The sequence below is a fragment of the Ammodytes marinus genome (genome assembly GCF_949987685.1).
Source record: "Ammodytes marinus genome assembly, chromosome: 17".
NCBI lineage: Eukaryota > Metazoa > Chordata > Actinopteri > Uranoscopiformes > Ammodytidae > Ammodytes > Ammodytes marinus.
This window is the reverse complement of record NC_137221.1, coordinates 10096777-10210942: the sequence shown is the minus strand read 5'-3', so window position 1 is coordinate 10210942 and position 114166 is coordinate 10096777. Positions and strand designations below refer to the sequence as shown.

At 40.8% G+C, this 114166-nt stretch overlaps 9 protein-coding genes and 3 long non-coding RNA genes across 12 annotated transcripts; 7 read left to right on the top strand and 5 right to left on the bottom strand.

The window, feature by feature from the left end:
- Window positions 1-6514: 6514 nt before the first annotated feature.
- On the bottom strand, window positions 6515-21389 carry trim46b (tripartite motif containing 46b; the record flags this gene model as incomplete). Its single annotated transcript, XM_080045028.1, has 12 exons — window positions 6515-7383; window positions 8046-8113; window positions 8464-8693; window positions 12117-12455; window positions 12662-12783; window positions 14533-14786; window positions 15869-15964; window positions 16452-16598; window positions 16784-16982; window positions 17488-17659; window positions 18127-18388; window positions 21330-21389. 12 exons carry the CDS (start codon window positions 21387-21389, stop codon window positions 6939-6941), a joined length of 2394 nt encoding a protein of 797 aa, XP_079901154.1. The 3' UTR covers window positions 6515-6938.
- Window positions 21390-23095: 1706 nt separating this feature from the next.
- LOC307264681 (protein S100-A11-like) lies at window positions 23096-24934 on the top strand. The gene is made up of 4 exons (XM_080046145.1): window positions 23096-23211; window positions 23425-23452; window positions 23616-23775; window positions 24553-24934. The coding sequence occupies exons 2-4, from the start codon at window positions 23427-23429 to the stop codon at window positions 24826-24828; spliced, it is 462 nt and encodes a 153-aa protein (XP_079902271.1). The 5' UTR covers window positions 23096-23211; window positions 23425-23426; the 3' UTR covers window positions 24829-24934.
- A 3162-nt stretch (window positions 24935-28096) lies between these two features.
- Window positions 28097-29428, top strand: LOC307263649. The gene is made up of 4 exons (XR_013845283.1): window positions 28097-28212; window positions 28430-28468; window positions 28648-28807; window positions 29060-29428. It is a non-coding gene; the product is annotated as an uncharacterized lncRNA (long non-coding RNA).
- Window positions 29429-30922: 1494 nt separating this feature from the next.
- Window positions 30923-31883, bottom strand: LOC307264542 (protein S100-A1-like). Its single transcript, XM_080045963.1, has 3 exons — window positions 31852-31883; window positions 31521-31666; window positions 30923-31188 (listed from the first exon to the last, which is right to left on the bottom strand). Exons 2-3 carry the CDS (start codon window positions 31662-31664, stop codon window positions 31030-31032), a joined length of 303 nt encoding a protein of 100 aa, XP_079902089.1. The 5' UTR covers window positions 31665-31666; window positions 31852-31883; the 3' UTR covers window positions 30923-31029.
- Window positions 31884-38128: 6245 nt separating this feature from the next.
- LOC307263915 lies at window positions 38129-39455 on the top strand. Its single transcript, XR_013845298.1, has 4 exons — window positions 38129-38243; window positions 38461-38499; window positions 38679-38838; window positions 39091-39455. It is a non-coding gene; the product is annotated as an uncharacterized lncRNA (long non-coding RNA).
- Window positions 39456-40860: 1405 nt separating this feature from the next.
- Window positions 40861-42259, bottom strand: LOC307263817. Its single transcript, XR_013845291.1, has 4 exons — window positions 42153-42259; window positions 41790-41821; window positions 41459-41604; window positions 40861-41126 (listed from the first exon to the last, which is right to left on the bottom strand). It is a non-coding gene; the product is annotated as an uncharacterized lncRNA (long non-coding RNA).
- A 4070-nt stretch (window positions 42260-46329) lies between these two features.
- On the top strand, window positions 46330-48307 carry LOC307263861 (protein S100-A1-like). The gene is made up of 3 exons (XM_080045146.1): window positions 46330-46462; window positions 47725-47893; window positions 48045-48307. Exons 2-3 carry the CDS (start codon window positions 47753-47755, stop codon window positions 48204-48206), a joined length of 303 nt encoding a protein of 100 aa, XP_079901272.1. The 5' UTR covers window positions 46330-46462; window positions 47725-47752; the 3' UTR covers window positions 48207-48307.
- Window positions 48308-53104: 4797 nt separating this feature from the next.
- LOC307264580 (ictacalcin-like) lies at window positions 53105-54953 on the top strand. Its single transcript, XM_080046014.1, has 3 exons — window positions 53105-53198; window positions 54222-54367; window positions 54636-54953. The coding sequence occupies exons 2-3, from the start codon at window positions 54230-54232 to the stop codon at window positions 54777-54779; spliced, it is 282 nt and encodes a 93-aa protein (XP_079902140.1). The 5' UTR covers window positions 53105-53198; window positions 54222-54229; the 3' UTR covers window positions 54780-54953.
- Window positions 54954-57170: 2217 nt separating this feature from the next.
- On the top strand, window positions 57171-72722 carry snx27a (sorting nexin 27a). The gene is made up of 13 exons (XM_080045728.1): window positions 57171-57578; window positions 61150-61375; window positions 61574-61766; window positions 62038-62102; window positions 64298-64402; window positions 64679-64757; window positions 65079-65242; window positions 65673-65762; window positions 66299-66448; window positions 66939-67067; window positions 67303-67362; window positions 67544-67592; window positions 68553-72722. The coding sequence occupies exons 1-13, from the start codon at window positions 57268-57270 to the stop codon at window positions 68621-68623; spliced, it is 1692 nt and encodes a 563-aa protein (XP_079901854.1). The 5' UTR covers window positions 57171-57267; the 3' UTR covers window positions 68624-72722.
- Window positions 72723-80291: 7569 nt separating this feature from the next.
- Window positions 80292-96078, bottom strand: chrna11 (cholinergic receptor, nicotinic, alpha 11; the record flags this gene model as incomplete). The annotated part of the gene is made up of 10 exons (XM_080044858.1): window positions 80292-81014; window positions 82502-82611; window positions 83822-83908; window positions 90136-90330; window positions 90426-90593; window positions 92928-93007; window positions 93102-93211; window positions 93436-93480; window positions 93843-93982; window positions 96027-96078. The coding sequence occupies 10 exons, from the start codon at window positions 96076-96078 to the stop codon at window positions 80292-80294; spliced, it is 1710 nt and encodes a 569-aa protein (XP_079900984.1).
- Window positions 96079-101665: 5587 nt separating this feature from the next.
- On the top strand, window positions 101666-110439 carry LOC307264423 (small conductance calcium-activated potassium channel protein 1-like; the record flags this gene model as incomplete). The annotated part of the gene is made up of 10 exons (XM_080045834.1): window positions 101666-102481; window positions 102978-103073; window positions 105511-105810; window positions 106975-107010; window positions 107362-107483; window positions 108344-108485; window positions 108569-108679; window positions 108969-109096; window positions 110023-110092; window positions 110212-110439. The coding sequence occupies 10 exons, from the start codon at window positions 101666-101668 to the stop codon at window positions 110437-110439; spliced, it is 2049 nt and encodes a 682-aa protein (XP_079901960.1).
- Window positions 110440-111081: 642 nt separating this feature from the next.
- Window positions 111082-113759, bottom strand: rps27.1 (ribosomal protein S27 isoform 1). Its single transcript, XM_080044871.1, has 4 exons — window positions 113709-113759; window positions 112940-113048; window positions 112188-112298; window positions 111082-111307 (listed from the first exon to the last, which is right to left on the bottom strand). Exons 1-4 carry the CDS (start codon window positions 113712-113714, stop codon window positions 111279-111281), a joined length of 255 nt encoding a protein of 84 aa, XP_079900997.1. The 5' UTR covers window positions 113715-113759; the 3' UTR covers window positions 111082-111278.
- Window positions 113760-114166: the final 407 nt, after the last annotated feature.

Here is a 114166-nt window from a genome sequence, read left to right as displayed (position 1 = left end):
CTCCCGCTATCCATCCTCTCCTCTCACCCCAGAACACAATGTCCTTTAGCATTACCATTATTGACAGTGGAACTAATTGGCACATGGTTATGAGAGTTCCCCCTGGGCCATTTTAAATTGGACTGCACAATTTCACTCAGCATCTGATATGCGAGTCGGCACATGGGACCTGAGGAGGCATCGATTATAAATGTATTAATGTGGGTCAGCGCTGTGTACTCAGCAAGGGGCGGTTGATGTACGGCTACATGTCTAGACTCGGAATTAAACTGACCACATCTTATGTTTGCATAATGGATTGTAATGGGAGTAAGAGGGGGATTTGGTCTAGTAGTTTTTTTCTGCTCACTGCATCGTGTTTCTTTGATGAATCTGTTGCACCCAGGACTTAGGGAGAAGTATAGCTACTGTGAATTAAATCTGACTCGCTAGCTTGTACAGATTTAAACCACCAGGAAAACAACACATCTCCTGCCAATAGCACATGGATTTCAGAGCAGACATTGCAAACCTTATCGACCCATTTCACTGACGCAATAAAGGGACTCTGGAGAAACTGGGGCATTCATTAAATAGGCAAACACGCCAAATTGAACATAAAGTTACATACTGAAACTCATTAGGTCAAGTCGATGGATGCAAGCATCGCTGCCTGCTTACAATATATTGCCGCCGTTGGTCTCTCATTATAAAGAGGATGTCCTTTCTTGCTCCAACAGATTAGGTCAGCCGTTTCAGGGCTGAAGTCATGTGGCCTTGCATGATTGGAGAATTCACGTGGGTTCAGTCATCTGGGCACACATCAATATGGAGCTGATTGATTCTTCAGACTAATTACAGTGCAGCTTGCATTTAATCAGGCCTTAGAGTTAATTTGTTTTGCAGTATGTGACATAACGTGTCATCATTAACTGTCGCTTGAAACTTTCCGTCAATTATTTATTCCACAATTACAGATCAACTTTGGACTTGCAATCAAACAACATGATGCACTGTACATTCACGGCGGCCATTGTGGCATTTGTTTCATTGACTTTATGTTGAAAATGCAAAAGGTCAAGGATTCCGGGATTATGGATTTGGAGATGGGAGTGGGTAATACCCTGAAAGCTGATTGTGGCCGCCTCGGGTAGACGCGACTGTCTGTCATTGCACTTCAATGAGGTTGATTAGGTGCGACCGCTGCTCTGTGGTCCCGTCTATCTCCTGCTCTGGACACTAACCACATTGTCCCTCCCCCCCACCCACCCCCTTCCTCCTCCAACATTCGCTCAAACCTTAGACTGCAACTGCTTGACCTCTCAGAAATCTGACCCATGAGGCTCCTCGCTGCTCCCCCAGGCACCTGCCAACCTTTCACCCTAGTTCACTGGCTGAGCATCTGGAAGGTGAGGAGGGACAGACGAGGAGGGCCGGGGGGGGGGGGGGGGGGACTGTTGTGGACTATTGACACGGTAACAGATAGGACTGCAGACTTGTCAGACTTCATAGAAATGGTCAGACTGTTTTGCCTCTTTCCACAGATCAAATACCGAGTCCCTCTCTCCCCGCCTCACTTTCTGTATCTACGTCTGTTGATATCTGTTGTTACACGTATGTCTCTTCCTCTGTCTGTTCCTGTCTTTAATTCTCAAGTGTTTTTTCCCCCTTTCTTCCACTGTACACACAGATCATTCAGTGTATGATGTATGCACAGCTGGCCTTGACAGAGCCGTCCAGGAAACGTGTGGTTTACGGATCCCCTGTTGACATACTGATTTGACTTGCCTTTCACTTTTGCAGAAACCTGGAATTTTAACTGTGCAGGGGCTATTGAGGTCCAACTCAGCATGTTAGACCATGGTGGAAAACCACCTTATATATGCTTCATCCCGACTGACTGATTCACTTAATGGAAGTGTCACATACTATATAAAGCTCAATCAAAAAACCTGGTTTCTGACCGCACATGCAATGATCCCACACACCTGTTCATACCATTTGTCGCAAAGAATTTTGTATCATTAGTCTCGCTAAAATGCTATTGCACACCTTGATTTTTATGGAACAATAATATCGTAGTTGTTAAGTTACAGACGGAGTGTATAGTCATATTTGAAGTTACGCCAGCCGTACAGTAACACTTTGAGCCAAAAGCTATGTAATATAGTTTGGTCGACTTCATGCACATGAGCCAAATACAGGCTTTTAATGGTTCAAACCAGTGAACTGTAACTTTGGGTTCAGAATGAAGTCATTTCCAAAAGATAGGACCCCCATATTACTGGCTTCAAACTGTAGTTAAATGGGCAATAACACTTATTTTTTTGACCACTTGGATTCAGTGGGAACGAGTTGCGAACACAATACGGGCATATCGTCACCTTTTACAGTAAGTTAATATGGCAAACTTGCTAGAAAACAGTTGCTTATTTACACATTAAGCAGTTACAGAGCAACATTTAATAAAATGTCACCCTATAGTTTTAGTTTTAGTTTTAGCTCTGTTTTTGCCCTCTTCCAAATATTAAACAGCTGCTTAGTGTCCCACTATGTTCTCCAGCTAGACACTAACTACGTCTTTCTGCTGTGTTGTGCTGAGCATGTAGTGTACAGTGGGGTTTTAGCAATAGGGTTATGGCCCATTGAGCGTTAAGAGGGAAATATAATATTAAAGTTGCGTGCGCACCGGCTAAATAACAAGCTGAAACTAACTATAAAACACTCTAAAGCTATAATAATTCAATATAAAAATGTATTAATCGTTTTCACTTTGTTGAGTGACACATTATAAATATTTTGATGATATATGGGAATTATTATTTGATGTCCAGTATACATTATACCTTCAATAAAACCCAAAACTTTTTTTTACAATTTTGCTTTTGGTGTGCAGATTAAACAAACAAGATATCATGTACCTATCTTCTCATTTAACTCTTGGCCATGAAGAGAATACGCATTTTACCTCAAATGTCAAACAAGCCCTGTAATGTAGCAATTCATGTCATGGAGCACTAAACTACACGTAGGAAATAAACTACAGGAACATTGCAGTACACAAATCCAATAGAGCAGGACATGCCTCTGGAGTGTAAATGTTAAACTGAATTAGCCCTGTGTCTTCCCAGTGCACTAGGTTACAGTATGTGGCCATATGGGCTCCGTCTAGCATTACTGTCACCCCTCATCTACTATAGTGAGGGAAGATGGCCCCGCCATGCCCCTCAAATCCTCTTAGCAAACATTTAGCTGATTGATTTTTTCCACTATTCAGATTATCAATGTGATAAAAGCAGGAAGTTTTATATTAGTATTAATGCTATTCGGTCACATGGGCTGATGGATGGACGAGAAATAGAAACATAAATGTTTCAGCAGTGGCCAGGTCTGGAAGAGTAATATCCAGGCAACGTTATTGAATTTAAAGGCCGAGCAAAGTGAGTAAAATAAATGAATGAAGTGAATGTGATTCAGTCCATTCAGCAAATAACCTGTTACATACCAAGAGGGAGTGGGTGATCTGTGAAATTAAAATTGGAGCCCTCGCCTCCTTTTGTATTTGATATGTAATGTATATATATTTTTTTATATGCAAAGGTTTTTCCTCATGAAGATTAAATTATTACCATAGCTATGAAATGTATGTAGGAAGCAGTCGCCAGAACACAAACTTGCAGCACAAAAACACATTGTATTCATGTTGGCTTTTTTTTATTCACCCCCTGGCCACTTAATTCCTCCCACAGCCCTCCATCCCAAAGATCCACAATAATGGTTTTGAATCAGAATAATCATATTCAGCAGGTTTTTCCCATAAGCAACGTATTCCACTTTGGGCAACAGGGAACCACAAAGCAGGTTCAACAAACAAATCAGGTCTTTAGAACATGTGGTTTAGCTCCATGTTGTTTAAAACAGTTGGGTTAGCGGATTCAGACTCTCAGACCCTGCACTACGTATGTGTTCTCCAGATGGCACCGCAAACTGTCTCTCACAGATTGTATATAGCTCTGAGATCCTTAATAAATTCAGATGATTCCCCCTCCCCCAGTTCTCTCCCTCTGAACTATACTAAATGATGATCATGGAGATTATGTATTGCTAATTCCTGCCAGGTCTTTAAAAGAATGCCCATGCTGTGTGCTTAATACTCGGTGGAGGGATTACGCAGACCCCTACATGTGGTGTTGTGGCTGCATACCTCCAGTCAGACTAAACCCAATCTGTTACAGATTTGGACTAAAGAAGTGAGGTGCAGTGAGCAGCACAGGGGGGTGGGGTGGAGGGTTGTGCATTGCTGTATTCACTCTTTACAGTACATTCCTCTTCTTCTATATCATAGAGGATCAGAGCTAAGCTTCCCTTTGGAGGCAGTATTTTTATCTGTGTGTATTAGAGACGTTAAAAAAAGAATCTTGGCTTGTGTCAAGGCTGTAGGCTTTATTATATTTCTTCTCAATTCTCAGTTTTTTTTTTAACAATTTTATTTTCCCTTTGTGGTCGATGCAAAACCAAATCCCCCGCCCCAAGTTTCTCCTTGAATATGGGCCCAATTAAACACACATGTGGATTTTCATATTGAAGCTCATAAAAGGTAAACTCCAACTATTTACATTACATTTACATAAGGAATGCTAAGTACCTACACATGTGAGGTGTTAATACAGCTATCAGGAGCAGATGGTTATCACTATTCATTATTCTAACCCGAGGTGTTCCATTGAGCAAGGATAACATAGTCAGGCGTGATTTGATACATGTAAAATGTAATCATTGTGTTATTTACATGTCATATCAGGTAAGGACCAACATGTCTACATTTAGATGTATTTGAGTTCTGTTTCATATAGTCATTTGCCAACAGGTGGCGTCCTTTGCACGTTACAAAACTCAATTCATTTGATGTTCAGTTTAACAGAGAGTGCATAGAACTAAAAGACATGTATATTCTTTCATTTTTTTATTGCCTGTGTTTAAACCATAAAGTTTGATTTACTGCTTACTGTACACATAAGCACATGAATAAATGTAATAGACCACTTGGCAGTAAATGATGTTCTACACAGTTCAAAACAAGGCAATGAATTGTCTAGTTTCACTTTATGATGTTGTCCAGCCAACATGTGTCAAGGTTTGTGTGCTATTATACTAGTTATTTATTACCGTGGCTATCAATCAAAGTGTGGCAATACAAGCATGGTTATAGATAAAAGAGAAAAAGAAAAAAAAATCACTGTTCACAAAGCCAGAAATGGTAATGTAAATTTGGAATGTAATAAAAAAAAAGGGCAGGTGATATGATACTTGAAAGATCCATTAAAGTAAGAGATCCATAAAAGCTGACCTGTAGTTTTAGTGGGAGCTTTGGAAAAGGATGCCAATTTTTCACATTTCCAATTTTTTAAAGCATTCAGAAATCTATATTTGCCCCAGTACCCTATAACGAAAGACTATTCGTACGAGAAATGGGTCCAATTATTTATCTTTCCACATAAAAATATGCTGTTACAATAGCTACAGTGTGTTTTGTCAGATATGTGAGGAGGCCCCTGGTGTTCTGCTGTGTCTTGCTGCACCCTAGTGGTGATATAATAGTAAAGCTCCGTCCTCACTGCAGTGGATTAAAGGTGGGGTAAGCGGTTCAACAAAGGAAATTTAAATAAAGCGGCCCACTTTGTTTACATCCCCTTGTTTACATACCAGTTTACAGAGCCTAGGCTCTGTCTTAACACCAGAGTTTCTTTCAATGCACACACGGTACAGACGGGTGGCAGATTGTGAGGAGATATTCACTGATTTTGACAACAAAGATTCTTCAAAATTCCATACCCTACCTTTAACTACTAAAGGTTGAAAAACTGAATAAAGCAGAACTCTGGCAGCAACCACAACAAAAGAAAAGGAAACAAAGTGTTTTTTTTGTAATTTAAACAATTAGCTTTTATTCAGTGTTTATTTCTTTAATTTCATTTTCCTTTTGCAAACATTCTGCCAGCAGGTGAAGTTTACATTAATTAAATATGCTTACTGCTTTTTTTAATAAGAAGCGCTGCAATCAAGCAAGGGTAAAATAAATAATCTATTGTTTGTGACAAAACAACTTATCACCATCAGCCAATGAATCAATGCTGTTATCAGTCGAACCACACACGCACCCATGCACATTGAGAAATAAACACAGACATGCACGCGCACACACACACACACACACACACACACACACACACACACACACACACACACACACATCCAGACTCATGTATTTAATATACCAAATAGTAATGCACAAACAGAACTGCGGAAACCAGTGATTAGCTTTGCTGCAGAGGTATAATTAGAGCTTCTAATTATACAGAATTGCCTCATTGTTCCTTTCTACCTCTAATGTACCACATTTACATCCCAGGAAAACAATCACTTTGGTTGGGATCATAATGGGCTAATGACTGGAACATTTTCACAGACAGCAAAGAAACTAATGTGATTAAACAAGTTGAGTTCTAGAAGCAATGAAGTAGTCAAGGACTTTTTTTTTAGCTCGCATAATATCTGTAAAACGTGAGAATCGTTAGGCTTTTAACATAAACGACTTGAAATGACAGTAAAAGCTTCTATAGGAAAGGACGACATTGCATGGTGCTGCATCTACATAAGCTTTATAAATGGATGCAATAAAGCCTGGCTACTAGTGAAAGCATCAATGATAAACTTATCAAGTGCTGGATATACCAGACACTATACTAAAGCGCTAATTCTTGCAAAACTGCATATAACAAAAATATAAAAAAACTAAGTTACATTGCATATCTGTTGCTATAGAAACATTTTCTTATAGAAACAAAATAAAGTACAAAACAAAAATCGCTGAGATGTCTAACTTTTCGCTCTAGCTGAGTAAATACTTCACAAATTACAAATTATTACATTTTAAATTAGCATACGGCCATGATTAGCCGTTAGTTGCTATTTAAATTAGAGGCACGGGGTTGGATGGTTACCCTCCTGACAGGAGTCTGATCTGCATTGCGATTGGCCACCAGCTCCTGCAGCTGCAGTGCCCCCCCGCCAATGAAACAGAAAGCCGGGCACACGGGGCCGGAGCAATCCACATGGCCTTCCCACAGGGGTCGCAGAGAGTGGGCATCGTAGAAGGTGACGCGACCCTTCTCAAAGTCAAGGCACACACCGAGCCGGGGAGGCAGCGGGTAGGTGACTCCCGTGGGTGACGAGGGGCCATTTCCAATAGGGTCTCGGACACCGTTCCCGTGGTTACTGTGGTGGTGGTGATTGCTGTGCTGCGGCAGGTAGATCTTACCCATCCCCATAGTGAGGAAGCAGAATGGTGGGGCAGAGTCCAGGGCATCCTCTGCTCCGCTGTCATGCCCACTGTCTGGGTCGTAGCTGGGAAAGAGAGAGAGACAGTTTGAAGAATGAGGATGCACAACAACTACTATGGCTTTCATTATTGTTTTTATTTGATATTACGTACAGACCAGGTTAAATATTCAAATCCCTTACTCAAAGTATCTACACAACAAAGTTAAAGCACGTCAAGTACAAGTTAAAGTCCTGTATTTAAAATCCTATATATTGCAGGATGCTCACCAAAATCTACTTAAAACATAAACATTTTTAATAATTGTAGCCTACCCTGTGACTGATATACTATTATGTAAGTCATTATCAGATTGGTAATACTGATGCATCATTATTTCACTGTAGTAGATAGTGGAGGTCTTGGGGATGGTTTTAAATATATTACTCCAGCGGTTCCCAGCGGTTCCCAACATTGATAAAATTCAGTTTAAGTTTTTTTTGGGAGGGAAATATGTTTTCATCTTAAACAATAAACTGTATTTTGTAAGTACAATCTTAAATGTAACAAGTAACTAGATCTATTAAATAATTGTTGTTGAATAATGTAAAATTGTATTTACTATTGAAGGAATAGTAATTCCAGAGCACTTGGGTAAATGTAAATTGTAATGTACCTCCGACTACATTTTACAATTTCTTCTTTTAGTTGTTCCATCGATTTCCACATTGATATACCAGCTACTCACCGGGGACTGGCCATGTCTTGTGGAAGGTGAAACCACTCCTGCAGTTTGGATTCCAGTCCAACTCCAACCTGTTCAAGCAAAAAAGAAATCAAAAGATTTCTAATCAACTAAATATTTCTCTTGTAGCGAATCTTCACATCACATATCGATGCAGCTCTCTCTTTTCTAATTCACAAGGGCTCTTTAGTGAAGCAGAAATACAACTTTTAGAGTATGGGAATATGGGTTTGTGTAGAATATACACAAAAAATGATGTACAGTCTTTAAATTATCCCATAACTTTTCATTTCTTAGAAAACAACCCAGTTTATTCGAAGAGATCTCTTCCGCAAAACTCTTACCCAAGGTATTCCAGATTTCTGTAATTAGTTTAAAAAAGTACATAGAAAGTACATAGAATATACATGTATATATATACCTTCACTAGGTAAGACCCAGGCTCCACTGAGCATGCCCAGTAGTGTCGTCCCTGCGTAATAGCCACATCCCCCACCAGGAGGTCTGAGGTCAGGTGACAGGAAGTGAGGGCGTGGTCTGCGGCCTGCAGCAGAGACAGACCAGGGACGCTGCGAGCGCCGCGCTGCTCTTTACTGACCACCAGCCGGTCGGCATGGAGACCCCAGCGAGAGTCCAGGTAGAAGTTAAGCACTGGCCGGAGAGAGGGAGAGAGGACACAGTAGGGAAGAGGGAAGACAGAGACAGCTGCATTCAGAAAAGCAGTGTAGGGGTTTTTAGAAGCTACAGTGGAAGATTGGGAGGCAAAAGCAGGAAGGTAGTACAGATTTATAGTCAGAGAGTAGCAGGGAGAAATAGAAATAAGAAGAATACGAAGGAATTAAGAGGAGAGACTAGGGGGAGAGGAATAGAGAGCAGAGGCATGCACCTCCTCACTAGCACTGGAAGAGAAAAAGGACACTGGTCTATCAATTGATGACTAAGGGATTAAAATACAGAAGTACCACGAAAAGCTTTTGCCGCAGGGAGTGCAGATTTTTTTCCAAAGGAAGTCGATTTACAGAGGGAACATTCGAAACATCAGGAAGGGAAAAAAACTGCCTACGGGGACACAAGGAATTCACCAATCACTGAACTTGACGATTAATTAAAAAAAAAAAAACTGGATCTGAACCGATCCATGTTGTTAAGCCTCGCGTCTTAACAAACTGCAAACCTCATCAGCGCTCGAATAGATCTCGTTATACTGTAGAGAGGGAGGGAGGGAGGCAGAGGGGTGAGCGGATGTCTAGATGGGGGTGGAAGAACGGAGGATGCACAGGGGATGACCACGAAGAGAAAAAAAAGCGGAAAAGATATAATTATGTAGTATGGGGTACAGAGGTAGGGTTGGTGGTCAAGAGATATGAATGCACTTCTTACGTTCCGTAGGAGGCATGTAGGTTGGCGGCGTGGAGTTAAGGCAGTAGAGAGAATGACAAGCACAAAGCTGTGAAATGGAAATAATAGGTGAGAGAAAGATGAAGAAAAAAAGAGAGTAAGAAAGTGAGGATGTGTTCAAAGTGGGAGAGAGAGAGAGGTGGGGCAAAAAAAAGAAAATGGGCAGAAAAAAGAATGAATTATTAACTGCTCACCATGTTAACCATCCTAATGCTTTTATTGTGACTGATAAATAATAGTAGGTGTGAAGAGATGAATGGCTCCTGGGTCACAGCGAATGCAGCTCCCTGTGATGCTATAATGACATTGTTTTGGTAGCTGTCACACACTTGTCACTGATTTAAGTGGCTGTAAGTCATTAACCAAAAATAGGAAAAAGACGCTTGCATACAAGAAGAAAAGACACTTTATGCAGGTGGGGTATGATCCTCCTGACATTCTCATTTTTAGCAGAACAAAGTAAAGGATGAGTCAAGTCTTCATAGTTTCTGCCATCTTTTCTAACAGTAAAAGCAGGATTCTAATTACAAACTAAATGGCTAAGATCTAGGAATACATTAAAGGGGCTAAATAAGTCCAATATGGCGAGAAAAAGGTCCATTCAAACAATCATACAAGTTTCAAATAATACCCCCAGGTTAGCCAGACTTTTTGGAAAGAGAAAACAAAGGAAAACAATCATCAAAAACTGTCCATTGTATCCATTCACTACACTTCTCATGTGTCTTGCCACACCCAGGAGGGTGGCATGTTCCCACATCTCAGCAGTTACTTCAGTGAATGCAATGCTTCCTTAACAGCAAGAAAAGACCAAATTTAAACCAATAACCTGAGTTGTAAAAGAAAATAACTATCCTTTAAAATAAGAGGGCTTGGGGATGATAAGCACAAGTGTCCACAAAAATAATACATACCACATTTTCCACATGGCTAGGCAGTGATTTACTAGGGGATTTGTAGGGGTCCTAGGGTTAAAGCTCCCATATTGTGCAAATGCACTTTTCCGATGTTTTTGAACATAATTATGGGTCTACGGTGTGCCTACAGACTGCCAAAGTATATAAAAAAAGAAAGCTCTCTCCTTTTCTCACTCTCCCCTTTTCTGAAACCCTCCACCTCTCCACCCAATATGCTCCAGTCAGAATTCTCCCCGTTTCTGACGTCAAAAACTGGAAAGCCAGAAGCTTCCACTGTGCAGTCCACCCCCCTATTTCTTATTGGTCCACGGCCCCGAGATCCTCTCGAAAAATATTCCTTCACCCCATGTTGTTTGCTTGTTGCTAAGCGACAAGATGCCTGTAGTACGGCAAAACATGATGAATGTTGCATAATCCACTAATTTATCTTAACCACAGCAGCCTCGTTTTTAATAACACAATGGATAGGAAGCTACTTGCTAACTACTGCTTTTTTTCAAACAGTGAAACTGAAATAAATGTTTTTATTGGTATTTTTGCCTGACTGGTGTATAGCTATTAGCTTTGGGACAAGCATTCAGCTTTTGCTCATAAAAACATATTTCTATTCCCCACACCAGTCTTGAAATGCCTCGTTTTTAACAGGACAAAGGATTGGAAGGTATATAGAAGAAGTCTGACTTTGAAGATAATTTTTTCACTGATTTTAGTGGTATTGTTAGCAGCTAGCTCCCGAGCTAGCTTCACAGTAGTCACCATCTTTTGCAGCATTTTTATTGTGAACATGCCGTTTCTATTAGCGTGTGGCTGTCAGTGCATCTGTATGAACATAGTCTTTCATGTAGACAAGGATAGGTCATGTCAAACTGTTCAAAGTGCGTTACTAGCACTAGACTTGGTTCTTCTCATGGGTAGGCTAAACCTAACTGTGCTAACAGGCTATATACGTCATCATTGTTTACAAACAGACAGAGGGCGAGGCGTATCTGGCTTCGCTTCCGGACAGGGGGCGGGGGGAGCTCAAAGATTGTATATTTACAAGGGGAGCTGCAGCTCTTTTTAAAAAATCAGGCCATTGTGAGATTATCTGAACATCAGCATAGTACAATAAATTATCTGAAAGTTTTTTTCAGCAAACAATTGAAGAAAAATGTATTAGGGACCACTAAGACCATATAATATAGTGTATAATAGAACCGAAAAGTGTATAATATGGGAGCTTTAAGGCTGACCAAGCAGCAATCAACACTTTTGCAAATGCCCCGAGTTGACGGGTCGATGTTCCTTATAATATATACTTCTAATATGTATAGTCTATCCTAAAGGTGTTCATTGGGACTGATACCAGATGGATTGTGACAACGTCGACCATTGTCATTAACGTCGATTCACCTCTAACCACTCCTGCAATACAATAAAGACTGTTATTTTATATCTCATAAAAATTAAACATGCCCTGCCTTGTCGGCCAAATATTTTGCCTGCGGCAACTATGCATGATCCATCGCCTCATATTGTTCATACCTATTTCTTTTTATTTTATTTTACTACTTCCTGTCTTGCATCTATGATTTATAATGTATGAGTGTCAAAGAGTATAATGAACACCTTCTTATTAAGTGTGATACAAAACTAGGTCAAATTCTGACCCCATTATACACCGCTGTGGTCTGGGTGCATTTTCCCTGTGGCAACCCCAAAAGTCTCTCTGTGTACTGTGTTAATGAGGATGACCAAACCCTCAACATGTCCCCTTTACCTGGTGCTGGAGGGGTGTGCAGGTAAACCTCCTCACTGTACTCCCCGTAGCCTGCCTTGTTGCAGCCTCTCACCCGCAACACGTACACGCTGTCCATCTCCAACCTGTCAATCACAGCGCTGCTCCCATTCACTTCGTCCAATCGCTGCCAGCCCCAACGGGCGGCAGACAAACCTCCCCTAATCCCGCCCCTGGATGCTCCCCCGGGCACCACGCCCCGACGCCGATACTCCACAGAGTAGTGCCAGGCAGGTGCAGAGTCCTGGGGCAACCGCCAGCACAGGAAGAGCTGATCGTAGGCCAGGGTACGCTGGGTATCAATCACTGGAGCCTGGGGGGCTGTGGGAAAAAAAATTATTTCATTGTGGTGTTTTCACATAAATAAGTCAAGTTTTAACATGTTACATAGATTTCTTTGTTTTTTCAAGGTGGATTGCCTAAACATCATTCAGTTTTAAGGATAAAGCAGTTTACTCACTAGATTTTTTTCACTATCCATCCCCACCCTTCCTACCCCATCCACTCATCATCACTCCCCTTCTCACCCTGGATGAAGTTCAACTCAGTCAGGAGCTTGAGTTCTTTGGAGACGTCCAGCTGGAAGTGTCTGAAGGACGGATCGGCAGCCAGGGTGAAATGCTGGAGATTCTCAATTGCTTTACTCAACCTGGTGGAGTGAAAGAAAAAAAAAGTAAAAGTAATATCATGATTGAGGAGATTTATTTTTCTAATGCAGAACAATTACAGCAGTAGTCATTGGCAATGACATTCTCAAGTCCCAGGCTCCTCACAACAATGCAATCCGCAAAGTCGCATGGATGGGGTGGCTGCACAGATGGGGTAGAGCAGTGGTTCTGAAAGTGCGGCCCGCGGGCCAATGGTGGAAACATATCTGGCTGCCCGCATAGAATTATGAATTATAAAAAAATATATAATTTTTTTTTTACAATTAATTTTTTCAATTTTAATTGAAACGCACGGAGGGGATGCGTCCCCTGTAACAGTAAACACAGTACATGGGTCGAAACACTTAAATATCCCTCCTAATTGTTTATATTCATTCCCCAATTATTAATAATAACACCCTTACAGTGGACCGTACCATCTAAACTTGCCGACGTTCGGCTGGCCTCTACCTCTCGTTGCAGAAGGCTGGTCATGGTCAGCCTCCCACAGTGCAGCAGGCAGTGTAGTGGTCCCAATGTAAGTTGTTAGATAGTGAGCTTGTTAAGCCCAATACGATGCACTTTCTCACCTTCAAGGTGAATTAGATTAGGTCAAGTGTTTAAGGATGGATGCTAACATTATCTGGTTTCTAACTCTTTTGCCTAAAGTTTAGCCAACAAGCTAACGTTAGCTAGCTGCTGATAGCCATGGAACTATCTGCCTAGTTGACTGCTGATAGCCCACCCTGTTTATTTCCCATGCATAGTGTCATAATAGTTAACACTGCTGCTGCATCATGACTCAGTAGCAAGTCCTACAAAAAACACTCCAAAAGGCGATACGTTTTCAATGTGCAGAAAGTTTTGAAAAATAAAGTAGAATAAATATTTGAATGCAATACAGAATGCCTCTGTGCCTTATTGATTTATATTCCATTAGATTTGCGTCAATGGGAGCTAGTTGTCTTTTCCTTAACATGTCCACCATAAATAAATACAGAAGACACAAATTACTGCATAAAAATTAACCAGAATGCACAAAATGAAGTATTTGAACCTCAAATTTTTCTGGGGGACTACCCCCAGACCTCTGCTTTTAATGTGTACCCCCCAATGTTGAAATAAAACCTAGCCCTTCGTTAATTAACTAAAATGTGTTAATTACACATTACTGGATGCAGACTGATACATGTAAACTGTAAAGACGCAACCTGGCCATTGAAATTATTTCAGTTTTTTCAAATTTGTTTTCCTTCGGCGGCCCTCGGTCCAATGTTGGGTTCCTATATTGGCCCTCAGCTATCAAAAGTTTGAGAACCCCTGGGGTAGAGCTTAGACCTGAGTCTTCTGTTTACAAAACAATACCAACACATGTTGCAATGTAAAGAGAGCCAGAGAGAGGAGGACTGTACAGATAAACACACCACCACATATTGTATTGGGTCAGAAGTGATCATTGGGAGTATTTTTGTGGGACTCTTAAGTATTTTTTTCATTTAAATGTTGCATAGCCTGTTTTTTAAAGTTGGAATGTGTTAATTGAAGCAGGGGCTCTCCCCCTCTCCTCCAACTTGCACTGGGAGATGGGAAAATAAAATACCTTATTAAAAGATATCAAAACTAGGAGCCACGGGTGTGGACATACATGTACAGTTGTTAGAAACACAAAGAGACATCATAAATTCCTGAGGTTCTTACTAACACATGGTAATTAAGGACTGGCGCTGAAGATTTGCTCCCTGTCGCTATACCTGTTATGAGTCTGGCGAGCCGCCTGCACGAAACAGGGCTGGTCCGTTTCTTTCAGCAGTTCCTGGGTGAATGCCATGAGACCTGCATGCTCCATCAAACCCCGTCGCTCTGTCACTTGGCCGGCCAACGCCTCGCCGCGTTTCTGCCGCGCCGTTTCCAGAGCCTGGGTGAGAGAAGAGTGCCGCTCGGCCAGAGCAGCCGTGAGATCCCTGATGCTCTGAGCCAGCTGCTCTCTGGCCGACACGCTGTTCACCTGGTCATGGAAAACATGGGCATAAGTTTTAGCGTTTGAACCCCCCTCCCTGCTGATGGCAACACAACATCAAAAGTGATCAAAAGGTGGATGCAGCGATTGTTGTCAAAATCAGTGACTATCTCCTCACGATCCTGTCCATACTTTTTGTGTGCTAGAATAAAATATAGTGGTGATACACATCCTAGGCTCTGTAAACGGGCATGTTGCCAGTGACGGTGGGCCTATTTTTGTTTACAGACCCTTTGTTGACATTTTGAACAAAAGGGATTCTGACAACAAGCATTCTCCAGAGTCGCTGACTCCACCTCATAGTATGCAAAACCGAAATTTAACCTCATGAACGCAGTTGTCACTACGCAATCATATATAGTGGCTGCACCCAGTTCCTGTTAAAACAGGTTGCTTGAGCACAGCAACATTTAATTTGGACGCTTGGGTGGAGAACAGGGTGTAACGTATTTGTTGGCACAGAAAATGTACACAAGTAAATTGATTTTATCATCCAAAACTACTAATAATCTTTAATTGGTTGTAAATTGGTCTGTGCTTATTATCTGCTGAGTAATTACTTTTTGATATCCAAAAAAAAACAACTTTGGCACCAAGCTTTCAACATTTTATTGAAGCCACTCAGCATTTATGGGCAGTGTTGAAAGGATTAATACATTATTTTTGACCGACTATTACCAGTATGTAGTTGTTAGCAAATCTAAGAAATTAACATTTTCTTTATCATTTGTCAACAACCAATAACTCCTGTGAAACATCCATTCATACAGATAATGAAAACCATAACACAATTGTTCTTATATGAAGCGCTATATTCTTTCATATTATATAATAATATTTATTTAAAATATGTTTGTATGCAGTAAATTGATCTATAGACACTTCTTCTTCACTTCCATGACAACTGAACAAACCCAATCAACTGATTGGCTGTTGAGAGCTGCAGGAGGAATCTAGTGTGTGTAAAATAAGATGGAAAAACATTCAACCATTTCTATGCGTTTAATAAGCTGCTGGCTGGCATTAATTCAACATCCAGCAACATTTTGTCAACCCAAAGTAATAATCACCTCAGTCTGAGTGATGGAACTCTCCAGCTGTGTAATCTGTGCCAGGACCGTGTCCTGGTTGGACAGAATGTAGTTCATCTCCTTTGTAATCTTCTCCTGCAAAAAGCAAAAACAACAAAGACCAGCTTTACATTAAATCTGTGGGTGCTCATTTTGTCATTTACTTTTCTATACTACCGTATGTCGCTGTTATATTGCAAGCTGCTTTTTAACATTTACAAATTACGCAACTCCGCTTTATAAAATATCGAAATTCAGTCAATAAATAATTCAATTTCAAACGGTAGGGAAACACATATCAAGCTTGCCTATTGTTGACTTAACATAATATTATCTAATTGCTAAATTGAGATATTGTGCTTTACTACAAAAATAGTCAGTTCAGAGAAGTATGAAAATAAAGATTTTCCCTTAACATTAATGTTTAAAGTAAATAAAAAATAAAAACATTACATTAACACTACTGAATCGTAAAAACTTTAAAATATTGTGTGACTTCCAGAACCATCCTATGTGTTTAACCTTTTGTTTTGCAAGATCTTTGTAGGAGTTACAGTAAGTCATGTCAGAGTCAGAGGCGTACCTTCAGGGCTTGGTAGGCCTGAGCAACAGGCAGGATTTTGTGTCCGGTGTGGATGCGGCGCAGTTTGCAGAGAGGGCAGAGCAGCCGCTGACAGGACCTGCAGTAGAACTGAAGTTTCTCCTGGTCGTGCTCCGGACAGGTCAGAACCTGAGGACATGAGCCACATTAAATCTTAATCTGGAGATAGTCTTTCATTATGAGGATTTGTGTGTGTTTTTGAAACATCACAGTATCTTTTTACTATTATAAATACCATTTATTAATGACTCACTCCCTCTTTTATCTAGTCTTTTTAATATGTAAATCAATAGCTAGTGTCTTATGCGTCTTACCTTTGGTCTGAAGTTGAGTGTGGGGAGGATATGTTCATGTTGTGCCCGTGGCGTCCCCCATGGGTGATACAGCTTGAAACACTCGTTACAGAAATTGGACCTGCAGTCACCGCAGCCCTTAGTGGCCTCCAGAGCTTGAGGTGGCTTACAGAACTGGCACATCACAGCCACACTGCCCAGACTCACTGTGTGTCTGTACCTGGCGGTGTGGTGAAAGGGAGAGCAGCAAGGGAAGGAGAGAAGGAATAGAAAGATTGCTTTATAATCAGTTATATTGATTGCAAAAATAACTTTTTATCAATAAGGGTTAAAGCCAAAAGACAGATTGAGAAAACGTATAAAATGAGAGGGCAAAAGACCACTCAGTACTGAGCAACAGTACTGAATTTGATGAGACAGCAACCAGATAGCTACTTTACAATGGAAGCACTCAGTCAGCCATGGTAGCTAGAGTGTTGCAGTGCACACTCTGCAGGATTCCTCAACAGCTCAGCTGCTGCTGCATAATTACAAACAGAATTGGGCAATGTTTCCACACCTTCTGTTTTTCAGGCCCTAGTCATCTATTCATGTACGTTTGGTATCAAACATCACAAGCACTAATGGAAAATATCGCTTTTTTTGTGTATATTTTCTCTTTTTCTTCTTTTTTTGGGTTGAGGATTGTGTGCATATGTGTGTGTGTCCGTGTGTATTGTACCTACCTCTCCACTATACGCTCCAAGGTGAGGTTGCGCAAACAGTCAGTCAGGCCCTTCTCTCCCAGCTCCACGTCTCTGCCACAGGGGACACAGGGGAACATCATCACCAGGGGCGGGCCCTCCTTACGCCGTCGCCCTGGATACGTGCCATACCCCGGAGAGCGGGGCATGGAGGGTGAAGGCGGGTGGGGACCTCAAACCAAGAAGAAGAGCCAGTTATGAGACATTGAAAAATCTCCAAGAGGTTTCTCTCTCTCCCAACATAAATATTACATATTGACCATGCATGTTCTGACGGGGAAGACAAGGAAAGGGTTTTACTAAGATGTAATCAATTGCAACCCAAAGTACTCAGCATCAAAAAGCCTCCATGTAATCTTCAGAGAATAACCTTTCTTTATTTAACAATTTATATTTATATTTACATTTCCCATTAAACCATGTATCACTTTCAACAGCGGACCAATTGGACCAAATATATACAAACAAAGTACTTATAGATACCCTCCTACCCCAACCCACCCAACCATCCCAGCTTTAAGTCCAGATCTTCACAAGAATTATTGCCCCAGAGTTACAAGATATTCCCTTTTTTCTTCCCACCTGGACAGATTTAACCGGTGTGAACTAGAGATTGCATACCTGCCCGCAGCACGCGATCAATAGGTCGCTGCTCATGTTTAGGTGTGGGCCTGCGTGCCTGGCGGGGTGAGCGTGTGTTGGGTGTGGAGGCTGGTGAGTTGGGCTCTGGGGGGAGGTCTGGAGGCGGGTAGCCGTTTGCCACCAGGACCTCCGAGGCACACAGGAGGCAGACGCTGTGCTGGCATGGCAGCACCACGGGCTGCTTGACGATGTCCTTACACACCGAGCAGTGCAGCTCACGCTCCAGGCTCTTCATGTTAGACTGTCAGAGGGGAAGGAAGTGAGGGGTTCAGATCAAAACATCATTTCACCTTTCTTACAGATAAAATATGGTTGACTATTCGAAAGATTAAATTACAAGCTGCCATACAAGGACTTAAAAGTCTGAAATTTGCTAAAATTTTGATTTCAATTTGAAGCTATCTGATCGAAGAAAAACTTAACAAGATTATAAACCTGACCAGGCAATCGAAGCCAGCGTTCTATACCCAGTACAAAGGATATATTTCAGTCAGTAACTACAGTAGTATTAAGGTTTCATACCCGGTCCTACTTGTACCACAGAGAAGCGCGAATAAGAGACTGAGTTTAGAGTGAGATGTCCAATGTGAAAATCTGTCCTAGGCGTGCGACATAGGGCATCATTCTAGTTAAATATGGATTAAAGACCAAGCATGAATTATTCAGACACTTCACAGAGTGCATCCCTGTGGTACATGAACTCTTTGCCAGTGTGCTTCTGGTACACCATGAGATGGTCCAGTATTTTTCTGTAATTGTGACCTTCACAATTTTTACTCAGCACATTAACATACACATTGAGTAAAAACTGAACAGCTGACAGCAGGACATAATATAAAAAGACACAGTTGATTACAACTAAAACATACATGCATCTTACTTTTCATTTCAGGCCTATTTAATCAGTTGCAACACACCATCTACAGATTATTGGATTTCAAAGCAGACACTGATCAAAGCAGAGGTAGGAGGTGAATAGCTGCACATCTGGAGCAGTAAACATGTCATAGACCCTGTTCAAGGACACGGATCGGACAGGAGAGGTCACTTTGACTGGTGAAAGGGACCTGTTTCTTTATCCGTTTACTAGGCATGTTTGATATGTGTTCCATTTTTTCTCCTCTGTATAGTCAGTGCAGCACAAAGTATTATATTTCCATAGTTCTGCTATAGTCAGTGTGATGGAATTTTTTTAAAGACTAGGTTATATCATACTCATAGGATAATATAACACTCATGGTCTTTATCTTTATCAGACTATACTGTAGCTTGGTAAGTAAATTACCTTATTTTTACCTGCCATGCATCTTGTGTGTGGTGAATCTTGCCCCCCCCTCTCAGATAGCAGCTTTCAGAGTCGGGCAGCATTACACTGTGTTACACGTGTCTTTCTGTTCTGTTCTCCTCGGCCGAGACTCAGCCATAGACATCTTGCTCGTATTAAAGTTCCTCAATCAAATGTAACAAGCTCAACAGATTTCCATCACAATCAGGATGACCTGCTTTTAAAAAAAATAGGCTGCATGATGCCCTTGACACACAAACTACAGTTCAAACTGTTGCAGACCCTGCAGCGGTACATCTACATTGCTGACACGATGAGTTGACTTCAAAAAACCAGGACAGGACTATCTGATGGACAGTGCTGCTGCATAGGGGGGTTGGAGACTTTGACACTGTGACTATGATGTGATGAGATGCAGCACCGGGACAGTTTATCAGAGCACACCATGCACCACTGTAAAAAAAAATCTGGGTGATGGGGATACAGACAGGGGATCACAGGGAATTCCTGCATTTCAACCTGATGTTAATAAGCCTAAGGTTTTTGCACAATAGCATACAGATGGATAACAAAACTCTCACTTGGCATGGTGGATTCATGAAAGCAACATTGTCACACTTTACAGTCAAATGAAAATAATATCGTTGCAGACTCATTACTTTGATTTGACAGAATCAAGCTACTTTAAAGGGAAAAAACAGGCCCATATTGAAGCATAACATTTTAATTATTGGATTAATCATAATGACCTACTTCCTCGCTGAGAGCACCTCAGTCTCTCTGTGTCATTCTCCAATGTCAAACCCGGCCTGCCTTTCTCTCCTCCTCCAGCAAATGTAGCCTATCACAATTTCAGCCTATTCCAGTGCCAGAAGGCTATATGCACGCTACGACGAATGGTGGGCCTGTTGTATCCACCTCAAATGGATAGTTGCGCACTGCTAATGCTGAGCCGGGCGTGGTGAAGGCGTGAAATAGGCGCTGCGACAGCGCATCCTTACCTTCACCTGGTATCTAGGCGCCATGGCAGCAGACTACGTGTTATGTTCCCAGCATCAGAAGAGGGGAGGGAGGAGTTTGAGGCATGACATCGCTAGCATTGAGGCCTCCCCGGTTAAGATGGGGTCTGTCTGCAGGCGAAGGACTACAGTGGCTGATTAGACAGCAGCAAAAGATGCTGCACGTTAAGCTGCTTCTATGCGGCGTGTGCTATAACCTGTGCAGGAGCTGAGACCTCCAAACCATAGCCAGCCCCTGCCCCGCCACGGTCTGACGGTCTATTGTAACTATAGGCTATATGCAGTTTTACGTTTAGGTTTTAACTCTTTGGCGACCGATGCTGCTACAAGCAGCACCCCCACCACAAAGATACACGCGCTTTTCTCTCCAATCTTGCCTCCTTGCGTCCCGTTTCCATGGAAACGATCATCCAGTGATCCCATAAAAAAGATAGCCTACATGTCATCCAAGTCTGCACCCACACTGTTTTGTCATCCGATAAATGTTTGAAAGGCCCTCGTTTCTTATCAAAGAAAAGAGAGCTTTATTCAAATTCGAAGAATAATTTAGCTCGAGTCTTAGCATCGGACCAAACGCTATTGATTTTTTTTTCACTGCAAGGATTGAGGTTAAACTAGCCTACGTTTAATCGGTTGTAGTCATAATATGTTTCATTTGCCCTTAAATCTAGCAGTAAAAAAATACCCGATGGCCCATAAACGGTCTGGCAGGTGAAACAGGAGACGTGCCGTCCAAGCCATTCGGAAGCCTACTCCTCCTTTAAAAACACAGCCTTCAGTCGATTGTCATCCTAGTCTAATATGCTATAGCCTAGTTTCTTTAAGAAATAACATCTTCATCCAGCGACAACACAAACGCAGAGATATACCGTACTCACACTGATGCGGACCAATGCTTCCATCGTCGATGTGGCTGTTTTTAAATCCATCTCTGCCATATTAAGAAAATAGCTTCGCCCGGGTTTCATCATCTGGAAATAAGTCGCGATGTATGCAGGCCACACGCCACACGCTGCATATTAAAAACAAAAATACGTGCAATCTTCTTATATAATACAATGGGCTAATGCCAAATCTTTTGCAATTCTTTTGCGTTTTTTTATTTTTATTTTTTAAAAGACACACGAACTGGACATTTTTACGCAAACGAAGCAAAAAGGATGAGAAGAATCACCTTCATGAAAAGACACCGAATTCTAGATTTTTGGTCAAAATATATCCACTCTGAATACTAACAGATGCCTGTGGCTTTCATTCCTCCCAGACATCCCACCACCCCTCCCACAATCCTTCCCACCCTGCGCCGGATGGATGCCTTCAAATGATGTAGCACACAGCTTGATGTCACGAGAAGCGGTGGAAATCCTCTGTTTGAAATTATATTTATTGCTTTATGTAATTATAACTCCTGATAGGCCTACAATAACATTCAAACAACATTTTAAATGTTGTTGCTGGTTTCCAATGTGTCCCTCTTCATGTAGCCTAATAGAGGGAATATTTATCAAGCCTACTTTATTACTGTAACAGTTAAAGAAATTAGTGCAAAATATTAAAAAATGCATCTATACAACATGATACAGATGTACAGTATTATTTGACCATCGTTTTGTTGTTCCTGAATCCACTCCAAAACTCAGATCAAAGGTTTCCGAATCCTACTAAACATTTATGAACAACACATAAGCTACTGAAAGTTATCCAGATCAAAACTAAGGCTGGAGCATACTGTTTTTCTCAACAACCCATTTGGACGATTTGAACCAATTTGATAGCTGAAATCTGATCAAATTAGGCTACTTTTTAACTATGGGCCCAGGGTGGATACATTGAGCAATATGGAATTCCGTCCACGAAGGTCTAGGGTTAGAAGAGCTTCCAAGCTCTATTATTTGACTACATCTTGCTCTGTTATAAAAAAAAAATAGCATCAAAATCTCAACTAATTAAGATAAGCAAAAATAGAGTGCCCGTCCCAAGCGTGGGTAGTTGTCCCTTCATGACTGTTATGCAAATCTCATGGTTTGTTTGTACTATTCCAAAGCACCTGCCAGAAAGAATGTATTAAAGAATGTGTTTGATGGGCTTCACCACCAGACTGACAGGTTTTATTTGAAGACAAGTTTCCGAGACGTTTGCACAATGCTCTCTTCTTTGACTTGCACAGCCTGCCTCTGATATTGCAATGTCTGATTCAGAAAGTGAGTGAATGCAATCTTTTTTCTGCCACAAATGGGTTTCTTTTTATCTGTTGCCTGATGCTTTCATGAATTTTATTTGGGTAATTTGCTCATGGTCAGTGTATTGTGCATCCAACAACATAAAAATAAAAATGATACACAAAATGTTTAAGTAACTAAAGATCCTCCCTCTGGATGTAGTCAGTGAAATGTTATGTCCATACAGTTTGACTGATATGCTGTTGTAGATGTGTGACCTCAAGGTAACCCACACTGCTGGAAATATGAACAAATTAATGATATTACCTTTTTAATTTTGCTCTGATAAAGTTCAAGATAGCATCAAAATCTCAACTGCTTTAGAAGAAAACAATTGACAAACACTGAGATCGTCAGTTTTTATTACCTTATAATCAAAACTGAAAAGTAAAAATGAGCTCAGGGTGTGTTTTGTATTTTTCCAAAGCACAAACACCTGCCAGATAACAATACCTTAAACATCAGGGAGCGGCAATCTTCCTTATTTAAGCCCTCACAGTCGGTCTCTCTGTCACCGTCAACTGTCATCTTTTGAATCCAGGTAGGAATACATTGACACAGATGTTACTTTTCATTTATACCATGGGTTTTCCAGTAAACTTCACACATGTCTAGCTGTAAAATAATTGTTTGGACAGTAACTAATAATTGAAGTCAAAGTCCTTTATCGGAAGAATTATTGCTGATTGTGAGTTGAACTATTGCCAGCAGCATCTTGACAAATAACCTCCTTTTGTGTGGTGTGTGATTACAGCCATGTGTGAAGCTGCCCCACCTACCAGGTGAGTGAAAATCTAATGTGTAAATATTTAGATCCAGATATTCTTAGAATTGTGTTTGTTGTTCATTCAGTCATTCCTATTCTCATTCCTCTTCCTATTTTTACTATAATGATTATGATAATGATGATGAATGTTGTTATTGATGATATTATTGTCTGTCTAGAACCTACTATCCTCCAAAAATGGCCAGAAACCCTACTAAGATGGAAAGGGCTGTGATTGCCATGATGGAGGTCTTCAATGAAGAAAAGGGGACAAATGAGAAATTGACCAGAAGACAGTTTTTGTTTTTGCTGCAAAAAGAAATGCCTTCTTTTACCGAGGTGAGGAAAATCATTCCCTCTGTAATACTCCAGCGTTGAAAGGAACAACAATAACTGAAGGCTGGTTTGACTTTGTGCCACAGGTTCACTTCACACATGTCACAGATAAAATGCCAGAGCAAGGTGCAAGGCACAAAAGACCGTTCTACAAAGTTCTAGACTTGACTACATTTAAAAAATATATTCATTACAAAGATTTTAACTTTATGCAAAGCACCATACATTAAAAGCTTGTGGTCAAATGAAAGAAACGTAAAAACTTCTAAACATTTGGTTCATGGAAGAAGCAATGTTTGAATGAGATTTTTTTACTTAAAGCTGGGGTATGTGATTTCTGATTTCAAAATTAACATGAGCTATACACTTTGACCAATCAGAGCGAGACTCCGATTCGCTGTTCTTATTGGCTGTTGGGACTGTCTATTCACTTTGGCACGACTTTGTTGGTGTACAGCGTGTCAGGGAGGGACCATAGGGGAGGGACCAAAAAGAACAAGTGGAGCGGTTGAGGTATTTGGATTCGAATTTCTATCCCAACTGCCATTTTCTCCCCAAATCCTCCACCCCAGCTTTAATTCAGATATTGAAATGACTGTGAGGGAGGAAATAAAAAAAATCGCCAAGTAAAAGTATCTCAACCTAACCCTCACGGCTGAAGAAAATTCAATTCATTCTTTACTTGATGCAAAATGGCAATGGTACAGTGGGGGAACAGATTGTCTTTTTGAATTCATAGAATCTAACAGATGCCGTTATGTCTGTATTCTGTCTGTGCAGCTGACGAAAGACCGTGGAGATGAAATATTCAAAGATGTGGACCTTGACGAGGACAGGGCTGTGGACTTCACAGAGTTCTCCCTCATGGTTGCCAGATATGCCTGGACTCACTACGACCTCCTCCAACCGTTCATCAAAGCTTTAGCAGAAGATGAACCACCGATCCATGTCTTCCCACCTGGGCCGCAGGTCTGTCCTCCTGGTGGGAGGGGGTTCAACTGTATGCAGGATCAGATGGATTACCCCATTGAGACAGTCCCCGTGAAGTACAACTGAACTCCACCACTAAAATTATAAAACAAAATCAATGACATCTAAATACATAACAATTTGACCGTTCTGGTTTCATATCACAATAATAAAAATGTTTTGTTCCAATCTTGTTTGCTTTTTGTGGATGATTTTTATTTATTTATTTACTAAACAACCTGTAGTACAGTTTTTGCCGAATGCTTACACACATGTTGCAGACTTTGGCCCACTGTGTCAAAACTTAATACAAAGGCCGAATAGGACAAAGCACATGGAGATAAACTTTGAACTTATACGGCAAAATGAAGCTCTTGAAACAAAACCTAACAATCCCATCTCAAAACTGTTTTTAGCATCAAAACAATACACACATGCACATGCCTTTGAATTACTCTTTCCTTGCAGCAACAACACACAGATGTGCTTTATGCAAAACACAGCCGTAGTCAGTACTTTGGATGGTTTTTGACTTTAAAAGTCTCATACTGATTTTTTTTGTGAAAGATTGATTCACTACAGTTCACCTAGACACATGAAAATAAAAATAAAAAAGCATCTGAAAAAAAAGTGAATTTTGCAATGTCATGGTTTTGGCCAACAAAAAAACGAATAGGTAGGATCGCAGTTCAACAAGCAATTCAGTGTGTCACTACTATACTGTAAACTCTGAAACAATTACGAGAAAATTAAAAAAAACAGTGTTGTAAGGAATGGGGCGGGTGGATTATGAATCCTTTGGATACGCCTCCTGTTTGCGTCTGGCCACATCACCTCATCGACATCACGCTCCCAGATTGTTAGGCCATGGTCTATAACATGGTCCACTATAGTGTCCCTGTTTTATGTGCCTCCGTCTGCCTTCTTTGTTCTTGTCCTCCTGCAGCTCTCTCTTGTCCTCTTCCACTGACTCTTACTGTCTCACAAAGAAGCTGAGCTCACCTGAGGTCTATTTGTAGTGCTAAGGCTCACACTGCTTGGTATTCAATTAGCTTTATTATTTTTTTACAGTTTTTCACAATTGTTTAAACACATTTTTTGGAACATCAGACACAATGTGTACAATCTGAAACTAATTTACCAACTGCTTAACCAATTCTGCTGAACTCCAAACACATTTCCTGCCTTAGACTCATATTCTCATTCCAAAACACACATTTTTCACAACACTACACGCAATTCTCTATATCTTGCACACTCTTCCTGAATTCTCTCTCATGGTATTGACACAGAACACACTGCCAATCAAATTTCTAAACTCAAAAGGCTTTTGTGCAGTTAGCTCTAGAAGGGTCAGAGATGAGCTCCTGTTTGCACCCATCAGTCTAAACCTTAGCACTACAAATAGACCCCAGGTGAGTTCAGCTCCTTTCTGAGACAGCAAGAGTCAGGGGAAGAGGAGGAGAGAGAGCGAGAGGCGTACGAGGACAAAGAAGGCAACAGAAGGAGACACATACAACAGGAACACTATAGTGGACCATGTTATAGATCATGGCCTATCAATGAGGGAGCCTGGACAGAGAGTGCAGCCCAACCAGAGTCACTCCATAATTAGGAGATTTAGACTGGATATCAGGTGATCATTTCCCTGTTGCTTCTCAAAGGATGAGTGTGATGTTGATGAGGCGATATGACCAGACACAAACAGCAGGCAGTATCCATAAAAGGATTCATAATCCAACCACCCAATTCCTTACAACGCTGTTTTTTTTATTTATTTATTTATTTTTTATTTTTTTTAACGCTGGTTTTTTTTTACCATTGTTCCCTAATTTTACTGTAATTGTTTCTTAGTTTATACTGACACACTGAAATGCTTGAACTGCAGTCCTACCTATTCATTGTGTTTGTTTGAAATGTCAAAATGAACTATTCTGCAACATGTGTGTTAGCATTTGGCAAAAACCGTAAAGTATTTGTTGTTACTGTAGGTGAAAGTGTATGAACATGCAAAGGCATAATTCTACTGATAAAGCATTCATATAGTGGTTTGCATTTATACTATAGTGTTTTCTATTCTGCACACCAGTGTTCAATGAGTGCTAGAAATGTCTATTCATATGATTTTATGTGTTTGTCATTTAAAAAGAAAACACCATTTAGTGAAGAGTTAACATTGTTTTGAGGGTAAAGTGTGCTTTTGCAAGAGAAGTGAAGGATTTTGCATTTTGAGTTTGAGTTTTGAGATTTGTGTTTAGGGTTTTGAAAAAGTGAGGTAGTCTATCAGGAAATGTGTTTAAGCAATTGTGAAAAACTGTAATGTGTGCGAGTCTGTGTGCTTTTCCAATTTTAGTTGGGTATTGTATTTTAAATAGATTTATTTTCCCAATGATTGCAGGAGATTTACTTTTCAAACAATGTGTCTTATGTAAAAAACTGTTTGTAGTGTTTTGCAAGAAGTGAGTTGCAGAATTTCAAACACATTGCAAAGCATATTGTGTTTGTAGGGTTGGTGCTTGTGTTTAGGGCATGGTTACCAAAGTTAGAGGTTGTGATGCCTTGGGCATAGCAACCAAGCATAAGGCAAAAACTGTAAAGTAGTTGAAGGTAGTGTGCCCCTCCCTAGCGTGGGAAGTTGTCGCTACATGAATGTAAAGCATTCTCAGTTGTCGGTACTTTTCTAAAGCACAAACTCCTTCCAATAAGAATTCAAAATAACATCAGGGAGTGTCTTGACTGACCTCCTTATTTACAGTGTGTTCAATAGTGGCACCAATGAAGCGACATGTGGAGCCTGGACAGAGAGTGCAAAAACCTAAAATGGCAAAATAAACAATTTTTGTGTGTCTATATGAACTGTAGTGGATCAAATTTTGGAAAAAATTCTGCAAGGAATTTTAAAGTCAAAACTTACAAATTCTAAAAATAGCTGTGTTTTGCATAAAGCACACCCGTGTGCTGTTGCTGCTTTGAAAGAGTTATTCACATGGTGCATGTGTGTATCATTTTGATGCTAAAAACTGTTTTTTAAAAAGGGATTGTTAGGTTTTGATTCAAGTGTTTCATTTTGCCTTTTAAGTTAGAAGTTTATCTTCAAGTGCTGTGTCCTATTCGGCCTTTCTGTAAAGTTTTGACACAGTGGGCCAAATTCTGCAACATGTGTGTAAGCATTCGGCAAAAAATGTAATAGTTTAATTATCCTTCTATTGCGTTTTAAAAAATGTCAACACATGTTGTGCAGCAACTTTTTGAAATCTTGAATGCTTGCCCCTCCCTTGCGTTGGCAGTTGTCCTTACATGACTGTAAAGCAATCTCAGGGTTTGCTTTTTGGTACTTTTCCAAAGCAGAAACATCTGCCAGAAAAAAATACCTTCAACATCAGGGAGTGTCAGAGTCAGGGAGTGTCTCGGCTGACCTCTTTAAGCTCTCACAGTCAGTCCTCTCTTCAGAGAGTGGACTCATCTTTACAGGTACGAACATCCACACATGTGATACTTTACATGTACAGCATGATTTATTTCAGTAAACTTCATACTGTGTCGTTGCAACAGAATTGTTTAGACAATAACTAATAATTAAAGTCAAAGTCCTTCATCTGAAGAATTACTGCTGATTATGTGTTGAACTATACTTCCAGCATCGTCTTGATATACGTATACTGTTTTTGCGTGGTGTGTGTGATTGCAGGTCTCCTTGCTCCAGTGAAGCTGCCTTACCCTCTGACAGGTGTGTGGAAAATATAGATGTGTAAATATATAGATCCAGATATTCTTTTCCAGATAGTATTGTGTTTATTATCCATTCAGTCCAGTTTGTTCCTGTTCTCCTTCATTTTCCTCTTTTTATCACAATAATTATGACGTTAATGATGATCTTTGGTATTAATTATATTATTTTCTGTCTAGAATCATTTACACTCCAAAAATGGACAAACCACCTACTAGGATGGAAAAGGCTGCGAGTTTAATGATGGAGGTCTTCATTGACAAACTTGAGGACAATGACAAATTGACCAAAAAGCAGTTTAAGGAGATACTGAAGGAAGAAATGCCTCATTTTGCAGAGGTGATGATAATCTTTAAACATTTATAACATTTGGCTCATGGGAGAAGCGATGTTTGAAACTGAGTATTTCATTTATTCAGAAATTGAAATTAGCAAAAAAGTAAATGTATCTCAACTTAACCCTCATGCCTGAACCAACTGAATTGAATTCTTACTTGATGCAAAATAAAAGAGGCACAATGCGTGAATATTTGCCCGTTTTTATTCATAGAAACTAACAAAGGCAGTTATGTTTGTATTGTGTCTGTGCAGCTGACGGGAACATGTGGAGATGACATATTCAAAGATGTGGACCTGGACAAAGACGGGGCTATGGACTTCCCAGAGTTCAGCATTGTGGTTGCCAGATATGTGGCCACTCACATGGCAATCATTGGGGAATTACTGAAAGAATTTGCAATGCCGGAGATGGCAGTCTGTCCACCTTGTCCAGAGATGGCAATCTGTCCACCTTGTCCAGAGATCGCAATCTGTCCACCTGGACCAAAGGGGACGGTCTCTCAAACTGGTGGACCTGCACCATGCGTCCTAAAAACAAAAAAAAAATGAGAACTAAATACATAAACATTTGACCTATGTGCTTTCATATCACAATAATAAAGGGGTTTTTGTTCCAATCTTGCTTGCTTTTTGTGGATGATTTTCATTTGGTTATTATTTCCAAAGACAACCTATAATAAAAATCTAACTTTTTAAGGCCTTTATTATATTAATAACACAAAGAATGTACGTTTATTACCCTTTTTCACAATCATAACATCAAATAAGATAGCTTCTGAGGACTGTGCCTGTATGGGGGGGAGGGGTGAGAGCACAGTAGTACTGTAGATGGCCTAAATACTTCAATACAAATGGAAGTCTTCATTATTTACTTAAGTAAATGTACAAATGTTAGCTTATTATCATATCCGTAAACTCCACTTAGTTAAAACATCAAGAAAGTAAAATTACGTATCATGAAGAATGGGCACTGCATGTTGATTATTTCCTTATTTCTTTAATCAAATATAAACATTTTAACTGTCCACACATGTGTAACACTGACGTATAAATCTGGGAAAGGGAATCATTGATTATTAGTGTAACATTTTAATCTTAAAGGTACTTTGAGGTACTTACTTGTACTTTATTCTTGTGCTATCACTTCACTTCCACTACAAAACATCTGAAGGAAGTGTTCTTCTTTACTCCACTACTTTTATCTGACAGCTACAAATAATTAGTCAATCTAAATTCACATAGCTAACACATGATCAGTTTATATAACATGATGCATTTTTTAAGATCATATTAAGGAGTTAGCTCAACCTTTAACCAGCTGCTGTCATTTATCTCCTCTCACGTCTCCCTTTTGCTTCTTGCACTGCCATAATGTATCTGTCCACCAGAGGGCACTAGTATTCTACCTCATCAACCCTGCTTGTTCACCTGCTCACACACACACACACACACACACACACACACACACACACACACACACACACACACACACACACACACACACACACACACACACACACACACACACACACACATACACACACAGACAAACACACAAACACACAGTGATCTTTTCATCACTTCCAAGGACATTAGAATTACATTCATTTCCTGGAGACTTGCCATAACCATAACCACTACTTGCCTAACCCTTGCCCCTAACCCTAAGCCTAAACCTTAGCTGTTGCTGGCTGTGGGTTGAACCAAACCCAAACCTAACTATTCACAGTCTACTGAGCGGTTAGATTAAATAGGTTTACATTATGATTTGTCAGTCCACTGTAAGCTCAGCTGACATTCCAATATCTAACTTGTTCCTGTTAAAAGTTTCTTCTAATCTATTTTACCAATGACTGGTGATTCCTTCCATTCTTGTTTGACTCAGAGGTGTCTTTGTCTCTTTCTGCCCCTTTTAGTTGTCACTGTGGTTAAACCATTATACAGAAGTTAAATAATGTGTTTTATTGTATTGTCCATTCCAGACCGTGTCATCCCTGTTGGTTTTTATGATTGTGAAAGAGTGACTCACTTGCATTCCTTGTGGTATTAACAAGGACTTAAAAAGTATTACCTTTTTCATAGATTTTGAATGATAACGACACAGTTAAAACTATCCACACAAAAATAGCACCTTTATTATTATAATGTGGAACAACAGAGGTGATATTTTAAAATGAAATATTGATTGTATGTTACAGATTTGTCGGACAGGCAGCGATGGGCTACTCCACAGAATCAAGAGCTTTAATTAACTCTTGGATGGCCTCAAAGTGAACCCATGCATATGAGGCCACCAGCATGGAGAACTCTTTGAAGTCCACAGCCCCGTCCTTGTCCAGGTCCACATCTTGGAATATTTCATCTCCACATTCTCCTGCTTGCTGCACAGACAGAACACAGACATAAATCAATTTCAAACATTGCTTCTTCCAGGAGCAAAACATTTGAAAGGTTTCTGTCTTATGTATTGACCATTACATTTAAGTGTAGGGTGCTTTGCAGAAATATGTATTTATGAAGTATTCTAATGGATTAGACATATGAAATATAGTTCATTTTACCGTGATACTGTGCAGAAAAGTGTTAGGCCTTTGCCTATATAATGCATTTTATCAGTGACATGACTGAACCCATGGCACCAAGTCAAACCGGTATTCAGTCATTCCAGTTGCTTTCAATGCTCCAGTGTTACAGAGGGAATGATTCAACTCACGTCTACAAAAGAAGGCAGTTCTTCCCTCAGTAACTCCTTAAACTGCTGTTTGGTCAATTTGTCATTGTCCTTAAGTTTTTCGATGAAGACCATCATCATGGCACTCACAGCCTTTTCCAAATGAGTGAGTTTTTTTTCCGCCATTTCTGCAGTGTAAATGATTCCAGACAGATAATATTAGATTAAATAACTACGTTGTTCATCATCATTATCATAATAATTGTGACTAAAAGGGGAAGATGAAGGAGAACAGGACATGACTGATTGGACCATAAACACAATTCTAAGATGATCTGGATCAAAAAAAAATCTTATCTAGTTTTTCACACACCTGTCAGAATGTAAGGCAGCTTCACTGGAGACCTGTAATCACACACCGTACGATTACAGTTTTTCTCTATTGCTAAAACACAAAGCCCAGTACTCTAAACCAAATGACCAGTTGCCTAAACACATTTAGTAAAACTAACCCCCATTTGCCACAACCACAAACACAATTCACCTGTAGACACTGTTCACAAAACCCATCCCATTTTTCTCAAAACTCTAAACACATTTTGCCTTGCTAAAACACATTTTGCATATATCTCTGCTCCAATATGCATTGTGAAGCTCATGTGATGCAAAATGCCACCCACAGTCAGCAAAACTTGAACACAATGAACATGCCTGGTGTCATTCAGTAAACACAACGACTCGTAATTGAAAACACTTGTTGCAAATGATGTGACCACACATAAGTCAGTGCAGTTTGCTGAAGGTTCCAAACAAAAATGGATGATCAAGGCAGAAGAAGAGGAGTTTGTGTCAGAGGAGGGCGAGAAGCAGGCCAAAGAGGAGCAGGTCAAGGAGGGAGAGGAGCAGGTCAAGGAGGGAGAGGAGCAGGTCAAGGAGGGAGAGGAGTGGGCCAAAGAGGGAGAGAAGCAGTCCAAAGAGGAGCAGGCCAAGGAGGGAGAGGAGAAGGAGGGCGAGCAAGACAACGCATTTTCATTACAGATGAAATGAGAGCAACAGTCATTGACCACGTCATTGTCCACGGCATGACAATGACCGAAGCGGGACAATGAGTCCAACCAAACCTCAGCCGATTCTCAGTGGCCACCATTATTCGGGCCTTCAGAGAACACAACAGGTACTGTATGTAGTAGTTTTTTAGTCACTACACTAGATGTTTACAGTATACAGTAGTATAGTGGAGTGCACCTGCATACAGAAGTGCAATCATGGTTACAGTAAAAGTGTGTACTGCAAGGACCATTTCTGACCTTGTGGATAAGGCTGGCTTCAACCTCACAAGAAGGAGGAGGTGAGGCCGTAACATCATAGGACGGAGAGCTATGGTTGATGTGCCCGGCCAACGTGGAGGAAACATCACTCTCTGCGCTGCCATGAATTCTAGAGGGCTTCTCCACCGGCATGCTGAACTCGGTGCCTACAACACTGAGCGTCTCCTCACCTTCCTAGGAGAGCTCAGAGGTGTTTTGCGTGACCATGACCACCCGAATGCTGGGCCAGCTGATCACCACGACCAGCAGAATCCTGGGCCAGCTGATCTTCCCATATACGTCATCCTCTGGGACAATGTTAGTTTCCATCGCAGCATCCAGGTCAGAGAGTGGTTTAACATCAGTCAGCAATTTATTAATGTGTGTCTGCCACCCTACTCTCCATTCCTAAACCCAATAGAAGAGTTCTTCTCATCATGGCGGTGGAAGGTCTATGACCGCCAACCTTACACCAGAGAGAACCTTCTCAGGGCTATGGACCTGGCCTGTGATGTGGCTGTGGAGGCGTTCCAAGGCTGGGTGCGGCATGCCAGGGCATTCTTCCCACGTAGTTTGGCTATGGACAATATTGCTTGTGATGTTGATGAGGTCCTGTGGCCCGACCCAGCCCGACTGCCAAATACATATTTGAGAATAAATAAGGGTTGCTCAAATGCATCCTGTCATATAAAAAGAACAGTCTCACACTCTGAAAATTGTGTTTTAAATTTTTTTGGTAATGTGGTTAATGATGCTCAGTAGTGTTTACATTTTTGCAGGCCTTGAGCGGTATTGTGGTGTCAGAGTTTTCTTTTGAGCATATGAGCAACTGTTTTGGTGTGATGGGTTGGTTTTGAACAGAGACTTTGAGGCTGTGTGTACGCAGCTTTAGAAAAGTGTTTTGTGTTTAGAGTTTTGTGAAAAGTGAGGGCAGTATCGTGAAATGTGTTTAAGCAATAGAGAAAAACTGTAAAGGGTGTCTATCAAGACGCTTGCTAGCAGTAGTTCAACAACAATCAGTAATAATTACACAGATAAATCACTTTGATTTTGATTAGTGTCTAAACAATTATATTGCAGCAAAACAGGTAAAAAAAGTTTACTGAAAAACAATACTATGAATGAAAGGCAACACTTGTGCCCATGTTCCTACCTGTAAAGGTGAGTCAACACAGTGAAGAGAGGACCGACTGTGAGAGCTTAAATAAGGAGGTCAGCCGAGACACTCCCTCACTATGACACTCACTGATGTTTAAGGTATTCTTTCTGGCAGGTGTTTTTTGCTTTAGAAAAATATAGAACATCCCAGAAATCACTAGTTTTGATGACCTTATTTAGCTGATTTGTTGATGCTATATTGACCTTTATCAGAGCAGAATTAAAATTAATACTTTTTAACTATGGGCCCAGGGTGGATACATTGAGCAATATGGAATTCCGTCCACGAAGGTCTAGGGTTAGAAGAGCTTCCAAGCTCTATTATTTGACTACATCTTGCTCTGTTACAGTTTTTGCCAATTGCTTACACACATGTTGCAGACTTTGGCCCACTGTGTCAAAACTTAACACACAGGCCGGATAGGACAAAGCACATGGAGATAAACTTCTATCTTATACGGCAAAATTAACAATCCCATTTCAAAACAGTTTTTAGCATCAAAACAATACACACATGAACTTTTGAATTACTCTTTCCTAGCAGCAACAACACACAGATGTGCTTTATGCAAAACACAGCTGTATTCAGTACTTTGGATGGTTTTTGACTTTAAAAGTCTCATACAGATTTTTTTTGTGAAAGATTGATCCACTACAGTTGATCTAGATACATGAAAACAAAATGTAAACGCTTCAAATTTTTTATTTTATTTTGCCATTTCAGGTTTTTGCAAAAGTAAAAAAAGAAATGGTATAACTAGAATACAATTACTAGAATACTAGAATACAAGTTCTACAAAACATAGTGTTGTAGGGGAATGATTGGAAGACATTTAGACTATGGATCCTGTCTTCTGTTGGCATATGGCCACATCACCTCATCCAAGTCACAGACAATGTCCTCCCTTGCCAAGCAACGGGGGAAATATCGCCTTGCGTGACGTATCCAACCTTTTGCAGAATGTTTTGGAAAGATTGATCCACTATATTTTCAATTAGAAAAGAAAACAAGTTTATATCGCAATTTCATGGTTTTGGCCAACAAAAGAAAAAAACACAATAAATAGGTTGGATCGCAGTTCAACAAGCAATTCAGTGTGTCACTATGCACTCTGAAACAATTACAGTAAAAAAAAGAAGTGTTGTAAGGAATGGGGCAAGTGGATTATGAATCATTTGGATACCGCCTCCCGTTTGCGTCTGGCCACATCGCCTCATCGACATCACATGCAATGTCATCCTTTCAGAAGCAACAGCAAAAATATTCCTGATATCCAGTCTAAATGTCCTAATTATGGAGCTATTGTGTTGTTGGGCTGGACTCTCTGCCCAGGCTCCTATATTGTTAGGCAATTATCTATAACATGGTCCACTATAGTGACCCTGTCTCTGTCTGTTGTCTCCTTTGTCATCGTCCTCCTGCCGCTCTCTCTTGTCCTCTTCCCCTGACTCTTACTGTCTCACAAAGGAGCTGAGCTCACCTGAGGTCTATTTGTTATGCTAAGGCTCACACTGATTGTTATTGTATTAGCTTAATTTTTTATTTTTCATGTGTGTGAGTCTGTGTGTTTTTCCAATTTTAGTTGTGTTTTGTATTTTAAATAGATGTGTTTTCCCAAGGATTGCAGGTGATTTCCTTTTTGACCAATGTGTCTTATGTAAAACACTGTGTGTAGTGTTCTGCAAGAAGTGTGTTGCAGAATTTCAAACACCAAAAAGTTCCCAAAGTTAGAGGTTGTGATGCTTTGGGCATAGCAACCACTATTAGTGTTTAAGCATTAGGCAAAAACTGTAAGCATTCTCAGTTGTCGGTACTTTTTTAAAGCACAAACTCCTTTCAATAAGAATACACAATAATCAGTGTGTCAGAGTCAGGGAGTGTCTTGGCTGACCTCCTTATTTACAGTATAGTGTGTTCAATAGTGGCACAACTGAAGCGACATGTGCAAAACTCTTACAGTTTTTGCAGAATGCTTACACACATGTTGCAGAATTTGGCCCACCATCTGCCCAGCCTGGACACAGAGTGCAAACACCTAAAATGACAAAATAAACTATTTTTTTAAGCTCTTCTATTTTTGTTTTCATGTGTCTACAGTCAAGTGCGAAAGTTTGTGAACCCCTTGAACATTTTGGAATTTTATTTATTGTAACCATCATTAATTCATTTTTATCAATACCAGTATTTTTTATATGAAATAACAGATGTTTGTTTATCAATTCAACATTTTTATTTTCCAGAAATCAATTGTTAAAACAGATAAAACAAATTATTTGACGAATGTTGTATGTGCAAAAGTTTGTGAACCCTGAGCTGCATTGCTTAAATGGAGCAGGTAAACACAATCAGATGGGCCAAATTGAGTCATGAAATGGACCAATGTAGTGAGAGATCTTTAGGGAAGAAATTGGGCGGCACTAGATACAACAGAGATAAAACCAGGTCAGTTTAGGCTCACCAAAGTGAACCCATACAGGTCAGACATGCTAAAAGGGGAAACAATCTCAGAGGATCTCAGGAATAGAGTTGTGATGCTGCACATTTGTCTGGGGACAGCTATAAATTATTTTAAAAAAAGTTTGAGCTCCATCGGTCCACCGTGAGGCAAATCATCTACAAATGAAGAGCTTTAAGAGTGACTGAACATCTGCCTAGAAGTGGACTTCCTTCAAAAATATCCACAAGCGCCACAAGATAAGTGATTTTTCAGTTAAAAGCCAACCCAAACATTACATCTGGTGATTTGCAGACCTCTCTTGCAGCATCTGGGACAGATGTGCATGGTTCCACAATAAGAAGAAAACTCAGTCAACATGGCTTTCATGGGATGGTTGCTGAAGAAGCCTCTGCTCTCAAAAAAGAACAAAACTGCTTGTCACAACTTTGCCAGAGAGCACCTGGAGATACCTGAAGTCTTATTCTGTGGACAGATTAGTCAAAAATTGAACTGTTTGGTCATAACCAAAACCGCCATGTTTGGGCAAAAACGCAATTCTGCCTACCACCTAGAGAACCTTCTCCCAAGTGAATAATGGTGGTTTCAAATTGTCTGCAAATCTCCAGGTGTAATGTTTGGGTTGGCTTTTACCTGAAAAATCACTTTTCTTGTGGCGCTTGAGGATATTTTTTGAAGGAAGTCCACTTCTAGGCAGATGTTAAGTCACTCTTAAAGCTCTCCATTTGTAGATGATTTGCCTCACGGTGGACCGATTGAGCTCAAATTTTTTTTTATGAATTTATAACTGTCCCCAGACAAATGTGTAACATCAAAACTCTATTCCTGAGATCCTCTGAGATTTGTTTCCCTTTTAGCATGTCTGACCTGTATGGGTTCACTTTGGTGAGCCTAAACTGACCTGGTTTTATCTCTGTTTTATCTAGTGCCGCCCAATTTCTTTCCTAAAGATCTCTCATTACATTGGTCTATTTCATCAACCAATTTGGCCAACCTGATTGTGTTTACCTTGCTCGATTTAAGCAATGCAGCTCAGGGTTCACAAACTTTTGCACATACAACATTCGTCAAATAATTTGTTTTATCTGTTTTAACAATTGATTTCTGGAAAATAAAAATGTTGAATTGATAAACAAACATCTGTTATTTCATATAAAAAATACTGGTATTGATAAAAATGAATTAATAATGGTTAAAATAAATAAAATTCCAAAAGGCTCAAGGGGTTCACAAACTTTCGCACTTGACTGTATATGAACTGTAGTGGATCAAAATTTTTAAGCCAAAACCTTACAAATTCTAAAAATAGCTGTGTTTTGCATAAAGCACACCCGTGTGCTGTTGCTGCTTTGAAAGAGTTATTCACATGGTGCATGTGTGTATCATTTTGATGCTAAAAACTGTTTGTTTTTTAAAGGGATTGTTAGGTTTTGATTCAAGTCTTTCATTTTGCTGATAAATTAGAAGTTTATCTTCAAGTGCTGCGTCCTTTTCGGCCTTTGTGTAAAGTTTTGACACAAATTCTGCAACATGTGTGTAAGCATTCAGCAAAAAATTTAATAATTTAATTATCCTTCTATTGAGTTTTAATAAATGTCAACACATGCTGTGCAGCAACTTTTTGAAATCTTGAATGCTTGCCCCTCCCTTGCGTTGGCAGTTGTCCTTACATGACTGTAAAGCAATCTCAGGGTTTGCTTTTCTGTACTTTTCCAAAGCAGAAACATCTGCCAGAAAAAAATACCTTCAACATCAGGGAGTGTCAGAGTCAGGGAGTGTCTCGGCTGACCTCTTTAAGCTCTCACAGTCAGTCCTCTCTTCAGAGAGTGGACTCATCTTTACAGGTACGAACATCCACACATGTGATACTTTACATTTACAGCATGATTTATTTCAGTAAACTTCATACTGTGTCGTTGCAACAGAATTGTTTAGACAATAACTAATAATTAAAGTCAAAGTCCTTCATCTGAAGAATTACTGCTGATTATGTGTTGAACTATACTTCCAGCATCGTCTTGATATACGTATACTGTTTTTGCGTGGTGTGTGTGATTGCAGGTCTCCTTGCTCCAGTGAAGCTGCCTTACCCTCTGACAGGTGTGTGGAAAATATAGATGTGTAAATATATAGATCCAGATATTCTTTTCCAGATAGTATTGTGTTTATTATCCATTCAGTCCAGTTTGTTCCTGTTCTCCTTCATTTTCCTTTTTTTATCACAATAATTATGACGTTAATGATGATCTTTGGTATTAATTATATTACTTTCTGTCTAGAATCGTTTACACCTCAAAAATGGACAAACCACCTACTAGGATGGAAAAGGCTGCGAGTTTAATGATGGAGGTCTTCATTGACAAACTTGAGGACAATGACAAATTGACCAAAAAGCAGTTTAAGGAGATACTGAAGGAAGAAATGCCTCATTTTGCAGAGGTGATGATAATCTTTAAACATTTATAACATTTGGCTCATGGGAGAAGCGATGTTTGAAACTGAATATTTCATTTATTCAGAAATTGAAATTAGCAAAAAAGTAAATGTATCTCAACTTAACCCTCATGCCTGAACCAACTGAATTGAATTCTTACTTGATGCAAAATAAAAGAGGCACAATGCGTGAATATTTGCCCGTTTTTATTCATAGAAACTAACAAAGGCAGTTATGTTTGTATTGTGTCTGTGCAGCTGACGGGCACATGTGGAGATGACATATTCAAAGATGTGGACCTGGACAAAGACGGGGCTATGGACTTCCCAGAGTTCAGCATTGTGGTTGCCAGATATGTGGCCACTGACATGGCAATCCTTGGGGAATTACTGAAAGAATTTGCAATGCCGGAGATGGCAGTCTGTCCACCTTGTCCAGAGATGGCAATCTGTCCACCTTGTCCAGAGATGGCAATCTGTCCACCTGGACCAAAGGGGACGGTCTCTCAAACTGGTGGACCTGCACCATGCGTCCTAAAAACAAAAAAAAAATGAGAACTAAATACATAAACATTTGACCTATGTGCTTTCATATCACAATAATAAAGGGGTTTTTGTTCCAATCTTGCTTGCTTTTTGTGGATGATTTTCATTTGGTTATTATTTCCAAAGACAACCTATAATAAAAATCTAACTTTTTAAGGCCTTTATTATATTAATAACACAAAGAATGTATGTTTATTACCCTTTTTCACAATCATAACATCAAATAAGATAGCTTCTGAGGACTGTGCCTGTATGGGGGGGGGGGGGGGGGTGTGATAGCACAGTAGTACTGTAGATGGCCTAAATACTTCAATACAAATGGAAGTCTTCATTATTTACTTAAGTAAATGTACAAATGTTAGCTTATTATCATATCCGTAAACTCCACTTAGTTAAAACATCAAGAAAGTAAAATTACGTATCATGAAGAATGGGCACTGCATGTTGATTATTTCCTTATTTCTTTAATCAAATATAAACATTTTAACTGTCCACACATGTGTAACACTGACGTATAAATCTGGGAAAGGGAATCATTGATTATTAGTGTAACATTTTAATCTTAAAGGTACTTTGAGGTACTTACTTGTACTTTATTCTTGTGCTATCACTTCACTTCCACTACAAAACATCTGAAGGAAGTGTTCTTCTTTACTCCACTACTTTTATCTGACAGCTACAAATAATTAGTCAATCTAAATTCACATAGCTAACACATGATCAGTTTATATAACATGATGCATTTTTTAAGATCATATTAAGGAGTTAGCTCAACCTTTAACCAGCTGCTGTCATTTATCTCCTCTCACGTCTCCCTTTTGCTTCTTGCACTGCCATAATGTATCTGTCCACCAGAGGGCACTAGTATTCTACCTCATCAACCCTGCTTGTTCGCCTGCTCACACACACACACACACACACACACACACACAAACACACAGTGATCTTTTCATCACTTCCAAGGACATTAGAGTTACATTCATTAACCATATGAACCATAACCACTACTTGCCTAACCCTTGCCCCTAACCCTAAGCCTAAACCTTAGCTGTTGCTGGCTGTGGGTTGAACCAAACCCAAACCTAACTATTCACAGTCTACTGAGCGGTTAGATTAAATAGGTTTACATTATGATTTGTCAGTCCACTGTAAGCTCAGCTGACATTCCAATATCTAACTTGTTCCTGTTAAAAGCTTCTTCTAATCTATTTTACCAATGACTGGTGATTCCTTCCATTCTTGTTTGACTCAGAGGTGTCTTTGTCTCTTTCTGCCCCTTTTAGTTGTCACTGTGGTTAAACCATTATACAGAAGTTAAATAATGTGTTTTATTGTATTGTCCATTCCAGACCGTGTCATCCCTGTTGGTTTTTATGATTGTGAAAGAGTGACTCACTTGCATTCCTTGTGGTATTAACAAGGACTTAAAAAGTATTACCTTTTTCATAGATTTTGAATGATAACGACACAGTTAAAACTATCCACACAAAAATAGCACCTTTATTATTATAATGTGGAACAACAGAGGTGATATTTTAAAATGAAATATTGATTGTATGTTACAGATTTGTCGGACAGGCAGCGATGGGCTACTCCACAGAATCAAGAGCTTTAATTAACTCTTGGATGGCCTCAAAGTGAATCCATGCATATGAGGCCACCAGCATGGAGAACTCTTTGAAGTCCACAGCCCCGTCCTTGTCCAGGTCCACATCTTGGAATATTTCATCTCCACATTCTCCCGCTTGCTGCACAGACAGAACACAGACATAAATCAATTTCAAACATTGCTTCTTCCAGGAGCAAAACATTTGAAAGGTTTCTGTCTTATGTATTGACCATTACATTTAAGTGTAGGGTGCTTTGCAGAAATATGTATTTATGAAGTATTCTAATGGATTAGACATATGAAATATAGTTCATTTTACCGTGATACTGTGCAGAAAAGTGTTAGGCCTTTGCCTATATAATGCATTTTATCAGTGACATGACTGAACCCATGGCACCAAGTCAAACCGGTATTCAGTCATTCCAGTTGCTTTCAATGCTCCAGTGTTACAGAGGGAATGATTCAACTCACGTCTACAAAAGAAGGCAGTTCTTCCCTCAGTAACTCCTTAAACTGCTGTTTGGTCAATTTGTCATTGTCCTTAAGTTTTTCGATGAAGACCATCATCATGGAACTCACAGCCTTTTCCAAATGAGTGAGTTTTTTTTCCGCCATTTCTGCAGTGTAAATGATTCCAGACAGATAATATTAGCATAAATAACAACGTTGTTTATCATCATTATCATAATAATTGTGACTAAAAGGGGAAGATGAAGGAGAACAGGACATGACTGATTGGACCATAAACACAATTCTAAGATGATCTGGATCAAAAAAAAATCTTATCTAGATTTTCACACACCTGTCAGAATGTAAGGCAGCTTCACTGGAGACCTGTAATCACACACCGTACGATTACAGTTTTTCTCTATTGCTAAAACACAAAGCCCAGTACTCTAAACCAAATGACCAGTTGCCTAAACACATTTAGTAAAACTAACCCCCATTTGCCACAACCACAAACACAATTCACCTGTAGACACTGTTCACAAAACCCATCCCATTTTTCTCAAAACTCTAAACACATTTTGCCTTGCTAAAACACATTTTGCGTATATATCTGCTCCAATATGCATTGTGAAGCTCATGTGATGCAAAATGCCACCCACAGTCAGCAAAACTTGAACTTGGATAAAAAAAAAATCTTATCTAGATTTTCACACACCTGTCAAGGCAGCTTCACTGGAGACCTGTAATCACACACCGTACGATTAAAGGGTGTCTATCAAGACGCTTGCTAGCAGTAGTTCAACAACAATCAGTAATAATTACACAGATAAATTACTTTGATTTTAATTAGTGTCTAAACAATTATATTGCAGCAAAACAGGTAAAAAAAAGTTTACTGAAAAACAATACTTTGAATGAAAGGCAACACCTGTGCCCATGTTCCTACCTGTAAAGGTGAGTCAACACAGTGAAGAGAGGACAGACTGTGAGAGCTTAAATAAGGAGGTCAGCCGAGAGTCGAGACACTCCCTCACTATGACACTCCTTGATGTTTAAGGTATTCTTTCTGGCAGGTGTTTTTTGCTTTAGAAAAATATAGAATATCCCAGAAATCACTAGTTTTGATGACCTTATTTAGCTGATTTGTTGATGCTATATTGACCTTTATCAGAGCAGAATTAAAAAGGTAAATAATTACTGTGTTCATCTCTCCATCAGTGTGGTTACCTTAAGGTCACACAGTCAAACTGTTCTTAACATTTCGCAGACAAGAACTACATACAGAGGGTGGATCTTTAGTTACTTAATAATGTTGTGTGTTCTTTTTGTTGGTCCCCTTCACAGATTGGTGCAGAACACACATGCTGAGCCAGTTTGCAGATTGAAAGTTAATGCAAAAGTTGTGATACAGAAGCATTTTTGGGTGCGGTGTATGTTATAAATAGAGAGCTGGTTAGGCAAGAAATGAAGCCAAAGAAGAATCACAAGACTCCTGACAGCAGTCTGAGAAATGAACTGAGACTTTACTCAAGTAAAAAATCAAGATAAAAAAATAAAAGTGGGAAAAACCTTGGTGCACAAATATTCCAGTAAAAGTCCTGTAATTATCGTTGAAGTGGAACAAAAAAAAATAACATGAAGTTCTTTGTAACCTTACACCAAACCTTGGTTGACCTAATGCCATATTGCTTAATGCAGTGGTTTTCAAACTGTGGGGCGCGCCCCCCTGGGGTTTTTTTTTTTGTGTTTTTTATATTAAGATCACGGCATAGCTGGACAAGAGTTCTTCTGCATCCTTCCTCTCACTGCATTTAAATGCATTCATTATATTACAGAGAAATAGGTCTCGTTAAAGAAAAAGAGCCAAGCCCAACCCAGAGGACCCTGAATACATTTTTTTATTTTAAATTATTATTTTTATGGAAAATCCATGTGTCTTTCTTCAATAGCTTCTAATTCATCAGACCCAGTGTCTCAAAATTATTTGTTCACACAAAGTGTTCTTACTTCATTTTTCTCTCAAAGTGCACCAGATTCATAGCCTGGCATTCCCAGACCTGCCACTAGGCGCTGGCAAATTAAATTTGCTGTGCGTGTTGTCCTCTATCGTTCAAGATATCAGGGTCTGGATTTCCAGGCTACCAGATTCATGCATTTCACTTTAAAAAGGTGAAAAAAAATCTCCAGGGGGGGGGGGGCATACCCCCGGACCCCCCTAGGAGGGTCTGGTTCTCCACTGGCTACTATTTTCCTCCATCAGGACATTGGAGGCTCTAGCGAAAAAACACTGGGTGTGTGAATGACATTTAACTAGTCAATAATTTGGGCAAATCTGTCTGCCTATCTTTCTCACTCCGCTGCACACTCAGTCACTACTATCCAGTTTAAAGGAAGCAGGATTAAAACACTGGATTAAGATGTTAAAATGTATTAACAAATGTGTTTAAAAACACACAAATTGTTTTAGAATGTTTCAAAAATATGTTTAAATTTGTAAAATAATTAAAAGATCTTTCAAAACACACAGGGATTTAGAAGAAAATTTGTTCTCTGAGGGTGGGGGGGGGGGGCTCACTCTCTCACACTTTGAAAACCCCTGGCTTAATGTATCCCCTGAACATAATTTAAACTGTCTTTGAGCATATCATCAAGGACAATGCTCCAAGAGTCACTATCCAGTTGGGAAACATCAGGGAAGAAGTCTTTTATTGAAGAGATACCACCTCCTCAATAACTGATTGCCTGAGACAATGAGTTTTGTTCATTCAGCCTTAGACGTTGTTGAAGAGATTCCGCTTGCGAGAGTTGTTATAAAACCTCAGAAAGGAGGGAAAGTCTGAGTGCAGGGGGCTGGAGGCAGGGGGATGTGGTTGGGCTAATTTATATAATCTTTAACAATGCATCATGTTATATAAACCGATCATATGTTTTGTATGCACACCTTCTGAATTTTGTTGGAGTGGAAGTGAAAGTAGCACTACATGGAGTACTCTCATAAAATACAAATCACAGAATAGTTTTTTTCCTCGCTGCTCTATGTTGATTTCACAGCTTTAGTTACTTTTTAGATTCAAATGCTACATAAATAACAGATTATTAATTTACAGAAATATGTTGCAATGTAAAAAAAATTATCTATATGTACATTACATTTTTTTTTATGCGGTAATAATCCAGAGTATGTAATAACATTACAGTGATATGCAGGGCCCATTCTTCATGATGAAGTCATGTGACTTTTTCTGATGTTTCAAAGTGCAACTTGTGCAGTGTCAGTATGTGCTTCCATATTTCGACCACCAGATGTCCTAAGATTCATTTATTAAATATACTTTACCAAAACGGTCCCAAGATCTTTATACAGACGAGTAAGAAGTCCTCTGTCTTTATCTTGAATTCAAGTGGAGATACCACAGTGATACAATATGATCTGTAATAAGCAAAAGTCCACCATTAAAAAAGTTTAAAAAATCCTTAGCATCAAAATATACAGTACAAAAAGTAAAATGGTTTTAGGTGTTAAAGCATCAATCTAAATCTATAATGTAATAAATAATCAAATTTATCAAATACCGTACTTGATTAAATGTACTTAATTACTTCCAGCCACTGGCTTTATAAGAGGATGCAATAATAAGAAAAATGAACCAACAAAGATCAGGGGGAAAAATACTTGCAGTCTATATATTGTTTGTTAAGTTCAATTATGGTCTGAATTTAGATACTGTGGTCCTAAAGCTAGAAACACAATATGGAAGACAACACTGTAAACTCACTTTTGACAAATAGCAAATTGTGTCAGTTCCTCAGACAGAGGATCATTAACATAGACATTAATATTAATCCAATCACTTAATTGATTGTCACTCGGTCATTGAGGGACTAAACATCTTGTTTGGTGAAGTTATCTTGCAGTGTGTGCTAAATTGCTGCTGATTGGCTTGGCTGCTGACAGCACTAAGCACCATTCATTGACTCCATCAGGTTTTGCTGTCAGTACAATGCAGCAGGCTCTTTTCTTTGCCTGTTATAAATCAAATTTAAATAATTGACTGTCATGATGTCATTAAGGATTCGTCTACAGAGAATCAACAAACAGCTCAATGGACCTGGTTGGTACTCCTACCTTGCACATAGGCATGAGGGCGATATGAAAATGTCCAATTATCCTGGAAAAATTAACTCTGACTCACAATGTTATCTAAGTAATCAACAAATCATAGCCTACTTACAGTTTTTAAAATGGCCCCAAAAACATTAGAATCACTTTACATTTTGTCAAACAATATTTGTATTGTATCAAAGATAGGACAAACACCTTTATTTAGTGAAAAACAATTTTCAACATTGTACTTTTTGTTGGGGACACAATGGGCAAATTTAGCCTTCTGCCAAGGAAACAGCCAAATTGAGGAATTAATGACCATAGAAATTAATCAAAGGATACCGCGCCCCCTTGAGGCAATTTAAAATAAATGAGGAAATCAATATAGGGCTAAACCAAACGCAGTTTTCGAGACTCACATTCAGGATTTTACACGAACTGCTTTTTATCACGTTAAAATGAATGAACATCCTGCCATATGGTATTAACGTAAAGCACAAGAGAACGTTTCATTTGTAATATGATTAGACTAGTTTAAATAATAGGAGAAGATTAGACGAGTATGAATCACATAATAGTTTTATCAATATGATTAATCTGTAGGATAATTACGTCAATCCTAGGCCTACTATAGATTTAAACAATTTATGGAATGGCATATTAACTTATTCATTTACATTTTGACATCTTCACTCTACTGGACAGTGGGTAAAAGTTAGTGCAACTATGGCAAACCTAACGATAACTTTATTACTACAGTGTTACCGCCCATCTACAGAGTCCACCGTGCAGATAACAGCGTGACTCACGCTCACAAACCACGGCAGCAGCCAGGGCGGCGCCTGACTATAAAACCCGCTGTTGCACTTCTTCCCTTCCCCACCTCTGATCCTCCCCAACTCTACTCTCTGCCGACCACGGTAAGAACTAACGGTACACTGCTTTGTCTAACGGAATCCTGAAGCTACAACCTCTTGGGTGTTTAAGAATTCTAAAGGATTTTTAACTTTGAACTCTTCATCAGTGACTTCCTAAAGTCAAGCATGATTAATGATTTTCTTTTTAGATATAGTTTATTTTACAGATAGGCCTAGTTCAGTAATTTCATCTGCTGTTTAGTCTTTTTTTATCATCATATTTTTTATAAGTAGCCTATGCAGTGTGTTGTATGAATATTATTTCCTAGAGTTTGCCTGTGTTTTCCTAACTTTTAAAATTACTGTGAACTATTCAAAGATTTCTAAATTTGTCTAATACAGTAAGCTAACTTCAAGTCTTACTCTCAGCAGTTCATTGTGCCTGTACACTGGTCACTGTACTTATTGTATTGTTAACACAGTTGAGTCCAGACAGCCCATAAAGTAGGTACACAAAAAGGGTGTGGTTGTCTTGTGGGCATGTACACACATGCACTATGGTTGCTGTGGTGTCCCTTACTCATTCGTTGTACGAATTCCACAATTCGGAGCCTCCTCGCATGCTTCTTTCATCATTCAGATGAAGTTTTCCATTCCCTCTCAGATAGAAAAACACACAACAGTGGTTTCCCCTCCCACTTCTCATGTTTAACTCTTGCCACTCATCAGCAGTGATTTCAGAAAGGTTGGAGTGTTTTGTGACTGTATTTTAACTGTGTCACTATGTGCAGTGGTTATTTCCGCCAGTCTTCTTCCTAACAACCTAATAACAGACTTTTCGCAATCCTCATGAGAGTTACTCATTGTCGGGATGGGCGTTGGAGCAAAGGGCTAAGTGTTACATCACGTCTTCCTGCAATACAAGAACATATACATAGCTAAACAGAGCTATATTTGTTTACAGTACAGTCTGACCTTAATTTTACCCAAAACGTGCATTCATTCTCTGCAAGATCCTGCGATTGAGCTACAGTAAGTGTCAGTACATGAGATTGGCAGTGTTGAAATCCCATTGCAGCGTTGCTTGCAAGTAGAAAGCCTCTGTTTACACTGGGAGGATCAGCTCCTTGGCTTTTGAAATTCCCCCTCCCCTTTCAATTCCTTAGATAAAGTTATCAGTGGAACAGTTTCTAGTATTCTGATCTGTCTCATATCACAGTAAAAAGTGCCTTTTTTATCATCACGTCTTTTCCGTTTCTTTTTTCTGAGATCTAAACTCTGTGCTATCATTGATCATAATTAACAACTTTCGGTTTGTCTTTCAGTCGAAAAAACACACACACTTCAGCAACCATGCCTTCAGAACTGGAGACAGCGATGGAGTCGCTCATCAAGGTGTTCCACAAGTATGCTTCTAAGGACGGCCGCAGCGGCACACTCAGCCGGCGAGAGCTGAGAGAGTTGATGGAGAACGAGCTGTCTAATTTCCTCAGGGTGAGAATGGACCAACGTGTACATTATAATCACATTGTCCAGAATTAAAACACACTGGTTCATTTGTATATCAATTAACACATTACACAGTGTTAGCCAAAGTTTTCTTTCTCGATGCCCCCCTTCTCACACCTTTTCCCCCCAAACCCAGTCTCAGAAGGACCCTGCTGCTGTGGACAAAATCATGAAGGACCTGGACACCAACGGCGATGGCCAGGTGGATTTTGAGGAGTTTGTTTCCCTGGTTGTTGGACTTTCCATTGCCTGTGAGCAATGCTATCAGATGCAAATGAAGAAGATGGCGAAGAAGTAAACCCGCAGCGGAAAGCGAGACCAGAAGAAACCAAAAAAGCATTTCAAGTTTTTGTAAAGATAGTTTTTGTCCATTAAATACACTGAGGAATATCAAACCTGTTCTGTCTACTGGTCATTGTATGTGAATGTCACTATTTTTGCCTGCATGTTAATGGACATTGTCTCTCATTTGCTTATAAAAGCATGTCTTTGTTCTTGAGTTTTTTTTTAACTTATAGATCTAAAAAGCTAATTGGACACAAAGCCCCAATCGCATCTGTTTCCTAGCTATTGGTTTGAGATTATTCACACTTTGGTGAAGCTCATTCCAGAGAGCTGACTTCCTTGACAATCGTACCAGCGAGTAGAAGTGTGATGACCTCCTTCCCACCTGTATTGCATTGTTTCACTGAGTGTGAAAGTACAGACAAACCACTCCTTCTTTTGATAAAGCTTATCGCTGCTCCAAGGAATCTGATGAATGCTCCGGTTGTGAACACACCTCTCTGTTAAGCTGACGTTGCAACTCTTCAAAGTTACAGATAGTGTGATAGGGTGCTTTATAACTGAATAAAGTTTATTGCATTCTAGTCAGTTGTTTGCCCTGGGAACGTGGAAAAATGTAGAGGGCTTGAGTCACGGGGATTAGCGCAACAGTACTCCACTGTTTTTCCATGAAATTCTTTTCATTGTGTCCGGTGAAAATTGGATTACACCAGGGAGACGATCGGGGTAACCCCATCCTTTCTGAATCTTGTTGAAGAGAAAAGGGACTTTTTTGTTGCTCTTAGATGTAATCTCTCAGGCAACACTTCTGCCTCAGACTGTGTGCTGACACCGACAAGTTGTATTCAAAAATGGTGAATTTATGGTTTCTGTGATAAATGCTTTTGAGCCATGGTTGAATTTAGTGTATTTCCCAATATAGAAGGCAGACCTTTTTACCGCCTAAGGAAAGGCCTGCCTGGAAGGCTAAACTCAGGGTGAATATGTCTCACAAAACTCTTGAGCCCTGCACACACCTCTTTGGGCAGGGCCACAGACTGTGGCCTACCAATGTTCATAGTTACAGGGCAAAAACACTCAAGTTGCTAGGGTACAATGCTCTGTGTGTGTGTGTGTGTGTGTGTGTGTGTGTGTGTGTGTGTGTGTGTGTGTGTGTGTGTGTGTGTGTGTGTGTGTGTGTGTGTGTGTGTGTGTGTGTGTGTGTGCGTGTGTGCGTGCGTGCGTGCGTGCGTGCGTGCGTGTGTGTTCAGTTGACATAAGCACCACACCCCTGTGACCCTCAGCTGAGTGGGAATTCCTAGCCTTCTGACGGTTTTCTTAACATCATCTTTTGTTTGGTAGATGTATTTTCTGCTGAAGGCATATCACATGTCTGAACTCATGTTATACAAACATGATAAAGCATATGTTTATCATCTGGCCTAAAACGATCTGATCATTATTTTCAAAGTTGAAGAACTCTCAGAGCACAAAGCAATAGACCATCTGTGATGAACACGCCTTAATATCATAGATAGTAGATCATGACCTGCCACAACCTTTGTCGATGGCAAGAATAAACCTGAGTATAGGCCTAGGCCTATACTCACTGTTTTTATGATTTCTCAATGTATAGCCTACTGAAGGAAGGTGTGTGTTGGTGTGTGACTTCATAATGGGGCAAATGTTCACTTATGCATGACACACCTTCCAACTCACTCGTTCGTTATGGACATGTTCATTTGTGAAACAATAGCAACAATGTTCTGAACACCCCCGGCCCTCCTCCGAGATCCGGATTGTAGCCGTAGCCATGAGAAATTAGGCTACATCAAACCATTGTGATGGTGTAGCTAGCTGATTATGTAGGCTAGGCTGTATACGTTGTTGAAACGTAGGCTATACGCTGTTTATTCCAGTGTTTGTTTCCCCTTCGCTGTCTAGGTTACTGTTTCACTCGGATCAGAATTTAGAACTATTTGAAACAAATAATAGCCTAACCATAGGTGAGACCATTCTGAATAAAAATTGGTAACGCTTCACGATTGGGCGTGTCATCTTTGCGCAAGGGACCATGCTAATCTTCTCTGTATCGTTCCAATTTTAGTATACGTGTTAGTTTCCTAACACAGTTACTCAAACGTGGCTGTGCATTTTATATACGGAGCGTTGCGCAGGACTGGTCTGACTCCCGGTGTCAACCTAATACGGTCGCTTGAATCTTTAACAAACACAACAGTAGGCTAAAATATGTTCTGCTGAGAGTGCGGTATTCACCGGGGGGTAGATTTTGACCCACTTTCGGTACCATTTGTCTGCGCTGGGGATCACCAAAGAGCATTTGAAAATCTATTCAAATGAGCCGTGACGTCATGAGGCAGGGTTTGGAGCGCCGCATACGGGGTTGTTGTTTCAGAGTCCAAAATAACTCATATGTAGGCCTATCATGTCATAACTGCTTCTACTCAAAATATTAAACTCTAAACTTTGTTTTTAATGTTTTCTTTTCTGTTTTTATCTGCCGTTGATTCTTCCAGACTGTTGTCACTCCAGCTCTTGGTGCAGTTTCAGAAACTCTCCACCAGGTGTCGTCCTTAGACCGTCTATGAAACACCACCAATTAACACACATGAACGAAGTTACGTTCAGTTAGTATAAGAACAGCCATTCCTATTTTTGAGGAAGTTGGTATTTTAATATAACGTATCATGAGGGTAATGTAGCGCTATGATCTGCATCATTTAATGCTTCATGAAGTTTCTCATTTCTCAGATGCACTGGGAATGTAGGCCTATCTGATTTATTTTGATTTTGAACTTTTGATGCATTAGGCTATTTTGAATTATCGGGATAGAGACTAAATTATACAAATACTGCTGTAATTTGATGCAATCCAGCATGCAATTATTAGTGGCCTAATACTTTAAAGACTGTAAGATTAGTCAAAGTTACCACTGCAGATTTTTTCGTGAATCACATCTGGATATACAGAATGTGGTTCCCATGGATACTTCCTCCCTTATTTGGTGTATCTCAGTGAGTAAGAGGGAGAAGGAAGAAAGTATGAGTAATGTTTTCCACAAGCTCTAAGATTGAATTTGCTATAAATTCTGTTGCAAAATACATGAATGTTATTCCGGTGATCTGAAAGTGACTTGACTCTGATTTAAACCTGCAGTGTGTAGAATTTTGGGTTTTATTTCCTAGCAGATTTTGTAGAAAGTATAAGTACATTTAATTTAGTGCATAATAGCTGAAAAACATTTTTTGAATAATTTTTTTTTCCCTTAGAAAGGGTCTCATATATGTCCATATTTCTGCATATTTTGGACCAAGGCCTAGTGCCGCCATCTTGAAAGTGTCATAGTTGGAATGTCATCAGGTGCATTGTTTAAAATTTAGAATTGTTCTTGTCCTTGAAAGCCACTGTAGCTTCTGTTATTATTCGAAAGGGTTGGGGTTACCCAGGGAGTGTTGCATTCTAGAACTTTCTAGAACTTACTTGATGATGTCATATTACACACTGCACCTTTAAGTTGTTAAGAGACCAACAACAATCATAGCCGGACTGAAAAGGAGAGACATGAACAGGCCTGACAGATGATATCTAACTCAACGTACATATAAAAACAAACCTAAAGATGCATGAAGTTCCCAGTTTTAATTTGAATGTCTCTGATTTCTGGTCTCTGTGTGACTCATGAGCTTCAGGGACATGCCTGTGAGTCACGGCCTCCACCACAAGATTGCAAAGACCCGCTTAATTCTACCATAACAAACTACGCTCAGTGAGTCACTGTGACCGAGCTACTCATTTAAGAATAATGTGCATCTTAAACAATTACCTGGAAGAAGAAGTCATTTATATGTGTATACAAACAAAAACACCAGACATTTTTAAAAAAAATACACATTAAAGGAGTCCTCTGATACTTATAACTTAAAATGTGCATCTGTTCATTGATTTATTCTCCTTTATTGTGCCAGGAAGTAAACTTTTGAAGTCGACCAGCAAACAACTTGACACATTGTGTCTCAAAAGTCTGAAAAATCTATTTGGGATTTGTTGTACACCAACTCTATCAACTTAAAAAAAAGAGTGAGAGAAGGGGGAGTTATGCTTCAAACTGCCTGTGCAAAGATTTGTAATTAATCATTGAAGTTATACTTTGGGTAGGGGAAAAAACTTCTTAAAAATGCAGGGGTAGATACAGACTAAAGGGTGTGACACAAATTGTGTGACTTCTACAAAGAGCAGCTGTATGTGACTACATCGTTATAAAAAGTGATTCAGTTCACTGAAATAATTACTGAAGCCCTCCCTTTAGAAGCCTGCAAAATGACTTTCAATCTTCAATGGGCAAGAGAAATGCAAATAAATACAGTTTTGGTTGGATGTTTGTCACATAAACTCAAAAGTTAATAAACTGTAAACAGTAAGGGGGAAAATCTAAACAAAATACATTGCATTAATGAGCATATCAATTGTTGTTTTAAACTTAACTATAGCTCTAAGAAGCACATAAGTCTGAAGCACATTTTTCTTCTACGTGTCTTTCGCTGTTCAGTGTTTATATAAATATTTGCAGCTTCAAATGCAATCTTAAGATCATAACATTAAGAAAAATGTTATATGAAATTATGCATGAATTTCGCATTTTTTATCTATTCATCCTTCCTGAATGTTAACATGCACTTTACTTATAAGACTGTAAAACTATTTGGGAAATGCATTGCAAAATGATTCATTGCAGACTCCCAGCATGAATTATCCTTGGTCGTTTGATGATGATTTGCTAAGCATCAACACATTGATCTCAAAGAGTAACTTGGGAAGTAAAAAGTAACAAGACTCGTGAGGAGAAGTAGGAGTGGTTGGAGATGAAAGGGGCATTATGGAGGGAGGGAGGGAAGGAGGGAGGGATAAAGGGTGTGGTGGTGTATAAAGTATCTTCTTGCATCAGTTCTCCATCACTAGCTGCTCTGAGAAGGACTTTCACTCTCTAATATCCTTCCATCGACTTTGGTGAGTATAAAATCTAAACAATGTTTTTTTTTGTAGTTGGATTTTATTTACAAACTTCTAAAAAAAAAATTCCAAAGACTTTCCAATAGAAAAATAATTTTGATCGTGAGAACTTTGATATCATTTCGATAATAATGTCCGACACACACTCAAATATCATGTGCATTATGTATTTTGAGCCCACTATGTCTACTCTTCATTCTTCAAGCTTTCATTCTCACTTTGAATAGCAACTAAAATAAACATCGGAACAGTAGTAGGGTATTTCTTTGTGCTCTCTTCCTCATTTCCTATCGGTTTACACACCCTCTGATGCCAGCGTTTCCTCAGCTTACCACACCCCAGAGGGGCAGTCATGTGAGTCAGAATGCAACCTGAACAGACTCTCTTGGGTTGATGGAGTCAGTGGGAAAAGACACTTTTCAGACATACAGTGTCAAGAGAACAGACATCAGGCAACATTACTGGGACTTCAAATCAAGTCTTTACCTGCTTCTTTTACTTAGCTCAACTGAGGTACCTAGAGAATTTGTTGAAGCTGTTGCCATAACAATGTACCGCGTCACTCGGCAGAGACCGGAGACAAGGGGAAATGAGAGCGGCTGGGCCTCTGTGGAAACCAAGGGTTTATTTTTATCCAGCTCCATGGAAAAAACTGAGAAAAACACCAGCAGACAAAAAAGCAATGCTGTAAGCGACCGCTTGCTGATTATGACCTCAAAATGAATTAAATCAGTTTGCATTTCTTTATGTAGGCTATATATTTTGCTACTGTATGTTTATATTTTGTCTCTGTACAACATTTGAATAAATCAGCCACGTAATCCATATAGGAGAAAAAAAGGGGGCTAACACTGGGGAACCAGGCTTTTAACCTGCATTTCAGATGTTCAATATCAATTATACGTGTTAAGCAATTTAAGGTTAATCTAACCTGAACCGCCTTCCGGTTGGTTACACGTGTGGGAATAATTCCTTGTGTCCATATTTAACATATTCTTTAATTCTGTCCTCCTAAACCAGCTATCATCATGGGTGACGTCCAGAAGGCTATGACCCTCCTCATCAACTCCTTCAGTAAATACGCAGGCAAGGAGGGGAACAAGAACACCCTGAGTAAGGCAGAGCTGAAAGAGCTGCTCCAGAATGAATTTGGAGATCTGCTGGGGGTGAGTGTGACCTCTGACCTCTCTTCATGTCAGTCCTGCACCGCCAGCAGGATGCACACTGGCTTTTACAGTACACAGATGTTGCAGGATGGTGAAAGCCCAGAGTAGTACATACTGGTGTTGCACACATCCAGTGACCATTCGTCCCTGTTTTATGAATAGTGAAAGTGATGCTGATGACTGAACTACAACTATTGGCTTAAAAAAACAGTCTGTGAATTGTCTATAGCCAGTCTTCATGTTTTTCCAACGTTTTTCTCGCCTGTAGAAAGCCAGTGACCCGGCAGCATTGGACCGCATCTTCAAGGAGCTGGACAGAAACCAGGACAACAGCGTGGACTTCAACGAGTTTGGCAAGATGGTCTTCTGCCTCACTGTGATGTGCCACGAGCACTTCGTTGGCAAAAAATAGGGATCCAAGCGCCACCTTGGGGCCAGCATATGGCTCTGCCTTCCATTTGGAAGAGAAGTGTCGCATGACAGCTGTTCTTAGGAAGGAATACATATTTAATACTACTAACTGAGCTATCATGAACTAAAGCAATGTTATTCTGTAACGCAAAATGAAATAAAAAAAAATTCTTGACTTGTGCAAATTTTTCGTTACTTCATCATGGTCACTAGAAACAATAGTTGTGAAAATATTGGATGAATGCACGGAAATGCCAGTGCCATGGTCTATAGCACTAACATGTCTTTCAACCATCACATTTACAGCTGGATTAACTACACAAAAAATTACTGTTTTCTACTTGTGTAAATTCTATGTCGTATTTTTCTAGCATTTACCATTATTATGTAATTGTACCTTGTGGCCACAGTGAATGGTGTTTATGCAAAAGTTACATATTCCTGCTCTAGGGAAAATTTTAAGATAGTAACTGTAACTTTACCTGAATAATGTTATGTTCTACTCAACTCCACAACAAAAAGAGGTTTCACATGTAAAAAGACAGAGGTCTGCATGTTTTCCTATGTGTTCTACGGGCACAGTCCTTAAAATATGCAGGTTGGATGAACTGTGGATTCTGCATTGCCTTAAGTTACGGCTGTCAATGCAGTTGTCTGTATGTGTTAGTCCCGAGAGACTGGTGACCTGACCTGGTTTAGATACCCTGGTTCTCAGCATGCGCATGTCAAAATAGACTGCCTTGATGAGGAGATATTTAATGTATGAATAGCATGTTCAATTAAGCTCCACAGCTATATATGGATTACCATTTCTTGCACCAATGTAAGTAATACGAACAAACAAATACTCTTGTTTGTAGTGCTGTGCATCAGTTCATGTTCTGCTTATATTACAGATTTAAAGTATAATTATGAATAAGATTGTATACAGGATTTAATCTGTTTTTTTATTTCTTCCACTGGCATGATTTCAGAGAGATTTTAAATCACTGATTTAGATTATTTAGTGTCCTTGCAGCTCATTTAATAGCATTATTTGTGGGCAACTAATCCAGGATCCATAGACATATTGGTGACATGTTACCAACTGAGTCAGTGAATATCCACCAACAGTATATTATTTTAACGTCATTCATTTTGGCCATAATGGGTATAGGTGCTTTGAGATCTGACAACCTGCAAGTTTTCATTCCAAGCCAATGCTGCAGGTGTTCCAGGTGTTTTTGTTTTGTTTGTTTTACACAAGACAGCATGAAATAAATGCATATCAATATCAGTGCTTGGATTCAGATATTAAACTGTATCGCAAGGCAGCAATCAGTGAGCTAGGAAAATGAGAAAGAGGGAGAGAGGCAGGAACACTAAAACAAGTTATTTAAAAAACCCTAGAGCCGCCCCCACCCATACAATGGTTAATATGAATCATGATAAATTGCCACTCCCCTTTAAGTTACAAACACCCAATGACCTGATGATGTTAGAGAGAAACAGCATTCACTGATATAAGCTTGCTTTAAAAGGAATTGACTTGTACCTGAATAGTTTCAAAGTACGTGAGATAAAGGGTTATCAGCTATGATGGAGATAGTCATCATTGTTTCAAGACTGAGCCTACTCAGGAGGGCTTACGTAACTTTCTGGATCTTAAAACCTTAAAAGTCATAACATATCAAATGTAGCCGATATTAACATATTTCTACATTTCTAATTACTTATTCTATGCATTTATTTTTTCAATAGCCTATTCTGTTCAAATGTAACAAAGGCCTATCTTTAAAATCTATGTTCTATCTAGGCTATCATTTCTGAATTTTTGTTTGTATAGGCTATGTAGCCTACTGAGTTCAGACAGTTCAATCAATAACTAGTTTAAAACACAAAGTTGCAAGTAGGCCGCCTACATAAAAAATTGCCCAAAGAATCAAATCATTTAGCCTAGTTTATGATATAATCAAGCCAATCAATGTTAGGCTACACATAGGCCCATTTCATTCACACAATATTATTTTGCATTATAGGCTATTTTATATTTAGGCCTACATATAAAATCTTATCTCTATCTGCACTCTTTTTCTCTGGTGACACTCTTCACTTGTGTGTTTGTCTTCTTTTGTCTTTTCTTTTTTTTTAAATGTAAGCTATGTCGTATTGATGAGCCTGAAACTCAATTTAGTCGCCAACGACTGCTCCTGTAATTTTTTGTGCAAATGACAAATAAACGAAACTCTTTGGAATCGAAGTAATGAATAGGCAAAGTTTGCATTTAAAACACGAGACAGTAAACAGAGGCAGAGTAAACCTTCGGTGACGCCTCCGGGAGGTCACGTTGTGTGGCCGTGTCCCGTGACGCCATCGAGGGGCGGGTTATCAACAACAGAGTCGGTCTGTGGAGCTAACGTTACCGAGGAGGCACAGAGCTCGAGTGTTGTTTTGAATTTGCTAGAAGACACCGACTGGAAAGGGGGGCTAGGCTAGGGCCTGTGGATAAGATGGCGGATGTAGAAGGCGATGAAACTCGTTCGGCTGTTCCCTCGGCATCCCATAACGGTCCGGCTGTCTGTTCGTCTGAGGGCACCGCGGGCCAGAACGCAGCCATGGTAACGTCGGGTCCGCGCACCGTGAGGATCGTCAAGTCGGAGTCTGGCTATGGGTTCAATGTTCGCGGTCAAGTCAGCGAAGGAGGACAGCTCCGAAGCATTAACGGGGAACTGTACGCTCCTCTCCAACATGTCAGCGCTGTTTTGCCCGGGGGTGCAGCAGACAGAGCCGGGATATCGAAAGGGGACAGGATCCTGGAGGTGTAAGTTCCCCTCTATCCGTTCAATTTAGCCAGGTAGTTAGCAATAAAGGCTAGCTGCCCAGTATAGCCCGTGTTGAATCTAATTTTAAACATGTAACATTATAACGCTACGTACTACCTGTCTGTTTAGCTGGCTAACTATTTATGTGTCGACTCAACGTGTGGTCGTAGCTAACTAAACATTTGGTGATGTAGCTACACGAAGCTAACGCTAGTAAATTAAGCAGAAAGCTAACCAGCTTACATAAGTTGTACTACGGGCTTTGCATGTTGATTAGCTAGCGAGCGAGCCAGGTAGCTAACCTCTTGTGTAGCTGGCCATCTGCGCATTGATGGTTGGGAGGACGAAATTGAATTGTCAGAGTTGTTGACAAGGCATAATCATATGCTTATCAGTGGGTTTGCGTATTTTGACCCTGGCTGAAGACAGTGGATGGCAGTGTTGTCACTCAAATTAAAAATCCTATGGTTGGTGTTGTTTGTTTGTTTGTGTGCGTGCGTGCGTTTGACAGACAATCTCTCTCAAGATTCAAGATGATCCTATATTGTTACATTTCAATTGTACACGAAAAAGAAGGGAGAGCTTAGTTTTTGGCTCCTCCTCACTGAAGCAATTCTGATGATTACGATAGTAGCAGTTAAAGTAGCTTAACAATTTAAAGCCATTCAAATTGTACAATACAATACAAACAGACAGGTTTAGGTTATTTGTATTGTTCAGTGTCCTTGAGAGGTTTTGATTTTTTTGTTGGTCATAGAGATTTTGTCATTCATCAAAGTCAAAAGAGACTAATGAAAATATCTATAAATATCATCATTGAAAGTTCTTTCTAGACTTTATCTTTTAGCAAATAAAATAAAATTTCATTTGTATAGAAAAGTATGTAGCCTACCTATAGAGCATATTTAGGGACAGGTAGATTTCTAACAATGTCAGCATCTGTTGGTAAACCAAACTATCAATGATTCTCCTAAGTTGTAAGCCCTTGCCCTTATAAAGGCCCTTATAAAGGGCAAGGGCTGGAAGGGGAAGGGCTGGAAGGCTAACGGGAAATAATTTTTGGTTGTATAAAATTGTAAAATGTACAATTTCTAATATGTATCTTTCTTACAAGTCTGTCTGTTTGTTTTTTGACCTAGAATAAGCCTCATGGCAAGGATTTGAGCAGTGCAAACAAGTTCATGCATTACTGTGACACTTGATAGGCTCAAACCCTGAATAAGAGAGAAGAGAAACAAAAAAACTAGGAACAGAACAGTGTTCCACTTCTACTTGCTGATGCATCAAAAGGGTTTGACGCAACCTGTGTTGTTCTCTGCATTCTTCAAACTGGTAAATCTCTCTGGTCATATGACACGATCAGTGCTTATCATGTGACTTACAAACCAGCTTGAACCTTTCGCAAAAAGAAATCTCTGGTGACATATGTCATGTATGTCAGCATTTTATGTCAGCAAGGAACTGGAAAAATGCTGCTTCTTTGAGCTTGAGTGTAAGTTGTGTAGGACATCAAATTGTAGAAACAAATTGTTTAAAAAGATGAATTTGCAGTGTCATAAGGTTTTGTAAAGGATGGCCTTAGTAGTAAGCTATTAGTGAAATAATTGCCTATCGATAAATTATTGATAAAATATTTGATTCAATGAAAGGACCAGGTGTCGTATTTCAACAGCAAAAAAAACAACAGCTGCTTGCCAATCTTTTCTTTGTATTATTGATTTGTTTGTTTGCTTTTTTACTCAAACTGTAAACTGATCTCATTTCAGGCTATGATAAATTGTTACAATTTTAATTTGTCAGTGTTTGTGATCTTTTTATAGACTAAATATCCAATGAAACATAGTCATTGCACATTGATTGAAATGGAAAATAGCTGATAACCAAAAGTTGCTCCACCAAATAACCAAAACACATTTGCTTAGTTTCTGTTTTAGCCTTATTCACGATCTAAAATAACTTTGTTGCTGATTAACCACTGAGGCATCCATCTGGTGGCCATTGCTTTGTTTATGTTTATTCTAAAAAAAGAAAATAATGCGATCAGAGGGGTATTAAGAACAAAACTTTTCCTTATCTTTGGTTTCCTGTAGTTAATTTTATTTTCAACTCCCCTATCTTTCTCCTACTCTGATCCCTGATACTATACATGTATGCATTGATAAACAATAACACAGACATGGCATTTAATGGACAGAGAAAGGTTGCGCTTACTCTCGCGTGCTACCTCCTCTTCTGTGTCTGTCCTGTTGTTGCTCATTGAGAGATTAGCAGAGACACCTGATGCTGGTGCCATCTGGCCTCGACAAAGCCAAGACGGCAGGTGTCCCACAGCATCAAAGGAAAGGGAGACATCAGAGCTTACCTGGTTACGCAGCACACACATTGTGTTTATCATCAATGCCATGGAGGACAAAATGTGCTGACCTTTACCACATGCACACCATATTATGATAATGAACAAGACGCATATTTGCATGGTGACTGACATGTCACATGACAAATCTATATTTAAAAATTGCCTGTATCAGAGTCATCATTATAATTAAATTATTATGTTCCACTATCGGTTGGATTTATTCACTCAAAGCAGGCCGCCTTATTTTATATGTGGGGTAAACTAAACGGAGCACCATCTAGAAGATAGATTTCTAGAGATATAGACCCTGTACCCTCGTAGGAGGGTCCGGGGGTATGCCCCCCGGGAGATTTTTTTTCACCTTTTTAAAGTGAAATGCATGAATCTGGTAGCCTGGAAATCCAGACCCTGATATCTTGAACGATAGAGGGTCTGGCCACGATCAATAGTAATTTCCAACTCAAGGGACGGCTCCTACTCGTGCATTTCAAATGTCACTGCACGCAGTTGGATAGCACTACAACCAATCAGAGCGATGCACAAGGTGACGTAAGCCCCGTTCGTTTAGCGAACAGCTGTTAAACTGTTAAATTAAACGTTTGCCGTTGTCGGTCGGCAAAACAGAACATTCCACTTACTTGCTAATGAAAGATTTGAGTGCCGTCTTCCAAATCGTAAAGGGTCGAGGGAGGCCAAAGCAGTCTCAAACTCACACAACATATCCGCAGCCATCTTTGATGTTTACTATCACGGCTTCGACGTTGCATGCACGTCACTGTCGTCATGCGGTTACGTCCTCCCCAGAGTACCATATAAAGGGCTCTGGCGTACCCATATTAGATAGAACCAATTCATCCGCGCCCCCCCTGCCATAACCCCGCATGGCCGCACAGTTTGAAAACCACTGCCTTGGATCATTGCATCCCTAATGATTATTTATAAAGATATAATTTTAGATGCGGTATCATTAAACTGCGTCTTACTAAAATCACATCATAACTGCAGGGCTAATTTCAGTCAAACCCTGTTCTGGTCAGCTCTGAATACTTGGTCGCTTGACAGCTGAATCATCTGACGCCTTGAAAAGTAAATCTACAAGCGTGTTAAAAACGGTGGGAAAAGAGATTTTTTTTCTATAAACATTTGCTGACTTTTTTGTTGTCTCTCCATCCCTTCCTCTTCCACCTTTTCTCTTGCTTTCACCCTTCCTCCAGTAATGGGGTGAGTGTGGAAGGTGCCACCCACAAGCAGGTGGTGGACCTGATCCGTGCGGGGGAGAAGGAGCTGGTTCTGGCTGTGCTGGCTTTTCCGGCTCTAGAAGCTGATGGATTGGAGGGAGGAGAGGATGTCCAAATCAACTATGACTACAGCGACAAGCAGGCAGTGCCTATTTCTGTTCCCACATACAAACATGTAGAGCAACACTCCGAGAGGTTTGTGGTGAGTGCTGATTTTGACACGTTACTTTAAAACAGCTTCTCGTGGCTTCTCTTAAGACCTCTCAAGCAGGTCCATTTTTTTCTTCTTATTGCAGAATGGAAAAAGGTAAACACTTGTTATCCTATATTGTTAATATTAGTTTTTGGTACTGTAATGCATCATGGTCTTTCTGCCCTGTCTTTGTCTCAATGTCCATAGGTCTACAACGTGTATATGTCTGGCAGACAACTCTGCTCAAAGCGCTACCGGGAGTTTGCCATCCTGAACCAGAACCTGAAGAGAGAGTTTTCTAACTTCAACTTCCCTAAACTTCCCGGTAAATGGCCCTTCTCCCTGTCCGAACAGCAGCTGGATGCTCGCCGCAGAGGACTGGAGGAATATCTCGAGCGAGGTAGGCTCATTTGGAAAGGTCACGGGCCTATAAATGTGTGTTGATTTTCGACATAGGCCAAGACAAAAGCCTTTCAATGGCTGACCTTCAAGTGCTACAAGATGTGTAGCCCCATTAAAAACTCATAATAACATACCCACAGAAGGAATTATTTGATGTGCAGAAATAATTTTGTTAGGATCTTCACATATTTAAACACATGATACAGTCATGTGTCATTTCCCTGGCCTTTTGTTTGTTTCATTCATTCTGTCTCTGATTTTGTCTCTAGTTTGCTCAGTGCGAGTGATCGGGGAAAGTGATGTCATGCAGGAGTTTCTCTCTGAATCAGATGAGGTATGCTGCCCATGTATTGCTGTTCTGATGATGACTGTACTTCACTTGGATGTAGTGATTTCTGATTCTGAGCTGCTTGAGTTTTTTTTGTTCCAAATATTTCACATATCCCTCTGGCATACAACTTGTAAGGCAGGCAATCTACACAGCACCGCTGTTCCTTGTATCCTTCCAGCTAGTATTAGATATGTTTTTATCTGATATTTTATATCTGATTTTGAGCAGATTCAATTTTAAAGGTATAAAGAAGTTATTAAATGTTAGGAAGGTTATTTGCCGTAAAGAAGCATCAGCTTTTATGGTCGTTGTCTTTCATTACTCAAAATGAGCTAGAGGCAGGGCTGTACGCTTATTTTTTAAAGTGGTAGCACTGGTGCTAGCAAGCAAAAAAAATCAGTAGCACAAAAATAAATTTGGTAGCACACAAAGTATGATCGAAAACTTGCATAACCTTAACCCTTGCATTTCGCTCTAATTACCTTTGAGCATGTCATCTTGGTCTCATTTGAGATTCTCAATTAATATTATTTCCTAGTGTGTGCAGTAATAATTGTAGAAAAATTAATAGGGGTGCACTGATTGCAATTTAGACAAAATAATCTAACCTGCCAATTGCAATTTGGCAGGCTGTCGCACTAGTTAGGGTTGCCACCTTGGATTTAGGAAAAAAAGGGACACTTGAATGTTTGGGGCGGAGGGCTCGGCCATTATTAGGCTACCAGTTCAGACTGACCAGTGTAATGACCTATAATAACCATACACACCTACAGTGCTTTTTACAGTATAGGCTAAATAGGGAGACTGAGGTGGGTGGGGACCCTGGACCTTGTAGGGGGGCCCCGGAAGAAAAAAATGCAACCTTTTAAAGTAAAATTCATCAATCTGGTGCACTTTGAGAATAATATTGCATGCAACCATGCCCAGGGGCCCAAGGGCTCGGGGGGGGGGGGCCTAAGCCAGAAATACTGATAGTAACTTTAAATGTTGCATTGTCAAAGAGCTCAGTCACTCATGTCAATAACAGGGTCCAACAAGGAATAGCCTAAATATAAGGAAATAAATCATCATGGCCCCAACTAGGTGACAAATAGAAAAGCAAGTGCAAAACAAAAGCATTATTAGCTCTGTCTAAGGGGCTTCATGAGGGACAGCTAAGCCCCCCACACACAAACAGGAATAAGCTTGCTATGTGTAAATTCTATACTGTTCATGAAAAGTAGCTTTCCACCCTGTATATGTTGCAATGGGCCCCTCCATCATATAACATGAGTCTGCAGACCAATCTACTGTACTGTTTTCACAGTTGCAGAGTAAAGAGTGCCTGTTTAAGAAAAATAATGTTCCTTCTGCAGCTCAAGATTTGATTAAAATGTTCCTCTGCTCTGATGCATTTAACTTTAAAACGGTACAAAGAGTCTGGGCCCATTATCTCATAATCCGTCTATGAACCAACTGGTTTCCACAATCTTTTTTATTTTCGCGGGCAGCATGCACAAGCATTATTTATTAAAAAAAAAAAAAAAAAAAAAAAAAAAAAAAAAGTGTGGGGCCCCACACAGGGTCTTGAAACGGGCCCCGAGATCGTTAAGACCGCCCCTGCCCGCCCGCCTCTCCGATGCAATAGCGGGCGCAACAAACTCCTCGGCCCGTGTGAGACGGCCTTAACTACTGAACGAAGGAAGGAAATCAAATGAGGTTTTGGCATTTTCCCCAAAAAACGGGTCACAGCTGGTGAAAAAAAGAGAACAATTCTGGGAAAAACGGGACGGGTGGCAACACTAGCACGAGTGCGATTGGAGTTGTATTCATCATCGCACGTGATCAATTTCAGTAGCAAATGCGATCAAAACTGTCGCACTGTACAGCCCTGGCTAGAGGCCCATTTTGTCTTACAGTATGGCGTTTAAATGGGCATAGCCAAAACAATCAAAGCGTTAATTGCATTTGCCTTTCAGCAGCAGGCACAAATGCAATAATACTGAATTAATCCAGCACTTGAGGAGGATAAGGAATCCAACAGATATGAGTTCTAGTTTGGAGCTACGTTGTTTGTTTAAATTTTTATTCATTAGTGTTTAACACTAATTCAGATCAAACAAATGCATGCACCTTCATACAAGCTGACACACGCCCTTTGTTAATCCACACATGCGAGCTCTACAGCTGTTCTCATTATGTTTCGCTTCGCTGTGCAGAACTACAATGGAGTGACGGATGTAGAGCTGAGGATAGCCTTGCCAGACAAGACCACCATCTCTGTCAGAGTCCGCAAAAACAGCACCACAGACCAGGTGTACCAGGTGAGAGCACATGACATCTACTGGGATGATACTCTCATGCTTATTTTATAGTTATTTCCTCCATTTTATTTGGACATTTGAATTGGGCTTTGCATTTAATTGTTCGCTAAAATGATAACACAAAACAAGTCGCATCACGTCCTCCCGGGGAAAACATGATATGTTTTTGATGCAGAATGTGAATTTCTACTGTTTTTAAGATAAACATTCAAGTTGCAATATTAATTCTCACACAATGTTTTTCCTATAACGGACTCTGTTTTACTCTCCCCGTAGGCATTAGTGTTGAAGGTTGGAATGGACAGTATTATGGCAAGCTATTTTGCTCTTTTTGAGGTCATCAACCACACCTTCGGTAAGAACTGAACGTGTATTTGAGTGCTTTATATGGAAATTCACTGAGCATTTTCACTTGCTCTCATGTGTATAATTTAAAAAGCATTCTCTCGGGCGGCTTCATCACATGACCACTAGTTTTCTAAATAAAGCCCTGTATCATCCCACTTGTGAGGAGTTTAACTCATTGGGCCTAGGGTGATATGTGTGCAGTTTTGGACAGCATGGCTGGTAATTTGGTACGGGCACGAATATTTTTAATGACTAAACAGACCCACCCACACCCTCCTCCTTCTTTTATCCCCCTTTTCACTCTTCTTCTTTGTATTATTTGTTGCAGTGCGGAAGCTGGCGCCTAATGAGTTTCCCCACAAGCTTTATGTGCAGAATTACACGTCGGCAGTGCCCGGGACTTGCTTGGCACTCCGCAAATGGTTGTTTAGCTTCCAGGAGGAGGAGTTGCTAAGAGACAACCCACTGGCACTGCACTACTGCTTTCACCAGGTAATAACAATAATTGAATCCCACTTGCTGTGGATTTACGGTAAACTCAGATACTTTGAGCTTATTTACTCCTTTCTGGGTCAAAACCATTTGAACATGTTGGATGTTTTTCCAAAATTTAAAAATCTCCTTTTATAGTGGCTTATAAATATAAACAGTTATGTAAGCCAGCAAAACTCTTTGTCTGGCCCAGGTCACCACCTGAGTCATTTGTGGCATGGGTAGGTCAGCAGTGACCCAATAAAGCACTCCTGAAAGTTATTTATATTAAATAACAACAGGTTATTTCTGTCATTGGTTGAAATTGGTAAATTGAGGCAGAGTATCTTCTTGCTAAATGTTTTTAATGGATAATACTTTCTGTGGAGTGACCTCAAATGATAAATGGTGTTGTATCTCTTCATGCCACCCCATCCCCCTGTCTGTCTAGGCACTGGAAGATGTGAAGAAGGGATTCATAAAAACAGAGGACAAATCCTACCAGCTGCAGAAGCTGGCAGAGCAGCGCAAGATGGCCACGGTCAGTCCCACAGACCACTCTTTGTTCAGGGGAGGAGATCGGGAGGAAAACACTTTTTGCCTGCTGACCAGAGCCATCACCAAATCGTTACCAAATAAAAATGGACAGAAAATTCAGAAACCCCTTTCACACTTCAGACTACAGACCTCTGTGGTTTAAACAGAGATCACTCAAATTGGTTTATATTGATGTTTGTTGAGCATTGAAAGTGACATGTGTGAGTGTGAGGGCTTCTGTGCCCAAATTCAAATTTCCCGACAACTTAACCCAAATGCATTAACTACAAACATTTCTTAAAGCAGCAGTATAGCACCATGAAATAATACTTCTTCATATTTAAGTTAATGTAATATGTCAAATAATATGTAATTTTTGGTACAGTTGTAGTTTGGGGAGAGTTCTGGTCACAGCCCAAGGAGTTTTAAGAGGATTTTGACTTGGGAAAGAGACGTAAATGTAATTCAATTTCTATATACCGTTGCTTAAAGTTAATATAAGTGACCTGATGTGTGTGATCTATAACACCCGTCCACCAGTACCTGAGTCTGTTGCGGACGTGTGAGGGCTACAATGAGGTGGCGTTCCCCCACTGCTCATGTGACTCCAGGAGGAAGGGTCATGTCATCACAGCTATCAGCATCAATCACTTCAAGCTGCACGCTTGTACAGAGGACGGCGCGCTGGAGGTGACTGTCTTATTATAGTTTGACAGTTTTAACCCTTTAGTTCTAATTATTACATTATTAAATGTGAGGATTATTTCATGAAGGTACAATTTTGGCTTTAGCTTTTATTTATTTTTTAAATACTTTATTTTCTTTCTTTAACAGAAAAACAAAAGACAAAATAAATAAACTACTATCTTAGGATATTGTTTAAACTATAGCTAAAAAGCAAACAAATTAAAAGTCAATAAGGTGTCATTAAGGTCACTTCAGTACTGTTATATAGTCAAGGAAAGGCTGCCATATTTGCTTTCCCTGAAATGTCATATTGAATTTTCTCCATATATAAAGTATAAGAAAAGCTTTAGCTTTTATTTAATAAAAAAATAATAATGATACAATATTATATTTTTGTTTTCCCAGATAGTTTATTGTTAGTCTACCAATGTCGATAGCGATATGCCTATGTGTGCACAGGGCTGATCTATTGTAAACTCCATCTCACCCTCAGAACCAGGTTATTGCATTTGAATGGGGGGAGATGCAGCGCTGGGACACAGACGAGGAGGGGATGGCTTTCTGCTTTGAATACGCCAGAGGAGAGAAGAAACCTCGCTGGGTCAAGATCTTCACTCCTTACGTGAGTACACGCAGACCTGCCAAGTTTAAAATGTTTTGCATATTTTCCTCTCAGAGATTTGTGTATGTCATTTCCATTACCACTTTCTTAATACATACATATTTTCCTTTTATATGTAAACAAAGCAGCAGTAAGAAGCAAAGGCAATTGATAAAACCTTGGCACAGTGACTTTGTAGGCTGCTTGTGCTGTATTATAAGGCTGAATAACAGTTCTCCTTGCTTTTGTCTCCCAGTTTAACTACATGCATGAGTGCTTCGAGCGGGTCTTTTGTGAGCTGAAGTGGAGGAAACAGGTAAGGACCACTCCTTTCCTCTCTCATTCCAGGAAGCAAATGGCTCCCTGCCAAGTAGAAACATTCTAAACTTAGCTTATTATTCGATTATTTTTATTTTTTATAAACACAATAAGCCACAGTCATCTTTTATTCAAGCTTTAATTTCCTATTTTCTGTGTATTGATTTCTTTGCTCTCAGGTTGAGGAAGAGGCATCTGACAAAGACAACAAAAACTGCAGCAACAATGGTAAGCAGCAAGCACTTGAACTTTTTTTGTTGTTGTCCTAAATACAAAGCTCTAGTTCTGTCAATGTTGTTTTAAACATTTAAAAAAGGATCAGCACTGAAGGGTAAGAGACTAAGTTTTATTGAGATAAATATGTATTCAGATGTGGTACTGAGAGGTGCTTTGAATGACAGAACCCGTCAAGCACCATGAATTATGCAAATAATTCCCTATCTGACGGAAACTAAAAGGGCAAGGGCAGGGAGAGGATTTCAAATGTGCTCCATTTATTTTATTTCTGTGAGATTAAAGGCGAAAAATCTACGTGAATGTTTTACTAGTTAATTAGTAGCTTAAGCACAGTGAAATTAAATTACATGGGGCCTTAAAACGATGCATTCAAATACGCTTTTATTGTTTATCTCTTTTATGCCGCTTCTATTGCGTTGTAAGAAACTTAACAAAATGAAAGGGAAACTACAACGCAGATACAAAGCTGCAATTTACAAACAATTCACCTGAGCTTTATAATGCACTTAACTTAGGTGAGTGAGTAAATTCTCCTCCAGTGCTACGAAGATTTCTGTGAGGAGAGATATACTGATGCATATATTTGAACGGCAGTGAGAAAAAGAATAGACGCATGTATAGGCATGTGACCCGCTATCAGAGGGATCTCCAAGAGACTCGTACTGTACGTTCAGAGGAAGTTGAAACTATTTGCTCCATGTGAGACAGCACAAGACCAGCAATACAAGTATGTGGACAAGCAACTGCAAAGCATGTGAATGACTGAGCAACCTTTGGAGTCATATGAACAGAGACAGAATAAACAACTGAGCACTGATAGGGTTGAGGACATTCAGACATACAGTAAGGTACTTGTAGAAGTGTGAATGCTTAGTGAAGCACAGGAGGAATTCAGGGAGGAAAAAAAACATCATTGAGAGTTGTTCCCTGAACCTTCTGTCTGTGTTCCAGAGTATCTGCCTCCACTGGAGACACAGCAGAAGGGATGGCGCCACCTAGGGGGGGAGATTGCGACTTCCTAAAAACCATTTGGCATCACTCAAACTAGAACTGGTCCACTTGCATCATCACAGCCACCCCAGAGAGCGCCCATCGACAAACACAGAACTGAGCAACAAGCAGAGGGAGGCATTCCACGCCTCGAAAAAAAAACTGGATGTGACCAATTTGGGAAACCAAAAAAAAAGTCACACTTAACCGACCCCAGGGATTTACACACAACAAGAAGAGCAATGAAGGAAACAATCAACAAAAAGCCAACTTTCATGTCATTCACTTGATCTCCATAGCCATAGTGTCTGTTGTTTTCCTCCATGCATCCGCCCTGTGATATGGGGCAGGACAAGAGCAAATCCTCGCCACTGGTTCGAGACGTAACCCATGTATACAGCATAGGACTTGTCAGGGTCACCACAGCACTGCGGCACCATTTGCGCAAAAGGGAGCAGCTGGACGAATCGCCACTGGACGGGGCAACTGACATGCGGGATAGGATTGAGACGATGGGCTCGCTCCGAAGCCTTCAGCGCCGCCCTCGTCTGCTGAACTGAACTGAGATCATGGAGATGATAAATAACAAGCGAGGGATACAGAAAAAAATAGTTTTCACTTCTTTACCAGTTAGTGACAAAGAAAGTAAAATTACACTTTCCGCTAATGATGGACTTTAACACAAAAATTATGTTTATGTTATGTTTATCTGTCTTAAGGACAAAAGGATTTGTCTTAGTCAGATAACAAACACAAATGTAACTAACTGAAAATGGATGTGTGGGGACATGTTCATAATTATGTGTATAATTATGTGTATGTTTAACAACCTTCTGATAAAATATAGATTAATATAAGAGCTACAATTGGTTTCTTGATCTAACACAATGAAGCACTAACTTAATTGCATTGAAACAGCTCTAAACAATCTCCATTGCTGCTCACCTTGTCTTCTGTTCCAACCCAATGCTACTTCAGGACGATTTCTGTTGGCGGTCTGCCATTAATGTCGGTATGTGTATTTCTCCACGGCGCAGTGTTTTATCATGGTGATTTTGCAGAGCTGGGAAGTTGTGAGGAAGAGGCTTTCTCATTCTCAGCTCTGTGCAGGGATGGTCTCGTTGACGGGCCAAAGCGTCGATGTATTTTAAAATGGCAGGTGTTCTTCATGAGAGAATATGTCTGACAGATTAGGAATATAGGTGGGGAAGGGTTTTGTGAGTAGCTGTTGAGCTGCAGTTATTCTAAACAGGCGGCAGGGGGCAGCAGAGGGTAAAACAGATTGAGCTGTCGGGCTTTGAGCAGGAATGGAAATCTTCTCGGAGCTTCTTAGAGTGATCCCTCGGGCTCTGTAACTCACCCAAAAGTATCACTCCTCTGCAGTCTGTCCATTAACCACGTCAGGAGGACAGATTGTGTGTGTGTGTGTGTGTGTATATGTGTTGTACAGAGTAGATGCATACAGTTGTGTGAATGAAACCAAAACCATAAGAATACATAGCAATGCAGGCAGTTGTCTGCCTCTTACTGCACCTGAAAGAGGACAGTATTATACGACTGTTTTACAATTTAGTTACATTTTATTTTCAGTTTTTTTAGCAGCATTTCATTATTTTTAGACAAAGGTAGCATTTTTCTTATTTTTTCTCTCTGAATATGTTCAGTTTAAAACATCATTGTGTTGCTGTGACATGAGATAAAGTGCTCCTGTGTTAAGACGTTGTGCGTGCGTAAATGTATTGATTTCACCCGACTGTAATAGAGCTTTGTTTATCCCATTAAGGGCTAGTAGTTTATCTGGACCGGTTCATTACTGACTAATTCTTGTGCTTGACTCGCCTTCTGGCAGTGACCTTAAACCTGAAACTCAGAGTGAAGGTGGTTTATTTTGTATTCATGGTGACGTTTGGAGAACAAGTTCAAGTTTCACGTGGTAAAAAAAAAAAGAATCCTGGTGAGCTTGGATTTCGGTCCAATACAATGTTGAATTTATGCCTAGATTTAGTCGTCATTTGCTTTTAGTCAGAGACAGTGGTGGCCTAAGTCTGTGTGTGTGTGTGTGTGTGTGTGTGTGTGTTTGTCCTCCATGTTTATCGTTGACATTGCTGATAAGCTTTTAGGCTGTGATTGGTCGGTGTGAGAAATCCAGCAAATGAAGATGAGGTTTTTGTATCAGCACGACAGCTGAGACGCCAGACAGATGAAGACAAATGGGAGACGTCTCCTATTGTTGAACTAACATTCACAGACACTTGCTGCATTTTCAGCATAACACACACACTCACAGAGCCCTGTCTTCCTGAAACTCTGTGTTTATGATTTGACAAATTTGTTAAGTGCAATATCGCAAGATATTTCCACATCATCCAGGACAGGCCTCAGTTATACAAAAGTCTTTAGCAATACATACGTATTTTAGTAGTGTGTTGTGTCCACGGCAACCTGCTGGATTGAGAAAGAAACTCTAATTTGCAGATTGCTGGTGGTTGGTCATTTTCACAGCCAAAGTAATAGCCCATTCAGAAATTAATGACATCAGAATTTTCAACTGTGATGTTTTTTTTCTTCTTCTTCATAATCATAAGATGCAGAGGTTGTGTGTGTGTGTGTGTGTGTGTGTTGGCGTTTCTGTCCTCTGCTATAACGCTCTCCAGGTTTGTCTCCCCCATCACAGGGGGATGCGGTTGCCGTGGCAGCACCACGTTGGCTCAACATGCTCAGTGCAGCCTTGTTCCTTTTGTCCCTGTCAGCCAATTGTCTCACTCCTCCTGATAACGTATTCAAAGCAGTGTTTTTTACAGTCTGATGTTTGTTCTCTGTCCCCGTGGCTCATGCTGCTGTGAATAGGCTTTTAGAAAGCTGCTGTTCTGTTTTCTCGACTAGTGTTCCGGTATGTCTCATCTGCACCAGGTGCCATCTTCCACTCAGTCTCAGTCACAGGCAGGTGTGCATACTGTGGTCCGTTTCTGCCCTCTGTGAGATAAATGTCATAGTAACAGTGTTTAGGTGAAAGCAAAGAGATGACAGGAATGTTAAGAAGCACGCTTTTGTACAATTGGCCCATGTTTGTTTGTTCTGTGGGCCACCTGTGTTTGTATTTGAGTTGCTGGACAGCCTGTGTTGTAAGTTAATAAATTACAAAAAGAGGATTGAACTTGACATAGGACTTATGAGATAAAAAGAATGTTGGAGGGTACAGCAAACATGGTGGCAGTAGAATAAAATCAAATAAAAACTTGTCCATGTGTGAACCGCACGTGAGGCTCAGAAAGTTAGTGTTTGTCACAACCGCCACTGAAACGCCCTTCTGAATGATACAGTTGCTATAGCAACGCATGCATTTTCTGAGTCTCCTGCCAAATTGGCACTGATTCCACTAACGTCATTCAGTGACGGGTATTATGTGAGGTCTTTTCTGTCAGTTTGAATTCTACAGCATTTCAGGCTTTCAAATAGGTATTTACGAGGCCGCTCAGTCGATCTCTTTCCTTTGACTTTGTCTGCTCAGTCGCCAGTGGTCACATCTTCTGTGTCTTGGTGTTGAGCTGATGTTTGTCGACCTCTGGAACACACATTAGGGCATTAGCTGCAGGCCTTCTCCCATTTCGGCTGACATGTCCTACCCATGACTAACATAATGGGGGAATGTAAGTGTTTGTTTTAAAGAAGTGTTAGCCTTTGTGTGATTAATTTGTTTATTGCTTTATAACCTGGGGCTCTTCCATGACGAGTAAGCAGTGACATTAATTAAAAACCTAAGCTTTGTTTGTCTGTCTTCAGCATAACCTGTAAATAGTTGTTTTAAAATAAGAAAAAAACTAAATGCACTCTAATTTCTCCAACTCAAAACTTTTTATTTATTTAAACAGAAATTATAACGATTGGGGAAATGATAGTGTACGACGTAAGAGCCCCCGTTGATCGTTCATTTTGAGCGTGGGCAGCGGCTGTAAGGAGAATTGGGTAACTATACAACGAAACATGCTGTTAAAGAGATGCAGTGTCTTGAGACATTGATTAAAATGGAGAGTTTTATATATATAAAAAAAAAACACCTGAAGGTTTACTAACCAATGTAAGAAAAAAAAAGGTTTGAAAATGTTGTGTAGAGTAATAAATTGTAACAATATTTTAAATAAAGTTATATATTGGGAAAAAAAAATGTCTTTCTGCATTTACTTGATCTCTAGTCATTTTATTCCTTAGCTTCCAGGGGGCTTTTTAGTAGCTGTTAAATGATAAAGCACTCGGGTTGTTTTATCCATGTATGGATTTACTTCCTTTCCAGTGGGACCTGACCAATGTCAAGACTGTCCTATAAAGATATAAAAACAGAGCGAGAGAGCAACAGCAGCACTCATCTGGGACTAATGAACGCCTTGAAGGTGAAGGATGAGCACACCTAATAAGCTTTTAGTGTCTTTAAATATGAATTTGCTTAGAATTGTTCTGGCCGTGGGGGAATAATTGACTTCTGAGAGTTTACTTTTGTAAGCTGCCAAAATTAATTTGTTCACTCGTGCCCTTCCTTCCTTCACGGTTAAGGTTTGCATTAAACGCCTTATGCTTGGAAAAGATAAATCCTTTTAAATTATGCCTGTGTGGGAGGCGTCTATCCAAATGTGGTTCAAATGCAGAGTCGCCTGTGGTTAATGTGCAGCAAAAATTGCTTGGCACAGTATGACTGAGTTAAGGGGCTGAAGCTGATTTGATAGGGCTTTTTGTTTTTTTCTCAACGTGTGTAACTGCAGCGAACACGCTGCTGGATGAGAAGTGAACGGGGACTGATCATAACAAGGAGCAGATGTGTGCTGGCCGGAACACATTTCAGTATCTCTTAGCCCCTATTTCAGTTTGCCAAAATAGGTTTAAGATGAGTATGGGAACAATGTAACTTTACTTTTCACTTTTATTCCAAACAAGTCACAGAACAGACTGTTCTTGATTAGTATCTCATTTTCGAACTGGAGTGCTTGTCTTCATAGTTCACTACACACTCTCTATTTTCAAAGAATACCCCGTTCCTGCCTGAAAAATAGCCCCAGGTCTTAAGGAAAGGCTGAAGTGCTGTACAGTCCATAACCGGTCCCATGACAGGGAGCACTGCTGTTAATAAAAGGCCCGCAGGCACATTATTCTGGCAGGGGAAACAGGCGCAGTGGCATTTTTAATGCTCACATGCTGCTCAGGTATTTGTGTTGCTCACTGTTCTCAACAGTAGCTGCTGCTGTCTGGGGAAGGTAGAAGGAAACCGAGGTCGGGCAAAAATACAGGGCCTCTTAATGCACCCAGTGGAATCAAGCCCATAAAATGTTGTCTGCATTGGCACTGCTGAGGTGAAAATACTCATCTCATTAGAGCTGTCCCACGTGGGTGCTGACTGCAGGCTGCCACCACCTGTCCTCACTTTTCCATTTTTCCTATGTCCAACTCTCTGAGAATTCAAACTCTCCATTGTTAGTGCTCATTATTTCTCAGGCGTCACTGTTGACTTTTCCTTAATAAATCTATATACAGGTGAAACTCGGAAAATTGGAATGTCGTGCAAAATTTAATTTATATGAGTAATTCAACTTAAAAGGTGAACACAATATATTATATTGACTCATTACATGCAAAGTGAGATATTTTGCCTTTATTTGTTATAATTTTGATTATTATGGCGTACAGCTTACAAAAATCCCATCTCAGATAATTTGAATATTACATGAAATTAATAAAAAAGGGAGTTTGATTAAAATGTTGAAGCCATTGTTTCAACCAAAATTTTTATTACATTTTTTTAACCAAATGTTTTGCATGAAAACTGTTGAATAATGTCATCAGACCCACAGAGTGGCTGCTGCTTACCCAGTGGGGACTCCTGGGGGAAACAAAGTCCATTTAACATTTGTGTTGAGGCTTCAGTGAAAACAGTCTTTCTGTCTTTACTTGTGTGTTAATGCAACATGCTGACCAAATGGCTTTTTGTTTCTGTTCCTCTGTTGGATATTTAATCTCAAATAACGTTATACAAAAAAAAAACTTTGATAATTAAAAAGCATAGCAGCTTAAAATCAAAACTCTTAACATCCTTCATGCATAGAAGTCCTGTTTTATCCCTGTTTGTTTTTCCTCATCTCAGTAAACTCTTTTGAGTTGCACAGAATTGCAACATTCGGGGCACCGAAAGACGCTTTAGCTGTGTGAGATATTATGTTAAAAGAATGCAGTTCTGGGTCAGGGGGTTTAAATGCAAATTTCTGCTCATGTTTTACTTTACTTTTTTTCCCTTTACTTTTTTAGTGTTTAGTCACAGTATTCGGATCTGCTTGACTGTTGTTTGAAAGTGGCGTGGACTATAATCAGTGTGTGGATCAGGCTCAATGATGATTCAACCTTCATTGCATTTTCTCAGGTAGATTCTTCACATGAAAGTAGAAATAATAAATAACAGCTTGACGTTAATTTATTACACTCATTTTGCTTAAACACCATTGGAATGAGGCTCTTTAAAGGGACACTCCACTAGTTTTATATTTCAGTTTACTCCCCACAAGGATTCCGGCTCTGCCTCAGTGAAAACAATTTTGTTTCGAGGAATAGCTGTGAGGGTGAGCACTCATTTTTTTTTCTTTTTTTTTTGGGCCATTTTTATGCTTTTTATTGATAGTGTAAAGACAGACTTGAAATGGGGCAGAGAGGGGAGTGACATGCAGAGAACGACCGCGGGCTGGAATCGAACCCGGGTCCGCTGCTGGCCGAAGCCCATGGGGGGGACGCCCTACCAACTGAGCTAAGGGCGCCCCTGGATGAGCACTCCTTTAAGAAGAGAAAAAAAATGAACAGAAGAGTCTTACTTTAATATTCACATTGCAAGAGATGCAACTTCATTGATTTTTGTCTTGGGTTGGAAAATGAGTCAAATTAGAATTTAAGCCTTTGCTCATCTTTGTTGGTCCCTGGGGTGACATCTGTTGAATGGATCAATGAAGTCATAGGAAGCTTACCTTGGCATGTTGGATGCATTCTATCTTAATATTTTCTAAATCAGAATTCAGTCGATTTAGAATCGGACCAAGCAGCCATCCTTGACTTATTGGTCAAGGGGCATTTGTTCCAGAAGGTGGACACCTCGTGTCCACTTAACCTTTTGGCCGCGGCGTCCCGGGCTAGTTAAACAGCGGTCTGTAAAGTGAAGTGACTGAATGTGGCCTGGCAGGATTAATCAAGCCTAACGACACATCTGTAGGTAGGCTTGCTGGGAGGAGGGAGCATCAATCACTGTGTGGAGTCTCCCTCCCTCCCTCTCTCTCTATCTTTCTCCCCTCTCCCACTACCACTCCGTTTCTCTCTCTTTCTCTCTGCTTCTCGTCAGCTGTATCGACCACACTTTGGGCCCTTGGTAATTAAAAGGAATTGATCGGCCTCAGCCGCAAGATGTTGGTATGTGATCATGCAGCCCAGTAGGCTGGGGCCCTTTTGGAGAGAACATGTGCATCTGAATATGTAATTCAACACTTATGTAATTGGTGTGTTGTGTTGTACATTAGGAATTAATGTGCTTTCATGCCATAGCCCTATGGGTTTTAATATCTCTGGCTGTGTTTGCTCTTGCTGTATGCTCTGCAGTGGTTGCTTTTTTTTAGCTTACATATCACCACACCATTTATACTGTCATGAAGCTGTGTGAGGCCAGCTGAATAACTCTATTTGGTAACAACCTATCAAAGGTCTGGCAGAAAGCTTTAGGTCGGTGCTCTCTTATTAAACTAGAAAATGCATTGGGGGAGAACAAAACATCCACTCATTGATTCCATGCAAATACGCAAACCCTGATGCTCACCTTCCCTATGGACACACACACACGCACACATTTGCCTCTTCTTTTATTCCATCTGAGTGAACACAGTAAATCTAACTGCCGCTAGATTGCTGGCGCAGCACATTTTTCAGCCTCGGAGAGAGAAAAGAGAGTTAACGGGGAGCCTTGCCTGGGCTGAATAAGGACCAGCTCACTATAAATACACCCATGACTCTTCAGTCAGTCTGACACACTGACTGAGTGACACAGTGAAGGCCACACACAGACACACACCAGCCATGCAGCCACACACGTTCAGACTCCCCCTTTGATGGACATATATATTCGCATGAAAAAATATGTCTCTAATTTCTGTTTATTTCTGCAGTATACTGTATATATTCCCTTGTGGTGTGATGTTGTGCAGTGGCCATTTATTTGATCCGCAGCCTCTGTCCCTCATAAATCCGAAGAATTACCCAGTGTGCCCCCCCCTCTTTATTCCATTAACCCTCCCATCCCATTCCCCCTCCTTCTTCTCTCCCTCCCGAACGTGTGATCAATTAAGTTCCTGTCCAGCTCACACTGCGCGTCAGCACTTCATGTCCTCCACTCATCCCTTGCTCTGTCATTTTTCCTCTTGTTTTGAGGGTGTCGCTACAAACATTGTCAACATAGAGAGATATGGAGCAGACCAAAGGTGGGAATCCTTTATTTTCACGATGGAGAAAATGCTTGTACAGTTTTGAAAGTTTGCTTCAAACGTATTCTTACAACTGTCTTTACACTCAATGTAGACGTTCAAAGAGAGAAGGCATGTGTATAACTTCAAGAGATAGTGGTTAGAGTCAGGAATGTATTTTAATTTTTTTAAAGAGTAGTTCCCAGACCTTTCAGGGAAATAATTTCACTTTTAAATCAAATTAATCTATAAGCAGTATGTCTGCCCTGTTTTTATTCATTAGGAATAAAAAGGGATTGTGGCTGGCTATGTGCCAAGCAGACTTAACATATTGTGGATTCATGTTTCTTCATAGGATTTGTTGAGAGCATAAACATATATGGAGTAACTCCAGCCTTATTATATAAAACTTTTTTTTTTTTTTTCCCTACAGTCTGGCAAACGGAGGGATAACTTATTTATGTCTCTGTTAACTGTTTGTATGGTTGAATAACGAGCTTAACTTCCTTTCCTCAATTCACGGGTAACAGCCACTCAAATGCTTAAAAACACAAGGTTTGACACTAGGGCATCTCTTTTCACCAGTTATGTTTGAGTATGTAAGCATGACACAATAAACTAGATGTATTACCACTATTGTTTTTCGCAAATACAGCAAAAATCCTATTGTTGGGACTATTTTTCCTGTCATGTCTTTATTTTCTTGTCAGCGGCTGTGCAGCTAGCAGTATCCACATGAACACTAATATTAAAGTGAATGTGAAGCTTTTAGTGAGCCACTGGGAGAATTAGCAATTATGAGTGCAGAGCAGAGTAGTTTAGGGACACTTCAGCTGAGTTTCTGTTGCTCTAGCTATTTTGAATGACTCATCCTTCTATCATCATTTTGGGGTGTGACTAAAATCCTTCTCTCACTAACTCACTATTGCGTTTACAATATAGACACTCAGGAGTTAACTGAGCAGTGAGCAGTATGCTGAGATTTCAGACACTTGAATCATCAAAAAAAAAATTTAACTTTGACAGATGTAGTCTCATAGAATGATAATTTTATGGGAAAACCTGGTATATCATTAGCATTGAAGGATTGTTTGAGCAGCATAATTCCTTGTTTTTACCGAGCAGAGCGGGTCGGGTCGGAGCGGCTCAGAGCGGGACAGCTCACTTATTTTTATTTTTTTAAGATATTTTTTGGGCATTTTTATGCTTTATTGATAGTGCAGAGAGACAGAGGTGAAATGGGGCAGAGAGGGGAGTGACATGCAGAGAACGACCGCGGGCGGGAATCGAACCCGGGTCTGCTGCTGGGCCCAGCTACGTAGCGATGGTGTCATCGTAGCAGCGGGACACAGTGTAGCCCACTGATTAATTTAATTAATAGGAAAAAAAACACACAATAAAGTTTTTTTTTCTTCACTCTTGCCGAGTTGAATACACACAGGGCGATTTAATGTGAAAAAGTATTCTTTCGACCAATCAACGGAGGGCAGTGTGTAGCTCCACCTTTTCGGCACCCTTTCAGACGGCTGGTACCCCAACGGAGGAGTAGGCCTACCGAAAATATGAGCAACATAGAGCGGTTAGGCGCGCTTATTTCCGTACCCTACCCAACTTTTGGCAAATATAAAGCCAAAATAAGCAGACCAAACCGCTAACCCGACCCGCTCTACTCGGTGGAAACAAGGCATAAGTTCCATTCGTTTTACAGAGAGTTCAGAAATTCTGCACTGTATAGTACAAACTTGAGCAAAGCTAATCTAACCTACATTCAAACTTCTGGCTGAGAGACACAGGAAAGTCATGAGTGGTTGTCCGACAATCTAGTTGTGTTTATTGGTCATTATCATTTTCTACAGATTTTCTCTGGCTGAAGGTCAGCCTTTAAATTTAAACTCATGAAAATACAGCTCTAAAATCCCGTCTCTTATTTCAGATAGATGTGAGATCACTCATGAAACTGTTAACACCTGACGACGGTGTCCAACACAAATTTTATGCGATGTTGCTTCTCCATTTTGCTTGATCTTATTCCCTTTTAGTGCTTCTCGTGTTCCTGTAAGAACTTGACCCGCCATTTCAGTTTTGAAACCATTAATATTAAATCCAATGACACTTGTGTATTAGGTCCTGCCAGATACATTTAGGTAACTGCTCCATTAGTATTTATTGGTTCATGCCTCCACTCTGGATGTAGCTACTGGCTGTTGCGCCGTTGATGACTGGTTAATTCAGTTTCCCGGTCGTGATAAGCACTGCACATTGCGCCCACTGCTGACGAGCTTTTGATCTCTGCTGATTGTTGCAGATTTGCAATCTTCTCAAAGAGATAAAAACCTTGGAAATGTAAAGTGGTTCACGAGCAGAGAGGGGGGGGGAGGCTTCATCTTTTAAAATGCTTATTAGTCTTAAAGATTATCCAAGGTCTTCCGATTTGACGTTCATTAGATGAATGTGATGGAATAACAGATGAGATCCTCTTCTGTTCCTCTCTACTTTGAGGTTGCTGATCTTGGGTCCACTTTGGAATATCCAAGCTGCGTACGCCGCCTAACTCCTAACTGCCACATCATGAGTAAAAAAGTCTTGTTCCTTCACGGCCGCTCTTTATAGTCTGTCCTCGTAAAAGTCTCCTTGGCCCTCTCCTCTTCACATCACTCTAAATGATGCAGTCATTTCTCAACATGTGGGAGTGACCGCGATCCCTTTCTAGAGATAATAAAACAGCCAAATGTCCGTCTTATTTATCTGTCCGTATCCAAAGCCTGTCTCTTTTTACCTTCTACTCTCTCAATCTCTCACTTGCTTCAGTAGCTCTCCTATTTGAGGCTGCAATGGACTGATAACCTTCTCTTTCTCTTCCTCTTCCTGTTTCTGTCTCGTCTTTCTTTTAATTTTTTCGGGGAAAGTCTTTGAATAGCCTCAAGAATCCATTTCACTACGTCAATAATTTGATGAAGCAACCTGCCCGCGCTAATCTCGTTTTAAGTTCACTAAGTGCACCCTTCCTCATCTGCTTTCTTCTTATATTTCAGTCACAAAACGGAGTGTATTGCAAAGAAAACCATTTTTATTTACATTTTTTCTATCTCCCAGTTCCTTACAGTCACAAATCACAGAGCCCACAGTCTGCTGGAAATTGGGTTTACCTGGATTCGGGCCCACTCCATCCTTCGTCCTAAATTTAATTCCATTTCCTTCACCCTTCCTTTCCTCTTTCTTTTGTTCCTCTTTGCACTCAAACAAAGTCCTTTGACATCGCTTCCACAAAGTTGGGGGCTGACATGAGGATCGAGATGGTGCCTATGATGTTGAAAACGCTGAACGCCACCAGACATAGACGATCTATTACAGCGCCTGCAAATTTCCACTGGTCGGCCACACTCTCGGCCTCGTCCTGTTCCCGGAAACGGTCTGCCATGTAGCGCACCTCCTCCAAAATAGCTTGTAACTGGGGGTCTCCAATCCCTGCAGTCGAGCACCCTCCAAGCCCTCCTGGTCCACTTCCAAAGCCCCCGCCACTGGAGACAGTGCTGGGGCAGCCTACAGTATCCATATTGTGGATAGGAGGTGGTGGGGAGCTGCAGAACTGAGACGGCATGTGCGGAGGCGGGCTTCCTGTTACTCGTGGAGGCCCCGTGGAGAGGTTGTTCCTCTGGACGGTCTCTGAGAGCATTGAATGGTCGTCTATGCTCTGGAAACCCATGTACAGAAGGTTCCCGTTGTTGTTAGTGCTGGACTGGGCGTGAAGGTGAGGGTGCCCCGCGTGGAGAGGAGCCAGGTTCTGCGGGTGCAGTGGATGGAGGGTGGGGTCCTGGTGGTTTGGGATGCTCCCGCTCTGGGAGCCTGAAGAGCAGCGCCTCAGGTGGGGGGCGCACGGGGGGCGCTCCGGGTCGTCATTCTCTCCCGGCCGCTTCATACGCAAGAACCAGGCTACCCACTGCAGCAAGAAGACCTGCACCTGTATCAGAGAGTCAAGAGAAATATGTAAAGATGAGAGTGAAGTACAGGAAGTAGCAGAGGGATAGAGTGTGAAAGCATACAAGGAAGCAATATAAAATTTAAGAAAGCTGTATAGCTTTGAAATCCCAACACATCTTGACCTTCACATTACACTTGCTAAGCTGGGTGAATAGCCTCATTTGTCGTGGACGGATGTTGGTGCCGTTTCCAACCTCGTGTCTTGTTTGAAAATGCAGCTATGCTAGTATGCAGAGGTATTATATCCTCGCCAGGGACGCCTTGTTAAAGCGCCTTAGGCAAAGAAGATGTTTAGCTTTAAAAGGGATTCCAGCAGAACGGATGCTCAGATAGGCAGCATTATATTTAGACTGTGGAATCATTGAGATTGACTGTCCAATTACTTTGTACTTTACATTAATCTTTTGGTAAACTGCAGCATTAAGATAAAGAGACGATTGGCTGTTTGCAAGTTTAAATCTGGCTCTTATCTACTCTGTTTTCTTTCACAACATAAAAACAAAACTACTTTGGAAAAGGCCCACATGTCCACTGAAAGGGCAAATTGGCCCAACAGCATCCAGATGGGTGTCTGGCATCTAATTAGAGGCTAATGTCCAGATGACTGCTCAATTAGTCTCCACCGAGTGTGTTAACTGGCCAGGTAACACTCATTGTTGTTGTTGTTGCTGCTGTTGATGTTGTTTTTGTCAAGAGCTGCAATTATGAACCGTGCTGGTTCGATGCACTCATCTGAACCACATCAATTAGTTTGTTAATTGGCCATTGGACTGTCTGACAGGCCATTCATCAACAGAACGTCCTTGCAATGTATCGATAAATACAGCGGCTACACTCTCATGCAACCAAGTTATTTGTACATGTATCGAATATAAATCTTGAAATACCCAAACAACGATGTCCTATATTCCCTTTGTTGATTAATACTGAAGAAATAAGATGAACATCATTATATGTCATTCTCTTCAACCACTGTGTATCATTTTTAGATTTCTTGTCTTTACTTTAGACCTCCTACTCCATGCTATATTTTCAAGATGGAACAAAACTTTTGTCAAAAGGCATTTCGCTTTGAACAGAAGGCAAGAAAAATAAGATGAGCGAGTCAAACCGAATCCGCCCACACATCCGGAGCGCTTTGAAATGAACTCCTGTTGAATATCTGTGGCGAGGTATTTGATGAGCTCAGATGCACTGCCGGATGAGTCACAGCCGAGGAAGTCGTGAAATGAAAAAGAGAAAAGAAATTGGCAGAAGGGTCACAGGTAGAAAGAGCAGATGGATGAAGTGTGAATGAAAATGGAAGAGCAGAATGATACTAATGGCGAGGGAGATTAATATGAGGAATATATCATAACTGAAAAGGGGGAGAGCAACCATTACTGGGACTTAACAAGCCGGAAAGCATGATGTATGTAACTGGTAATGCGTCTGAGGTTATAATGAAGAGCCCGAGCTAAACCTTACCCATTTGGGCATGTTTCCTCCGTTTGGATCGTGGTGGTGATACTGCAGAACCACGACTGTGGCGATGACAGACATCCCAACGATGATCATTATACTGGCAAAGTACTGACCTGGGCAGAGTACAGTTTGGAACAGTGTTATATTTCATTATTATGTAATTTAAACACTGTGCGGTTCCTCCTATAAAGTGTATCATTAAAAAACGCACTTTTTATGCACTATATCCTCTGAACATGTGATATATGGAGGAAATACTTTGTATCTTTTTCTAGCACTAAAAGGTCAGTGAAAGAAGCTTTGGTTTAACAGAAATAAAAAAAAATAACGGAGAGCATGAATTTAGAAGGATTATTTTCTCTCAGTTTTTTCCCTTCTTTATTCAAAATGAACACATCCTTTGTTTAAAAACCTTCATGCCGACCGACAATCAACAGGACTGTGTGCTAGTAGCCACACTCAATAAACAGATTGAGACTGCGCCATAGTTATTTTAAAGATTATGCTAAAAGCAGTGCTCTGGTGATTATTACTCAACTTTTTAATGACCAGGATTTGTGTCAAGATGGCCATGCATCTGTCTCTGGCTGCAGTCTTAGCTCACTGAACATAATTTCAGGCAGTGCGCCCGCAATAAATTTAGCCAGTTAAGTTTTAAGGCGAACAGATGGCAATAAGAAAATTATTTTGTTGCATTTTTATTTAGCGATCTGTAGCTCTACAAAAGTGTTGCAATGATTTGTCATTACGGGTTGTGTTTTTTTTTTTCTTTTTTTTTTTGGAAGGGGGGGGGCTAATCCTAGACAAATTATACAATAAAACTTTGTGGCTTTTTGGATGACAAGTCGTTAGTCTGATAGCATACTATTGCTAACGCACCAAACTCGGATGATACACATGGTAAACATTATACCTGTCAAGCATTAACTTGACAGCATTGTCACAGAGACCAGTGTTAGCATGCTGATGTAAGCATTTAGGTTAAAGCCCCATTTAGCCTTAGCACAGCCTTACAGAGCAGCTGGCATGGCCGCAGTATTGTTGATATACATAACAAAATTACTTTAATTTGATTATAGCAACCTGAGCTCAACCAGAATCTGGGAGTTATCACTGAAAAAATTAACCCCAGTGACCAAAATGTTGATTGTCACCGTCAGATGTAAACTTCATGGATTATCTCTAATAAGGAAAACATCTGTTACATACTGACAATCGATAAATGTAGTCATAGCCAGGGGATTTAATTGGTTGTCCTGAGTCCAGTTAAACATTTTCTAATTAAGGACCATGTGAAAACATACACACACCATATACACATACCTATAAGAGGGACGGAGTCAGATGTGGCTGGCATGATCTCCGCGACCAGCAACATGAAAACCGTTAGAGACAGCAAGACGGTGATACCTGCAGACAGAGATAAATATGAGAACTTAAAGTTTGGACAAAATTCTGTTTTGTGAGAAATTACATATGTGTATTTGCTCATTTGACAAATGGTCACCCTCCAGATGAGACCATGTTCGATTTATGTAAACGACCTGCTAAGGCTCTCGCAGTGAATTATGTCTTAACATTCTGTGACTCTGCAGCAAGAAGCACATCCGCACAGTAGAGCCATTTTTTAAGTTGTCCAAACTCTGCCTGCGTGTATGCGAACACACACACACACACACACCTCATACACTCCTGCACTGAAACTCATCTCCGTCATCATTTATATCCACCTCCACACTATTTGTCTCACTTTTCCAACAGACAGAATTTAAGGAGTGCTTTGCTGGCATAGCTGTCCCCATCCAGAGCCATTTAATTAAACTCCTCCTTGGCCTACAGATAAAATATGAATACCCTTTAAATATATAAGAAATCAAGACAGGCTTTTTCATGTTGCTTTTTATGTTTTTCTCAGAAATTACACCTATACTCTTTAAAAGCTTGCTTATCTAACCCTGAAGGCCTGGGCTACCCAGTCCCTGTATCTCCTCCATCAAAGGAAGTGACAGAGTATTTCCCTGGGAGGCTGTGTGTAAGCTCTCTCCCCCTAATCAATTATATTATATATAGGATATTCAATGGCGGCGGCGGCGGAGGTGCGTGCTGCTGGTGGAGGCTCTGCTTGCCCTCGCTCAAAACCTGAAATCTACAAAACGGATTGTGGGAAGGTGATAGTGGAAGATGAATTGTTGAATTTTATTGTGGTTAAAATGAACACATTAAGCCACGATGAAATTGTTTTACTGACAACAAACAACTTTTCATCTGAGTGGATTGAGGAGTCCAAGCGGCTGTTGTTTGACTTATGCCCGAATACAACGCAACGCTGTGTTGCACACAAAGGCTCACAGAAGGACACGAATAATATCAAGGCCTGCATGAAGTTACTTAATGAGTGCGGTGAAGATATTCCACGTTTTGTTTCACATTACTTGGATGAACTGCCACCTGTCGGGTTCGGCAATATGGACGTCTCGGCTCTGCTTAGCCGAGTGGAGCAGCTGAGCCAACAAGTCTCTGGCCTGAGAAAGGCATTGGATACTCAGGCAGATGTGAGTGAGAACTTGGGGACAATTGTTACGGCCATGGATCGCCGAGTGGCAGCGGTGGAGACGCACCGTACATCGGACTACGACCCTGGGGCTGCTGGCACCGTGCGGGGGCTATCGGCCCCCGTGCGCCCTGAGGAGTCAACAACGTCTCCAACTGTTAAGTCGCGTCTCCTGGGACTGAATAGGCATACCGGCGAGATCGCCAGCACCTCACGGGTAGACTGGAAGGGGCTGGTGGGCTCCACTCAACAGCAGGAGCTACTGGATGTGGAAGTCACATCGCCACGATCACAGCCACAGTCCCCACAGTGGAGCGCTGCTGTGAAAAAAGGTCGCAAAAAGTTGGGGTCCCTTAAAGCAAATGTGCCACCGAAACCCCGCAACAAGCCAGCTCACTTTAAACGTGAGCAAAGGAATGATGGAATAATTGGAACTGGCACTGAGAGTAACATTGGAGTGGTGAAAACAAAGCTGGTGAATGTGTTTGCCACTAGGTTTTCTCCCACTCTGGATGCAGACACGCTGCGTGACTATTTAACGGAGAAGTTGGAGGCTAAAACAGTGACGTGTCGAAAGATCGAGTCGGCCCGCAGCAGGTATGGCTCTTTTCACATCACCGCTGAATGTAACAATGTTGCTGATATGTATGATCCAAAACTCTGGCCCGAGGGGACTTATGTTCGCCGCTATTATGAGGCCCGTGTACCCAAGGTTGTTGGTGAGGGGGGGAGTGAACTGAATTGCCATGGTACACCTGTAGCTCCACACGAGAGCCGGTCTGCATTAGTAGCTGCTGGGATATGAATGAACCTTACTATGAACATCTGTGTCGTATCTTACAATGCGCGTGGACTGCGTGTTGGCCACAGTGAAACTGATAAATCACGCCGTGTTGTTGTGGACAAACTGATGGAGAGATGTGACATTTTGTGTGTTCAGGAGACGTTCCTGGCAAAACAAGACCTGGGAGGACTAAATTCTATACATAGGGACTTTCATGGGGCAGGTGAATCAACAACTGACTTGAGCGCTAAAGTCGTCCGGGGGAGGATCCCAGGGGGCGTGGCCACCATGTGGAATAAAAAATATGACCAGTTGGTTAATGTTATACGACTGGGAGTTGACTGGGCAATTGGAATTGAGCTGTGTTGTAATGATAAGAAAATAATGATTTTAAATGTCTATACGCCATATGAGTGCATGAAAAATGAGGATGAGTACCTCAGTAGATTGGCATTTATCATGTCTTTTATTCAGGACAATCCTTCTACCTGCATATATGTTATTGGTGACATGAATGCTGATGTAACTGATGCCAACTCTTTATTTGGTAAACATTTGGCTCAGTTTAGTTCAGACAGTGGATTGATTTTATCAAGTAAATTACTATTGCCAAATGATAGTTATACCTATATCAGCGAGGCCTGGCACTCTACTTCGTGGCTAGATCACTGCCTTTGTACAGTGGATGCCCATGACTCCATTGACATTATGAAGATTGACTATGATTTGGCTACTACGGACCATATACCCTTTCACATGGTCTTGAACACTGGCAATTTACCTGTGTTGTTGCCTGTGGATAAAGGCATTGATGTAAGAAAAATAGATTGGACAAAACTGTCTAGCACAGATCTCAATAAATATGTTAGTGATACTGATGCTTTGCTGTGTAATATTCAGGTACCAAGAGATGCCTTATGGTGTCGGGATATGAACTGTAAAGATGATCAACATTGTAAAGAGTTATGTTCTTTGTATGAAGCAATTGTGGAGTCTCTTAAAATTTCGAGCAGGCCACTATATAAACATAGGACTAAAGTGTTCAATGCTAAGCCAGGTTGGAAGGACCATGTAGAAGAGCTCCATGCAGAGGCCCGAAATGCTTTTAAAGAATGGGCTGAGTCAGGCAAAAGCAGGCATGGCCCTTTATTTGAAAATAAAAAATGCACTAATGCTAGATTTAAAAATGCACTTCGCTATATCAAAAGAAATGAAAACACTATGAGGTCAGATTCACTGGCAAGGAAGCTGCAAAAAAATAATGTTAATGACTTCTGGAAAGAAATAAAAACTATCAATAATTGCAAAAAATCTCTTCCATCTAATATAGATGGTGTGAGTGGTCCTGATGAAATTTCACAGTTATGGCGGAAACAATACTATGAACTGTTAAACTGTGTAAAAGGTAATATGTTTGTAGTGGATAGTGTATATTTTAATGATGATGTTATTGTCACTGCTGCTGAAGTCCATGAAGCAATATTGAAGTTAAGAGATAACAAGGCCTGTGGTCAGGATGATATTACAGCTGAACATGTTAAACTTGCCAGTAAGAAACTATACCCTCTGGTGGCTCTATGCTACACAGGCCTTTTTGTTCATGGAGTGTTACCAGATTCTATGCTCTCTGTTGTGCTAGTACCAGTGATAAAAGATAAAGTGGGGAAGCTAAACAGCTCTGATAATTACAGGCCAATAGCTTTGGCCAGTGTCATGTCCAAAGTGCTGGAGACAGTTCTACTGAGTAGACTTGAGAGGTATGTCCTGTCTACTGACCACCAATTTGGTTTTAAAAGAAAGCATGGTACTGATTTATGTATTTTTGCACTAAAGGAAATTTTAGATAAATATAATAGGCAAAATTCCACAATGTTCATGTGTTTTATTGATGCTTCTAAAGCTTTTGATCGTGTTAATCATGGGAAATTGTTTTTAAAATTGTCTAAAAGTGGGGTCCCTGGTTTTTTAATTAGAATCTTGGTCTATTGGTACTCGCATCAGGCAATGAGGGTGAGATGGGGGAGTGTAACATCTGATCCCTTCCATGTTACCAATGGTGTTCGCCAGGGCGGAATTTTGTCTCCTTTTCTTTTTAATATGTATATGAATGACTTGTCTTTGATTTTAAATGCATCCGGTACAGGCTGTAGGATTGGGGACTCACTCATTAACCACCTTATGTACGCAGATGATCTGGTCATCTTTAGCCCATATAGTGCTGGTCTACAACAGCTTCTGAGAGTATGCACACAGTATGGTGATGATTTTGACATAAAATACAACGCAAAAAAGAGTAAGATCATGATTGTCAGAAGCAGAGGAGACAGACAGTCTACCTTCCCTGACTTCTATCTGTCTGGCACTGCACTCAGTGTGTGCAGTGAAATTACATACTTGGGCCATATTATGTCTAATGACCTGTCTGATGACAATGATATCTATAGGCAGCGTAGGAAGCTGTATGCACAAGCGAACATGCTCTGCCGTAAGTTTAGTATGTGCTCTGTACCTGTCAAAATCTCACTCTTTAGAGCGTATTGTACGCCGCTGTATACTGCCCACCTGTGGTGTCGTTATAAACAAGGCAGCATTAGAAAGCTTACAGTGGCCTATAATGATAGCATGAGGCTACTGCTGAGAGCTCCAAGAAGCTCCAGTGCAAGCCAAATGTTTGTAAGTGTTGGGGTCCCTACCTGCTCTGCTGTGTTACGTGGCCTGATGCATGGATTTATGTGTAGGGCATCTGAGTCTGAAAATAACTTAATTGCAGTTTTGGCCAACCCTCTATGCAGTTCGGTCAGATTTTCTTCCAGACTGTGGAACCATTGGCGATCATGTCTGTATGCTTGGCACTGAATATTGTGAAAGGCTGTGTATTTTTTACTCTGTGTTTGTGTATTTGTTTATGTTGTTTGTGTTGATATGGATCCCCCTGGGTCTGAAATAAAGAATTATATAATTCACTAGCCTTAATTACATCAATAGGTTAATGGGCCGTGTTGATAAGGTTTAGCTTTTTTTTTCCCATGACTAAATGCTGCGTAATGCATCCTGTAAGAGGTTAAGGATATGCTTTGACAATCCTGTCGCGGCTGCCTCCCAACTTCCCCTCCCAGTCAAAGAGAGCGTCAGAATTCACATTATTGTTTTGATCAACTGATGTATCCTTTCCGCTCTAGTCATAGAAAGGTCAGCTAATCAAGAGTCTGTGCTGTCTTCAGTTGAGCTGATGAGGCAAGCGTCATCCATCTTGTGCTCTAAACAAATCGAGACAGATATTAAAATGCATTTGCAGCTGCTGCCTCTCTCTCTTCCGTGCCCATTGTGTTTCGATTTGCCCGTATCTGACCTTCTCCCCCTCATCAGTCCTCCCTCTCCTCCTTTCCGAATTCTTCTCTGTTCTCCCCCACCCCTTCCAACAGCCATCCTTCTCTGTTCCTTCTCCTCGCATTTTTCATATTTCTATTTCATCGGATAATCCTCTCTCAGTTCCACACCCTTCCCCTGTGCCTCTTTCATCTCTACGGTGACACTCCTTCAATCTTTATTTTTTATTTAGCATTTATGCTTGGAAGGTGTTGATGCGGTCATGAGCATTTTATAGGTTCATTGGAGAGAAGGGGAGTGTGGTTTGCCTTTTCAATGCAAATTTTCTGGCTGCTCAGCAAAGTGAATCTGTCAAAAATGACACGTTGCAAAGAAAAAACATGTTTTATTCACCTCACCAAAACTTTTAAAAGTGTATTTTTAAGGTTGTTTTTTAGTCCATTGGTGAGTCACTGGACTCATGCTTTTAGCATCAAAAGCAACAATATCTTCATGTTTTGCTTAAAAAAATGTGTTCCTAAGAAAATACCACATTTACTTTTAGTGAATACAGAAGTATGTGTGAGTGCATTTTCTTCCATATAAAACGTTTTCCAAGCACATTTTCAATCAAAAGTTTGAAACCTGCATTGTATATGCTTCCATGTTTACTGGTGAGCAGCCTTTTAATATTTGTTGGCACATTACCACTAGTGGAATATTGTGAAACCATTGACTGCAGATGATATAGTGTTGGTTGGTATACATAGTATCCATGCTCATTAGAAGACTGACTTATGAATTTATATAAGGAAACCAGGAAGATCCTCAGACACCACCGCCATTGAAGGCAACATAAACTTAACCTTTCCATTTTGAGCTTTCTGCTCCTCACTGTGTGCAAGTTCCCCTAGTCTGAACCCTCTTATTGCCCATCTGCAACTGCCTTTTTCTTCCATCTATTTCTTTCATCATTGCTCCTTTTGATCCACTCACCCAGTGAGATCTTCTCCCCAGAGTCGGCCGGTAGCACAAAGATGAGCAGGGTCATTGAGGACAGTAACACACAGGGGATGAGCAGGTTCAGGGCGTAGAAGAGTGTCCGCCGCCGTATAGTCACAACAAACGTCACATCCGGGTAAGGCTCCTTGCAGCAATCGTAGAAAGCCTCATTCCTGGTGCCGGGAACTCCTGAAAGAACGGGGACGGGCAGAATATTTGCTCTGTGGATTTTTTTGATGAGTATCCATCCAATGCAATGCAAACGGGTTTCACCTTATACTCACCTATAAGGTCCCACTCTCCATTGTTCATATAGCCTGAGATGTCAGCGTCGTTCATCTGGAGGTCCAGCAGCCAGCCGTCATACGTCCAAGAGCCGAACTTCAGCTCACACCGCTGGATGTCGAAAGGGAACCAGCGAACGTCCACGTTGCATGTGCTCATAAAGATTCCTGAGTTAAAAAAGAAAAAGACAAGAGAACAGAAGGGAAAGAAGTTGAAGTTCCACAAGCAGTTTGACTAAATGCCAACATTGACCCGCTGACTGTAGCCCATTCAGAGCTGACAAGGGAAAGGTGTGTCAGCGCAGCGGACCACTTGTGCTGTGCAAAAAACCGGCCCTATGAAATGTTAACGAAACTTTGTTTCCTTATATATTATAACATTTGAATGCTTTTTGCTGTGAACCTCACAATATACAACTTGTTGTTTTCACAAGAGAAGTTGTTTGCTTGGCAGAAACTGCTTGTCAGAAACATTCATTCATTAATTTCTTATCCAGCCAGCTCTACCGACTAAGTTCATAGCTCAACCCACCTTCAATGTTTATAAAGTGGTGTGGGAAAATGCTGCATCTAAACCCAGGAAGCACAATGCAATAGGATTTCTATTCACTTTCTGCAGGTCTACAGCTATTTATTTACCGCTTTGGAATTTAGTTTGGATGTGAAATCATCGGATTCTTCAGAATCAAAGAAATTTGTATTAAAAAAGCTGGCTGCAGTGTTGTCCCTTACGGTATTCTGCGCGCTTCCTGTGCAGCTGTGCCAGCTGTTAGCTAAGCCTCAGCGACGGATGGAAAACATCTACAGTGACAATGAAAAATGAGATTGTGCACGGTGCCGTAATCAGATTACTGCTTTTATTATGCAAAGTCAATGCACTCACATATGCATAGGCATGCACAATCACAGAAGACACACTTGCACCCTGGCATCCAGCTGTAAACAAAGAATCCAAATGAATCCTCGCAGTAGTTGCTGGCTCACTCTGGCCCTCAAAGTAATTACTGGAATAAACAATTTGAGCCTGTTGAGACGCACACAGAAACAAACTGCAGATGGAGCCCTGCAGCCCTCAAAGACGTTTATTATGAGGGTGCCGTCATGCAAATCAAGCCTTAAGGCTGTGTAATGAAAGCAGAGTTTGCAGAAGAGTGCATAAGTAGTTGGTTTCCAACCAGAAGTGGATCACAAAAATAACACCAAATTAAGTAGTGGCTATAAACTTTCTTTATTATTTTGTGCTCTCTTATCAAGTTACTGACACCAAGTTCTTGAAGGAGGTGGCCTTTGCACCATGGTTACTTACTATATCTTTATAATTAGTCTTGTTAAAAGTACACAGATTATGTGAAAGTAGTTCCGTCTGCCACTGATCCGTGATTCTCCATGCTGCTTCTCACAGATATACTGTGTAGTAAAAACCTCAAAGCAACACACTCACGAACAAAGCACCTGGATTTTTCTGCAGCTCGGAAAAATCTCTTTTTCTCTCTTGTGCAGCACAGCTCCCAAAATAAAACCCCATCATCATTTCTGAAATTCGATTTCCCAGCAAGGCATTACGGGGCCCAGGGAAAAGAAATCACCTGTTTGAAAATGTATGAGCTAAAGCCTGTCACACTATTTAAACCAAACATGTGGCTATGAGGAGAAATGTATAAATGATGGTATCCAGCAGATACCTGGAATCCTTGGCCTCTGAATTATTTACCATGTGTCGAGCTCCTGCACCATCTTTTCCACACCTAGACTTGTTGCCTTTTATTTCCTGACAATAGCAGCTCGAAATTGACCCCAGAAATTGCATCCAAGCTTATTTGCTTCTCAATCTTCTCCTTTTTCTCCTCTATTTTCTCTTTTTTCCCTTCACTCCATCCCTGCTACTCTCTCTCGCTCTCCCATTAGGTTTTGTGTTACAAACCTCTGCTCCTCAACAGCACTATCGTTTGATTCTGTCCCCTAATTGGCTCAGATCAAAATCACAGCATTAAGAAGCTGTATTTACATTCAGCAGGAGCCTATTAATAAACATGGCCGCTGCGTATAAGGATAGGGTGGCTTTTTGAGCCCACGCCCCCCCCCCCCCCCCCCCACCCCCCTCTCCCCTTTGCTAAACTTCAGAGAGCCATTTCAACTCAAACCCTCGCTGACACGCCTGGGAATTCGTCTCGCCCCGCTGTAATCCGGGGGATGTATGAAGACACGATTCAGAAAGTACAAAGTAAAGACCTGTGGCAACCCAGGGGAGACGTTACTTTCGCAGACTTGCACGGTTCTTGCGTTTGGGTTAATACGGGAAACCAGGGAAGCAATCATCCCCTATTTTTTAGATGCTACTCACAGCACTGGGAATCTGTGACCAGTTAGTAACCAGGGAGGCTGTTTGATACTACAAGAGTAAAAACAGGGGAGACATGCAGATATCGCAAAATGAGATGCTGCTGTTGCACCGTAGAGACATGATAGGGAAAGGATGAAGAGAGAAAAAAGAATAAAACTCACCTGGAGGCAGATATTCGGCGTAGCCGCTAGAGTTCACCAGAACATTGGTCTTAAAGGTGGAGTCAAAGTCGTCATCTGCACTGATGAGGAAGGACATAGGGAGAGTAAAATCTATTTGTTGAAATATAATGTGTGTGTGCATGTGGTGTGTGTGCGTGAAGGTGTGTGTTTTACCTGTTGTAGAGCAGGATATCCGGGGTCCAGACCTGATCGGTGGTGAAGCGGAGGTTTTTCACTCCGGGATGTTCGCTCTGGTTCCACTGGAGATAGTGGTCGAACCAACTCTTTAACACACAGACACAGATATGGTCTGTATACTAGTAGGCTACAGGCTCTATCAAGCTCCCTTTTGCTCTTCAGTTAAGAGGTAACAGAATTCATATGAATCTTATTATCCAAGCCAGAGTGAGTTTTAGAGATATTATCATGGGATTCACAAAGTGTAAGTCATGGCATTCATTCATTGTTCAAAGTCAATTAAAAAATAAAGTGTCTCCAAGGTCCTTACCATCCGCAGCCATATGTTAGTGGTGAGCACCTGGTTCTTTTCATCCTGCAAAACATTGAAAAGATCTTCAGCACATTTCTTCTCTTCATTAAATCATTAGCCCTGTAAATCACTAAGCAAAGGTTTGCGTATTGTTTTGCATAAAGATTCGGAAAAGTTACCATTTTACTAAATAAGTCAGCTGAAAAAAGGTAAATGCCTAATTTGGCACCAGCTAAGCATTTTTATTAATTTCTTTATCAATCCAAGCAAAAACACAAGCTGCAAAAGCTTATCATTTCCCACAAAATGAAGGTTCATCCCACAGATTTAAACACATCATCGTATATTTAAATACTAGAAATATATTTTGTATATAATTCTTGCCAACTGGAGGATAATGCATGCGGGGTTGTAAATGAACCTACCACGTCCATGATCTGTATCAAACTGAGGGAGAAGACGACGGTGAGAGGGTGGGAGTCATTGCCCACCGGCCGCTCCATCCGGTTGTAGTCCTTCAGGAGGTTCTTCAACAGGTTCCTCTGGTGAGGACCCTGCAACGACACTGGACAGGCAGGGAAATATAAGACCTTTGTATGTTAAAGCCATTTTTCTCTCACCTATGAAGCCCAGAATAAATCTGTGTTCCTGTGAAGTGAGTAGAAATGACTCCAATCTTTGAGGAAAAACCTTCAGTTAAAACTTCAAGAGGAAATCTAATTAGACTTTGGGGGTCGTCAGGCGGGGACGGATGCTGAAAACAAAGAGGAAAAAAAAAACCTAGTTGCTTATCCGATCAGATGCTTTATCTCTTAGGAACTGAACTTCCTTATCTATTAATACATCCACAGTAAGAGCGATAAAAATGTGATGTTCTTTCACCATTAGTCATTGTTACCTTGACTTTTTTGGTTTAAGCTAGCATTTGAATTATGGAGTCATTGGTCCGAATAAGATATCTCACAATATTACAAAAACAGGTGTAAGATTTAGAGGGAGGGAGCGTGCAGAGCAGTCAGTAAACTAATAGAAATCTAATTATAAACAGTGGGAAACCATAATCTGCGCATAATTGGCATTTATGAATGTGTAATTAGGTTAGTTTGAAATGCTCAGGGATGATACACATTAAATGTTGAATGGAGAGAATTCAGAGGGAGTGTAAGCCAAATGTACTGCAAAGCACAAATATGCCGACCAATTTAAAATGTGAAGGGTGTTGTGTTATTGTAGCTTCTTCCTGTCCCATGAGTGTCACCATCATAAACACAGCTGAGCTTTATCCCAACTCATATTTGTTATTGTATATTCTAGCTGAGATCCCAAGGTTTCTAAATCTACCATTTGCAACATGACGACATATAGGGGACGGAATTGAAAATTATGCTCAGAACATCTTTCTCCAGTCGGTGCTCTGGCAAAAACAAATGGCATCTTGAATGTAAAACATTCTATTCGACCAGGTGTTGCATAACCTCAATGTAGTGGCACAAAAGCAGGTAGAGGACAGTGTATAGGAGCAATTGCTATTTTGAAAGAGTTTTGAGAGAGATGGTTTTGTTTCTGACTTTGAAGATTATTTATGAGAAATATCAGGATTCAAGTTCCAGTGGAGCAGAGGCAAATATGGAGATATAACTCACTCACGGACGGTGGTTTCACTAAAAGGATGGTAAAGAGATACAGTAAATATTTATAATTCAATCTGAAGCCACAAAACGTATGTCTTGGCTGAACCCCTCTTTATTTTCCCCCCTGGACTATGTGGTCTAAAAAACCTCTTCTTTAAAAACACAAACAAGTCGAAAAACGATTCACTGCTGCCACTTTTTCTTGCCTGTGTGTGGGGGGAAAGTTTACACACTCTCTCTCTCTCTCTCTCTCTCTCTCTCTCTCTCTCTCTCTCTCTCTCTCTCTCTCTCTCTCTCTCTCTCTCTCTCTCTCTCTCTCTCAGCTCTTCACCTACACTGTCATCCTTTATATTCAGCTGCGAATTCCCGATTTCGCCCTTATCAGCTCAGCTGCGGTAAAACAAAACAGCAGGGAGGCGAGATGGAAGAGCCGATCCATACATACAATTTAATTGATCCGTGACCGGTTTTGTGGTGGGGTGAGATCCCCCAGTGCCCCTCCTGACGTGGACGCAGATACAGACCAAAAAAAAGGCTTATGGAATGATGAGGATAGAAAAGCAAAAAATCCTGATGCTTCTACACCTGCCTCGCTGCACGGATCAATCTGCCTGTTAAAATATCTCATCTAGAGGCATCTAGTCTCCCCCTGTCAACTCAGCTTGTGTCGACAAATAGGAACGCAGTTGTGACCAATCCCATAGATGTAAACAAGCAAGCAAACAGGTGCATGACACGGATTATCACTTTTCTTCTGGGAGTCTCTTTTTTTCTCTACTTTTAATTTTTTATTCAGATGCATACTACACATATCGAGAATCAACGTCAACAACCTCAATTCCTGAATTCCTCCAGAATCACACTTTGAGACAAGAGCTGCTGCAATGTGATTCCTTACAGACAAGAACAAAAGATGGACAGAAAGACAGACAGACAGAGAGATAAAAAAAAGAGAGAGAGAGAGGCTTGCGGGCTCACCGTGGATAAAAGCAGAGAATCCAGACAGGAGCAGAGCTGCCGAGTGCCACATCCTGGTGGTGAGGAGGTGGAGAGAAAAGAGGAGGCAGAAAAGGAGACGCTTCGGAATGTTGAAAGAGGAGGATGAAGAGGAGGTGGAGAGGAGAGGAGAGGAAGGAAAGGCTCAGAGAGCTGCTGGAAATCCCCTGGTCTGCATCCAGTCGGCATCAGAGGGAATGGGCTAGAGCGTGTGTTGGAAGATAAGGGGGAGCTGAGAGGGAGTGCAAGGAGAGGAATAGGAGGAAACGATAGTGGTTGGGAGCTCTCTCTCCCCTCCTCTCTGTCTCTCTGGGGTGGGACTAAATATGGTGAGAGAAAAATGTCAGCGATGAGGAGGTGAAAGGGGGTTGAAGATAGAGCGGGGGATGGAGTAAGGAGGAGAGGTTTTTATTGGTCCATCCATCGGCATTAGTTGACCCTATGAGAAAGGATAGAACCAGACCATGCCCACCAATGTTTTCTAACGATCTAAAGACTAATGGGAAATTGATTGGAAAACCTTTAGTCTAGCACACTTAAATTTAACACACTAAAAAGTGGGAATTAGGCTTTCCATACAGGTCAGCGGAAGAGCACATTGAATAAAAAGAAGTGTAGAATATTTTTATATACTTTTTCAAAAGAGGCAATCATCACAAAATACCGTGGTTTAAGGAGCATGTCTTTGAGACCACAAACAGGCATGTTATTGAAGAAATATTGAAAATAAAATCACTTCTCTGCTCCCTTAATTTTTCCTAAGTGAAAATTTAAAAAGAGAAATTCCTGTTTAAAAATTCTGCCCTTCATACTTGGCCCTTGAATTTCATTACCCCTTAGTATGTGTAGCACAACATGAGTCAAAAAATATATGGCAGCTGGTCATGCACTGCTAGACTAGTGTGTGTGTGTGTGTGTGTGTGTGTGTGTGTGTGTGTGTGTGTGTGTGTGTGTGTGTGTGTGTGTGTGTGTGTGTGTGTGTGTGTGTGTGTGTGTGTGTGTGTGTGTGTGTGTGAGTGTGTGGGTGGGTGGGTGTGTGTGCTCAGCGGGCAGTAGGCTTTGAATCATTGGGGTCGGATGGTCCAGTTTAATTGAGAAAGTGCTGGGCTCTGCAGGAGGGCAACGGGAATGTGCATAGTTAAACTCTACTTCTCATTGGTTCTCACGAAATGCTGATGCAAAGGCAGCGGCAGCGAGAAACCGTTACACCGAGGGGGAGCTGAGGAGGATAGGGGAGCAAGAGAGGAGGAAGAAAAGAGTTGGACTGTAATAGATTACCCTATTACTTCTACTGCCCTTCGGAATTACCCCTCTCCTTGGCAGCCTGTCACACATCCAAGAGTGCTCCCGAGCTACAGATTCATGCTCGGCTGCACACAGAGAGGATGGAGAGTGTCCCCTCAGAGGCTGAACAAAAAACTAAGGATGGCCAAGTCCCCGCTTAAACCAGAAAAAAACTGCACCAAGCGTGGAGCGAGGACGCACAATGTGCCTCAGCAATGAATCATCGGACGAGAAGCTTCCTGTTGCTGCTGCTGCATCGCTCCAATATCTCTCATGTGTGCAAAATTTACTTTGAGTTTATCTCGTAAAATAAATTCATTCTTTAAATGGCTATTCACAAAGCACCGGTGTGACACAGTGCCAAAAAACTAAATTCATTAGGCTTCCTAAAAAATACAGATAGGAGGCACTGAGGTATGGCTGACATCTGGTGGATTGTTTTCCAACTGCATTGTGGCTGGAGCTCAGCTCAGCAACGCTTTATTTTTTTTATGTTAGGGTGGGACTGTGTTAATTAAAGTGGAAGAAACTGAGATAAATGTAACGAGAAGGCTAATTAGGAAACAATTCAGGCAGATCATTGAAAATACTAAGCAGTGTGGATTGAAGCCATATCAATGAATAATGGTAATTGGAGGGGGTAGAATGAGGATTATGATCGTCGTGTGGACAATAATATGGTGTTTATACTGCCATAGATCACTCTGCATTATAATTTTGTTGATCATGATTGTTACCGTAATTGCACAGCAGCTGTTGTGGCCGTCGCTCTGACCTGGCACGACTACAGCTCAACCCTCTGTGCTAAATGCTGAATACAGACCTCTGACACTGCAGCCATCAGCTGCTCTGCTGTGTGTTTTAATTACCCTGCTGATTGGATTAGGCCCTCTCCTTCCCTTGCACATCTACTACACCTAATAGGGTGTTATTGACAAATCCAGCACATGCATCCAGTCTGATGCGTAGTCTGATTTAACAGAGTGTTTTTTTTTTCTTTTTTAACTTAAATGAAGTTGCATGGATACAATTCTCTTCTAATTGACAATTATATCCTTGACTGATAAGTGGAGTAAGTTTCAAGGGAGTCAGACTTTCCTTGTGGGAGAAAGCAACCCTAGCCCAACCCTTACCCTACAGAAAATGAATGGAATTCAATGTAAATAGCCCAACAATGGACTGGCTTGCTGTGAAAAGCACCCTAACTCAAAATCGATTTCTCTTCATCCGAGAATCAAATCCTTTGGTGGGTATATTTGCAAGACTGATGTTAATAAGTGGAGTAAGTTTCATGAGCGTGAGACTTTCCTTGTGGGTGAAAGCAACCCTAGCCCAACCCTAATCCTACAGAAAATGAATGGAATTCAATGTAAATAGCCCAAAAATGGACTAGCTTGCTGTGAAAAGCTCACCTCTCAAAATTGAATTCTCTTCATCCGAGAATCAAATCCTTTGGTGGGTATATTTGCATGACTGATGTTAAAGAGTGGAGTAAGTTTCATGAGCGTCAGACTTTCCTTGTGGGAGATAGCAACCATAGCCCAACCCTAACCCTACAGAAAATTGTGAATGAACAATAAAGTAGAGTACATTTTTGAAAGCAATACAGAATGCCTGAGAGCCTTACTGCTTTATATTCCATTATATTTACATCACTGGGAGCCTGTTGTCTTTTCCTTAACAGAAATTAAGACATGTCCACCATAAATAAGTAAATACAGAAGGCATAAATTAGTACCCCCAGACCCCCACTTATAATGTGTGTCCCCCAATGTTGAAGCCAAAGCTACGCCCTTGCATGAATGTAATGGTAATACAGGGGCACAAACTGCCCATTTGGGGAAATCCCAATGTGGGCTCAATGTTCTCAAGGTTCAATGTTCCCAGGTTTATATTGCACCAAATAGGATGTTCCTGAAATTGGCAATTAGGTTCAGGCATCACAGCTTGGTGGTTAGGGTTGAGTCTGGGAACATTTAGCCCTGGGAACATTGATAAGCTCTCAAATATCTGTATATCAGAGTGGTAGCTAACCAATTTCCTCTAAAGAGTTCTTTGAAATATCACCAAAGAAATCAAACTATTCCTTTAAAACCCTTATCTCTGCATGTTACCTTCAAAACACAAAAGTTACTGACTTTGATATTTGAATAGATATTTAAAAAACAGTGCATCCCTACGGATAAGCCTGAAACCAATAACATCTTCAGTACACACTAAAGATTCAGGGTATGAAGAAGAATTGCCATTTACCAGCTCTGGCCATTAATGCTCTCAACTTCACTTCCTTAGCAGCCAAAGGATGATTTGCAATAGAAGAGAGTAATTGAAGACGAGCTGGCTACCGACCACGGAGGCCAGACCAATTGACATACTTTGCAACCAGCTACGGCAGACGGGATTTACAAGCACTTGGATGGGCGCTGGAATTAATTTGAGGCTTTGCAGTTGTGCATATATCCTTATCAGCATCTTATTAAAAGGACAAAGTGATTTAAGAACATGTGCAAGCCACCAGTGTCCTCAGTAAGGGAGTCAGGAATACGTCTCTGGTTTTCTCTCTACTTCAGCAAGCTAAATTGTCATTTTATGGGATCTTGTTCTCTGCAATGATGTGAGAGAAGTCCCTATTTACCATCTGCACAGACGGTTGGGAGCTCCCTGCCTGCAGAACATCAAAACAAAATAATCCAGACAGCAGCATATGGATTAATCTCAGAGTAGAACAAAGTAGTTTTAGCTAAATGAATATATCTTACATCTGAAGGGTCGTCTGATGGAGAAAACTCAGACTGTGTGATGCAAACATTAAGGCTGTGTTTTTGCTTTCGCACCTGTGCACACTGCACAGTCATACTCCACCACCCCACACAACCCAACCCCCTCAACCTTTAAATACATGTTGTCTACAGATTAAATAATGCCTATCTCTATCCTGCTACTATCCGGATGCGAACCACCCACCCTTTGTTCCTTAGATCTTTCCATTCGGAGGAAGCTCTTGTTATCTGCAAACCCATCTGTCGCAAGGATTAAGACAAATGGATGATGCTGAATGTCATTGGTATGACTTTAATGCTTAATATCCCACCCTGTTATGTGCATATTGTTCTGTTAAGGGGTAACATATTTGATATTTCATAAGCTCATAAGTATTAGATCTCTGTCTCACTTGATTAATCTGCAATACTAATCTGATGAATTCAGGGCTGTTATTGCCTTTTGAAGATTAGAGTTGCTATAAAAAAAATAAGTTGTAATAACCCAGTTTGAATTTTTCCATGACAATAATGACACCAATTGATGATATTACAAATGCAAAGTAATATAATAGCATTTCTTATCTTATATATCAGGATGGTTTTTGACACCTTGTACAAGCAGATGTCCCTTCAGGCATATAGAGAGAAGGAAATCTGCCAATCCCAGCAAAAAAAAAATAAGAACTTGACAGATGACTTGTTCCCTTTGCTCTGTATGACATCTGCAACTCAGAGCCTTTGCGCTCAATAAGCCCCTCCAGCTTTAAGGAAGGTGCCCTGATGGTGGACAATCGTAAAGCAGGAAACACCGACATACAAGGGGATAAAATCCTGAGAAAATGACATGGATATCAAGGGGTATTTACTTTGCATGTCGTCATATGCAGGACCCGTTCATAACCTCAGCTTGAAGCTATGGGAGGGGCTCCCTGATGCTGAGAGCTGCTAATGGATCACATGAAAGTTTATACGGGATGATGCGATCACACCGGAGCTCACTGGTGTTGCAGCTTGGTTCATTTTTCACTGTTTGACTTTATATATTTCAAATGTCTTCTAAAGGAAAGTGTTGAGTTTGAGTCCAACAGAATTTTAATTAGGAGGATCTCTTGTGACCCAGAAAAAATATGACCTTCGGGACCCAATGAAGATTACATTACAGGGAAATTTAACAGATAAGACTTTTCTCTTCTTTCCTTGACGACTGGAAAATTTGGCTGAAAAGGTAAGAGCTGTTTGGACATTTGCCTGCACGGAAAAACGTATGACATTTTTGAGCTGATTATCCTGTGAACTTTGGGACTAACTAAATCTTGAATATCGTTAACAGATAAATAAAGAAGATAACATTTAATAAAGGAAGCATGGGCGAACATAACCAGTATACGACATGTACGAAATCTTCTCTGGTGACTTAACGTCTAATGAGTGAAACGTTCCTGTAGTTGTAGTTTTACTTCACGCTTCACGTAGTTTTACTTCAATCTTTTTTCAACAGCTCTCTTGCCTAGTCTCATAACACCCTTTCTCCCTCTTGCTCTCTCTTTGGAAGATTTGGTCAATCGTGATCTGACCATGGATCACTCCCCCTCTATGAACTTGGTAGTGGTGGATGGAGACGAGGTGGAGGACCAGCGCCCACTCCTCCCTCCGAGGATTGTACCTCCGCCTCAGGCCTGCCCTCCGCAGTGTGGGATACACCAAAACATCCAGACATCAGCTGAGCACACTGTGTGGCTGGACAGGACCCAGGCCATGGCCACCACACCTTTATACAACGGCTACCTTTATATCACACCTTCACCTCGCTCCAACAGGAGGGGAGACAAGGGCAAAGAGAAGAAATGTGATAAAAAGTCCGGGGTGAGTAGACAAAATCCAGAGCACAAGGAGCTTAATCAAAAGTGCAAAGCCAGAAACGCAAGATCTCACAGACTTTCTCCATACCAGGAGAAAGTCACCTCTTTCTCAGAGCTCCCGGTGACTCCCTGCGGGTCACCCTACAGGTCAATGCGCCACAATTCGGGCAATGTTTGTTTGGAAATGCACGAACGCCAGAGTCTCCCAGAGATCATCATCACCAGCAAAGATGACGACCTCCAGCCAGACAATGAGTCGACCCAGTATCGCCAGGATCTGTCCGAGGCCAAAGGTCTGCTGCAAAGTCCTAATCCAACCCCCGATCCTTGTTCCCAGCAAAGCCCGAAAAACAAGGAGGACGGCAAGGACGACTCGTACTGGAAGACCCACAATATTGGCTGGCGGCTGGTCCGCAGGAGGGCCCTGTTTTTGAGGAGGCAGCGGCTGAACGACTGTGCCCTGGCGGTGGGGATATTCGGGGTGGTGATGATGGTGATGGAGACAGAGCTCTCCTGGAGCGTCTACAGCAAGGTCAGAAAGAGAGGGAAAGCCAGACCAAGACCCTGAGAAATCAGAGTAATTATGGGCTGTAAAAGCTGACAAAAAGTGCAATTATTATGTTTTCTTTAAAGAGCCATTCACCAGTTTTATATTTCTTTTTCAGATCCTTAGTGCCTGAGAAATCACATGTTAGAGTAATAATAGTTAATTTGTCATTTTCTTTAATTGTATTAAATACAACTCTTTGAACATGATCTTTATAACAAGGCTGTTATAGTCAGTCAGTATGAGAATTGATCCCCCAACAAATGCAGGAAAATGAACAGTAAACAAGTGGATTAATCTAAATGTATCGAAGATTACAAGATTACAAAGGATCACTGATTCATTGATGTCATTTCATAGATTAAGCATTGTAATGACAAAGAGCCATCAGCTGACAATGTGTGTGTGTGTGTGTGTGTGTGTGTGTGTGTGTGTGTGTGTGTGTGTGTGTGTGTGTGTGCGTGCGTGCACATGTGTTTAGAGCTCCATCCAGTCCCTTGCATTCAAGTCCGTCATCAGTTTGTCCACGGTCATCCTGTTGGGCCTCCTCATTGCGTACCACTGCTGTGAGGTGCAGGTAAATTATCAGCTCATCGTGTAAAACTTAAAGGATATTCTGAAAGTCTGCGGCTTGGATGCTAAAGGTGCCAACACACTGCACACCGCCGCGCGGCGAGCTTACATAGAAAGTCAATGTATTTTGCGCGCCGACGCGTGAATGGGCGGCCGGCGGTTCACGCGGCGCGAATAGGGTGGCGCGAATAGGGCGGCGCGGCCGCCGCAGGAGTTGAAAATATTGAACTTTTCGCCGCGCCGCGATAGCCAATCAGCGTTGAGCTCCTCCCGACGTCACTCACTTCGGGACGACGGACAGAGGAAATTAAGATGGATGAAAACATAATAGTCACAGTTTGCTCCCATAAGTTCTGTGAATAGCCTATGTGTCTGTTGCCTGCTGTGTGCAGCTATCAGTTTTGCTTTATGAACCAAGTTAGCACCGGTTAGCTTGGGTAAAGCACCATCAGCACAGCAGACTGGTGCTCTCAGCACCGGTTAGCACCAGTGCCAGCATGTCCCCAGAGTAGGACAAGGCTACTCTGGTCGTGCGGCGGACACAATATGACCCAATATGATCACGCGGCCAACCGCCGCGGAGTGCAGTGTGTTGGCACCTCAAGGCTCCTTAATGGGGGAACTTCATAAGATCCCACCGTGCTAACAGTGAAATCAACCTTTATCCCTTATGGCCCATTAAAATTCAGCTGTTAACTTAAGGTCACAAGTTATAGCAGTGGGAGTGATTTATTGTGTATCCTTCCCAGATTCATTAATTTTGAAGGACATCTAGAGGTGAAAGTGTGCAATATAGATAAAAAAAATAAGTGAAATTGAAAATCTTCTAAAGAGATCACAGATGCTGCACTGCAATCCTAGAATATCATCAAATTCTTAATTGCAGTTAAAAAAAGGAAACACTCAAAATTAAACTCCTTTGAAGTTCCCAAAAAGTAGGTCCCCTGTACTAAACGTGATTGGCAGATAAGAAATCAGCACTGCCATTGCGTCATAAATCTTTTGAGATTGCTGTCTCTCCAGTTTTTGTTCTACTTTCTTTCCAAACCACCATGCCTTGGTCGAAGCCAAAAAAATTCAGTGCGAGCTGGAAGTTGAAAAAACAAATAATACAATGACAGCCTGCTATGACACTGCATGTTTTATGGCGCTAAAAGACTGAGAAGTGAAACATAGACACTTAGGCCTACATGAGCAGCTGCTAACATCGCAATGACAACCAGCTACACAGAGGCAGAAACCTACTGGTTACTATCTTGAAATGGAAAATAACCCCCAGAAAAGATCCTAATACCTAAGGTGAGTAGAGTAGTCTACAGTAAAGCCAGTATGGTACTATGGAAAAGCGCCATAGGCCTACTACAATACATGCAGACAGTGTAACTCGGCAGCCAACAGTTCAGTCAGGAGACTCTTCAGTCAGACATTCGGCAATTGATGTGCTAGTTAGCTTACCATAGCAACAGCTAGCCTAGTAGCGGCTAATGTAGCTTTGAGATTAGCCTCAAGCAGAGATAAGGATGTATGCTAAGCTCACTTATTTTGCGAAATCATACACATTAATACTTTTTTTACTTGTAGTTTTTTTTCTTTTCTTTTCTTTTTTACTTGTAGCCTTATCCTGGCGTTCCCAGACCTGCCACTAGGCGCTGGCAAATTAAATTTGCTGCGCCTAGCCTGGCATTCCCAGACCTGCCACTAGGCGCTGGCAAATTAAATTTGCTGCGCCTGTTGGTCTGGACACTCTCCGTTGAAGCTTTTTCAAGAAGACCAGAAATCCGGGCTCACATTTCAATTGGTTCTATCTAATATGGGCGCGCCAGAGCCCTTTATATGGTACTCTGGGGAGGACGTAACCGGATGACGACAGTGATGTGCATGCAACGTTGAAGCCGTGATAGTAAACATCAAAGATGGCTGCGGATATGTTGTGTGAGTTTGAGACTGCTTTGGCCTCGACCCTTTACGATTTGGAAGATGGCACTCAAATATTTCATTAGCAACTAAGTGGAATGTTCTGTTTTGCCGACCGACCACGGCAAACGTTTAATTTAACAGTTTAACAGCTGTTCGCTAAACGAACGGGGCTTACGTCACCTTGTGCATCACTCTGATTGGTTGTAGTGCTATCCAACTGCGTGCAGTGGCATTTGAAATGCACGAGTAGGAGCCGCCCCTTGAGTTGGAAATTAAATTACTATTGATCGTGGCCAAACTATCTATGGGCCAGACCCTCTATCGTTCAAGATATCAGGGTCTGGATTTCCAGGCTGTAGCCTAGTATTCAACCTTAAACACTGTGAAGTGACAGGCAATTTATCAAATTGTTCTATAGCTCCATCTGGTGGCACACAGTGGTAATAGTCCCAAAGACAAAGTTATACACAATTGTAGTAACTACTACATAGTTATGCATTACCTCTTTACGATCTTTCCGGCAGCTCTACGTTCACGACATTGGTGCAGAGGATTGGCGCATTGCATTGACAACCGACCGTGTGGTTCTGGTGGCCCTGGAGCTGGCTCTGGTGGCCATCCACCCGTACCCGGTGGGTCTTATGTCGTACTTCCAGCAGACCTTCCAGCACAGACCGGGCCGTCTGTCGCTGTCCGAGACGGAGTTGGAGATCGTCCTGGCGCTGCCCATGTTCCTGCGGCTCTACCTGTTGGGCCGCGCCATGATGCTGCACAGCCGCCTCTTCACCGACACTGCGTCCCGCAGCATCGGCGCCCTGAACAAGGTGGGGGAGGTCACCATGGTCACCCATGGGCTCCCATCGATCAGGATAAAACTGTGATGACAACATAGGCCCTAACACTTGAAAAAAAAGACAAGAGTAAAGATTGGGAAGGGGTAGCAGAAATAGGCTATTCAAATTCTTTAGTAGCCAGGCTAGGCTACAACTAAAATAAAAACCATAGGCCTAAAAGTAGGCTAGGCTACCCTTTTATTATCATACAAATGTAGGCCTACACAAAGTATCTAACGTAAAAGTCGCCTACTCATTGTGCAGGGAAATGGCCCCTGTCAGTTAGGCTACTATTTAATATGATGTTTAGTCTATTATCCCTAATTCAATAATGTGTTCTGCATTTTCCTGCTGCAAAAGTTTAAGGTTGAGCTTACTAAATTAAAAAAACAGCCCTGTGTTAGCTTTGTGGCAATGTGTTTAACAGCTAATCCATGTTCTCAACTCAAAATAAAGCATCAATTAATCCTGCATTTTATCAGAACTATCAAATTTTCAAAGTCACCAAACTTGGACCTTCATGGTTTTCACTGGACAGGAAGGGTATGAATAATGTTTGTTCTCACACTCTGCAAAGTGTATGCTGTCAGACAAATGAAGTACAAGCACAACAATTCCCTTTGAGATGTAGTTGAGTATAAGTAGGCTTGTAAAGTTAAAGGTGCTCCGAGGAACTTTCAGTTTGGGGTAATTCTTGCACCCCCTTTGGACAAAAGCGGTAGTGTTTACTGTTTTACCTAAGCCAGCTGTTCCTGGCTGGGTGAGCATACCCATTACAAAGGCATTTAGAAAAACCAAATATCATTCTTTGAATTGATGGTTTCATTTTCTGTAACATGTCAATAATTATCATCAAAGGAAAAATTTGACTGTTTCAGAAATATTTAAAAGTTCCTCGTTGTGGTTGCACCATTAAATAAAGTGGAAATACTCAAGATAAATACCAGTGGGCCTTCCGCCAAGGTAAATATACTTCCACCACTGTCTGTGAGGCTTTGCACTCTTGATTTTGACATGCTTTTGAACCCTTTAGCAGCCCCCTGCTCAGGGACCTGGTTCATGGGACATTAAAGTTTATACATTGGAAAGTGATTTGGGATGGGCTTCCTCTTCGAGTATTTCATCATCATGCATCTGTTTATGTCTTATGTCTAGGTGGGCCGAGGGTTCTGTAAAGGTCTGACACTTGAGGTGTGACTATCGCAGTTTCCCCCCTATGAATCCCAGTAGTTTCATATGGTGATTATGTCCCTCACTGGCTCTCCTTTGCTTCATCTGCTTTCTATAATATCTGCCCAGCTAATCCCTTCCCCTTTATGAGTGTGAGAGAGTGACGGAAATTACCTTTGTATCCCCCCTTTGCAATGCCAAACCTGCTGTCCATGTATCAAGCCAGGTTGAGAATAAGTTTTTCTCATCCCTCATCTCCTTTGCATTGTATAATCATAATATGATAGGTGCTAGCCTAAAAGTTCTGGCTAAGTAGGCCCCCACTGTCCAAATGATGACGTAAATGCGATGCGTTTGTGATTTTTTTTTCAGATACATTTCAATACCCGGTTTGTGGGGAAAACACTAATGACCACCTACCCCGGGACTGTGCTGATGATTTTCAGCGTCTCTCTGTGGATTGTGGCCGCGTGGGGTTTACATGTTTGTGAGAGGTTTGTGAAGATCAACCTACAGTTGAATCTATAGTTGCCTATCTATATATTTAATCAAAATCTGAATATAAGCAGCAGGTAAAGTTTACTTTAAAGTGGACCTATTATACTTTTTCGACTTTTATGACCTATAAACGTTGTTATAATGATTTATAGTCATATTTAACCATACTAAAGTATCAAATAATGACCTACATGCATTTAGACGTATTCCCTGCTGACCGTCTGGGGTGGCTGTGCAGAGCACTAAACACTAGGGCAGCCGGTCGAGAATTAACTTGTTCAAATTTCCGGGATTTGTTGGTAATGAATCCGGATTTTTCCATGTATGGTAATGCTGCAACATGCTCAGGCACGCTCCGGCCATGCCCCCACCTGCCTGCTCAAATCTGCCCGAGTGCTGCTGAAAGTGTTCCGGAAGTAAGGTAACCAATCACAACGGAGTGGGGTTTGCAGGAGGGGGGCGAGGGGGCGGAGAAGCACAAAGCCGAGTGTGGACAGAGACTGCTGGATGCACCCAGATGAGAGGAAGAGTTTCCCGAAAATCTACATGTTTTTTTGTGCTGTGATTCGTGTCAGGTTGCTCTACAGGAGTCCTAAATGAGAAATTAAGACCAGAAAAGTAGTACAGTATAATAGGAGATCTTTATTGGCAGGAACAAATCCAATTTTCCACTTTGATGTACTATTACCTAATCTTGACTTGATATTGATAAAGTCACTGTTTTGGTATGGATATCGGTGTATGTAAACATAGTGGATATGGAAAAAAGTACCATTAATTTATCAGTAATGTAAGTGTGTTATTCAGCTCAAAGAACGTCAAGAGAGAAAACATCAGTCCTATTTTATTCCAACAGGCACCACAACTACAAGGACCTGAGTAGTAACTACATGGAGGCCTTGTGGATGGTCTCCGTCACCTTCTTGTCCATTGGTTACGGAGATGTGGTGCCTCACACCTACTGTGGTCGCAGCATTTGCCTCCTTACCGGGATAATGGTGAACAGGGAGGGGGCTTAATAGTTGTGAGTCAGTTCATTTTGGATTCTTAGGCAAAAATATCAAAATTGTGACTTTCACAGGGGGCTGGCTGCACCGTCCTGGTGGTGGCAGTGGTGGCCAGGAAGCTGGAGTTGACCAGAGCAGAGAAACATGTGCACAACTTTATGATGGACTCCGCCATCTCCAAGAAGGTAAATACCAGTATCCCCCCCCCCCCGCAAGTTATTCTGTCTTGTCTGGAAGTCTTCTTCTTTTATTTTTATCGCACACCATCAAGTTTTATCCTAGCACGCAACATAACAACTGGACTGCACAGTTTTGAGATCTCGACACTCATAAAAAAAAAAGATAATTTCCATTGGAATACTGCAGAAGGTATGAACACGGTTCAATACATGTCAGTGATTTTCAGCATGTCTATTGTTACATAACAAATATAAACCCAACTTCCATGAGTGATTTTCTACGTCCTTTCACTAGATAAAACATGCGGCAGCGAATGTGCTGAGAGAGACTTGGCTTATCTACAAACACACAAAGCTGTCGAGAGAAAGAGACGACACCAGAGTCCGCATGCACCAGCGGAAGCTGCTCCTGGCCATCCATGAGTAAGACACACTTAAGTGTCAGTATTTATTCTGCATTCTATGGAAGCCCCTATATGCCAAAATAATGATGTTGTTTATCCAGTGTGAACAGGTTATCATCTTATAGCAAAAAGATAATTTACTATAAAATCATATGCATCTCTTAGGACTTAAGATGCACAAGGCTTCCATATAATGGAGCTCAGCTAATCAAGTTTTATTTTCACCTTTAATGTCATACAATGATTTTCTTGCTGCTCTTGCACATACATTGTCATTAACAAGAATCCCACATGATAATGAACTTGTTCCCACAATTAAATTTTCCGTAGTCTGTGTCTCCATTACATGGTGGCTGTGTGCATCTAAAGTCGTTAGAGACGCATATGAATTCATAGTAAATGATCTTGTTAGATAATAACTTGCTCGCTCAAGAAAAACCCCTTTGGGACTTCAGGGGACCATTAGCATACTGAGTAGGTTTAGCACACTACATTTGTCATTAAAACCCGTCTTTGAATTGGATTAGGGACATGGTGTTGGTCTGATGTGACTAGTAGCTTATGGCGACTGATGTAAACTATTATTAACAAAGTGAAGGTATATTTTGCTGTATAAAGGACAGAACTGTGTGTTTTCTGTTTTGTGCTGCCATTACTCTACACAGTAGCATTCAACATTATCCTGCAGTTGTAGCTATTACTTTGAAACTTTTACTTAAGGTGGTTTTAATTCAGTCACGTTCAATGTAATGGAGAATATGAAAAAGTAAATCAGGTGCATCTTGGAATTGCTTTCGTCCAAGCAATACCTGTTTTTTGTTTATTGGTAATTTGGTTGAACTGTCCCTTTAAATGTATCTTCCTGTCACTTGTCTTATATTGTTAAAAATGTCATACTGAAAAACTGCAGTAGCCTAGCTATAACTAAATAATTTTGCACCCTAGGCTGCGGCGAGTGAAGATTGAGCAGAGGATACTTGCAGACCAGGCGAGCACACTTGGAGATCTGTGCAAGTTGAGAGAGGCAAGTGAACGCATCTTTTTATTTAAAAAAAACTTCCAACAAAGCCTCTAAAATTCCCTGTTGCCTTCCTTCTCTAAACTCCATCATGGACGTCTACTCCCATAACACAGATGCAGAGCATGATGACTGACGTGCTGACGGAGGTACAGGGATGCAGGGGGGAGCTGGACACACACATCCATAGTCTGGAGAAGAACGTAGATGAGCTGAGGGAGGGCTTCAGGAGCCTGATGCCACTCCTGTCCAGCACACTGTCCACACAGAACTCCTCCATCCGCGCCCTGCTAAGGGAGAGGGAGGGCAAGACAGAGAATACTGGTGCAAGCGTGGACAGGTAGATGCTGTCATCTGCCTGTAACGCTGATAAAAGTGATAATTTTTCTTCAGGTTGGTGTTAATACCGAGGTGGAAACTGTCATGACTATGGAAACTTGTAAATAAAATCATATTTTAAAACATAGTTCCTAGTGCACACAAACCACTATGTAGAATGTTAAGTTAATTGTAATGAAAGCTTCATAACATTCAGGAAATCATGCAACCATACCTCGAACATTTCAGTAATGCAATTGTTACTCGATTGAGCCGACAGGCAAGTAATTTGAACTGTACACCAGTTTTTTGTCTTCACACTAAATATATATTTTGGACGGTTGGTCATATTTGTACTGTAGGTGTTGATAGGAATTTTCCATTTTTCCTAAACCAACAGATACATGCTTAATGTCAAAATATATAATATAAATCAACAATTTTGGATATCCTAGCACCATGTAGGAGTAGCTTCACTTCTGAACACTTGATTTCTTATGCAATATAACTGCATAGATTTAAATGCACATTGGTGTTGAATATTGCTGTATTATGAAGATAACCTAGTACTTTCTAATAAAAATCATACAACTATTTCCTTTGTGTTGAATGTCTGACGGTGAAGAAAATAAATTCACTGAAACAGGAAAACAAGGACACACCAACCATTGCTTTAGCCAAAACAATATTTTATTAAGAGAGACAGGGTTGGAGGGTTGAGTTACAGCAACAACCGATCTGCCGACAACAGTGTAAATCCATCTGGTGTCCAGTCCGTCTTCAGGTCTAGGCTCAGATGAGACCACTGGGACGCTGATATCAACCGGTCCATCCCTTCTCTCCCCTTCAGCTCCAGGGAGAGTGGCTAGTGCTGCTTCCTCCTAAATGAGCACCCTGGCAGAGGAGACAATGACAGTCAGACAGATGCAGACAAAAGAGAAGCCTTACAGTACAGAAATACTGTAGGCAGAGCACACTGCTATTGTCCTGCACAATGTAGTCATCGTTTTCCATCATGTTAACATCTCTTCCATTTTCAACTTGACAATAATAACCTTTTTTTTTAATCTTCAACAATAACTGCAGTGACACTAATGCAACATCAGGCTCATTTGTGGAAGCTTTAACAGCAAAACTGAAGAAATATAAATTAAGATTGAATGAGCTACTCAAAGCTAACTAGATTCCCAGGACTATCGGAGCACTTTAGAGTAGATATTTGTTCTCAGTCTTCGAAAGGGGGGAGCCAGTGGTCTAGCTCAACCCTTCTGCAAACTGAGGTCAATCTGGCACTGGAATGAGATTGGAAGACCATCACAGAGGAAGTCCAGTCACTTGGCAGTGCGGCCGACAAATTCAAAACAAGTGGCATGTGAACGAATCATGAAAATAGTATATCCATGGTCTGAAGCAGCAGCCAAAGGCAAAACAATCAGGTGAACTTAAGCAATATTATATAAATGACTTAGTGAAAATGAGCCGGTACAATACAAGGTCAACAGTGTCCTATAACATCAGTTATTTATTCCATAGCGTAGTGCAAATAATTTGGTCAGCATTGTTAAAAGAAAGTCAGTGCTGATTTGTAAAGCCAATTTAAGGCAACAAAACAGTTCTTGACTGTTCTGGAGAGCATTGACCTTCTGTTGCTGCTGAAGAACTCAACCTAAAGCTTGTATCAAAAAGGAATATTGTCCAAATTGGTGAACATACAATTCGGGTTCCATAAAAGACAGTTAATCAGATAACGTTTATATCGCAGGCTGATACTGACCCTCTGTGAGACGTGCTTTGCCTCCAGTGGGCTGACACAGGACTGTTGAACAGCCGACACACAGCACGACTGTCTGGGCGTGGCTGAACACTGTCGTGATCTTGTAGCATCCTGGAAAGCAAACAATACAGACAAGACACCGGTTAGAACTCCTGACATCAAAATGCAAACATTACCACCCTAAAGCTGTGGTGGATAAATTGGGGTTCCTACAGCTTTGATTTAAGACGTTTTCATCCGGGCTCAGAAGGAAATTCAACAACAAACTAACTACCGGTACAAAGCTGGGACTATAGGAGCCCTTTACAGCAAATATTTGTTCTCAGTCTTCGAAAGGGGGGAGCCAGTGGTCTAGCTCAACCCTTCTGCAAACTGAGGTCAATCTGGCACTGGAATGAGATTGGAAGACCATCACAGAGGAAGTCCAGTCACTTGGCAGTGCGGTCGACAATTCAAAACAAGTTGCATGTGACAACACAAATGAAGACAAACATTTATGTGAAATAAGGCTATGAGTTTGATAACCTACTTGAAATGTCTTTAAAATTGGTTTTAATATGACATTCAAAACATCATGCCAGAGAAAGTTAATTTCAGAAATTACAAATTATTTTTGAATTGCAATTTCACACAATAAGTATTCATTAAACCCTACTTGGGCCACTTAAGGCCTTACAAGTTTAACAACAAATGTGCCAAGTGACGTATTGGAGTTTGAAATGGAATACATTTACAAAGAAAAAAAGTTGTACCTGGACATTTGACATCCATAAAGTAAGAGTTGGGACTCTGTACAAGACGCTTCTTCTTGTGCCTCCTCTTTTCCTCCTCAGGGGACGGATGCAACAAGTCTTTCGCGAGCTGCAATTGAAGATTTTAGAGAAGGATACATTAATAAAGAGGTATGTGTGCTTAATCAGACAAATGCCTTGATTTGTTCAAACTGAGGCAAGTAAAACAAGGTATACCAAGTGAAACTGTAAAACGTTGTATAGTAGTTATTTGAATGCATCGATTGCCTTTAATGCACAGTTAATCAATTGTTGTAGGCATCGTTTTGTTCTGCTTAACGCCTGCTACAGTCAGACTCGTCTTCAGGCCTTTATTTCTAAATTTAGGTAACGCACGCTACGCATTTTCATAAGTCGCTGATGATTCTGTTAAAAACATCTATGATTCAGCGGTCATACAAAGTAGTTATCAACGTAACAACATATTTCAGAGTGAACTGTCCCTATAAATACTGGGGTTTTCTGTATCATCAGCCCGTTCACTGCCTCCGTTGAACTGGCTCCATGTTTGCTGTGTGTGCGCCGCCATCTTGAGTCACAATGCGCTCGCAATGCGCTCAAATGTGCTAAATCATTAGCGTAAAAGCGGCACAAAAACTCAACGAAAGCGTCTAAAACCGACACCAGCCGTTTCGCTAGTTTCATGGGCATACATTGAGCTGCTTAAAGCGTCTCCATTAGCCGATTAAATGGTATAAATGTCATTTCAAGGCCGTCTCTGTATACTCACTGGCATGTTGGCGAAGTAATAGCCGCTGCCGAAAAGGAGGCATCACCGGAAGCGACGGGTTGATATTGGTTGTTCCTTTGAGCAGGGGCAGGATGTGACGTATAATACACGACGCAGCGGCCATATTGGTAAGGTCACTCCACCCTGCTCTTTACAAACTTTAATGTTTAATCCAAAATATAAAGTCTATGCTCTTTACATACGTTAATGTTTTATCCCTAATTGTCCAAACCTATTTCTGCCAGTTAAAGTAAAAAAAATAGATCAAAATATCCCCATAGGAAAGTCATAATAAAGTAACAATTAATCTCTAACAGCCGATTCAATGGTATTTTGATTTTGACTTATAAAGTCAGATGTTTGACTATTTTGAATATTCTAACTAACTATGTGTATTTTTTTATCGGCCAAGTTTTCAAACATATAGCCTAGAATACATTTTAATTACAACTTTGATA

Bases quoted from the DNA above. Each gene is read 5' to 3' on its own strand.
- LOC307264681 (XM_080046145.1), top strand. From the start codon at position 23,427: ATGTGTGAAGCTGCCCCACCTACCAG. The intron at 23,453-23,615 runs GTGAGTGAAAAT...TTGTCTGTCTAG, and splicing joins GAAGCTGCCCCACCTACCAG to AACCTACTATCCTCCAAAAA. The intron at 23,776-24,552 runs GTGAGGAAAATC...CTGTCTGTGCAG, and splicing joins AAATGCCTTCTTTTACCGAG to CTGACGAAAGACCGTGGAGA.
- LOC307264542 (XM_080045963.1), bottom strand. From the start codon at position 31,664: ATGGCGGAAAAAAAACTCACTCATTTGGAAAAGGCTGTGAGTGCCATG. The intron at 31,189-31,520 runs GTGAGTTGAATC...CTGTCTGTGCAG, and splicing joins AACTGCCTTCTTTTGTAGAC to CAAGCAGGAGAATGTGGAGA.
- LOC307263861 (XM_080045146.1), top strand. From the start codon at position 47,753: ATGCCTTCAGAACTGGAGACAGCGATGGAGTCGCTCATCAAGGTGTTC. The intron at 47,894-48,044 runs GTGAGAATGGAC...CCCCAAACCCAG, and splicing joins AGCTGTCTAATTTCCTCAGG to TCTCAGAAGGACCCTGCTGC.
- LOC307264580 (XM_080046014.1), top strand. From the start codon at position 54,230: ATGGGTGACGTCCAGAAGGCTATGACCCTCCTCATCAACTCCTTCAGT. The intron at 54,368-54,635 runs GTGAGTGTGACC...TCTCGCCTGTAG, and splicing joins AATTTGGAGATCTGCTGGGG to AAAGCCAGTGACCCGGCAGC.
- snx27a (XM_080045728.1), top strand. From the start codon at position 57,268: ATGGCGGATGTAGAAGGCGATGAAACTCGTTCGGCTGTTCCCTCGGCA. The intron at 64,403-64,678 runs GTGAGAGCACAT...CTCTCCCCGTAG, and splicing joins CCACAGACCAGGTGTACCAG to GCATTAGTGTTGAAGGTTGG. The intron at 67,593-68,552 runs GTAAGCAGCAAG...TCTGTGTTCCAG, and splicing joins CAAAAACTGCAGCAACAATG to AGTATCTGCCTCCACTGGAG.
- rps27.1 (XM_080044871.1), bottom strand. The intron at 112,299-112,939 runs GTACAACTTTTT...TTTGCTTTCCAG, and splicing joins TATGGATGTCAAATGTCCAG to GATGCTACAAGATCACGACA. The intron at 111,308-112,187 runs GTCAGTATCAGC...CTCCTCTGCCAG, and splicing joins CAAAGCACGTCTCACAGAGG to GGTGCTCATTTAGGAGGAAG.